This window comes from Mya arenaria, chromosome 2 (genome assembly GCF_026914265.1).
Source record: "Mya arenaria isolate MELC-2E11 chromosome 2, ASM2691426v1".
Taxonomy (NCBI): Eukaryota; Metazoa; Mollusca; class Bivalvia; order Myida; family Myidae; genus Mya; species Mya arenaria.
In genome coordinates this window covers 6777299-6921477 of record NC_069123.1, presented here as the reverse complement: position 1 = coordinate 6921477, position 144179 = coordinate 6777299, and the positions used below count along the sequence as shown (strand labels likewise).

Below are 144179 nucleotides of genomic sequence, written 5' to 3'. Positions count from 1 at the left end.
AGACTTGACAAATATAAAACTATATATTCAAGAACACAAAATGCTGACCCATTGATCTGCCACTATTGTCAAACGTTAACATTAATATTATTCAAATTGGTTAACCATGGGCAATTTTTAATAACACTGAATTATACAAACTTACTGCAGGCCGATATGCCTTCCGGCCCACGCTGTCCCGCCGCGCCTTGGTCGATCGCTTTACGGTCTTCTGGATTATACATACTACGATTTATACAGGCAATGTCACAGTTCAAATGCGTGGGAATAGGTTAAATATTTAAACATATCCTCTTAAAACGCCCAACAATAGTACCTTCACTTGTCTGGCGATTCATAAGTTCGCTTGAATAGAAATTAATAAAGGACCATTTTTTAAGTAGGTGTTGTGTTAACCGACCACTATTTACCCAACAAGACGGCGCTCTTTCAGACTACGGAATGTGAGATGTAACTAAGTTAGAATAAGAATAGATGAACTGCGGTTTTTAATAACAGCCGAAGGGACATCACTATATATAAAAACCTGTCAAACTATTGCATTTTTTTAACTTTGGCATAAATGAACGATCGGATACCTTATTAAATGCATGTTTCGCTCAATTCCAAGATGGTGACCAAATACTGCTTCTCTATGTTGTAAGACTTCCACTTCAATCTTATTTTTTCCTGTTTCCGGATTGAAGTCCTTTTTCCCTATTAATTCCCGATCGAAGTCCCTTATCCCCATTTATGCCCATTTGAAGTCCCTTTTCCCCATTTATGCCCGATTGAAGTCCTTTTCCCCCATTTATGCCCGATTGAAGTCCCTTTCTTCATTTATGCCCGATTGAAATCCCTTTTCCCCATTTATTCCCGATCGAAGTCCCTTTTCCCCATTTATTCCCGATAGCAGCCCTTTCCCCCATCCCCCCCCCCCCGATTGTCCCTACACTAATGGTGGTGCGGTACTCTTTTCAGCATTTCCCTTCTTTTAATGTTTACAGGTAAGTTCTTAAATTCTTATGCCGATGTTAAAGGGTGTTTCGCTGCAGAGAAGGGGTCATTCACCAAGGGCAGTATTTTTGCTCTCATTATGATATAAGATATTGATGAGCCCATGGTTGGCAGGCGCTTTTCGGGTCTCGGACATTACGGACCAGACGTAACGGACAAGATTAGGGGACATAACCGGACCATAAAATTGCGAATACTGTGGTATCTCAAGCAAGAAGGCTTAATTGTTTTATCAACTGTACATGTTCCACTTTTATAATTACAGGTCTCATTTCGAGAGATAGGATGGGACAAGTTTGTCAAGCCCACGGCTGGCAGACGGTTCTTCTCGTGTTGGTGCTCACTTCCGCTGCACTGGCACAGAACAGTAAGTTAAGATGCTTGTCCGGAACTATACATTATGTTCATGTTCACATATCATATGCCAAAAAACAAACATATATTGGTCTGCGTACTAGGAGTATAATGCACCAGTCCATTGGAACCACGCCCCCCCACACACTCCAGGTCTGTGGAATAGCGGGGACTTTGTCTTTCGGTCCAGCCAACTCACCGGCCTGCGGGGTAAAACTGCTGGTAAAATCTCTGAAAAAAGCCCCCGCACCCTAGGGGAATCATAGATTAGGCCAATTCCTTTCTTTTTTGGGCAAAAAAACCCCACCGCAGTCACTCGGCACTGCGGGCCACCTGGAAGGTAAAAACACGGCCCATTTCCCCCGCTAACCCTAGTATACCCCCGAACCTGGGAGGCCGTGGTTACAATTGACTGGTGCATAACACATATCGTTAACATTTTCGTTTTTGTACATTGATATAAATTAAGATTTACCTTCAGTTAATAAAAAAAAAAGTCAACCAGGAAAGATAAAAAAAACACGAGTTTGCAGAGCTTTTTAACAGACATTTTTAACTTGATGTATAGTTTTTTGTTTTATTTCGGATTATATTAAAATACTTTTTAAAGAACGGCTCTGTTTATAAAACTTTCACAATGGTAATAAGATAAAGATAAGCCATCACGTCAAAAAATAACGTAATTGACTCTTCATGCGAAGGGAAAACCGGCTACCGGTACGGAGTACGGGATTTATATCATCACCAGTTGCGCCCCTTAGTACATTTTTCGCCACTGTTTTTCAAAGAAAAATAACCATTACTATTTCAGCGTGTGAGAGAAATGATGGGGTTTTTGGCACTGCAATATCGGTCGTTGTCGATGAAACGGACACAAGTAAGAGATAATTTTTGATTTTCACTATATTTCCCAGACAATGTAAATTTAATCAGTACATAAGACATAAGGCACCGCTGCTAGAAGTAACATTGAGTTCTTATCCTGTCCGTGTTCTATCAGTATCTTTTATTAAAAGATACTGATAGAACACGGACAGGATAAGATTTAAAAAAAAAAGTGTGCTAAGTGCAGTGCGCACAAGTGCATGTATCGCATTAATACTTTAGTAAATTTTGTTAATTCATTTGATTGTCAGTGTTTTCAATAATAGTTTTGTTTTAAACTGATTTTAATGAAAGATGATTGAGTATGTCTGTAGTGTGTTTGGGTCAGAACCAGCCGCCCGGTTAGCTCGGTTGGTTAGAGCGCCATGCTAGTGTTCTGGCGGTTGTGGGTTTGAGCCCCACACTGGACGCACTTTTCCTCTCAGGTTTACCACATGTCGAACAGGTAGCCACAATAATGGGCGTTTAGGGAACTTTTTTAACATTTGGATTTTCATTTTGTTCCCTTAATGCCACAAGTCCACTGATTCATACCGATGTTAAATATATTCTTAAACTGTAACTCAACAATATTAAACACTGCATTGTTAAAATAAAAAACACAAAAGTTAAACATAATTTTTTTTTAGCTAAAACACAAAAGCAAACCGATCTGTCAACAAGCATCGCTATTTTTTTAACTATTTAGCAGGTGCCTGTTATCTTTCGGCACAATATACTTAGTGCTGGGACTCTGAAGCGGCTGTTTTGAAGGACCAGTCGAACCGGATGATGTTTGTTACCTTATCAAGATCATGTTGTACACATACTGTTTAATACTTACACAGAATTTGAACTTGTGTTATTATTTAAATGCTCATTTTCAGACCCAAATGTTTTGAACAGCAATCCTTATAGAGCCCAGCTACCATTGTTTGGGAACATCAACCAGGTGAACATTCAACTCACCCAGGGCCAGGCGGATCTCATTCCCAGCCAGTATTTCACTCTTGAGAGTGTTAATGGCAACGGATTATATGTCCGCCTCATCAACGCCCTTGACAGAGATGTAAGTGCCTTTTAGAAGTGTTTAGTTTACACTGACAAATTAATCAAGATCACTGATAAAAACCGATCATATAAAGTAGGAGAGGTAAAAAGAGAAAGGTAAAAATGATGCTTGCAAGAGTACAACAGCAGTATAGTGTTAGCATTTATTATTTTGTTTATTAGATATTACAAATGTGTTTCAGGGTGGCTTGAATGGAGTACCCCCGCAGAGAAATTCAATCACATACGGTCTGACCTGCACATCTAATGGGCAAACGGTAATATTTTGTTTTGCAAATAGCTAACTTCTGAAAGGAAATGTGGATCGGCATAAAGTATTTTACATGTAGTGTGAAAAAAATCATAACATCGTAAGTAAATAAGATCTTCAATATGAGTCTTATTGTTAAATTGCATATAAAAAAGGTGCCTGTGTCCTTATAAGTGCAACTTAAGAGATGTGCCCCTATAAATTGTCATCCATTGTGGGTTTTCGATTCATCGAGGTATGTTTGAAACTTGAAAGTGAATCACTTTTTTTTATTGATTTTCTATAAAATAATACATTATTAATTGATTAATTTATTTTAAAGAGAACCTACCAGCTGACTATCAACCTGAGGGATGTCAACGACAATGCTCCTTTCTTCACCGCCTTTAATCCCCTTCTTACTATAAATGAGGTAATATCATTTTTTATTTCAGGGTAAGATCATATTTCATATTATATTTCAATGAATGAGCACCAAAATTTATAATTCTGAGTAGCGTAGCCAGGAGTGAAATATTCACTTTTGGTGTTTATGAGGTGAAATATATTGCTATCATACACTGAAACAAACAATTTTTATAATATTGTATGCCTAAAATTGGAATTAAAAGAAATTTAATGATCGGTATAATTTTAGAAAACGCTACAAATTGTATGCACATGTAATGTAATTTCGGAAATGACTGTTGAAATTGTTCGTGCTGATGTTTGATTTTGAAACGAACAGTGGGCTTAAACAGTGAAAACTATCAAATTGATATTTTTGCTCTTTGAAACAGTGAAATATCAATTTTATTTCACTGATAAATCTCTATAAACCACCAAAGCAAATCATAAAAAGTTTTATGTATTCAGTCCATTCTTTTGCCCGTTTTGGAACAAACATTTAACCAAGTATTGTTGACAGCTTGCATTTCTAATGCAAGTGTAATGAAAGTAACTTACGAGGAAACATGAACAGTACTCATGGTAGAATATAGGCAGTGCCTCTGGTTTCCTGCTTTATATATCTGTGACCTGGAGCTTTATAAAAATGGACTTGCCACGGTTTGTGATCAAATTCATAATCTAGAATATGAGATACTTGAAAAACCTAAACACCCATAAATGTAAATCAAAACAGAATCACATTTAGTGCAGCATTGTTTTGTAATGTAACATTAACTGCTTGAAATAAAAGAAGCCATCAATTACTGTCAGCTTTGTTACGGACAGAGATTACAAATAAAATTCCGACATACAGTGGCACCCTGTTGGTTCGAACTCCTAGGGACCGGCGAAAATACCTTCAGGCTCAGAAAATTTGAGCCAAGCGGGAATTCTTACCTTCAGTTTTAAGACATTGGTGCTTGACATCCAATTTAAGCCAATGAGGAATTCGAGCTAAACAATGTCGAGCGAACAGGGTTTGACTGAACATTAGATTGGTGCCAATTTGCAGAAAGAAATTCCCATCATTTTGGTATACTTTGGAACACTGTATGAACCAATCAATATCTAAATTCAGAAATCTTAATCAAAGCATGCTTATTACAGAAATGCTTGAATTTACTAAAGAAAATTGTATGTATTCAGTGATGCCAAGACTTAACTGGTTGATTTCTGAAAAGAAAGTTGTACTTATGGAAATCATAACAATCAATATTTATTGCAGTTGTCCTACCAACAGTTGTCGGTGTTCCAATTCACAGCAACAGACAAGGATGCCAACGACAATGGCCGCATCACTTACAGCATTACCAGTGGGGTTAGTGTTTGATAGATACGAGGTTGATTTTGTGATGATTGTTACGATTGATTGTTACAAATTTGCAATATTCGTGGGTTTTATCTACATTTGGCCCAAATGGCCAGGTTGAAAATTCATGGTGTAGTTTATTGCAAGCATAATTAATGATTTAGGGCCATGACCAGAAAATATATCAGCAGCAAGATTTTTAGGGGATGGGTGGGAAATAGGGTGAATTCCTTACTCATGCAGATTGTTTTTATATTTCTAGAAGAGAATTTTTTTATTAAGGACCAGGAGACAAAATCACAATTATGAAAAGAGACAAGAGTGGAATAAATTAACCATTGTTTAATTGTTTAACCAGGTTTTAATACGCAATATTCAGAATATTCGGAATATGTAACAATATGTTACACTATTAAATCAATCAAAAGGTTTTATATGAAAGTTATGGATGCTTTGATAGGATCAGATCCATGTTTGCATCTCCTTGTATATGAAGGATCTTTTTTGTTGTTGAGGGGTGCGGGATATTACTGAAACAAAATTAAAAGGGAACATGTAGATCCTATAATTCTATGACTCGGCACAAGACGTCTGTAACTTCATCTCAAAATTGGACTTTCTTGCCCTGTAAGGCTGGTATTTAATAGTCAACTTAAGTCAATCTTATGGTCATACAATATTGACTTCATTCACTTAATTGGTCAGTTATTAACTAGTGATCCGATTAGCTACATCGTTCTTAGATCCAAATAAGACCAATATTGAATACCAGCCCTGAGCCTTAATATTGTTCTTAATTTTGTTCATTAATTGTTACAGAATACCGTAGTTTCAAATGACTTGTATTCTATCGGTTTAATTTATCATTGCCAGAAGATTTCTCCTTTGTTAATAAGTTTAACCATTTTTTCTTCCAGGATATTAATAATAAGTTTGCCATTGATGCGAGTGGATTATTGTACATAAATGAAAGACTCGATTACGAGACTCAGAGTTTTTACTCTCTGTTGATTACAGCCAGGGTAAGTTTTATGCAATTTTTCTTAAACCGTTAGTAAGGGTTTAAGCCATAAAACATTAATTTTCGAATGGAAATATGCAAATCTGTGCTCTGATCTTTTGTCAGCAATCTTTTATAATTGGTTTGCAGATATTTACGCAAAAATTTGCTCTTTCCAAGACAAAAAAATAAAAAAAGTTGTTAAAACAGTAAATCTGTGAGAGTGTAGCTTCAAAAATGGCAATATTTGATGATTGCTAAAGTTATTTACACACTGGATTCCTTGAATAGGACAATGGAGCCAACAACCAGCTTTCAGCCACGGCTCGTTTCAACATCACTGTTGCTGATGGAAATGACAATGGCCCGGCTTTCCAGTCTACAAACTGTTACCAAGACAATAGGGGTTTCTGTGTTCGTTCACGATACACCGCCACCATTGTGTCCGGATCACAAGTAAGTCATGCATACAGTGTGAAAAGAAACAACATAATTAAAACAATTTCTTCAAATAATTCTATTAATACATGAAAATTAGAAAGGCATATTTTTTATATTTGAATTATAAATTTATCTTGTATGTTTGGGAAGAAAAATGTAGGGTATTGTTATAGCCCTGGTGTCATTGTCAGCATCATTGTGCAAAATCTTCAACCTAAAAAATAACTAAACTGTTCAAGAAATGTATTACTCAAACTTGGTAAACATTGCGCCAGAAGCAATTTGAACGTGTACAGCAAAGCCCATGGCCGTTTTCAATAGCAACTTAGTTTCTAAACTTAAACTTAAGTTCAGTCTAAGTGTTTTGATTGGCCATTACATTTAGCTGACCAATAGGCTGCATGGAATCACTGCGGCATGTCTAAAGATAATGATAAGATCAATATTATATACTGGCCCATAACTCGTTTAAAAACTGGTTAACTTAAATATCAGACTAGCGTTCGTGTTCCCACCTCAGCGCTCTTGTTATGACTTTAAATTACCGTACACATTGCTGTTTTTCGTATTCAAAATAAATGATTCTTGCTAAATAAAGTTAAATTAACACGGACTCCAGATTGCATTTGAAGACAGTTTGTAAAATACTTTGTAACAAGTTCCTTATTATTGCTAATTTTATGTAATTATAAGTCGAAAATGAACTTGACACTTGGAACGTAGAAGGTGAGGCCTGGGTGTGGCAGAGAGCGTAAGTATGATTTAATACAATGAACCATGCAAAATATTAAGTAGAAGAATTTGGATTAATAATTTCCAACCCAGACTTTAAGGATAATCATTTTATGGTCGGCTGCTTTTATAATTCATATTGGCTTAATTTGGCTTAATTAGGCCTCAATTAGTTTGGTTGGCATTTTCTGAATATTTAATCTGTGGGTAAGTAAGTTGTTTTTTTAATTCCTTGATGAAAAATTAACATTTTTTTTATGACAAACCATTTTTGGCTGTAACTTTTGTTAGTCAATTGAGAAACATCAAATAATTTATTAATTGCAGCCTAAAGCTGATATAGAAAGTGTAAAATATCTCTCTGAATTTGAATGTGTGTTTTTTTTTCATATGAATAATTTTGTAATCTAAGAATGTTGTTCTTGAGAAGATGCAATTATCAATATAAATATAAATGAACTGATTCCTATGTCTACTTGTATTAAGACTTTTTGAAGTCCAACTAGATTATTTTCCGCCCACTATTACAATTTGGTATTTTTTAATTTGACTCAAGGACAGAGCTCTTAGCTTAATACGGATTAAGCCTTACTTTGGGGTGTAGACAGATTAGTAGCTTGCAAACTTTAACATTTCCGAAGTAGTGTACAGACTTAATATTTGCATTATTTTGTTGTTATAACCTCTGGACTGGGTATTTATGAATTAAAATGATCTGTAGGTATATATTGTTCAACTGATCTTCAAGATCCGAATGGTGAACTTCGAGATCAGAATGGTGATCTTCAAGACCGGAACGATGATCTTTAAGATAGGAATGATCTTCAATGGCGATCCCTATTAATTTTTTATCTACGATTCTGCCCTTCATTTGCTTTGGAACAGGAGAAACTTCAGTACAAAGCATAACTCCATTTTATAGTCAGAATAGCCAGACACATGTGAATTCCATTTTGCTATTTACATGTTTCAATATAATTTCAGGATGGCCGTCTGATCTTGAGCCCATGGGATGTGAGAGCTAAGGACAAGGATACACTTAATGCGCCAATTTCTTTCACCATATTCAGCAGTAAGCTATCCTTTCAAGTTTTAAAGCTGCATTCTCGCAAATAAGCCAATTTGACAACTTTTTCATTTTTTGCCCTTGGAATCTTCTGATTTTGGCATCAATGCCTTCAATTCAGTCATATAAGATAACTCACAATAGAACAGATTTCAATAAATTTGAAACCGGCCAAGAATTTCATTTGTCTTAAAGTGTAAGTAAAGCTTTGTCATAAAACATCAAATTTTGAGCATCAATATTAAAAAACTGCAATGTTATCTTTTATCATTAGTATTATATCACTGGTTTCTAGTCAATTTCCTTTTTCAATACTCGACAAGAAGGATGGATGCAATGAAATAAAGGGATAATTTTATCGTTGCAGTCTGAATTTAGACTGGAGACAGTTAATAACCATGGCCCCTGGTGTTTCATAGACATTTCCTTTCTGTTTAGCCACTCCCAATGGCTACGAGAATGCCTTTGAGGTCCAAAACGCAGTACGAGTTGATGATAACTTCGGGAACCTTCTCTACTACACTGCTCGGATCAACCAGATCCGGAGCATTAGCCGAAGTGGCCTCGCATCAACTGAAGGCGCCATCACTGTCTATGTGGCTGTAGGTTGAATTTAGTATGATTTTGTAAAGATGATGATACATATTGCATAAGAAAATGATTACGAAAACCTTTTGATGTTAGATGTATGTTTTTCAAAGAACGTCTACTAGTGACATCGTGTTAAAATTTAACGTTGGCCATAATAAAAAATCATCACAGACCAGCGCCAGCATTCGCATCATGAGCTCTTGTTGTTCTAAACCATAAGATCAACATTACACAGTGCCATTACTACAAAAAATGTAATGTGTTGTCAGCTAAAATGAGCCCTGCAAAGAAACAGTGACGATTTGAATTTTGTGAGGTTTTGTGCCTCGTGATCATTGCTTCTTTTTCATATCAACGATATGGTCTTTGATTTAATTTTACACATTGTTTTGAAATCCAGTATCTTGGTTGAAATTCGATCATACACATTTTGGTTCTGCATTGTCAAGAACTATTTTATTCATAATATAATGTCTTTTATTAAAATCTTTTTATGGTTTACCAGGCAACTGAGGATGCGGTGCCATATTACCGCAATTATGCTGAGCTCGAAGTGTTTGTTACAACGGCAAACCAATTTGCTCCCACCCTAAGCACATCATCAGGGCAGGCATCTGGATTTATATCGGAGAGCGCCACTGTCGGAGAATTAGTTCGAACTTCAAACTTTGGTTCTTCGTTCAATCTTCTTCGGCTCATTATCAGTGACCAGGATTTCGTAAGTAGACGGTTTATTATGCTTCTCTTAAATGTATAATTCGTTGGCATTCGTTCATACATTTTAACTTCTATACGTGAAATTATAAACATGGATATTAAATTGTCCTTTAAAAGAATTTAAAACCTTTCAATTTGGGTAAATAGAAATGAGGCTGTAAAAATGAAATTGATTTTACGATGAAAACATTTATGGAATTATTACTTTTTTATGTTGCTAGTAAGTTTATAACATTTTCGAAATATACAAGACCTTTTCTTTCACACAATGAATTATCCTATTATTAATCTTGCCCTCTAGACAACTCTGCTTTGTTTTGCAGTACTCGACAGAGACGATCGACTACAACCGATATGCATTTTCAACCAATTTTAACAATTTGTTCTCTGTGACGTCCGAGGGATACCTTCAGTTGGCCACTCTTGGATTAGACTTTGAGACCAGTCCGTCACTGTTGGTAGAGGTAGGGGATTTCTCTTATATTTAAATGTGGATTATCATAGGAATAAAAAGAACAACACGCTATTGATCACATGATCATTCTTTTCTGTATTACTCACTGTTTTATGAAATCTCAATGAGATATATCATTTTAATTATTTTACTGAGTTTTAAATTTAATCATAAAATTGACTGATAAATGTTGTTCTGGGTAAAAATGTCTGACTGCAGTGAGTTCTTTATACAGTAAAAATATCATTATTTGAATAGGTTGTTGTACGCGAGACGGGGTTCGGTACACAGCTCAGTTCCACCCTCACTTTGACCATTAACGTGGCAAACGCCAACGACAACAGCCCTGTTTTCCCGACCGATGCCTACGAGGTCAGTTTCCAGGAAGGGACGTACCAGTCTCGTGAACTTCTCACTGTTCGCGCAACTGACGCCGATACTGGCTCATTTGGGACCTTAACATACAGCATTTCCGCAGTGAGCAACAATGGTGGAAGCTTGTTTTTCATCGACAGCGCTCAAGGAAGGCTGCGAGCCTCGGGAACCTTCACTGGACCGACAGTGTACACCGTAACAGTCCAGGCCACAGATGGTGGAAGGTAAGCACTTTATTTGTATTTTCAATTATTTAATGATTATTTAAATTATATTTCTGTAAGACATATAATGATATTCCCTTCTGCTTTTATATATCCAATTCTATTTTTATAAGACATATCCCATTCCATTTTTATATATATCCCATTCTATTTTTAAAAGACCTATCCCATTCTATTTTTATAACACATATCCCATTCTATTTTTATATATCCCATTCTATTTTTATAACACATATCCCATTCTATTTTTATATATCCCATTCTATTTTTATAACACATATCCCATTCTATTTTCATAAGACATAATTTTATCCCATTCTATTTTTATAAGACCTTTCCCATTCTATTTTTATAAGACATATCCCATTCTATTTTAAAAAGACATTTCCTTTTCTTCTTTTTTTGTAAGACATATTTCCTATTTTTATATTTGGCTAGAACAGTTTTGTGCTGTTTAATATTACACATTTTAAATTATAACTACCTATTTCTAGCGTGGCTCAAACAGTAGTGCTGGTGACCGTGACAGACACTGGAATCGCTTCGCCGTCATTTCCTGCAAATATTATCAACATTGTTGTGAGTGAAGGTGTTCTAACTGGGAACTCCGTGTACCAGAGTGACGCCACTGACCCTGACAATGATGCGCTCACTTACTCCATGTCACAGATAAACACGAACCAGTTCAACAACCAGATCAATCCTGACTTCACAATCACCACTGAGTATGTTATGTTTAATTATTTTTTTAATGAAAATTGGGCCAAAATTCAGCCCGATTCACAATCCCAAAAGAAGATTCTTTCCTTGTTTAACTCGTGCAGCTGTATCTAAACACAGTCTAATCCTCTTTAAATGAAACTTAAAGCCTTTTTTTTCATGCTTGACTTTAATTAACATTTTAGAAATTGTAGAAAACTAATTATTAAGGAAGAAGAAAGTGCTTTCTAACTGACATTATAGTTGAATCCCATTTACTCATATGCAAGGGATCAGTGAAATGGGGGGGGGGGGGAATCTGAGCCTAACAGGAATGTTTATGAGCAATATAAAGAAATCGGTCTTTTACATTCAGTTCAAGCCATCCAGGAAATTGAGCCAACAAGGAAATCGAGCCAACGGGTTTCGGCTATATCTAATTTTTTAATCTACATTTACAGTGGCGAGGTGAGAGTCCGCTTGGCCAATAACCAGGTTGCCGGCACGAAACTTCTTGATCGGGAATCGCGCGACAACTATGTGTACCTTGTCACTGCCCGTGACCCAAGTAGTCTATCAGCCACAATGACGCTGAGTGTCAGCATTTCCGACATAAATGACAACAACCCGGTGTTTTCGCAGAACTCGTATACATTCTCTGTTGATGAAAATGCAAACTCTCCAACTGTTGGGACAGTTTCTGTACGTGGCATTTGTTTCTTCATTTGATTTTGTTCTTTTGTCCAAAAAATCATTTTCAAGTGTTTTAGCTTTAATAATAATATTCTGATATAGTACTAAAAATAATTCTAATAGATTAGAAAGCTGTTTTTTTATTTGTTAGATAGAAAACAAATCTTATAAAAAAAAATTATTTCCTCCGATTTGAAAATTTTGTTTTGATCTTTTGAAAATCAACATAATACCTTGTTAACGCCTTATCTTACTGTAGGCCAACGACATTGACCAGGCGGGCACTGTGAACTCTCAAGTTTTCTACTCCTTGCCAAACTCGAACCGGTTTACCATCAACTCCCAGACGGGCCAAATCACTGTAATCGGTTCCCTGGACTACGAGACCCAGAACCAGTATGTACTGATCGCTGAGGCAAGCGACAGTGCGATAGATCGCAGAACGGGTACTGCTACTGTGACGGTCAATGTGCGTGACATTCAAGACCAGGTACCACTGTTCGTGGAGACCTCTGTCAGTGCGAACGTTCCGGAAAGTGCCAACATTGGGACTGTTGTAACCACACTTCAGGTATTGCACTATAAATTAAGATTTGATATTTTGGCAGTTTTGAACCAGTGGTCAAAAATTAGCACAAACCAGCCCTGCACTGGTGAAATGTATTCCTGGATTGCTCAATTTTTCAATTTTGTTTTATATAGCATATGAAGAGCTTGATGAAAAATAGAAAGTATTAGTATAAAAATTCCTGTTTTTTATTAAAATCTAATTTAAATGACTGTTGAAGCATTTATTTAGGTTTTTTTGCTGCAAGCTATGTGAACATGCTTTTTATATGAAACATGTTACTTAAAGGCCTAGTTTAAGGAATGTTTGTTATGATAATCACCTGTTGTGCATCTCCTGCTAATTGCACTGGTGTCACATAAGCGGCCAATTTATGTGTATTTGTTTATTGGCTCAGGGCCATTTAGGGTCCATTTCTATAATAAAACTTCCATAACTGCACAGCAGGATACTCAGATCAGAGATCTGATAAGAGGGATCAAGGTCAAGGCAAGTAGATTAAGATCAATAAACAGAGAATGTGTACTGTAGTTTTTTTTTGTTTTTTTTTTTTGGGGGGGGGGGTCACTTAAAGAAGGCTTAAACTAGGCCTTTAACAGGAAAACTTAATGTGGTACCATATTGGTAATTAAAGCAAGAAATGGAGTTATTTCAATAGTTTGTATCCAAGGTCAAGCCAAGGTGATCCTGTAGTTGAATATTTTTTTCTTTTAGGCCATTGATGCAGACAGCGTGCCCAACGTTCAGTATGAACTATCCGGTACTAACAGCGGTGACTTCAGAGTACAAAACATCAATGGCGTGGCCAACATTATCGTTAATGCCAACCTGAACTTCGAGACTCGACGGACGTACAATCTGTTTCTCACCACAACAGACGGCCAGAACAGCAACATTCCCGGCGCTAGCGCCTCCGTCTTCATTACCGTCACTGTACGTAAATTAGTTAATAGAATGTTTTCTTGTTATCACTGTATTATTTAAATTTGTTTAAGGAATCTGACCAACCAATATGTGAATGTTGGCGATGCCTTGTTATGTATTATTCTGGTATCATTTTTTTTAATAGGGAAAAATTATCCAAAATTTGTGCTTGTGACAACTAAATGATAAGATATGTATTTACTCCATGCCAGGATGTGAACGAATTCGCCCCGCAGCTGCTGTTGCCAAGTGGCACGGTACAGGTGACAGAGGGTCGAACAATCGGAAGTGTGGTCGCCCAGGTATCTGGAACAGACAACGACAACGCCGCTGGACAACTGGTAAGGACATGTTGAATAATACAGTTTATATTATGCTATATAAGCCAAATATAAACCTTATCGAAGGGAAACAACTCGTATTAATTTTGACATTTATTTTATCAAGTTGTTTCCCTTGGTTATAATCTGAAAGCTTTAGGTAAATCAAGGTCTTAAAATGATATGACTATAAAAGGAAAAGAGTTCTTATGAAGTGTTTTAAGCTTTTTAGAATTTGTCTATGAACTTGTCCAGTTCATGAATCATTACAATATAACCATATTGAAGGCATTTAAGTACAAATTTCAAACCAGTGTTAGGATTCCTCTTTCATTAATAAGCAAAACAACCCAAATTTTATGAAATGAGACTTATTGACGTCAGTGATTTTAAGCCTTTGTAATAGCTTTTAGATTGTTGAACATATCGAAGCTGAAACATGTTGCTGTAAAAATGTAGAATGCTTAGATTGACACATATCTTAATAATTGAAATACTGTTCAAAACCAATAACTCTTGTTTCGCTTTCAGTCCAATGGCATCACTTTCCGTCTCGTGAGTGTATTCCCAACATCAGGTGCAGATCTGTATACCCTACAGCCATATGATGGGAGGATCTACCTCATCAATTCCCTCCTCTCAGACGCAAACAGGCCGAACCAGTACCAGGTATGTTTTAATCCACTGTACAGATTTTTAATATTTAGCTTTAAACCTTTAATATTCTTATATAAAGCCTAATAAAAAAAGAAAGAATGAAAATTTAAAAAAAGCTTCCCTACCCTCCCTGTTTTTGAAAAGGATGTTTATCTAAACAAACCATTTTCATTTGGGCCTAAGTGCTCACAATACATTTAAAGTGAAAAGCTATCTTTAGCTCTGGTGTCTGGAATGTATCCTATCTATCTATATCCTTGCAGCTCACAATCGAAGCCTCTGACAACGATGTCAATGCACGAACAGCCACCGGCACGTTGACAATCAATGTTGTCAGGAACTCCGGTCCACCGTCTTTCAGCCAAAATGGAAACTACTTTACCACTGTTGATGAGACACTGGCAGTCGCTAGCAGCGTTCTTACTGTTTCCGCCACAGATTTCGACTCCAATGTAAGTAAAAAATTCATTTTCATATTTTTAATCGTAAACATTTCGAGAGGGAAAATTTTATGCAGACTTCTTTTAATAAATCGTAACAGTTGTAGTCTCAGATTCCGGTAAAGAAAACAACCATCATTAGGTCATCCAAAAACAACAATTTTGTTCTCGATAAACTGAACCCACCACCAAAGTGGTGTCATGACTGGCAATTAAGCTGTGCAATATTGCTGAAAACGCTGTAATGATATTAATGACATGTGTTAGTCATGTGCTCTTACTGACTTTTTTTCATGTTTCAATATAACGTCCGTGCTTTGAAATGTAACTATATGGAAACGCATTTTAGGACATTGTTGTACAATAGATAAGTAAAATATTCAGGATTATTTTCGTTTTATTATTTAACTAATTCCCGTGTAGATTTGGTTGTTGTATAGATATCAGTTCAGTAAAAATCAATCCCAGAACGAGGCTGTGCGTCCCTCAGAACAACCATCCGTTGGTGAATCACGTCATTCAACCGGGAATTTACGATTTTGGCCTTGTTTACAAATATGAATGCTGTGGAATTTAAATTATTTTGGGATTTTGTTTGTTCAAAATCTTTTGTTTTTCATTTGATTTATTTTCTGTAAATGGGGAGTTTCAGAGTCTAATTTTGGGGAAAATCAGGTTCCGTCGCGTGTACCGGTTATTACAATGGCACGGCTATAACTGTAGCGAATACTAACAGTAGTTTACTAAATTTCTTAAATATTCATTTTGGTTATCGAATATTCGAATATTTGATCGAAAGAATTACCGAATATTCGAATATCAATTTTGCCATTCCTTTGCATCTCTAGTTAGAATTGATTCTAATTTTACTTGCAATTATGCAGTTTGAATACTTTTCCAAATCCATGAAACACATTGCGTATATTCGTATTTTCTCTAGACAATGTAAATATGTATTTTTGTTTCCACATGTCTAGAGCCAATTGTCACGTTTTGTATGGTACTCTTCAGACTGAGCCTGTGCAGTACTCCGTCCTGCTATCAGACTTCGGCGCGTACTTCTTCAGTGTAGACCCCAACAGCGGGCTTATGACGGTCCGTACGCAGCTTACCAGAGATAATGACCTGTCCTACACTGTGAGTACTTACTTTGCTTAATTAGTGAACAACATACATGCAATATTTCTTGAGTACATTCCAGGGGATTTGTTCAGAAAGGCTGAACATTCAGGGGGATTTTGATATAATTCAGGGGGGTTTTAAGCAGGATTAAGTTGGCAAAATGTCAATAATTCTAGAAGCAAAGGCTACCAGTACCTTAAGAAATGGTTTTGTACGGATTGCCTAATTGGATATTTTTTCATTTGAATTCTACCATTCTTTTATTGAACATAAAGATGTGAAAAGTCATAAATGTATTTACAATTTATGCATCTGTGAAAACCTTGTATTGAATACTTTGTTTCAGGTGCGTATTGTTGCCACGGATACGGGTGGTCTTTCGTCTACAGCCACTGCCCAGATCTCGGTGAACCGTAACTTGAACACCCCGCAGTGGTTTCAGACTTCATACCAGGCAACCATCAACGAGAACTACGCCCTGTATTCGGAGATTCTCCGACTCTCTGCCTCGGACAGCGACACTCAGGCCCCTCACAATACGCTATCTTACATCATCTCGAGTGTCAACAACAACGCTGCCACATACTTCCAGATTACGAGTGCCGGAGTGCTTCAACTCACCAGGACTCTTGTTGGAACAACTGGAGACTTTACTGTAAGTAAAGCCTAAAAATATAAATTTTGGCTTGGATTGCCCGACCCTACCTTCAAAATTGGTGCCGACCCTACTATTTTTAGTTTGTTGGAAAATAAAAGAATAAATAAATAAAAAACAATATTTAAAAAAAATAATTTAGGTGTGTGTTTAAAACATTAACACCATTCCCTAATGATGACAATTATGTTCTTAAATAAAGCCTAATAAAAAATAGAACAAAAAATAAGCCTACCAACCCTACTTGTTTCTGGAAAGGATGTAACCTCAACCAAACCATTTTTGGGGGTAGAGCCTAAAGGTTTTTATAAGCTTAACTCTCGCGTGTTCTTCTGCATTATCAAAGCTACAACATAAACCAAACTTACAAGATGATTTTATTTTACGTTTATTTAAGATCTTTTTTTTCTTGTAATGACAGCTGTTTTGCATAAGACCACTTGTTTAGCAATATAAAGCTTCACAGACTTGACTGAAGAATTATTTATTTTTTTTAATGGTGAAAGTAATGGCAGTTTTGTAAAAAAAATTGCCAGAAAATTTGTCTGTTTATGCTGTTGTACATATTTCTGGAGACAAATGAAAATTTAGATATCGTTGTTTTCAGTTCCAAGTATCCCTGCGCGATCAAGGGCAGCCTCAGTCACGTTCTGCAACTGACACCGCAACGGTGACGATCACCGTCTCAAGGAATCAGTTCTCTCCCTTGTTTTTCAACTCTACATACTACACCACCATCCTTGAGTCGCAGTCTGTCGGAAGTTCAGTGATGACTGTATCTGCTCAGGACCAGGATACAAGTGTACGTGAACTAATTTGAAAGCTTAGTTTATAGTTAATCTAGTCTAAAATCTCTATGTCGATCTGTTACTCTGTTATGTCCATGTTCTGGTTATGTCAAACTTTTTTTTTCTGTTTATTTTTACACTTTTTGTAGTTTGGTTATATAGAATGTTTGTTATCTCGGAAGTACAAGGTCCTGACAATTTTGACAAAGTGGGTTTTGACTGTACTTATTTCTTTAAGCTTGATTGTGACATAACTTGATAGCTTATACAATCACTTTCAGTCTTTTTCCTTGTGCTCTTTTTTTTAACCTTATTGCAAGAACAGCTATAGACAACCCATTGATAGAAAGTTAATTTTTTAATTCATTAAGTCATTCTACAGAGTGAGAAGAATTTACAGGTTTATACTGACAATTAATGGACACTTTAATACTAAGTATTGTTTGAAGCAATGCTAAATGACTGTTTGTTGTATATTTCAATAAATTTATAAAAAGAAATTTCATCAATCTAAACTTGTTCTTTCAACTTGGTGTAATGTAAAGAGGATAATTGTCACCATTCTAAAATGACGTTAAAACTGTGTCCCAGCCCTGTGTGCACTGACACTGAGAGTGGGCTAAATTTTAAAACAGTGAAAAATATCAATTTGATATTTTAACTGTTTCAAACAGTTAAATATCAATTTTATTTCACTGATAAATCTTTATAAACCACCAGAAAGCATATACTAAATAACTTTTTTTCCATTTCAGGCTCAATTCAACCAGCTTACTTTTTCCATAATTGGAGATGACACAGCTCCGACCTACTTTGACATCACACCAGCGTTCAATCAAGCAAATTCTGCGCGTGTGACGGTCCGGTCGAACCTTGCAAATGGCAATCAGGACAGATACTATGTATGTTTCTAGGTGTTCGATTATTCGCAAAGTGTAATATTGGAACTGAAGTCTGCTTTTCAATGTTAATTCGTAGAGCACCTGCATTGAAAATAGGGGTTCCCAAGTTAGTTTCCCTGATATGCCATATTGTTTTCAGTTTTTAAAAGAAATGACATATATCCACATAGGTGGAGTAGTCATTGCTCTGCTTTTTAAAAATTCGTTATTTTATGAGCATATGGTTTTTACGAAAATCATTTATTTACAAATTGCCAAAATTTTTTGGTGGCCTATCAGAGGCCAATTGTTCAAAAATAGATAAGTTATTCACAGGTCCTCTGGTAAGTTTGCACATGCAAGCAATTTTATTGGTCAACAGCCAATATTGGATAAATGTTGACCAATCAATAAACATTTTAATTAACTTTTAAATTGACTGCAGCAGCCAAAACTGGATATTAAAGCTATGCACAGGTTATTTTTTGGCTAGTTTTCACATAAAAGCATTTTGATTGGTCCTCAGTAATTATTGGACAAATATTGACCAATCAATAAATAATTTTGCTAACAAACCAATTAATAAATAACCATATTTTATTCAATTGACTGTAGAATTTTTTCTTTTGAAATTAAGAGTTAAATATTTATCAATTTTCTCTCCAGGTACGTGTTCTCGCCACTGACAATGGCACGCCCACACGCAGTGCCACGGCCATCGTAATTGTGGACATTCAGCGCAACTTCCTGGCTCCCGTCTGGACAGGGACCAACAATGCTCAGTACTTTGTCACCATTCCTGAGGTTAACGCTCTCGGTGTGCCGTTTCAGGTTGTCAGCGCTACTGATGGTGACTCTCAGGTGGGATTTTAATCAATAACCTTGTACTTCGTAAAGATTGTAAGTTTATATATTAAAAACGGAAAAGGTATTGTTCAATTACTGCAATTTCTCATTAATGCTGTTTTTTTCAATTACTTTCCTTTGTTTTAAACATTTGCTCATTATTAACAATGTTGTTAACTTGTTTAAGATTTACCATAATTCTATTGATCGCCCATCCTCTAATAATCGCCTACCCACCAATTTTCAGCAGAAAAAGGACCTTTTTTTTAAATAATCGTGAAAAAACATTGCCTCCTTTGAACACCCACCCCCCATTTTTGTGAAAAAAAAAGCATACCTTTCAAATAACGAGTTTCCTTTCTTCCTTCTTTAAATAGATCTTACTTTTTTTGTCTTTACATCCAAATATTATAACGATTTCCATTTTTCATCGGGTAAAAGCAATTGTCTCTAATAAATGCCACCTAACTTTTAACTCGGGTATGATTCTAATAAACGCCCTGGCGATTAATAGAATAATTACAGTATATAAGAGATATTCTTGTTTGGATATTTTTCAGAATGAAAAAAAAAGCTGACAAAATACTTGTATTCATGATCGTTTAAATATTTAATTTCATTGCAGCCTCCACACAACACAGTGTACTATTCCCTAACAGCTGCAACGTACAATTCAAACCAAGGACCCGTTGATGCCCTGGCGTATTTCCAGATGAACTCGCCTACTTCCGGAGAAATTAGTCTGCGACAGTCCCTTGTCAATGACCTTGCAAGACCAGGACAGTACACAGTACGTTGAGTTTTGTTGAGAATCCACTGTTATGATTGTGGTCAGCCAGAGTCTATTTTATAATCTTGAAATTGATATAATTGCCTTGTGGCTGTATTGTTTAAAATGTGAGACAATATTTTGTACTCCACTAAAACCCTTTAACTTATCATTTAAAAAATACTTCAAAATAACAAATACAGAATAAGTGCTTTCAAGTTTCATTCATTATAAAGTACACTATGCTTATAGTTACTGTGACCTCTTCCTGAATGTAGACTTACTCAGTGATCGCATAATGCACCAATCTTGATAACACTTTTGCGGCTTTCGTCACTTTTTGACAGCATTTGACAAAAAAACAACTATAAAAACGAACCTGTTAAGTGATTTAGGCGTAAATTGTGTAATAAAATATACACCTTTCTATTTCTCAGCTGACAGTTCGCGCTATTGATGGTGGTACTCCACAGCGTGAAGCAACAACATCTGCCACAGTGACGGTGTCTATCCTCCGTAACAACAACCCCCCGATCTTCATCGCCTCTTCATACTCAACTCAAATTTCAAAAACGCAGGCAACGCAGCAGACTATCTTCACAGTGACTGCCACTGATGCAGACTTCAATTTAGGCAACAATGTAAGATTTTTTTATATTATACCTTAATAAATGTGTCCCTTCTTTGTGTATATAAAGTTGATTGCTCTGTATATAAATGTAATTTAATAAAAACCCAGTCTTTATGATGTCACCGGTCCATATAAAAATTTTGGCCAGTCCGGACCTCACCAAAATATAATATGGACTGCTGCATCAGCCCCTGAAGGTGAATGGACCTCGGCTAACAACTTGGTCCATAAACACAATCAAAGGCTGACTGGACAGTCCTTATAATGTCATATGACCCTCAGTGTTGTGTACTATTTCTAAAACATGCCCTTTATTTATTAATGCACCATTTTTATTATTTTTTATTTTTTAAGTTTTCATTTGCTCATGTACTACACATACAACAAGGGCCCCTTTTCAATGAAAGTCATAGATAACCTTAGGAGTAAATTGAAAAATTATCTTAGTGTGAAACTAATGTTATTTCAATACTTTTTTGTGTGAATTAAACTTTCTGGAGTATAGAAAAGATGAGCACATGGGTTAGGGTATCAAAGCAAAACAATTTTGTATCATTCATGAAGTTATACATACAAATCATATGTCTTTGTCTTTCTACTAAACAAGACGCTTGGGCAGTTATAGTAAAGATCTTGGTCAAATTTATACATTAATTAATATTTTCTTAGTGCCGTAATGATATCATTTTGTTACATATTTGTGAACTTTAGTCAACATTACAAATGAACACAAAGTTTAGGAAATAAAAGCATCGATGAATTGCAATATGTGATATCTATACATATTTATGATATTTGAATTAATAAAATCCTGTATTGAAACCGCCCATGGGTGACTATATTGAACTAATTACTGTAAATGACAATCTTTTTTTCAGTATAGTACATGTTGAGTATAGTACATGTTGAGTATAGTACATGTTGAGTATAGTACATGTTGAGTATAGTACATGTTGAGTATAGTACATGTTGAGTATAGTACATGTTGAGTATAGTACATGTTGAGTATAGTACATGTTGAGTATAGTACATGTTGAGTATAGTACATGTTGAGTATAGTACATGTTGAGTATAGTACATGTTGAGTATAGTACATATATTTGCCTATGTTTATAACTGTTTTATTAAAATTGTATACCCCGTAATATCCACTTATTTTAAACATACTCTATTTTCAGTTGTTTGGCATAGTGAAGTACCGGCTGGTGGGTGCTAACACGGCTCTGAACTATTACCAAGTGAATGAGAACACTGGTGAAATCTCCCTCACACAGAGTGTGGAATCCGATACCACCACCGTTTACACTGTGAGTTATGAACCGCAAGAGTATCTCAATATTTGATCTGCTACAGTATCTATATTTGAACCGCTACAGTATCTCAATATTTGAACCGCTACAGTATCTCAATATTTGAACCGCTACAGTATCTATATTTGAACTGCTACAGTATCTCAATATTTGAACCGCTACAGTATCTATATTTGAACTGCTACAGTATCTCAATATTTGAACCGCTACAGTATCTCAATATTTGAACTGCTACAGTATCTCAATATTTGAACCGCTACAGTATCTATATTTGAACCGCTACAGTATCTCAATATTTGAACCGCTACAGTATCTCAATATTTGAACCACTACAGTATCTCTATATTTGAACTGCTACAGTATCTCTATATTTGAACCACTACAGTATCTCTATATTTGAACCGCTACAGTATCTCAATATTTGAACTGCTACAGTATCTCAATATTTGAACTGCTACAGTATCTCAATATTTGAACTGCTACAGTATCTCAATATTTGAACTGCTACAGTATCTATATTTGAACCGCTACAGTATCTCAATATTTGAACCGCTACAGTATCTCAATATTTGAACTGCTACAGTATCTATATTTGAACCGCTACAGTATCTCAATATTTGAACCGCTACAGTATCTCAATATTTGAACCGCTACAGTATCTCTATACATGAACCACAACACTATTTTTATACAAGAACCACAACAGTATCCCAATATATGAACCACAACAGTATCCCAATATATGAACCACAACAGTATCCCAATATATGAACCACAACAGTATCCCAATATTTGAACCACAACAGTATCCCAATGTATGAACCACAACAGTATCCCAATATATGAACCACAACAGTATCCCAATGTATGAACCACAACAGTATCCCAATATATGAACCACAACAGTATCCCAATATATGAACCACAACAGTATCCCAATATATGAACCACAACAGTATCCCAATATATGAACCACAACAGTATCCCAATATATGAACCACAACAGTATCCCAATATATGAACCACAACAGTATCCCAATATATGAACCACAACAGTATCCCAATATATGAACCACAACAGTATCCCAATATATGAACCACAACAGTATCCCAATATATGAACCACAACAGTATCCCAATATATGAACCACAACAGTATCTCAATGTATGAACCACAACAGTATCCCAATATATGAACCACAACAGTATCTCAATGTCTGAACCACAACAGTATCTCAATATATGAACCACAACAGTATCCCAATATATGAACCACAACAGTATCCCAATATATGAACCACAACAGTATCCCAATATATGAACCACAACAGTATCCCAATGTATGAACCACAACAGTATCCCAATATATGAACCACAACAGTATCCCAATATATGAACCGAAACAGTATCTCAATGTCTGAACCGAAACAGTATCTCAATGTCTGAACCACAACAGTATCTCAATATATGAACCACAACAGTATCCCAATATATGAACCACAACAGTATCCCAATGTATGAACCACAACAGTATCCCAATATATGAACCACAACAGTATCCCAATATATGAACCACAACAGTATCCCAATATATGAACCACAACAGTATCCCAATATATGAACCACAACAGTATCCCAATATATGAACCACAACAGTATCCCAATATATGAACCGAAACAGTATCTCGATGTCTGAACCACAACAGTATCCCAATATATGAACCACAACAGTATCCCAATATATGAACCACAACAGTATCCCAATATATGAACCACAACAGTATCTCAATGTCTGAACCACAACAGTATCCCAATATATGAACCACAACAGTATCCCAATATATGAACCACAACAGTATCCCAATATATGAACCACAACAGTATCCCAATGTATGAACCACAACAGTATCCCAATGTATGAACCACAACAGTATCCCAATGTATGAACCACAACAGTATCCCAATATATGAACCACAACAGTATCTCAATGTATGAACCACAACAGTATCCCAATATATGAACCACAACAGTATCCCAATATATGAACCACAACAGTATCCCAATATATGAACCACAACAGTATCCCAATGTATGAACCACAACAGTATCCCAATATATGAACCACAACAGTATCCCAATATATGAACCACAACAGTATCCCAATATATGAACCACAACAGTATCTCAATGTATGAACCACAACAGTATCTCAATATATGAACCACAACAGTATCTCAATGTATGAACCACAACAGTATCCCAATATATGAACCACAACAGTATCTCAATGTATGAACCACAACAGTATCCCAATATATGAACCACAACAGTATCCCAATATATGAACCACAACAGTATCCCAATATATGAACCACAACAGTATCCCAATATATGAACCACAACAGTATCCCAATATATGAACCACAACAGTATCCCAATATATGAACCACAACAGTATCCCAATATATGAACCACAACAGTATCCCAATGTCTGAACCACAACAGTATCCCAATATATGAACCACAACAGTATCCCAATATATGAACCACAACAGTATCCCAATATATGAACCACAACAGTATCCCAATATATGAACCACAACAGTATCCCAATGTATGAACCACAACAGTATCCCAATATATGAACCACAACAGTATCCCAATATATGAACCGAAACAGTATCTCAATATATGAACCACAACAGTATCCCAATATATGAACCACAACAGTATCCCAATATATGAACCACAACAGTATCCCAATATATGAACCGAAACAGTATCCCAATATATGAACCACAACAGTATCCCAATATATGAACCACAACAGTATCCCAATGTATGAACCACAACAGTATCCCAATATATGAACCACAACAGTATCCCAATATATGAACCACAACAGTATCCCAATATATGAACCACAACAGTATCCCAATATATGAACCACAACAGTATCTCAATGTCTGAACCACAACAGTATCTCAATATATGAACCACAACAGTATCCCAATATATGAACCACAACAGTATCTCAATATATGAACCACAACAGTATCCCAATATATGAACCACAACAGTATCCCAATATATGAACCACAACAGTATCTCAATATATGAACCACAACAGTATCCCAATATATGAACCACAACAGTATCCCAATATATGAACCACAACAGTATCCCAATATATGAACCACAACAGTATCCCAATATATGAACCACAACAGTATCTCAATGTCTGAACCACAACAGTATCCCAATGTCTGAACCACAACAGTATCCCAATATATGAACCACAACAGTATCTCAATATATGAACCACAACAGTATCCCAATATATGAACCACAACAGTATCCCAATATATGAACCACAACAGTATCCCAATATATGAACCACAACAGTATCCCAATATATGAACCACAACAGTATCCCAATATATGAACCACAACAGTATCCCAATATATGAACCACAACAGTATCCCAATGTATGAACCACAACAGTATCCCAATATATGAACCACAACAGTATCCCAATATATGAACCACAACAGTATCCCAATATATGAACCACAACAGTATCCCAATATATGAACCACAACAGTATCCCAATATATGAACCACAACAGTATCCCAATATATGAACCACAACAGTATCCCAATATATGAACCACAACAGTATCCCAATATATGAACCACAACAGTATCCCAATGTCTGAACCACAACAGTATCCCAATGTCTGAACCACAACAGTATCTCAATGTATGAACCACAACAGTATCTCAATGCCTGAACCACAACAGTATCCCAATATATGAACCACAACAGTATCTCAATGCCATGCCCCATTTCACCTCAGAAGCACCTTTTAAAGGATACCTTTTTAAGTCTTTTCGGGGGAAAAGTAGGATTTTTTTTTTTAAAGGGATGGTTTTTAGGGGAAACCGGTAATATTCAGCATTATAATTAACCAATGAAAATCATTTGATTGTAAAATAAACTTAACATATTTGTGATATTCTGTTCATATCTATGAATATTGTGTACTTTAGAACTGTATTAGTGGACACTGATATTAACGCAATACTTAGATTTAGTTTATCCTTCAATCTATAAGCAAAGTGGATGTTAAAATTAACTTTATACACCTTGGTCTCTCCCACAGCTGATAATTCAGGCATATGACAATGGCATCCCTGCCCTTTATGACACTGAAACAGTTACTGTGACGGTTACGCGGAACACCCAGCCGCCCACATTTTCCCAGCAGGACTACGACACAACGATCCTTGAGACCCAAGTCCTTGGCGATACGATCATCACTGTGCGTGCCACTGACCCTGATCAACTTCTGGTGGGTAGAATTAAATAATTATTTTTTATTTTATTTTATTTTTTATAAAGCAAGGTACTTCAACCCATTTGCTCCAAAAAGGGGGTTTAAGTGCCTTGGAACCCAATGAAGGGCTAAAAGCCCCCCCCCCCCCCAATCCATTGCCGATATGGATTTCAGCCTTTCGACTGCCAGGTCGTATTAAGTGGCTCTAGTTTGAAAGAAAACATCTAGCGATTATCATAGCCTTATCGTTATCATTTTTTATTGGTCTTATCATCATCTAATCATTGTTGGAGCAAAGAAATATGTTAAGAGCAATATTTCCATGAACAGTGAAGCAAGTATTACAAACTAAAGGTCTTACTTGTAAAAATGCATTAGCTGACAAATAAAGCAATTTGTTTTGAAATTTCGAATTTACTACCGGAAATACCAATCATTTGATAGTGTCAAAGAAGAATTAAGTGAAAATATTTGTAAATTTGATTTAATATAAATATAAATGATTTAGACGATTTGATTTTTCCTGATGTCAGGAAATCATATTGACCTTTCATCAATGTCTGTACTTTTTAGCAAGTATTTGTTCTCCACAAATGTTGGATGTTTGTCTGTTTCAGGGCCAGGTAAACAATGTGGAGTACTTTATGACTGGTTCACAGCAAGCCCAACAATACTTCTTCCTGAACCCTTCCACCGGTGAAATCTCGGCCAGACAGTCCCTTAGGAATGATGTTTCATTCGCCAATGATGTCTACACAGTGAGTAAAGGGTTCACAATTGTGAAATTAAAGATACCCAGACTCAGATAATATAACTGGTTCTCTGAAAGCCCCATTAACCTTAATATTAAATATTAAATGGTAACCCCGTACAATTTGTTGGTAACCCATACAATTTGTTGGTAACCCATACAATACAACCCATTAAATTTCTTTATATATAAACTATAAATAAACTTCATCTTTTCAGATGACTGTGTATGCCCGTGATTTTGGCACCCCGCAACTTCAGAGCCAGAATTTTGCAACAGTAACAATAACTGTTATTCGAAACGAGAACTGCCCAGTGTTTTCCGGGGCTCCCTATGCAGCTGACCTTTCCCAGAGTCTGTCCTCAGGAACCAGTGTCTTCCGTGTCACGGCCACTGATGCTGACACGGTTCGTGACGTTTGCTTTCTTTGTCGTTATTAAAAAAATTGTGTGTTTACAATGTTGATGATGCCAAGCAGCCCAAAATATATTTTAAGCAGTATACTTATTTTGGAAATGAAATTAAATGTTCTGGAGAAACAAATGCCTTCCAATAACATTGGTTGAAATAGCTCAAATTAGTATACTTTGTATTGTTCATATTTTGTTATTGACAAGACTGCAATGTATATCTTAAAACTGGGCAAAGCAGGGGCAATGGTGTTTTACCACTGAAAATTGGCATCAAACTTAACATGTACTCATTTCATTGTTACAGACCCAGTTTGGTCAAGTGTCGTATGCGATTGTCGGTGACAACGAGGCTGTGAACCTGTTCAATATTGACCAGAGCGGCATCATCCGTACGTCCGGCACCTTGTTCGGGAGATCAGAGTCAACATACACTGTGAGTTGTTGATCTTCAAATGTTTTATTAAAACCTACTTGATGTCAGATATGAATTCTTATGAGCCAAGTAGTCGATCAATTTCTATATAGGGTTCAATCCTCAATCGAGAGCTTTGTCTGTTTGGTCATACTGGTGATAACTCATGAATTGTAAATGGTTCTTGTATCTCATGAACATGGCAGATAACCCCCCCCCAAAAAAAAACAAAAAAACATGTATATCACAATAGCTTTTCAGAGGTTGTTACTTGTCATGAAGGAGATGTAAAGCAAATAATTTTTTCCCGTTACCATTTTCTAGGTCAGAGTGCGAGCCTCAGATAACGGAAACCCAGCCTGTTCAACGTTCGAGATTGTTTACTTCACACTGAGTCGTAACGAGAACACGCCAGTATGGCTTCAGCCAACCAGCAGCTCCAGCTACCGTGCAACCACATCGGTGCTTGAGAATACCAATTTCAACGCGGCCATTTACAACTTCCAGGCCAGAGATAATGATGTGGTAGGAAATTTATACACTAAGCCGTAAAACATAATTTAGGACCAGTTTTATTAACAAACAGAATTTGATATATTCTTGTCTATACTATTTATTTATTGGTGTTTTAATCATCAAATCCATTTTTTTCCTTAAAATACCTTCCACATGTAGTCATTATTAAATATCGGTTGTCAAAACAATTCAGATCCTTTGACTAATGCTATGTGATTTTCCATTAATTTTTCTTTGCCAATGAATCAATGCCTGATAAAACGCGTGTTTAACATTAAGCCTCCGTTTCAGGCTGCCCCCTACAACACTCTGAAATACACCGTGATCGGCACAGGCAATGCCCCCCTGTACTTCTCTGTTGGCGAGACGACCGGAGAGGTCAGCTTAAGATCTGCGCTGTACGCAGACCAGACAGATAACCAGTACATTGTGAGTAACTTTGTCATGGAAAAGACTTAAAGCTACCATCTCACAGGTTAACCTTATTGACAACTTTTTTTATTTTTTGTCTTGGAATGAGCTTAATTTTGTGTAAATGCCTGAAAACCAATGAAATAAGATTGCTGATAAAAAGATCAGATCAGTTTTTAATAATTACGCCCCAAAAGTTGATATATGGCAAAAAGCGTTACTTAGACTTCAAGAAAAAATGAAAATTGTCAGTTTTCGAAACACTTGAGATCTGGTCTATTGTGTGTTATCATATATGACTGATTGAAAACACATATGCCTAAATAAGCTTAAAAAAATGAAAAAGTTGTCAAATCATGAGAGTGCAGATAAAAACGTGCTTTTGGTTCAGGTTTCCTGATCCTACATACGAAAAAGTTAACGACCCTACCATTTTTATAGTCTGTTGATAAAAGAAAAGCTATAGCTCTATATACTTTGTATATATCCAAAAGTTGAACATAGGACAGTCGAAAATAGGGAAAGTTATCAAATTTAATTGTACAGAACAACATGTTGATTTTTTTTCTTTGAACACAACTTGCATTTGATTACTAGTATTTTCTTTTTTGTTTAATCTTAGTTTGAAATTAATTTTCATAAGCAAATTTTACTATAATTCTGTCTGAACAGTTTGCACAAGTTTTAATAAAAAAGCGTTATTTGGCCAAAAAGAAAGTGAGTTAGGTTAAAATCTTGTCCCAAAACAACTAGGGTAGGTTGGAATTTTATTTTTGATTTTTGTTCTTGTGTGACTTTTGAACCAGTCAGCTATTGTTCTTGTGTGACTTGTGAACCAGTCACCTATTGTTCTTGTGTGACTTGTGAACCAGTCACCTATTGTTCTTGTGTGACTTGTGAACCAGTCACAAATTGTTCTTGTGTGATTTCTGAACCATTCAGTCTTTGTTTTTTTCAGTTGACCGTGACATTGGGTGACCAGGTTGGACGTATGAATGTTAACACAGCCACTTTGACCATCAATGTGATACGCAACCAAAACACACCCTACTTTGTCAGCCTGCCTTACAACAAGTTCATCACCGAATCTCAAGCAGTCTCATCTTCGATATTTACCGTTACCGCTCGGGACGATGACCAGGTTAACACATTTGAGCGTGTGACTTATCAGATTACCGGCGACGGTAATGCTCCGGCTTTCTTCGGTATTAATTCCAACACTGGAGTAATCTCCCTTACCCAGAGTTTGTCAGGTAACGCCGATACTGTTTACAATGTGAGAGTCACAGCTTACGACAATGGAACACCACAACGCAGCAATAGTACCATCGTGTACATCACAGTGGACCGAAACGGGAATGCTCCGTTCTTTCAGCCAACCTCCTACAGTGCTCAGGTGGCAGACAACGGAATTTTGGGGTCATTGATTGTACAGCTCACTGTAAATGATCTTGATACTGTTTCTCCCTACAATGATGTTCGATGCTTCTTAAGACAAAGCACTAGTAGTCAGTATTTCTTTGTCGATGAGGAGTCATGTGGTGTTTACCTGGCTCGCAATATTGCATTAGATACAAATGCTCCAAGCACTTATTCAATCTCAGTTGGTGCCGTGGACCTTGGTAACCCATCAAGGTCAGCTGCAGTAGATGCCAATGTGTTCATATCTGTCCAGAGGAACCAATTTTCACCAGAGTTCTTCAATGACCCATACACTCGATCCATCGCGCAGTCTGAAGCTGTCGGTAGCTTTGTACTCCAGGTTACAGCAACTGATCGAGATACAGTCTCCCCATTCGGTGATGTCTCCTACAGATTGATCGGCGATGATGATGGAACAGTATATTTCAGCTTTAATCCTACCTCACGCAATATAACTGTTGCTCGTGACCTTTCCCTGGACACTGCTACATTGTATCGCCTACGTATAGAAGCACGTGACGGAGGTAACCCGGCCAGGAGCGCTACATCGCTAGTGTCAATCAATGTGCGCAGAAACCTTTTCGATCCAGTTTTCGCGACCCAATTTTACAATGTAACCATTGACGAGACCCAGTCTCTTGGCGTGAACATCCTACAGATCACTGCCTCAGACCAGGATACCAGAGCACCCAACAATGTTATCACTTACGTAATGACAAATAACAACTTCAACACCCTATCGTCTCAGTACTTCACGGTGAACTCGGGAACTGGAGCTATCACGCTTCGTCAGTCTCTGTTGAATGACAACTCTGACACACGCAGGTTCACATTTAACGTTGCCATCAATGACAACGGCATTCCCCAGAGGCAAGGGCAGAATTTTGCAAGTGTCGAAATCAACGTTATTCGTAACACCAGCCCGCCTCTCTTCGTGAGTACGCCATATGACAGAGAAATCGACTACACTACTGCCCAGGGGACGCTTATATTTACTGCAACTGCAACAGATGCTGATGTTTCGCCATATAACATTATAAGCTATGATTTGATCGGGGATGATGGAGCTACAGTCTTCTTTAGGATTGATGCCAACAACGGCGAAGTTCGTCTTACTCAGTCCATTTCTCAGGAAACCACTACACAGTACCGGGTAAGAATGTTGTTTGATCTGAATATGCTTTTTCATAGTTTTAGTGTATGAAAATATTTTGAAACAGATTCTTCTATATGATTGACACATGAATCTTGAATTTTCTCTTTCTTAGCAACTAATTATTTAAATAACTATAGCAGTACGCATTTAAATCAATGTACTTGTACAGCATTTAATATTAATTGCATTGCCGCATAAACATTTTTATTCCTCTTTATTGAAAATTTTCTTTTCCCTATTAAGATATGCAATTTTTTTCTTTTCTTATTATTGCTGTATTTCCCTTTCAATTTCAGTTGACAATCAGAGCCCGAGATAATGGCAATCCCCGACTGTTTGACACAGAAACAGTTTATCTAACGGTGCTTCGTAACCTCAACACGCCCTCATTCACCTCAAATCAGTACTCGACAACTATACTGGAAACTAATCCACCAGGAACCAGCATCCTCACTGTTAGAGCAACAGATTCTGATATTAATGTAAGCATTTGAAAACGGAGAGGGTTGTTCTGAATTTTGTTTGCAGTTAACAATGTTGTAAAAAATCATCGTTGTTAACTTTTAAAGCTGCACTCTCACAGATATACTGAAATATAAAATCTTCGATCTAATTTTTTGTCAGCAGTCTTATATAACTGGTTTCCATGGATTTTCGCAAAAATTGGCTCGTTCCAAGACAAAAAATAAAAAAGTTGTCAAAACGTTTAATCTGTGAGAATGCAGCTTTAAAGGTGATTATTTCATGATATGCCCATATATTTACCATTACCATTTAAGCATTACAGCTGTATCAGTTATCACAAATCTTGTAAAAGGTACTGCAAAGCACAAGAATTTCAATGAAACTTCGAGTTAAGTAAAGATTTGGAAGTTAACATCAATAACATTAACAATGTTGTTACATTGTTAACAAAGTTCTATACAATTGGCCCAATTCTTTTAAAAGCATTGATATTTCAACATTTTTTTAAGATTTAAACTAAATAGATAAAATATTTTCTTGTTTGGAACCATAAATAAAAGATGAAGGTATCATATATGTAGGTCAAAAATGTATTTTTCACGAAATTATTTTCAATCTTTTTTTTTTATATCATTTTCATGTATTATACATCATTGCAAAAAGATTGGAACAGAATTTGAAATTTAAGTATACAAGCGGCACATTTTGCTCTCATTAATAGACTGAATTTTAAATGCATGTTTTAAACACATTTTTTAGGTTATCCCCATTTTCATTTAAAGGTGATATTTATAACATAGAAAAGCTAAAGAGAATTGAATTCTTGATAAAATTGTTTTTAATTATTTTGCAGAGTCCTAACAACGTCGTGAGATACTTCTTCGAGGAGAATGTTTCTCGATTCAGAATCGATGAAACAACCGGCATCATTTACATTCGCACAAACCTGTATACTGACGAACAGGCATCTTTCACAGTAAATAGAAAAATTAACCACAAATTTTAGATTTTTTTTTGCATTATTATAACTCTATTACACTCATTTTGTGTTATCCAAAGAATTGGCGTAGATGTCTTTGTGCTAATTTGCTCATCAGATAATTTGACTGGATTAATTTTATGTTTACCAATCCATAATCCATTTGGCTAATTATTATTTATAGTTTAAGTAAAAGAAATAATAAATAATAAAATCAGTTTTATATGGTTGCCATGGCTATTTTTGCTCTCTGTAAAAGATAAATGGTACATGCACAGCTATTCATTCTTTCTTTGGCACTCTGGAGGTATCTGGAATGGATGTCAAATAAAGGATTTATACATCATTCTTGTATGCTGTAACATTGGTTCTTAAATCATGCCAGGAACTCTCTAAGATATATGTAATTTGTGTATCCCATTATACCAAATTTTGGCAAACAAAAACTTTGGGCTATAGAATTGTTATGCAATATACATGTATATATGTTCAAACTATGTTTCTTGCAATTCTGCTCAATGATTTACCATGAGGTCTTCTATCTGCAGTACAATGTGCGAGCTGTTGACCAGGGCAGTCCCTCACGAAGCAGCACACCAGTGCCTGTGACAATTACAGTCCTACGTAACGAATTCCCGCCAGTTTTCATCAACGAGATTTACACCGCTGACATCACAGATGGTTTCTTCCAGGGATCAAACATTATCAGGGTTACGGCAAATGATCTCGACTCTGTGGTAAGAAACTCTGAAAATCATCTATAATCTAGAGTTATGATCAAGACGGATGTAATGCATTTTTTTTGTTTTCATTTGATTATTTTAAGTTAGAAAAAAGATTTCAATCAACTCGAGTTTCCATCAATTTGTCATAAACGGGACAAAATATTTTGGATCTTTATTACAAAAATGTTTTTAATAAAAATTATGATCGAAGAAAATATTTCAAGCCAGCTTTGATTATGAAAGGGTTTATAACGGTTAATAAATATCATTAACGTACATGATATCTGTCCTTCCAGACTCCATTTAATCAAGTGACGTACTCCATCATTGGCGATGACAATGCTCCGACCTTGTTCACCATCAACCCAAGCTCTGGTCAGATTTCGTATGCCACCAACACAAATGTGAACTTGGACAGCACTTCCATATACAGGGTATAAAATTCTTACATGTTTTATAAAATATATTTTAAGATTCTAAGCAGTTATATCCACAAGGACCACAATTGAAATAAGGGATTTGTGATATCCTGTGTGTAAAATGTAGTGACATGGTCTATTAATTTATGCTTGTTGTTTGATTTTCATCTATAATGTTTCCATATTTTATACATTGTATGCAGAAACAAATCCGCTATCTACTTACATAAAATTGATATCATTGTGTACAACACCTTAAATCTTACTGATATATCACATCGCTTAAGACACATTCAGTAACTGTTTTTGCGTATTAAAATAAGCGTTGGTATATGTTTTTGTACTTATCATGTGACTTGCACATTCTAAATATACAAACAAGAAATTGGGAAACCATTATGCACTTTTTTTAAACAGTCAGGTAAAGTCAGCTGAGTCAGCGACAAAATATGCTTTTCATCATGTAAAATAATGTAAAATCTGCCTCATTCAAGCTAGTATTGACAATTCCAGGATTGTTTTGTGTCAAACCCCTTTATGTGTAATGAAACCTACAAAAAACAATAAATGTCGATTAAGGGTCCTTAATTCTACTCAAAGGTAGTTAAAAATATTGGCCTTTTATCCAATTGGTCAAGAATTAAATCCCATAAAGGGCACTTGGAAGTCTTTCAAATTGGGTAAATATGTCTGAATAATCTTGTCTACAAGGACAAGGTATTCGGTTATTTTTTTTCTTACGAATATGAAAACCGCTGATCTAATTTTTTCTTTTCTTTCCCATTAGGTGCGAGTGTTGGCTTCTGATGGCGGTATTCCATCGCTTTCTGACACCACCGTGGTCTACCTTAACATCACAAGGAACCGATTCTCCCCGGCGTTCCTGCAGACCCAGTACAACACACTGATTCCGGAATCACAGAGTCTTGGAGCCGAGGTCCTTCGTGTTTCGGCTAATGACCAGGACACTGCTGTAAGTTCACTCAACAGACTTGAATATGGGTCACTAAAAAACGAATTGCTTTTTTTATATTCATTATGGGAAGTGATGTATGTTTGCTTTATAATGCCAGTGATTTTTTTTATGCAATTTACTGCTTTCTAAGGACTGTTTCCCCTTTCGCAAAATACTATTTTTCCCCAAAAGTCCCAATTATTGTCCACGCAAGGCTCAGGTGGTGAAAATCATTCCAAAAAAATTCACGAAATGCCAACTAGTAATTCAACCATCGCCCTTCGAACCCAGTGACCATTTTAGCCTTGTTAGGTTGTAGAAAAGTATAAAATGGTAATTCTGAAGATCATTGGTATTTTCAAGGTAATTAACATTTCTTTTTATGTAAAACATATTTCAAATAATAGACAAAAACTGACAATTTAGAAACTTTATTAATATAAGCGTACCATGTAATTTGAACGTCTGTTTTATCCACAGGCACCATACAATGTGGTTGAATACAGTCTGATCGGGAATACCCGAGCCCAGGAGTACTTCCAGGTGTCGCCGTCTCTGGGAGTTATCTCCCTTATCAAGCCCGTCTACCAAGACAGCAGCAACGACAACTACGTGGTCAGTCAAATATTTTGTTGTGCAAGATACAAATAATTAAAAATCTCTTTTGGAATAAGTTAAACGATTACCTGCGGTCTCAACTGACACGTGTCTACACACGGAACTTGACGTGATACAGGTTTCCAGAAAAGCGTGTGATCATAATATCTTTGTATTATGAGCTTTATTAATTGTTGCAGACATGACCAGTTACAGATTTACTCATGCCAGAATTGTATTTCCAATAAAACTGATAGGTCGAATAGAATTTATAGGAGTATTTGAAATAATGCTGATATATATAATTTATTATTTATTTATTTAAATTGATAATTGTGGAAAACATATTCTACATTGTTTTATTTCAATTTTTTGATAATTTGATATTGATTTCCAAACTGTTGCTAACACAAAGTCATGCCAATGAGAATGACTTAGTATAAGTCATCGTACCTTTCTTCAGAATTGTTGTGAAACATATGTTTTAACTAAACTGTTGTGTTTTTTTAACACAGCTTACGATAGCAGTGCGCGATCTAGGCACACCCTCACGAGCAGGAACCAACACCGCAACAGTGACTGTGGGTGTGTACAGGAACCAGTTTCCACCTGTGTTCCAGCAGACTCCGTACACCACTACCATCAATGAGAACATCAACAACGCCGCCTCTGTGTACAGGTTTACCGTGACAGATGCTGACTCACAGGTAGGCGATTTTTACTGGAATCTTGTAATGACAACATTGAAAAACACATTGAATAAATATTTATTTATATTATTAATATTTTATTAATTTTTGGTCAAAGAATAAGGATGGTGTTTTAAAAACATTATTAGAACTAAGATGGCAATTTTTAACATCTGACAAAAAGCCTCGGGTTTTATGTTGTTTTTTGTTTGTTTTGTTTTTTTACAATTTTGGTATATTACCTTTATTAAACTATATAAAACAGCTAACAATAATAAAGAGTTGAAGAAAGGATATATACAATTCTAGTCTCTGAGAAATAATAGCAGTTAATTTTGGTGTAGTTTGAAAACGACCATTTTCAGATTGTATCAATTTTGCTATTGTATTTTATTATGAAATGCGACTTTTCCAAATTTCAGTCCCCATTCAACCTAATTGGAGTGACCACTATTGGCGATGACACAGGCCCGACCTATTTTTACCTCGAGTCTGTCAGCTCAACCCAGGGAAGCAGCGTGTATAACGTCCGCGTACAAAATGTTGCTGATCTCGGCCTCGATACGGCCACACAGTACCAGGTAGGTGGTAGTTTAAGGCTAAAAATGAAGAGGTTTTCAATACTGCTAGTTTTAGCTTGTCTTGGTTTTTTTAAATAAAATCTCAAGGTATGGTAAATAAGCCTGGATGATGGCGTTGCATGTTGATAAATAATTTGATCTTGTCTATAACTCAAACTGTTCTTAGACATTTACATTAACTGAATACTATGTAAATGCCTCTATTTTTAGGTTGCTTTTTATAACCAAAATGTCGTTGTATTGCACGATTCTGCAAAAAATGTAACCTAATCCATAACTGATATCAGAGTTCATGTATCGTCATACTTTTGGTGTCGTTTGTCTACCAAAAATGTTATTCCATTCCCACATATAAACAAAACAGAGTAAAAGGTATTCACATGAAACTAAGTACATGACTGTATTGCCAGTGACAAAACACACAAGCAGAAAGGCCCATAACTGTGGCTTTGAAAATGTTGGAGTTTTGACTCTTTAGGTGAATAAACAACATTAGAAGATTATCAGCAATTTGCCCACTGTGCCCTTGGTATGATACTTATTACAGAAAAAAATAAAAAAAAATGATTGCTTAACATATATGTAAACATTTTCTTTTCATTAACTAGCTGAACTATTAGTAATAAAAAGATATATTTGGTGTTGTCTCCAACAGTTTCAATCTCTACACTTTTAGCTGAGGTTGTATGCCCAGGACGGAGGAAATGTTGCTGGTTTTGGATTCGCGAGCAAGTCGGCCAATCAAGTGCTATACATCACTGTCCGACGGAACACATTCCCACCCATCTTCACAAACAACAACAACATTCAGACCAGCATTGGCGAGACTGCTTTCCCGGGAGCTTTCATTGTGGACCTGAATGCCACTGATGCTGATGATAATGTGAGTCTGAATATAACAAACAGTTGGTAGGCTCAATAATAGGAAAATAGTCTTTCATTTAACTCCTTATTTACAGGAAAGTAGTTCTGTATTTAACTCTTTATTGACTGGAAATTAGTTCTTTTTTAACTCTTTATTCTTGTTGATTTTAAAGCATAACTAGAATTTCCAAATTTAAGTCAAAATATCACTTTATTTCAATCAGAAAGAGTACCACCTTATCCAAAAATACTGTTGTACATAATTTTCATTGCTACAATAGCTGTTAAAAGTTTGATTTATCACTTGGTTATCATTGCAACATAAGTCTTAGCCTTCAAGGTATGACGTCACCATTGCGTCATATGTACTTCCGTTGTGTGGAAAATGCTCAATAAAAAAATAATGTTTTTATGACTAGACATGTTTTCACATGCTCAATACACTGGAAATCAAAAATATCATTACGGTATTGCTGAAACTTTTATATCTTGAGTATCTATTATCGCTTGGTTTATCATTTAGAATAGAGATTTAAGCATAAACTGCTGCCCTAAAGTTGAAAGGTCATTTTAGAAGAACTGTCATGGCGGACTGTGCAATTTTTTAGAGTTTGTTTTTCAAGTGGAGGGATTTTTCTTAGGAGTAACTTAACCCCCCATTTTTATTGCCTTAAAAGGTAATTTAAAGCTTGTACTTTAAAAATATATATGTTAATCATAGTCTGCATTCGCTCGAAATGCCTTTAAATGTTGTCTAAAAATAATAATTTCACATTGAATTATAGAGGAAATAACAATGGTGGTGTGTAACCTTGACTACTTTATCCCCTTCAGGCCCCTGACAATGTTGTTCGCTACTCGATCATTGGTGACGGACAAGCCCCGAACTACTTCTACATTAATCCAGTCGACGGCCGAATCTCCCTGCTTGCATCCGTGGAGAACACTGCCACCAGTTTTTACAGGGTAGGAAAATATTGACTTATAAGTTTATGAAATACAACATAGCCTGAGAAAAAATGAAAGTAGTGTTAGAGTCATTGTTATAGAAAGTCCAGTGATATATTTGTTGGTAAAGAGATGAATCATACAGTTCATTGTGAATTTTGTTTAGATGAACAACTTGCTTTTCATAGTTTGGGGAGTATGTAATTCTTAAATAGAAAGCATCCTTGCCCTATTTCATGGTTTTGTATTTTTCCATTCAAAATTAATTCATAAAGGTTTTAGTTGACTAAAATATTGTACAAATAAGGGGCGTATCCAGAATTCAATGTTAGAGGGGACGCTACTTAGGGGTGTAACCTTTTAACTTGCCCCCCTCCGTCAGAATCAAAATTTATTTGGTCTAAAATGATGGCAGGGGTGCCCCCCTCCCTCCACCCCTCTCGGGATCCGCTAGTGCAAATGATTCTAGATCTATAAATAACAATCCTCCATTTCATAGATCATAAATAATCCTCCATTTCATAGATCCAAGTACGTGCAACTGATGGTGGTTTCCCGACTCTCACTGACACGACGTTCGTCGATGTGAGCATTACCAGGGTGACGGAGACGCTTACATTCTTCACCACAAACTACCAGGAGACAATTGCGGAGAATCGTGGTCTTGCCTCGTCAGTTCTCCAGGTTCAAGCCCAGCCAGGGGTAGGTGCCGTCTATGGATAAATTTTATGCCGTCTGATAGTAAATACATAATAGAGATGGTGGAAATTTTGTGATTGTGCATCTTCCAAAACGTACAGTGTCCTATTTCAATAAGAAATCTTTGTCCTAAACCTAAGGTTGCTTAAGAGTGCTCAGGTAAATGTTACGGGCAGAGTCTTTGCGATTAATGACTTGATGATGAAAAATAATATTGAAACTCATTTATGCCAAAAACGAGGCTACGCCTGGAAATTTATGATCTTAAGCCTTATGGTATTTATTGAAACAAACCCCAGCTTTTGTTATCGTTTTTAAATCGGTAGAGCGTTGGACTGTGAATCGGACAACCCGGGTTCGATTCCCGGGCGGACCAGGTTACTTCTGTTGTGATTAGTTATGAAATCCTTTCTACGACTATTCGCACTGTACCACTGCCCCTGGCATGTACAGAAGTTGTCAGTTCCTTGCAGAGGTGAAGGCACCTAGTACTGGTTAACCGCGTGATAGTCTGCCCAGGATAGGTGTGCGGTGGTTGAACTGTCACTCTGGGACCCTTCAATGTGCTCACGCCGGGACCCGGAGTATAAACTACTAACACCACCACCCACTTTTGTTAGTGAATACACAATAGGGGTGGTGGCCATGGTGGCCATATCTATATGTTTTGAGTAAATATTTCAACTTGAAGTTAAGCAAAAGAAGGACCAACATATAGTCAAAGTCCTTCATAACAGCATTTAAATTATTTGTGCTTGTATAAAACTTTTAGCTCTAAGATTCTTATATTGAGAATATTACATGAGGTGGTCATTTAATACAGAATCTAAGCAAGTTGATACTATAAATTCTTATTTGATAATTTATGGTGCTAAATATAATAAATTGATCGTCACTATAAAATACAAATTATACACATGTTTAGTACTTATATATAGTTATATATATATATATAGACATAATCTCGTGATTGTGATGTCGCTTCTTTGATAAATATAGAGGGAAAAGAAGGCACATTATGATAAATTGTTTTCTTTTTTCTAGCCGGGCATCACTTACTCGCTGGTTGGTTATAGCGATGGGCCTGATTACTTCAATATTAGCTCCACAAGTGGCCAGATTTTTGTACGCACTGACCTACGCACTGACCGTAACAAGAAAACTGTCCATGTGGTTAGCATGGTTTTTATTTTCTATGATATTTGTATGCTAAATACTATGTTTCATTTTTATCCGTTGATTATATTTCAAATTTTTTCCCCTACAATTTGACGAGATTTTGTTAGAAAGTTAATTCAATTTATTTCTAAATGAACTGAAATTAGACATATAGAATACGAGTTTCAATAGTTCTTCAGTATGTATTAAAACCTCATTATAACGTGTGTGCAACTGGTCTTATCCCAGCATGAATAAATACTGTATTATACTGTGTGGCTGCCACTGTTTTCCAATGCCGATAACTCAATCCAGTTAACTCACATTTCAATTGGAGTTATGGGAGTTTTGTCTCATTGATATAAAAAATAAAACAATCTTTTTGTTTTGCATTTAATTCTTATTAAATTATTTTGAAGTAATCATATTATTTATTTACATGTGTTTACTTACATGATTTTACCTGTGTCAGTTGTTTTCTTTGGTGAACACTTTACCGGTCTTACAACTGCTCAGACAATTTCGGCCTGCAGTAAAAAATCAAAACCCTGTACTAAAGATAGGATGCAGGCATTGCTTTTTTCAAAATTCTGGGGTTGAAAGTGTCCTATACACAGTATTATACGATACTTGAGATTAAAGGTATTACATTTATACAGATACCCATTTATATTTGTTCAGCTGAAAAATAGTTGTGTAAAATTTGATATACATCTGTTATAATGATGGTACTTTCTGAAGATCCTTATGCATTCAATTCAATCTACTTCAATTCTCAGCTGAGAGTTCAGGCATACAGAGTATTCACCACGGGTCCCCAGACGGCCTTTGCAAATGTGACGATCAATGTCCAGCGCAACTTGAACACGCCCACATTCAACCCACAACTGTATGAGGTGAACGTCCCAGAATCTCTCCCTCTCGGCTCCAGTGTGGTACAGCTCACAGCCAGCGATAATGACATTTTTGTAAGTTTTGATTTTGACAATAATGTTATGCACCTTTTGTTTAAATCTTGTAAATGGTTATTATTTTTGGTATCCTATTTTATGCAATACATGATGCCCTGTAAGACAAATTTATTCTGCAAATTAATGTGCAATGAATCAATGTTTCAAAGCAATATGTACATGTTGGTTTTCATTTTTTTATGAATGTTTTTGTAATCTTTTTTATATATATATATATATATATATATATTTTTAATTTAATTCTCATTTTAAAAACAACAACAATTATTTACAAAATAATTAAGTCATAGTCCCATGGATAGATTTGGGAAATATCTGAAGAAGCATTTCTCTCTTGACTTTTGTAATATTTGGCTTAAATATCCAGGGCTAGAGTCCCTTTATTGATGGTTGCCCTAGATAGCCAGCGCTAGAGGCCCTTTATTGATGGTTGCCCTAGATAGCCAGTGCTAGAGGCCCTTTATTGATGGTTGCCCTAGATAGCCAGGGCTAGAGTCCCTTTATTGATGGTTGCCCTAGATAGCCAGCGCTAGAGTCCCTTTATTGATGATTGCCCTAGATAGCCAGCGCTAGAGGCTCTTTATTGATGGTTGCCCTTGGAAGCCAGCGCTAGAGGCCCTTTGGTGATGGTTGCCCTAGATAGCCAGGGCTAGAGGCCCTTTGGTGATGGTTGCCCTAGATAGCCAGCGCTAGAATGCCCTTTATTGATGATTGCCCTAGATAGCCAGCGCTAGAGGCCCTTTGGTGATAAAAAGTTGAAAATAATTATGAAGCCATCTTCCCATGGCTGAAAGCATTTTTTTCTTACTTACCTAAGCATGAACTATTTCTAAATTACTTTTACATAATACTTCAGGATGTTCTGAGGTATGAATTCCGCAGCCTGCAGTTTGGTGGAACAACATTCGATGATTTCTACCTTGGACCTACCTCCGGGCTTATTTCACTCAAGAGTGTGCTAACCAATACCGCCATAAGTCGCTACGAGGTATGTTTCTGAAAATGAGATGAGGCTTTTCACTGACTGTCTGAAGGTGGTTAGCCTAGTATTTATTGGTAAAGCGTGCATGGTCTGATTGTGACCGCCTGATACCTCAGTGGTAGAGGGTTCGCTTCGGGTGCAGAAAGTCAGGGGGCTCAGACAAATATGGTACCAGTAGCTCTCTTGGCTGGCGCTTTGCATTTAAAGGATAGTACTTTGGGGAAATGGTGTACTTGGTACTGGTTCAACCAGGAAAGTTGTATCCTGTGTATGGGTGATTTAAACCAAGCACGTTTAAGAACTTTATTAAAGAGGTCTATTCGCAAAGAAATAGGGTATTGCACCAGGATCGCTGTCACTTCTATCTCTTTGTCACTAAAGGCATTTAAAACAATTTAAGTTTTGATGGCGTCACGGTGGGGTCAAGTCATAATGCAACCAATGGGCGCATGCAGACCTTGATAAAAAGTGTCTGCTTGTGGTGATTGAATTTGTGTATGGTGTTAACATGTTGATTATCTCCTATTCACTGAACATAGGTAATAAAACAGTTAAAGTATATTTTATAAGGTTTATGAATGCACATGATTGATTCATGACAAATTGTTAATATCAAACCTTTAAAAATAAAGTGTACAGTACAACTAGATCCTTAAATTGGTAGGAATAAACCAATTAATTTAAGGTCTAATTGAATGAATATACATGTATCAAATTTGTCATATAGCTTCATGATATTTTCTCCATCAAACTGTTTTTTGGGCATTAAGTTAATACCCCAAATTCCTAAAATGGTATTAGTGAATATTTATCTCTCCACAGTTCCTTGTAATTGGTCGTGACCAGTCGTCCCCCGAGAGGACAGGCACTGCTACCGTACGCGTGAATGTTGTGCGTAGCCAGTCACCGCCAGTGTTTATAAACAATGCCCCCTACACTACGTCCATCAACTATGACACAGCACCCGGAACTACCATCTACAGGCAATCTCGAGCCAGAGACCAAGACCTAGCGGTGAGATTTACTAAAAAAATAATTTCTTTTACTTAGTTACATAGACAATATTCAGGTTTTCCTTTTTTTAAAACCATCGACAGTAAAGTGTATGATACTTTACAAAGAAGATGAGGATTAACGATATGGAAATGAAAAGTTATGAAATTTAATTGATACTCCATAGCAGTTTAGACATAAAGTGGTTACTGGTAACTTGTAACGTTTTACTAATAGGGTGAATATCTGTTTGTTTAGGGTACCTTGCGATATGGCCTAACAGGGCAGTACTTCTCCGCGGCCTTTTACTTCATGATTGATGAAATTGAGGGAGACATCATGGTGAGAAACCCGCTCACCAGTGATACCAGCCTAACATACACGGTATGATTTCGTATTTACTTGATTTTCTTGACATAATTTAAATGTTTGAAGTTCAATACTGTTTGCAAATAAACTTGATCGTCAGTCCATCGAACCAAGCAATTTTTCAACTCTTTAGAGATCTAGTTTTGTTTTCAATCGTGTGGTTGTTGCGAATGTAGTTTTAAAACTCCCTATTTAATTGGCTTGTCGAAGTAAAACATTTGCAGACTGTACAAGTCGTGTACGAATGCTTTGCCAGTTAATTAGGTTGTAAGTTCCACATGATATGCAAAAGTACATACCAAATTGCTGACGTTGGCGATCAGGGTTTCTTTGATATGTGAAATGATTTGATATCCAATAGATGTTGCTTCGATTGGAATTTCAGAATGTGTATAGGGATGGAGCAAAAGCCTCGATCTTTCAACGATTCAAAACCTTGAAATGATAAATTCTTTTGCAAACAGTGGTAAATGGTTGTCTGAGATGTACACAATAAAATGATGGAACATAATTCTACTTACTTTTTATGGGTCCTAAAAACAAGTCACAAGTTTATTCCAGCTAATCTTCAGTTCCTGGCCTTCTATACAGTTCATTCATTGCTGCTATGTCTTTTTGCCAACAATAAGGCTTTCTTATTCCAGCTCGGTCTCTTGGCTTACGATACAGCCTACCCAGGCCAGGTTGCCTACACAAACATCACCATATTGGTCAACCGCAACCCGAATGCACCAGTCTTCAACCCTCAGACGTACCAACGATCAATCACGGAAGATTACACTCTTGGCTTCAGTCTTGTGCAGATTGAAACAAGCGATGCTGATGGGGTAGGTAGATGGATTTGTTTTTTGGTTGACTGGTGTAGGTAGTGGTAAGTGCACTTGCACTTTTTCAACATGAACATATCCTGTATATGGAAATTGGTACTTTGTCAATTCTACAAAATATAATTGTTTCTCCTAATTTCAGGACAACGTTCGCTGTGATGTTACAAGCATCTCCACGCCCAATGTGTTCCCGCAGCCCAGTAACCTTGCTGACTACTTCTACCTTAACCCTTACACGTGCCTTCTGACACTGCGGGAATCCCTCAGAACCATTGGCGTCAACACTGTAGCCATGACGGTTAGGGCCACGGACGACGGTATTCCAAACAGACAGTCCAGCATCAATGCTCAGATTACGATCAATATCAACAGGAACGAGAATGATCCTTTCTTCATAGGCACACCATACGTAACGACAATTCCAGAGACAACCCAACTTACAACGTCTATTCTTCGAGTAACAGCTAATGACGCTGATAATATCAATGTAAGTACAAACTCTTCTGTGTGTTAATTATGGACACTCTCGTTAAAAAAAGTATATTCTATGAAAAAATATATTCTTGAATTGTTGCATCTACAATTATAGATTCTAGATTCTACAACTCTTGATTCTACAATTCTTGAATCAGCAATTCTTGATTCAGCAATAATTGATTCTACAATTCTTGAATCAGCAATTCTTGATTCAGCAATAATTGATTTTACAATTCTTGAATCAGCAATTCTTGATTCAGCAATTCTTGATTCAGCAATTCTTGATTCTACAATTCTTGATTCTACAATTCTTGATTCTACAAATTTTTTATTTCTTTAATACTTGATTTCTCTTTTTCAGAACCAACAACTTACATACGCATTGATTGGTGACGATTCTACATCTTCGTACTTCAATTTCGACACATCAACTGGAGTTTTTACTGTTGCACGGTACACGTCTTAGCACTATTGATTACAGTCAAAACTTGTTGGCTTGATTTCCTTGCTGTCTCGAACTTGTTCTAAAGGCCTGATTTAATTTAACTCTATGTAAGCTTTTCGGCAACGCTTGGCACAATATTCACGAGGCATGAAGCATTTAAGCAGGGCCCTGGGATATCTGGCCAACAGGTTTTGACTGTATAGAGATCAGAATTAATAGATAAATTTTTAATACATGTGCTTTATGAAGGACCGATCCATGATGTATCATGCATTTATAGGCTTATATACTGGTATACAATATAACTTTTCACCATACCAGGTCCCTAATTGAAGAAACCCGTGACTACTATATTGGACGTATTGTTGCGTATGATTCTGGATCTCCTGCTCGTAGCGCCACAGTAACTGCACGCATCAACATTAACCGCAACATTAACACGCCGGTGTTCAACCCTATCAACTACAACGTTACAATCATGGAAACTGAGGCTACCAACTATCTGGTGCTCACTGTGAGCGCTACAGATTCAGATAGAATTGTAAGTGAAAAGAAATATACTCCAAGCACTGATTTAACTGTTTGCTTTAAAATATATCTTTCAAGCTACAATATTTGGTTGTATTACTCCGAAAAAATCCAAATTTTATTTTGATATTAACTTCAGCATGAATAAGTTGTTAATTTCTCAAAATTTCTTTGGATTGATTTGAAAAAAATCAGTTTTGTAAATATTGTTATGCTTGAGCAATGTGTAACTCTAATGAAATGTTCAAGTTGGAGTTGAACCAAACATAATGATTCCCATGTAATATGTTTTACGCAACCATTCCAGTCGCCCTGGAACACAGTCACCTACCAGATCCAGAACTTCCAGCAGAACAGTCTGTTCAACACTTACTTTGACCTGAACACAGCCAACGGTCAAATCCGCGTCCGTCTGCCATTGTACAATGACTTCACGAACACAAGAACATACTCGTTCGTAGTAACCGCGCAAGACGGAGGTAACAGGGTGTCTTCCCAGAATGCCCAAGTGACCATCAACGTGATCAGGAACCTCTTCCCACCTGTGTTTACAAACGTGCCGTATTCATCGAACCTTCCATTCTCAGTCAGCACCGGGTCGAGGGTGTTTGATGTGAACGCTACTGATTCTGATACAGTCGTGAGTTATTTTAATCATATTTGAATTCCCTTTACTGTATGATATGATGTATAACTTGCTTGATTTTACCTACGTTAGTTGTTCTCTTCGTAGGACACAGTATCAGTACTTACCATTACCGCGTTCGTCCCCGGTCTGACATTTTCGGCCTAAAATGGACTTGTGAAAAACTGATTAAATACTAATTGCATAGAAAGGACGCAGAATATTTTTTAAACGATCATCTGGAGACTTTTTCTTAACATCTGAATCACTTTCTTTTAGCAATTTATTTTGTACTATCATGTCCCAATGTTCCATAAAAAGCAAATTTAGTAACATGAACAGGGCCAGTATCCAATATTGATCTTATCCATATCCTTAGTCATGCCTCAGTGATTCCATTCAGCCTATTGGTCAGCTAAATATACAGGCCAATCAAAAGACTTATTAATACCATCCCAGAACTGTGAATGTAAAACTCTGATTGCAAAAAAGAGTGAAGGTACCATTATAATATAAGAAATAATTAAGAATCTACTCTTAATGTTAGTCGTTATACTCTCAGACTATTTTCTCTCCACCTCCAGGCTCCGTACAACACAGTGACGTATTCGATTATCGGGGACGAACCTTCACCGTCGCGGTTCTCGATCAACCCTTCAAACGGCCTCATCTCAACAACCTCACAGGGACTCTTCTCTGACTCCAACTCGTTTTATGTGGTGAGTTTATATATGATTGGGACAACACTGCCCTACCATATTAATTATACAAATAAGGTACATTTTCTACCTTTTTTTTGTTAACAACTCATTGCATTCTCTACTGTATTAAGTCAATATTTTATATACAACCCAGTTCTCTATGGTATTTGTATATTTGTATACAAACAACATGAGTTCTCTACCATATTTAGTATATATATTTTGTACAGAAACCAGGTGCTATACAGTATTAAGTAAATATTTTGCATACAAACAACATGATTTCTATGCGGTATTAAAAATATATTTTTTATACAAACCAGGTGCCTTCCATACCATTTTGTGTGCAAAACATTGGCGTTTTCTACTGTCTTCGAACATGTGTATGAACATATTTTGTTCAGGTATAGTCTCTACTGTATTTTGTGTACAAACCAGGTGCGAGTGTTGGCCCAGGATGGAGGAACTCCTCGGTTATCTTCCACCACAACAGTATTTTTAACGGTTGAACGTAACCTCAATACCCCGATCTGGCAAACGCAGAACTACACAGTGACTGTAAATGAGATTCAGGACCTCGGAACAACTATCATTTCTCTGCAGGCTCTTGATACAGATGTGCAGGTAACTAAAAGTTTCTACTGTCTCCATATTTTTAGAGATGTTCTCTTACTCCCAAATAGTTAATTAATACAAATTTATACCTCATTTTCTCGTTTCCGCAAAACACCCTACGCTCGGGTCGGAATGAATCTATCTTACACTCTCGGCCATGGAAGATACTTATAATCTTACACTCTAGGCCGTGAAAGATACTTATAATCATAACTATTTCAGTCTCCTTACAATGTGCTGGTGTTCAGCCCGGTAGATCGGTTCAACAATAACAACCTAGCGCGGGAATATGTCGGTGTAACGTCTAACTCTGGGGAGATATTCATACGTCGTTCTCTCACACTCATCACAGAGAACCAGCTTGTTGTAAGTACTGTCTCGATGTATCTCAAATTTTTTGTATGGTGGGGTTTTAGCCAGGATTAAAAAAGGTCAGGGTGCTGCAGAAAAGGGACAGAGTGCCATATGTGAAGTGTTCGTGTATTTATGATCTTATAAGTTTTTAACAATACAAATGAAATATTTGACAGTTTTGAGCATTTAATTCTATGAAGGCAGAAGGTTACCCATGCTGGTCTCCTTGGTGCTACTTAAAAAGGACAGGGTGCAGCACCCTACGATAACCCTTCAGCTAAAACCCTATGGGTTTACCCTGATAATGCTAATTTAAGTGTAAGTGGTTATACCAGAGATCTCAGCAACTTTGAACCCAAGTCGAAAAAAGTGTTTCCTGTTTTTAAATCAACTTGATTGGCCATTCCAGCTCGAGGTGTCTGTGCGTGACAGTGACCCTGCTAACCCAAGGACAGCAGTGAGGAATGCCTTTGTGACTGTGAACATCATCCGAAACAATTTCGCACCCGTGTTCACTGCGGCCTCGTGCGATGTCCAGCTGACCACGTTTAACAACCAGCAGTTCTTCCTCACTCAAGTGACGGCCACTGACCAGGATGGCTCGGTGAGTGGCATCAATATACAAATTTCAAGCTTCTTACTGCTAAACATTTTCCAAAATTTTCTTTCCTGTTCTTGATTGCCTATTTTTTCTTGTCAGAACTGACTGATTACATAAAAAAAATCTTTATTTTATGATACGTTTAACGCATTTGATTATTTATCAATTTAAGCCAAAACAGTATACATTTTATGGGCCTTAAAAGATTGCTAACTTGGTCATTTTCACGCTCCATTTATGTTGCTATAAAGATCGAACTACAAACTGCAAAAACGTTTTAGTGCTATTTTAGGTCATTTGTTTACATTAAAGCAATCAGAAAGCAGGATAACAAATATTATATAGTCTCTTGGCATCATTATTTAACATTATCACTTGTTATGTAACGAAGGACAGGCTTCTTGGTACATCTAATACCTTTAACGGTCTAAATTCCATAAAATTAATTAAAACACCATCCCTTGAAGTATATATTAATGGAGTTTATAGAGTTAAGATGAGGTTTCAATCTTTTTTGTAACTTATTTGACTTATATATTTTCCATCAGTCAACGCCGTTTGGTCGTGTCCGGTACAGCATTATTGGTGACGATGTCGCAGTGAATCTGTTCAACATCGATGAAGTTAACGGAAACATCAACGTGGTGGGAGACCTTTCCACGAGTGGTGCAGAATCCTACACGGTAATTACAGTCAAAACCTGTTGGCTCAATAGTCCAGGGATCGGTCAAAACACTTCGAGCTTCGCAAATATCGAGCCAAGCAGGAATGCTTACATAGAGTAAAAATAGATCCATCCTTTACATCAAGTTCAAGGAAATCGAGCCAAGCAGGAATGCTTACATAGAGTAAAAATAGATCCATCTTTTACATCAAGTTCAAGGAAATCGAGCCAAGCGATATCGAGCAAGCGGGTTTCTATTGTACAACTAAAACGTTTGAGTCTTTTATTGTATGTTTGTGGCTCAATTTTTGTGAAGTTTTGTACAAAAGTGCATAATGTCATTTTTCAATATATATGTGCGTAAAACCATTCCAAAACAGAATACTGCTAGTAAGATAGTTAACATGTTTAGCCATAAATTGGATTTTGTTTTCTGAACAACAGTCTTGTGATGTGGAAATGTCTTTGTTTTTATAACTCTGAATGTATGCCGATCTCTCTCTAGATCCGAGTGCAAGCTCGTGACCTTGGTGCCCCAGCCCGCTATGGATACAAGGTGTGCAGTGTCAGCGTGCAGCAGAATTTCCAGGCTCCATTCTTCCTCAACAACTCCTACCAGGCCACTGTTCAGGAAACTTTCCCGCTTGGCAATACCATCCTTACTGTATATGGACGTGACAATGACCTCGCGGTATGTAATTCTTTTAAGTTAATCAGTTTATTATTGTGTATGTATGGTTTGAGAAGAAGTTTTCTTTGATATAGTAGAAATACAAAATGACTGTTTAAAGCTGCATTTTAACCAGTTTTATCCAGAAAACATCAATTTTCAAAAGAAATATGAAAACTGTGATCACTGGTTTATATCACTGGTTTCCAGATATATACACAAAATTTGGCTCATTCCAAGACAAAAAAATAAATAAAGTTGTTTTTGAAACGATCAATATGTGAGAGTGCAGCGTTTACAAACTTTGAAGGTAAGATACTGAACTGTTAAATAAATAAAAGCCTCAGATAATCTCATTTGTTTGAAACAACAAATTTGTTTGACAATCACTTACTTAAAAGCAACAAATGTCTTCACCATGTATGATTTAGGTAAATTCTTGTACAGATGGTCTCCTCTTGCAGGCACCCCATAACACAGTGCGCTACAGGCTGACGCGCGATCCAGAAGATCTCGAGTGTTTCCTTATCAACGAGGTGACTGGCAACCTTGCGCTGCGCCGATCTCTTCTCTACGACCCTTGCACTGCCAATGTCTTCTTTGTAAGTCCTGAATATTAAGAAAGATATTAAGCGGTTATTCAGAATAGGATTAAAATTAATGCCTTCACTTTTTAGATCATATTGAAAGCCCCTCTTTTTTCTTTCTCATTTTAATGCAGGAAACCGGAAATTAATCCTAAAATGCTATACTATTCAGTTACATTTCAAACCTTGAACGTTATATTGAAACATGGAAACAGTTTATAGAACATAACTAGCACATGACATTCATGTCATCAAGGCAATTTTAGCAGTATTGCACTTCTTAATTGGCAGCCAAGACAACACTACATGTATGGTGTGAAGGATTTCTTAATTTAATCTTTAATTGGCATGGGTAATTAAATAAAAAAAAATTGAAACTTGTTTGATATCACTTGTCTAGTAGCCAGTAAAAAATAGTTCCTGACGATATCTCTTAATGAAATATGGCACGTGTATAGTGTATTCTCATCACATTCACAAGGGTTAAACAAAACAAACTTTATACACAACAGCACAGTTGTAGGGGAAAGGTGTATTTTATCTATTCAACATAAAATCATTAAATATTCGAATACCAATTTGACATTCAAATACCAAACGTTTGATTGAATATTTGGATATTCGTAATACAGCTTTTGGAAAATGATTGAATTTAAAGGTTGATTGATTTGCAGATGAGGGCCCAGGTTTACGACCTTGGAACCCCCCAACGCACTGGCCCAGAGGTGAACATCACAGTGTTCGTACAGGGTAATGACAACCCACCATTCTTCCTCAACGACCCATACGCCCGTACCCTGGCTGAGACAGAGGCCGTTGGAACACTTGTGTATGACACTTCTGCGAGAGACGCAGACACTCTGGTTAGTAAAAAAACTGAATTCTTACAAAATGAACTTCTCTGAGATGGTAATTTATTTAAAAGACCAATTAGCCTTAAAGTAAGAAACTTGCATTTTGACGTCTTGGATTTCTTTTTTAACTGGTTCATTTTGTTGTAATGATTAAATTGTAATGATTTATATGGTCTTAAGATATTAGTTAAATAGTTGGTGTCATTTTCATTGTTGGTAGCAGTGTCAACGTTGTGTAAAACTTTGGCAATATCTCAAAACCTCAAGATATTCAGATGAAACTTGGTCCACTTATTCCAGAGGCATGATGCACTCTTGTATATCAAAGCCCATAAATCTAGTTATACTGGTTGCCAATTTTTATCACTTGATTAACTTGAACAACAGATGGTGTTGGCATCAACTCAGCAGCGCTGTTTGGTCTTGCATAGTGATCAGACATACTTTGAATGCTATGTTTCTTGTACTCACAGGCTCCATTCAACACACTTACCTACTCCATTATTGGTGACGATGCAGCTGCCTCATATTTCCGCATCAACTCGACAACTGGTAATGTGTTCCTGGCCAGCAGTGTGCAGTTTGATACTCGCTCAGCCTACCAAGTTCGACTTCAAGTTAACGATGGTGGAATTCCGTCACGTTACGACTCTGCCATTCTTACCGTTTCCGTTACCCGTAATCTACAGAGCCCAGTCTTTGACCCACAGAACTATGAAATTACGATATTTGAAGACCAAAATTTGGGCGAGAATATCATCTGTACAACGGCTACTGATAGTGATGTAAGATCCCCACATAATGAAGTTCGCTATGAGGCCGTCGGATCAGGATCGGGCAATGCAATGACATATTTTGCGATTTCTGCAACTGATGGATGTGTGTATGTGCGACGTTCCCTGAGGACCAACAATTTCCTTCAGAGTGAATTCACAGTAAGTGTAATATCTCAAGGAATTTTTCAATTGTATAATTGTACTTGAACGATGTAAACTGCACAAAATATCAGGGCTGGTTTTCATAAAATTTTTAAGTCATTTCCTAACATAAGTCACTCTCTTAATGTTAGTATCACTTTAATAAGCAAATGAAATTAAAACTATAAAATGCTTTATTTCATTGACCTTATTGAAAAAATCCTACTTTGATGTCGAAAACACATGTACATTTCTTTGATTTGACTATGGAAATTAAGAAATCAACTTAGGAAATGACTTAAGATGAATTATGAATACGGCGCCAGACTTATTGAAATTATACATGCGCAAGTTATGGATCATTTTAGTTGAAAAAGGGTTGAATGTGGTTACTGTTTTGTGCCATATTGCCAAACAATAAGTATCATCTGTAATTTGGAATAATCAATGTAAGCATCTGCACGCTTTTTATTGCATGATTATACTGTTTGCTGATATGACAAATGGTAAATAAACCAGGGTAAAAAACAACCCTTGAATGTGCAACAACTCTAAATGTGTACCATTTTGCTTAGACTGATTTAGCTAAATTGTAAGGTAAGTGCATGAACGACATCTTGTAACCATTTTGAAACGAGTCAGCATCTTTATATAAAATTTGATGTCACATTTCAGATGTTTGTTCGAGCTTACGACCTGGGTACTCCCCAGCGAAGCAGCGCACAGCAGGCAACAGTGAGAATTACCGTTCTCAGAAACAACAACTGCCCCGTGTTTAATAACCTTCCAACTCAGATAGATATCTCGCAGACCCAGTCAACCCTAACCAGGATCTTCAATGTCTCGGCTACTGATAGCGACGCTCCGGTAAGTTTTTTGTGCCATATTTTTTTTGTGCTTTCCTGAGTCAATTGAACTGGTTATTGGAGCTTTATATTTCTTTTGAAAATGGAATATATGTAATTTCCCTGGAGATGATATAGTTTTTATGTTTTTTACAGGGTCGATTCAGCACAATCACTTACTCTTTGATTGGTGATGACAACGCCCAGGTGCTGTTCAACATTGACGGGAATGGCTTCATCTACGTTTCTGCTAACAACCTCATTAGTGACGCAGCTAGCATGTACAAGGTAGCTATGCATAAAAGTTTAGCTAAAAAGGGCAGGAAGGATATTTAGATGATATGTTGAGAGTTACACAAGTTTCCAATAATTGTGAGAAATATAAATTCATATATGTAATGATACAAGGTTTTGAAGATACAAGAAAAAGTCTTATGTCATGCTTAATTTACCAAAACTAATTGAATTACCTAATTGAACAACCACTGTGATGCTTTGTCACGGAAAATGAATGATTAATTATTTATTGAGCAAAGAGTAAATGATTATTTTTATACACCCCATCTGTCAATCGTTAAGTATTTTGTCCAATCATTAACTTTAGAAGAGTTTGTCAAATTATCAAAATTTTCGGAATTTTCTAACATTAATATTTTGTTATCTATAGCTGAGAGTTCGCGCATCGGACGGTGGCTTCATTCCATGCTACAGAGACGCTGTGTTGACCGTGAATGTTCGACGTAACGAATTTGCCCCGTTCTTTGTTCCCAACTTCTTGTACACCGTAACCATTATGGAGACACACAACACTGGCCAGAGCGTCGTCACAGTACAGGCACAGGATAATGACATCCAGGTCAGATTTGTTTGTATATTACTGTATGCAAAGATTATACTTGGAATTTAAGTTGTTGCTTTAATGCACCACTAGGGGAAAGGATATTAGGGATTTTAGACTCTGGATGAATCCAATAGGCATGATTTTGCCTGGAAATGGACTACAATTTTTGCTGACACCAGAGATTGGCAATTTTCCCAGCGACAGGGTTTGAAATAACAACAAAACTTGCAGTTTGTCTAAATCCACTGAGCACACATGCTGAGCAAAATATAAGTTTATAACTTTGGCAGGGTTCAAACGTAAAACTTCCAATAGGCATGTACTTTTTCATTCCATCTATCTACATGCTTTACTTCAATAAGATGATTTATATGCTATGTAAACAACTTTTCATTCCAATTTTGAGTCAAAACTGTTATGTGATTACTCATTGCATATGTTAAGCAAGTCTTTGTATAACCCATCCCCAAACGAACGTTTCAGGTGCAAATGAGTGCTTGAATTAATTTATTGAACTTGCATTAGGATCTCTTAGGTTTTCCAATGGTTAATTGAACATTATTTCATGATTTTAACAAATATTCTTTTTCACCAATTTCAGTCTCCAAACAATCTTGTGAACTATTACATTGCCTCCTACTCGGCCAACCGCGACATGTTCTACATGGACCCAACCACAGGGAATGTCTTCCTCAGGACCAGTATTATCGGCACCAACGTTAACCAGTACAATGTGAGTAATAAGCATATGAAATGTAAGATGTTAAAGGAGATAGCATGGAAATGTGTAAGATGTTAATGGAGGGAACGTGGAAATGTGTAAGATGTAAATGGAGAGAGCGTGGAAATGTGTAAGATGTTAATGGAGAGAGCGTGGAAATGTGTAAGATGTAAACGGAGGGAGCGTAGGAAATGTGTAAGATTTAAATGGAGGGAGCGTAGGAAATGTGTAAGATGTAAATGGTGGGAGCATAGGAAATGTGTAAGATGTTAATGGTGGGATTGTTGCAAATGTGTTAGATGTTAATGGAGGGAGCGTTGGATATGTGTAAGATGTAAATGGTGGGAGCATAGGAAATGTGTAAGATGTTTATGGTGGGATTGTTGCAAATGTGTAAGAGGTTAATGGAGGGAGCGTTGCAAATGTGTAAGATGTAAATGGTGGGAGCATAGGAAATGTGTAAGATGTTAATGGAGGGAGCGTTGGAAATGTGTAAGATGTTAATGGAGGGAGCGTTGGAAATGTGTAAGATGTTTATGGTGGGATTGTTGCAAATGTGTAAGAGGTTAATGGAGGGAGCGTTGGAAATGTGTAAGAGGTTAATAGTGGGAGCGTAGGAAATGTGTAAGATGTTTATGGTGGGATTGTTGCAAATGTGTAAGATGTTAATGGAGGGAGCGTTAGAAATGTGTAAGATGTAAATGGTGGGAGCGTAGGAAATGTGTAAGAGGTTAATGGAGGGAGCGTTAGAAATGTGTAAGATGTAAATGGTGGGAGCGTAGGAAATGTGTAAGATGTAAATGGAGGGAGCGTTGGAAATGTGTAAGATGTAAATGGTGGGAGCATAGGAAATGTGTAAGATGTTTATGGTGGGATTGTTGCAAATGTGTAAGAGGTTAATGGAGGGAGCGTTAGAAATGTGTAAGATGTAAATGGTGGGAGCATAGGAAATGTAAGAGGTTAATGGAGGGAGCGTTGGAAATGTGTAAGATGTAAATGGTGGGAGCGTAGGAAATGTGTAAGATGTAAATGGAGGGAGCGTTGGAAATGTGTAAGAGGTTAATGGAGGGAGCGTTGGAAATGTGTAAGAGGTTAATGGAGGGAGCGTTGGAAATGTGTAAGATGTTAATGGAGGGAGTGTTGCAAATGTGTAAGATGTTAATGGAGGGAGCGTTAGAAATGTGTAAGATGTTAATGGAGGGAGCGTAGGAAATGTGTAAGATGTTAATGGAGGGAGCGTAGGAAATGTGTAAGATGTTAATGGAGGGAGCGTTGGATATGTGTAAGATGTTAATGGAGGGAGTGTTGCAAATGTGTAAGATGTTAATGGAGGGAGCGTTGGAAATGTGTAAGATGTTAATGGAGGGAGCATTGGAAATGTGTAAGATGTTAATAAATGGAGCGTTGTAAATGTGTAAGATGTAAATGGGGGAGCCCTTGAAATGTGTAAGATGTTAATGGTGAATTGTTATCACCCTTATTTTCAGTTTTACTTATGAGAGCAAATCTTCCGACAATTTTTTTTTTCTTCTTTCAACCTTGAATCAAATATCTGATATGGGATGTATTTTCTCTGGAATGGTTATTTAATTGTTACAGATTGTCAGGAATTTACAAATTCTGGAAGATATTTACTGTGTATCTGTATTTAATTTACATTAGTAGCATGTGCCCAAAAGATAAAATTTTCTTATTTTCACTGGACACTTGTGAAAGTTGATTACTATTTTATCCTGGTCAACGATGTGCAAAACTTACATTGGACAGTTCAATGCATTTTAAATAACCATTTTATCAAACCTTGGTAAACCTTCTATTCAGGTGTCCCTGATTGCACGTGACAACGGCATTCCTTCGCTGTCGGCCAATGGGACTTTGATCGTGAACATACTGAGGAACCAGTTCCCACCCGTGTTCGTAAACGAGCCATACAGACGTACCATTGACCGCAACCTTGCTGAGGGTAGCCTCATCGACTCGGTGACGGCCACTGACCGGGACACACAGGTGAGCAGATATATTTGGCCCGATTGTTTTCATCATGGCAGTGTATGACTTGCTTTTGAAAACTGTGAAGCCAGGCTCTGGCTAAAGACTTCCGTACCCCAAGAATGCTTCTCATAGCCTAATGAATCATTAATAATATTTGAGAAAATAGCTGATTTGTATATCCTGATTTTGTTTGGCATTTTGGCAAAATACAACATGAACGTATGAATATATTTATGAGGTGTGGTGGTAATAGAAGATTAGGTCAAATCCCGTTGGCTCGACCTCGCTTAGCTCGAATTTCTTGTTGGCTCAAACTAGATGTAAAGAACCAATTTCTTTATACTAAATATAAATATTTCCGCTTGGCTCAAATGTTTTTGCTGGTCCATGAGTTCAGGCCAACGGTGTTCAACTGTACAAATAAACCACTATTAAATATTAAACCGTTACATATTGCTGTATTTCAGTCTCCCTACAACGTCTTGGAGTATGACATTATTGGTGACGACATGGCCACCACATTCTTCCTTATCAACTCAGTGTCGGGCCGAATCACGCTGCGATCCTCCATCTCTGCTGACAACAATGACGTTTACTCTGTATGTGCTTTGGAATAACATATCGCTAAAATTATCTGGTGTAATTCTATCATAACAGTAGAGTGTCAACAGCTTTCTCATTTATATATATTTTTCTGAAAATTCAAAGCTTATCAATGGCTTTAAAATATTTTCAAATATTGTTCTGGCTTATTTTTTGTCAATATTTCAGATCGATCATGTATATAATTTTTGCTTCTCAATATCTTTAGATCCGTGTACGAGTGCAGGACGGTGGCAACCCCCGCCGATCAGATATCACCGTTGTGCTGGTTTCTGTAAACAGGAACCTGTTCCCACCGGTGTTCAACCCGAGCCAGTACAGCGCAACCATTTTGGACACGCAGGCTGTTGGCTTTCCAATCCTCTACATCACTGCTACGGATGCTGATACCACGGTATATACCTTAGTTTACCATTCCTTATAGTTTTAGGCTGTTTATCTTATACATACAGTCAAAAATCGCTATGTCAAACTCCTTTATCTCAATGTTCCTGTAATGTCAAACTTTTTCAAATGTTTTGGGTTCAGTTTGACATCTCTCGATATTTCCCTGACTTTGACATAGATTGTTTATACATTTATCACATTTTCATGTAGCTTTAAATCCATAGTTTTAAAATTATATTAAATTTGATTACACATATTTATTGTACATCGGTTTCAGAGTCCCCACAATGTAGTACGCTACGACCTGAGAGGAGACACCGACACCATTGACCTCTTTATGGTGGATGATGTTAGTGGCGCCCTTATGCTACGCAGATCTGTGTATTCCACCGTCAACACCCAGCAGAGCACATTCTCGGTAAGCGATTTTTGTTAGTAAATGGCCGATATTAATGGAATTGTTCAATTCCAAATTGTCAAAAATTAAAAACATAAGTATTAGTTCAATCCAAATAGCATTGCCTTGGGACATTAGTCTAAAGTCATGTTGTTCAGAATAAAAAAGTTCACCTATGATATTGAATTAAGGTTGCATTGAACAAAGAATAACATGTAAGTTTATAATTAACAATATATTCAAATCCTGTGCTTGTATTTTGATATTATCTGGAGCTGCTGCTCCCTTTGAATGTCAATGCAAAGATCTTATGAGAAAATCTGTCTTAAGGTAATCCGTGGTAGTGCTTAGAAATCTCGCAAGAGCCTGAAAACACGTGGCTCAGAGGTTTTTCGAATTCCTTAAAAACAGCGTCATTGTAACCCAGAACTATTTCTTAGGCAATTCATAGGATTATTTTTATAATAATTATATTACAGTTCCAAGGATATGCAAATGACCTTGGTACACCGAACTCCCTCGACACGAGTCAGCTGGCCAATATCTTTATTACCGTTGTTCGTAACAACTTCCCACCCGAGTTTATCAACACTCCATACAGCACGACCATCCAGGAGACACACTCTGCCCTCACCTCGGTCTTCAAGACCTCAGCAGTCGACAGGGACACAATTGTAAGTGATACTGGCCCCCATTTTATCGAAGGTCTTAAGCGAAACAAACTTTATAGTAGCTTATTTCAATGAGATAAATTTCTTAATCTTGATTTTACATAATAGAAATTTAGTGAAGAAAATTTCCTTTTTTAAAGTCCAAAGGCTTTAAAGAATGTAAATATTAAATTAATTATATTTAAACAAAATTAGTGAGTATAGCTTGATCCTGTTTTAAGGGACTATGATTGTTCTTGTTCAAGATTACTTTTTTTAGCTTATAAATCTGTATGTCAAACATATTCATGTTTATCTTCAAAAAGATAATGTAGGCATCAAAACATTAACCTTTGCATTAAATAATTTTTTGGAAGATACCCATATACAACTTGATAACAATGTTGTGGAAGAAAAAAAAAAGTACATTCTCAGCAAGGCCCATAGCTCTGGTTTGAATAATTTATGCCCCTTTATTCACTGAAAACTAACAGACCAGTGTTAACACTCATTCCAATGCCCTCTTGTTAGGTAAAAAAGTTGTGAAGTGATTCATTTAAAAAGGACAAACTAAACTTTATTAATTTAAATTTTTAATCAATTATTTTGTTCATAAATTTTGTATAATCTGTTATTAACATGTTTTAATTAATTGAAAAACCCTTCTAACAGAAATACAAGCTGGAAATCGTTAATACAATTGTACATGGTGTAACAGGAAATTGTCTTTTTTTTATGAAACGCTTCACGTTTTTAAAACATTGATTTCATGATATTTCAGGATCCCTTCAATAGTGTGCGTTACGAGATGATTGGAGACGACGGCACTTCATCATTCTTCTTTGTTAACGAGACGACCGGTTTGATCAGTCTTCGAGCCAACACCAACCTAGAGTTCGACACAACAGCCCTTTTCATTGTATGTTTACACTAAATATGTTCACTCTAAATATTAAGGGGCCATCTGAACAATTAGCATTTTGTACAGTTGCATGGTTTTTCAAATCGTTTCTTATCGAAAGTAGTTATGAGAATTATTTTGCTGGAAATATTACTCCAGATTATTTAGATTAACTAAGTTAAAATTTCAGATCCTATTATTCAATTTCAATTCATTGTTCATAAGTTGACACTAAATGCCATAAATTCTGTTAAAAAACTAATGTACTTTTCAAATTGAAAAAAAATAAAAACATATTTTTATAAAGTAAATTTTGTATCTTTTACTATTAATAATAAGTGTAGGAAGAGCTCTATCATTTTAAGCATTGCGTGGTAACCATGCTCTTCTAGAAAGGAAACCATTCATTGTCATAAGTTTTTTAACTTGATTTAAGACCACCAATCAAATCTCCATGCTTCCTTTTTTCAGGCTCGTATTCGTGCATACGATGGTGGATTCCCAAGCCGATCTGCGACGGCAACAGTGCGTATCAGCGTGCTTCGTAACCTTTTCTCGCCTATCTACAACCACACAGCAAACATCCAGGTCACCATATTCGAGACTGCCCCGATTGGCACGTTCATCTATGACCTCGATGCATATGACCAAGACAGACAAGTGAGTGCTATGATTTTAGGTACCCCATGTAAAGATTAATTATATCTGTCATGTGTTTCCGTTTAGGATAGAACAGTTTGACCCTAGGGCACCTGCGTTGCCAGGTAATGAGGCTTGCCTAGTCACCTGCTATGCAGCGGGCCTGAGGGTCAGATTTTTCAACCTTAAAATAATGAATTCATAAATAAAGTTATTGTAGTTTAATTTTTTATTTTTCTTTAAACTAAAGTCATGTTGACAAACTACCATTTTAAATTCAGGCCCAAGAAATCATGATCACAAACTACCATTTTAAATTCAGGCCCAAGAAATCATGATCACAAACTACCATTTTAAATTCAGGTCCAAGAAATCATGATCACAAACTACCATTTTAAATTCAAGCCCAAGAAATCATGATCACAGACTACCATTTTATATTCAGGCCCCAGAAAACACAATCACCTTCTACCAGAGTGGGAACAATTTCCAAAACAGCGATTATTTCCTGGTTAACCCCACCACCGGTGTTATAACGCTGCTTCAGTCCGTCCTAAACACCAATACGGACTTCTACAGGGTAAGGAATTGAAAATTCAGTTTTTGTTTGGAATTAAAAGGTATAAGAAGGGAGATAATCATGTCTTCTCAAAGAAATATTAATGCAAGGTCAATTTTGACAGATATCAAAATTAGTTTCAGGTTTACGTTTTGTTCTCTTCTTATAATTTAATTATTATTTGCTGTAATGTGGATTATTGCTGAACGGCATAACCCTTGTTATAATAAAGAACATTATTAAATACGGCATTGAGATAACAGGGTTCGACATAGCGAGTTTCAACTGTATATGAATTATAGTATCCAATGTTGTATTTGCATCTAGATGACAGTGATCGCCCAGGACGGTGGAAATCCAGCACGTTCAACGCAGATCAATGTTGACGTAAATGTGATCCGGGAGACTGATACGCTGCGTTTCACCTTGACGACGTACTCCATCACCATTCCTGAGACCGAACGAGTTGACAACACCATTATTCAGACATTCGCTAACCCTGGGGTAGGAAAATTAACATTATAGTTTAGGATTTCTTTTTTTAATTGTTCGTCTGCTTGTGAGGTTGCCTGCTTTATGCAACACTGGTATGTTAACTGGTTCTTTTATAATTTAGTAATTTAGGGTGATGATTTAAATCTACATAAATTATTTATTGCATATACGCATTTCAATTATAAATAATTAAAAAACGATTTTCCGATGCTTTCTTTCAATGTTTTTTAATAAATATCCTCTTATGTTTATAGACGCCAGTCTACAGCATTATCAGCGGTGAACCAGGAAGTAGATATTTCGGAATCCGGGAAAATACTGGTTCCATCTTTGTGAAACAAGACCTGACAACTGATCCAGCCTACCTGACCTTCTATAGGTAAGTTTTTGGACTAAGCTTGTATGATCATTTATTATATACCCATCATAAATCTACACCAATACATATCACAAAATACCGTATTCCACTCTTGAGACGTCACGTCATAACAAGTATCATTGCGCGATGTTAAAGTCGTGAAATCCGAATCTGCAAAAGTCCACTCCAGTCGAATACTATACAACCTACCAGATCAAAAACGGTACTAAAAACCCTATTATATTTACATTTGCCAAGTCCTTTTTAAAAATAAAAACTTAACATTCATATTGTGTATTCTACAAGGCATGATGACGTCATTGTTTATTTGAATAATGCACTCCGATTGGATTAGCGGGACTTTATTTAAGTAATGATATATGCCGTTACATATATATTTGCTTTTTTTATACAAACCGGTGTTGTCGACTACATTTTTTTAAAGGACAAATACTAAATGGAAGAAGATACTGCTAGTTTTAAGTTGTAATGGACACTTATTTAAAGTGTAAATATATGTATTGATCACATTTTTCCTTGTTTTTATGCTGTATGAACGCTGTAGGGTAAGCAAGCAAATTACCAAGAAGTGCTAGAATATATGCATGAAAAAACCCTGATCAATTCTTAGGTACCGTGATGTTGATATTTAATATTCTTTTAGTATGTGTCTTATTTGCGGATACTGCAAATAACTGTATTTTTCACTGCATAGTTTTGACCTGGATGTTTTTGCTCCTGATTGAAACATAAAACTTATCCTGAAATAGATGGACTTTGTACCAATTTAAGCCAAGTCTGTTTAAAAGGCAGCCAAGTTTATTTAAAAAAAAAATAACAAAAAATATTGGCGTCAAATATAGCACAAAATTCAAATTCAAAATCGGCCAAATTAAGACTTTTTTTCAATATGTGATGAAGACTTAAGCTTAATAATAATTGGATGAATAAACAAAATGTTAATGCATTATTGGATTAATAAACAAAATTTTAATGTATTAATAAACAAAATGTTAATGCATTAGTAAAGAAAATGTTAATGTATTAATTGGATGAATAAACAGTGTTAATGCATTGATAACAAAATGTTAATGCATTAGTAAACAAAATGTTAATGCATTAATAAACAAAATGTTAATGCATTGACTTTGTTTCAGGCTTCAGATTCAGGCTTCAGCCCAAGGACAAATAACTTTGCAGACGGCAAGAGCTTTTGTCAATGTGACTGTTATCCGCAACGCAAACTGTCCAGTCTTCCAGAATGATGAATATCCCGTTTTGGTCCAAGACACCCAGGGAGTAGGTGCCAGTCTGATCACACTGTTGGCTCCTGACCAAGATGGCGACGTTATTCGGTATTCAATTGTCAATGGGCAAGATATTCTACAGTACTTCTACTTGAATCCATTCACTGGAGTCCTCAGTCTGAGCTCTTCATTATTCAACAGTGGAACCAACACCTACAGATTCACCGTTCAGGCCTCGGACCAGAGAATCAACCAGTGCACTGATACAGCTACCGTGAGCATCACTGTACGCCGCGACGAAAGTGCTCCACAGTTCACTAATGAGCCATACAGTGGATCTGTCCGAGAGATTGACGTCAATGGAACTAGTGTCACGAGGACGAGCTGTTTCGATGTTGATCGAAGGGGCAGTATTGTGTATGCTGCAGTTGGCTATGATGTTGCCTCGGCGTTCTTCACCATCAATTCACAATCTGGAGATGTTTCGCTCTATGATGTTGCTTCTCTTCGATTACACAGCTCAAGCTCTTACACTGTATGTATCACTATTACCATTCATAATCAATGGATTTAATCTTACGGTGGGAATTTGTTACATCTTACTAACTCTGATTACTCAAATTTCTTGTTTTGTAAAACTTTATTGGTTGCAAACTTTTTATTTTTCTATGTTTTATCTATTTCAAATTTATCTTTATCTATCTCAAATTTTCACAAAATCAAAGTAGTATTTAGTTTCCAAGTTGAATATCACGCATTCTTTTAATCCCCGTATTGGAAGTCTAGCAGAAGGTGCTTAAATATCTTGCATTTAAAAAAATAGTTATAATTTGGTAATTTGTTAATTAAAATAATTTACCATTGTGTATTTTTAATATGAAGGATGAATAAGGAACAGACATTTTGCATTTTGCAATAGCGCATTTCAGAGGATTGCTTTTATAAAAGTTGAATCGTTTATTGGTGAAGTTAGCATTTAACACGTCTTTAGCCAATAACAATATAAACCTGGCAAAGACAGATGAAGCATGCAAAAAATGTAGAAATAACATGCAATTATATATTGAAAGGTCAGTAAAGGTGTATTTTATGTTCTGTACAGTTTAGAATCCAGTGTTACGACTCTGCCTATCCGGATAACAAGGACTTCTCCAATGTCGTAATTCAAGTAAGGCGTAATATCAACCCCCCTGTCTGTGTCCCAAGCTACTTTGAGTCGATCCCAGAAACATATGGCCTTGGTGTGGAGATACTCCGAATCAGTGCCACGGACGCAGATGGAGACAGAGTGACGTATGCAATCACTGGGGACTCCTTTGGTCAGACAAATCGGGCAAATGAATTCTATTTCATTGGAGCAGAGACTGGCATCATATATCTGAAGAAACCTTTGACGGACAGTTCACACACAGAAGATAATGTAAGACACCAAGCTTTTATGTTGAATTAAAGACGATATTTAAGAGGCTGATTTTCTCTTATTATTTTGAAGCAGATAATGTTAGAAACTTAAGGCTTTTAACTTGAATTTTGAAGAGGGCAATGTTAGAAACTTTGCTTTTATCTTGGAATTTGAAGGTTATATAAGAAACTATGTTTTTTCTTGAATTTTGAAGAGGATAATGTTAAAAACTAGACTTTTATCTTGAAATTTGAAGAAGATAATGTTAGAAACTAGGCTTAAATGTTCAATTCTTTAAAAGGACTTGTTTAACACTGAGCTACATAAAAAATAATGAAATTTATGGTTGAAACTGTTTAATCTGCCACAGGCTTGCAATGTGCAGTAATAAAATTAAAGATAAAATATAATAAGCACAAGCCAAAATTAAGCTCGTGCTTGTTAAAGAATATTGGATTTGTTGTATAGGTATCTTGAACTGCATGGTAAATAATCCAGAAAAATCTACTTTGCCACAATGAAATACTTACATACAAAACACAAACACTTTAACACAAGTGTCATAATTGTAATGAACTATTTTACTAAGAATTATTTCTCTAAACTTTGAAATAGCTAGTAAAATAAGATTGTGTGGGAGAAAGGCTTACTTTTTGCTTAAAATGTATGAAAATAGTTACTTTGCTTAAATTTAAATGACCCAGATCTTGTGTTAATCATCATTATTTTCACCATCAGATTTTACTGCGAGCCTGTGATGACCGAGTGACAGAACGCCAGTGTTGTACATCAACGGCCAGGATAACAATCACTCGAGATCAGTTCCCACCCGTGTTTGTCAATCTGCCATACCAGACTACCATAAACAAGAACCAAGCCCTCAACTCCACAGTGCAGCTTACATCGGCTCGTGACCAGGATCTTGTGGTGAGTTGAACTAGTATCAGTAGCCCAAGAGAGGAAAATGGCGTATACTTTTTTGGGGCGTGCAATTGATCTACTATTTATTAACCTTTGCCATTTTCATGAATTAATAAAATTTGTCAAAACAAAATTTAATATGGGGGCTCCGTATTTTGACATTTTTTCATTGTGACCTGTATACCATACAAGAGATTTAAAGTTTTTTTCTTGTTTTTTTTCATGCATTTCATTGGCTTTGTATTATAAACACTAGCATCTTATATTCAATGATTTACGGCAATAACACTTTCTAACACTGTATTTTATAGGGATCGACATTTCCTTGAGCCCAAGATGAAAGTCATTTAACTATTTTGGGGCTTTTAAGAAAGTTTAAAAATTTCTATGATTTGAATAGAGTCAGGCTTGTATGTACTTTCGGTATTTTATCATATAATATTTCCAAAAATATTGAGAAAAAAAATCTAGATACGTGTTACAAACGGCTCCCATTTACTGATGGTTAAACATTCTTTGTCAATGAGCGAATGTGTTCAGATCTGGGTTGACAATAATTGGAGGAATTGAAAGCTTATGGTGATGAAATCAAATGTATCCATACCTTCTTTTCAGCAACAAATCCGATACCTGTCTGATGGTGTCTACCCTGCTCCGACCTTCTTCGACGTGAACCCAGTGTCGGGAACAATCACTCTGCGAAACTCCATCAGCTCCGATGCCCTTCTATCAACGACCTACTTTATGAAGCTTCTGGCCTATGACACGGCTTACCCATCTGTGTATGGCACTGCGACAGCCACCATCTTTGTGAACAGGAACCCCAGTGCTCCGGCGTTTAACTTCCAGAGTTGTCGGGCAAACATTCCAGAGTCTGCCTCCATCGGGCTTGGTGTCTTCAATGCAACAGCTTCGGATAATGATGGGGTATGGGAAATGTTTTACAGGGAGAGATCTTGATCATTCCATGGAATTATTTCATCCATTGAATTGGTTTCTTTAATAAATTAATTTTTTTACCAAAATATTTTCAAAAACAATCTGGGCATAATCAACTCTAGAACCAATCAATATATTGGGTAGAAACATGGTTAACATGCTGCTAAAGACAATACGCACATGTCTAGCAAGACCCATAACTCTTGACTTAAAATGAACTGTTAAGCCTCTTTTTGGACAAGAGTATCACGAGCTGTGCCCTTGTTTTATAATGTAAGCAAGCTTTCCATTTTGCAAAATCGTACGAGACTCATGATTGCATGCCTTTGTTTGCAGGATACTCTACGCTACTCCTTCTCGAGCAACACAGACCTCATAGATACACAGTTCTTCTATTTGAACCCTGACACTGGCTATATCCAGCTCAAGGCCCTTCTCACCGACTCTTCCGTTGCACAATTCCAGGTATAAATATACCAATTTTGAGATTTGTTCACAGCGTCTTATCTATGGTATTAGAGTTTTTAAGGTGTGGTGGGTTTTTTTCAGATTGTTTTATAAATATTTGCCTGCATCTTACCGATGACAGTGTCCTATATACACAGTGAATTATAAATTGCCATCAAATTCATTTGTAATCTAAATGACTATTTTGTAGTTTGATGTTGTGGTAAGCGACCAGAGCAATCCAATCAGAACTGCCGTCACCACCTGTGTGTTCAGCATTACCCGTGACACTGCACCACCAGTGTTTATTCGCCAGCCTTACAGGGCAAACATCCTGGAAAATCGAGCAGTCGGAGACAACATTTACACAGTGACTGCCACTGATGCTGATCTGAGGGGATCCATAGTGTATGGAATGTCGAATGACTTCCTGGACAGCTACCAGTCAGCCTATTACTTCAGTCTTGATGTCACAAACGGCATAATTCGTGTTCGTAACAATCTGCGCACCGAGATCACATCAACTTCCACTTACGAGGTATGACGTTATTTTAGATGTGTCAAATTACTAGTTCAGTTTTTGAAATGTAAAGATAAGAAGACATTCCATTCAGAATTTGTACAAAATTTGCTGCAAAGGTAGTTGTTGAAAAAAAAAAGAGAATGAAATACAGAAATATTTATAAATATAATGAATATGTTAAAAAATAGATAAATTACAATATCATGAACCATTTACTTTTATCTTTGAATGGTTATTTCTTTATCTTACCAGCATTTCAATGATATACTTGTCTTGCTTTCAGTTTGTTGTCACCGCCTACGACAGCCTATCCCCTCGTTTAGTTGCCACGGCAACTGTAACCATTACAGTGTCGCGAAACCCAAGCACTCCTATTTTTGCACTCCCGTCGTACACGGAATCAATCAACGAATATTACCCCATTGGAAATCAGCTCTTCAACATAACTGCCACAGATCCCGATGGTGTAAGTATTAACTTGAATTTGATGGGATTTTTTCTCTGAATGGTAAAATAATTGATATTGTCAATGATGTCTTGAGAACTTTGTTTCTAATAAAGTGAAACTCTTATTTAAAATCAATACATACACATGTATAACAGACATAAATTTTGAGTGATAAACCTTTAACTTCATTGTAAATAATTTATAGGAAATACTAATTACTGGAAACTAGATTGTAACTATACTAAACCCACAAATATTAAATGACTGGTGAATCCTAAAAGATTTACAGTGATCAACAACTGGGAGAAACAACTGTTTCGCTCTACTACTGAGCTTCGAATTCACGTTGTGCCATTTCTGATGATCACTCTTACGAAGTTTTACAGACTGATTCTAACCATGGCAAATATTTGTTTTATTTTGGACATGACTTAAATGGTATCCATTTCAATTCAAGATCATTTATTTTCCCAGGATGTTGTGAGGTATTCATTTGTGGCCCAGAATGACCAATTCAACCCGAACATCAATCGAGGTCTAGACTTCTTCTACATTCTTGAGGGATCCGGCCTTGTCTACCTGAAACAGCCACTGTACAACGACGCGCTTGAAACCAGCAGGTTTGAGGTGTGTATTTCTACTAATTTTAAACCTCTTGTGATGAATTTTACAACAAACTCAAAGATCAGGAACTTCATCTGAATGCTCAATGACAGAACAAATAAACATTTTACTGTACAAATTCAAATAAACCCAGTTTAAAATTTCCAATCTCACAATTTTATTAAATAAATCTTATAACCATCAAAAATAAATGCTTTCAAAAACACCGCCAGTATTTGTATCAGTTTGTGAAGCCAAGCTTAGGCTCGAACCAATGACCATTTGGGTAAGAGGCATACACAGACCGCTTTGGTGATAGGCATACAGTTTACCCTATGAAGACAAGGTTGGGCTCAAACCAAGGACGTCTTGGGTAAGAGGTGTACACAGACCTCATGGATGAGGGGCCAACACTTTACCCTAAGAAGCCAAGGTTGGGCTTCAACAAAGGCACACTTGGATAAGAGACGTACACTCTGAATAGCCCAGGTTGGGCTCCAAACAACTACCTCGTTGGTTTGAGGCATACACTTTACCCTGGTTTTAAAATGTATGTTGATACATTTTATACCACTGGACCACTGAACATTGAATTCACTATGCATGATTGTATGTTTACAGATGATAGTGCAGGCTCGTGACCAGCGGTTCCCAAATGAAAGATTCGCCACAGCACCAGTGACGGTGTTAGTAAGCAGAACACGTAACCCACCAATCTTTGTGCAGACTCCATACGGTACATCTGTCTCAGAAAATCAACAGACCGGTACATCTGTCTTCCGAGTTACAGCTACTGACTCAGATCTTGAGGTTGGTTTGCTTTCATAGATGGAAGATTAAATTTGTGCATACGCACTTTGACAGATATTATTAATGCCACCACAAAAATGGGGTGTGGGGGAGGGGGGGGGGCATATATATTTGCCTTTGTCTGTCTGTGTTCTTGTCTGTCTGTGATTTCGTAATGATTGTCCATCTGTGATTTCATAATGATTATATTACCTAGAGTTATGAAACCTTAGGGGAATGTTTGAGAGATGTTGTGCACCTGGGGTTTTGTTTCCCACTGAACTAGATTTCCATTTTCTTTATTTCATTTTATAAAGCGTACAAAAGTTTCGACTGAAATTATTGATATGAAATAAATTCTCGCTTTATGCTGAATATACCAAAATATTAGTCACTTCTCATTATTTCCTGTTTGTTTCTATTTTTGATATATTTTCTCGCTTAATTTTTAGGAGGAGATTGAGTATGTGGTAGTAGGTGACGATGTTGCGCCATACTATTTCCGTGTGGACTCGAGGACTGGCGATGTGTCCATTCGCAACGACCTCAGGACCGACAAAAACAACTTCAACTATGAAGTATGTTATTTCTTAAAAACTTTGTGGCCCTATCAAATATTGAATAACAATATCAAGGACAAGAATTTTATATCAATATACAGTGAACATCACAATTTAAATTGAAATATTTACTTGAAAAATTAAAAGCATTGCCTACTCTGAAAAAAATAGACATTTGCTAGATATTATTACTACTTAGAAATATTGATTGCATCATCATATGAAACAAGAGTCTATAAGTTGTCGCCTTTTTAGAATGGTTTATAAAATTCTGTCTGTTGTTTATTAGTAAAAACATGGGGTGCGGAAAAATGTTGCAGGTTTCTATTTCCATTTGATGAGAATCTTTTTTTGGATTTAAAATACCATATATTTTTTAATTTATTGAAAAAAAAGGAGTGTGTACATAAAATCTTTGAATTTAAGTACCAAAGTTATAGTAAACACAATAGCATGATACTAAACGTCGAGCTATCATTCAAAAAATCAAATCTGATTTGTTTCAAAGGTTTTTATTTTGAAAAGTGGGATATGGCTCTAAAATCATTAGCTTTGTAAAATGGTGAATATGAATTTATATGGGGAAAATTTGAGGATTTTGCAAAAAAAAAATTGTTATAATTTTTGATGCCAAGGTGACTAAATTCCTTCCAATTTCATTATGCAACTTGAATGTGAAGTGTAGCTACTGTATAATGACTTATGTGTATTTCAGCTGAGAGTTCAGGCTTATGACACAAAGTACCGTGATCAGATCGCAGAGTCCATTGTCAGCATTTCGGTTACACGTAACGAGAATGGTCCGGAGTTCCTTCAGTCACCATATCGAGTCACCATTAACGAGACAATCAGTCTTGGTTCATGCATTATCACTGTGTCAGCTGAGGACAACGATGGCGTATGTACAATCAATCAACCAAACAATCAATTAATCAATTACAAAAGTTTTATCATCAACACTTTCATAAACAATGTGTGTTTATATGTTTAAAAAAAGATGCAATAAAATTTTCAAATTAAGTTTCCAAAAAAACATTGTTAGGTCACCTGAAATTTTTTTTTTTTGATTTTAAAAAAAGTCAAATTGATATAAAAAATCATATCCCAGTAAACCGTTATGGCTTGCAGCCTTTACATACTGAAATTTAAATAAACAAATATTTAGAAATCTAGCGGATAATTTGTTATCAACTCATTATGTTACTTACACTTATGGTTAACAGATTCATGCTACAGCTGCTTTGTGACATTTGTCACTTTACTTCCATTACAAATCAATGAATAACTATCATGCAAACAGGACCGCGTGACGTACTCCGCCACCGGGGATGCCGGTACCCTTGAATTCTTCAGTCTTGGAGTGGATTCGGGAACCATCTGTGTCCGACGCTCACTGCTCGGAAATGTACAGCGAGAATACAGGGTATGGCTTGCTCATATTAAAAAGAACAAGTGTTTACCCTTCACTATTATTAAAAAATGAAAATAATTACTTAAGTTTTACTTCACATTCCTTAATACCTAGATTGATATTTGTTGTATTTTTTCAAACCTTACCGTATTTTTTTTTTCATTCAGATGACAATAGTTGGCAATGACAACAGTAACCCTAGTAAGACGGCCTTTGTGGAGGCGTTCATTACCGTTGTCCGTGACCAGTTCCCTCCCTTCTTCACAAACACACCGTATTCTGTTGTGTTGAGCGAGTATGAAGCAATTGGAGCACAGGTCTTTAATGTCAATGCTACTGACAATGACCTTGTGGTATGTATTTAATTTTGATTTTCCTATTAATGGTACAATATCAACATTTATAGTATTGCATTTGAAGAAGACTTCACTTATATTTTTAAAAATATATTTGTGAATGATGTAGATATAAAATTAATAATAATCTCCTTTTCGTATTCAGCAAAATGTATATTTTTGTGGGGACATGACCAAGTCAAGTATTTATTTGGTAAATAAAGGCCTTTGGCCCAAAATACATTTCATAATAATAAACAACATACGTACTGTTTATAGTTGTGTCCTTGTAAATCTATACGAGAGATGAAATCTTCACTTGCTTGTAATAAGTTCTGACTTGTCAGGTTTGTTGGAAATGTGATACGAAATAGTTACTAAAAAAATCAACATAGATCTACATAGACACTAATTATACATTTCAGGGTCAAATAAGGTACGCCCTCATTGGAGATTACCCCACCCAAAGTTTCTTCCGTCTAGACACAGTGACTGGTAGAATCTCCACAACCACCAGTCTCAGACTAGATTCTAACTATGGTTCCTTCTACGTTGCCCGGGTTACAGCCATCGACAACCTGCGCCCGAACCAAGTTGCCACGTCAACTGTTGCAATCAGCGTGGTGCGCAACCCCAACACCCCGGTGTTCACCCTGAATCGTTTCACAAACACGATCAGTGAAACAACTCCCGTTGGATCAGTTGTACTCAACGTTACAGCAACTGATGATGATCAATTTGTAAGTTACCAAGAGTACGGTAATTTGTTTACATAAATCATTCAAATCATGCATTCAAAACCTGAAAAAATATTCATTTGACTGGTGCTTACCCCTGATTGAACAAAGGTGTAACAAATTTTCAACCTTGTGATGTTGATCAAACCCTTATTTTGAAAAAAGGACCTAGTGAAATTAATGCCATCTTCATTACCTAAGATAAGGTGAGCATAAGGCTTTGAAGTTAAGGTCCAGGGGGGAATTTCAATGAAGGATTTTAGTCGTAACTTCAATTATCATAAACCTGTATAAAGATTACCAATACATGTACATGGATTATTTTTATTTTTGTTTACTCAACTTGTGTTTATTTTCATTGCTGACTCGAGTTCAGCTATGACACTAAGATACACTAAAAATCTTTATTGAAACTCACCCCAGGGCACCAGGCTATAAATGAAAACATGTCAGAAAAACTTCAAACTGTTTTTTTATCTTTTAATCTATATGTACCTGTTTATTTTTCAGGATTCAATTTCCTACTACATCACATCCCAATCATTCTCGGGCAGTACTGGAAGTGACTACTACTACTATATGGACCAAACTAGTGGCCAAATCTGGCTGCGAGCATCCCTCCTTAATAATGGAATCAACCAGTTCTTCGTGAGTTAGCTTTTCCTGATTCATTATTTGGACTGTTTATGGAAATCAATATTTTGATGATTGTATGATGATTTTAAGAAGGGCTTTTTTATTTTAGACTCACCATTTTCAATATTGATTTTATCCTTATCCTTAGACATGCCTTAGTGATTCCATTCAGCCTATTGGTCAGCTAAATATACAGGCCAATCAAAACACTTAGTTTCTAATCGTAAATTTAACTTCAATCTAAGTTGCTTATTGAATAAGGCCCCAAATTGGTAAAATGTGCTGTGGGAATAGCTTTCAAATATATATGATATTTTCAGTTCACCTTCCGAGCATGTGACAATGGACTGCCGCAGCGATGCGCCAACAGCACAGGAACCATAACAGTGACGCGTAATGCCTTCCCACCTGTGTTCACTAACGAACCGTACTCTCGAGTAATCGCCGAGACGACTGCCATTGGCACCACAGTTTTGACACTATCTGCGATCGACCGTGACCAGATCGGAGACCTTGTATTCGAGGCCATCTCAACGAGCTATCCCTTTGAGGTTAATAGACTCAGTGGCGCTGTTACCTTACAATATGACAACCTTTACTACGGACCTGCTGCATACTCGGTAAGGGATCTTTCATTTTAATTAATTGAATGTATAGCAGATCAGTAGGTTGATTATCAATTATAACAGAGCATTTTTGTAATGATACAAGTTATTGAATATTTTCAGTTTAATATAATGGTCTGCAAGATAATGCTAGGTCTCATTGAAATGGTTAAGATTATAAAGAAATAACAGTGTTTTTGATACTTGTATATATGTTCAGGTTAAAAGTGATTTTGACTCTCCTTAAAAGGTAAACATATATTTCACCAGTTGCATGTTAATTGAACATTAAATATAATAGTTACATGTATGTAGATTTATAATGTGTAAAAATGACCTTGCGTTCAAACTTCAGTTCCGAGTAAGAACCTATGACTCGGCTGATGTTTCCCGTGTTGACGAGTCAAGTGTTGACATTAGCATCAACCAGAACCCGAGCTCTCCCAGCTTCGACCGGCCATCTTATTCTCTCAACATTCCATGTAACTTCGCCCTCGGAGATATGGTTGTCAATGTATCAGCCTCCGATAGTGACGGGGTAGGTAGAGATCGTTGTAATAGCCTTGGAAAGTGTTGCAGTTGTGTAGCCATTGCAAAAAAACAACGTAACAGTCCGACAATGATAATTTGGTGTTCAAAAACATTAGTTTTTATGATAAAGGTGTAGCTTATTTACAATTTGCCAACCTATTATCATCAAATTTACCATTTATTTCCCAGTTTAATGTTAAGGCTGTCCATTTTGCAATGACTTGCTAAATGAAGAATTATGGCAGACTCAAAAGATTAATTCTGGCCAGCGTCCTCATTGGAGGCACACCACAGTTTCCATTCAAAAACTTTCAAATAACCTTGTAAAGATTTGTTCAAACTTGGTAAATGCTCAGTAGATGACCCCTTAGATTTAGGGGTTGGTAAGTCAAAGGTCAGGATGATATCATGTTGACCATTTCCTTAAAAAAGTATGCCTGGCTCCCATTGCTGTAGAGGCATTCAGTTTGCAGGAATTGGATTCAAAAAAAGATATCATATAGTGTGTTGCTACCTTTTGGCTTGAATGTCTTGAATTATTTTGTCTTTGTTATGTATAATGTGAACTTCATGTATTAACACAACTGCTATTGTGCCATTTCAGGACAGAGTCCGATACACGATCAGTAACAACTTCAACAACTTTGCATCAGATTATTTCTACATCACTCCTGATCAAGGTGAGATCTACCTGCGGCGTTCCCTCGGCAATATCTCCTCTACAAACCAACAGTTCTCGGTAAGAAACATAAAACATATACATTGGTTTCTGTAAAAAGTCGGATGGATGTCAAAATAAGAATGTAGAAAGTATTTCTTTGGGAAGGATACCATTTTTTAACTGCTTAGAAATTAAACATTTTGCATGCTTTTCATATAGTTGCTATGTTTTGGATGATTATAAATTTATATTATTACTATTTAACCAACTTTGTAGCCTTCTTGTTCTATAATGATTTGAGAGTGGGTTAAAATACAAAGTCATTAAAGCTGCTATCTCACAGATTGACAATGTTGAATGGTTCTTTTATTTTTTTGTCTCAGAATCAGCTGATAATAGCATCAATGCCTTCACTTCAGTCTTTTATGATAACTAACAATAGAACAAATCCCAAAAATGTTTGGAAAACTAAATTTTTTTGAAGCATTAGTAAAGTTTTTAGCTATTAAGTAGCAATTTTCAAACGTAAATATGAAAAACATTCTTATGACTGGTTTTCAGACATTTACACAAAAATTGGCTCATTCCAAGACAAAAGTAAAAAGCTTATTCAAAGTCATAACATCTGAATGTTTAGTTAAACGTTTTGAACAATATAGCGCGTTTGTGTGATTTTTTTCCAAATTGTTATGTTCATAGCATTATTGTCTTTAAATATGTCTACAGTTCATCGTAAGAGCTTCTGACCAGCGTTTGACTCCAAGGACCGCTGATGCTAACGTATTCATCACTGTCGTCTGTGACAATAGCCCACCCTTGTTCGTCAACGAGCCTTATCAAGTGACGATCAGCGAAAATAGATTCACTGACAATACGATTACCCGTGTCATCTACGATGGTGTTGTGGCTCAGGATAGAGATCTTCTAGTATGTGGCTCATAATTATTTATGCAGCATTGAATTTTAGCAAAACATTGAATTTCAGTGCGATTATTTGGAATTTTGAAAGTTAACGATATTAAGGTCATTGTTTTTGACCTTCAAATGTAGCCAGTTTAATATGGATAAAAAAATTGTTATTATATACATATAAGTTGACAGCACTTACCATTCTGCTCACCAGACGAACACCCTAAATTTGTGTGAATGTTAATTTTAAACTCAGATACTAGTCTATGCCTCAAAACAATTAAATGGGGATAAAGCTTTATAGGAGAAAGACATGTTTTAAAATTCAATGTGTATATTGCTAATTTCAGCAATCGCTGAGATATGAATCTTATGGAAACTACCCAGCAGAGTCCTTCTTCGAAATCGACCCAACTACGGCTGATATCAGTATTATCCGCAGTCTGCGAGAGGACGGTTTGAACAGGCAGTCTTACACTGTAAGTAGGGTGGATCAAGATGAATTGCTTACCTTAAAGGGGCTAGACACCAGATCGTCCAAAAATCGGCAAAACAGTATTTCCTAGAATTGTCAATGCGCACTAGTAGGAGGCTCTTAATAAGGGGAAATTTCTAATTGTTGAAATTGTGCCATTTGACTAGTAATGAAGAATGCTTTAAAAAAAATTGACCAAAAAGCAGAAGAATCGGGATAAAGTTTTTCTTTAAGACGCCACCAATTCTTCCATTCAAAAATGGTAGGGGGTCCAATTTTATAATGCAATAAATTCAAAAAAATATTTCACTTCTTGCAGCTGGCAATCCTTGTGTACGACCTGGCATATCCACTTGCACGTGCCTTTTCAACAGTGACGATCTTCGTTCAACGTGACCAGGCCGGCCCGATATTCCAGCCCTCGGCAACTTACCAGGTTACCATACCCGAGACCACTGCCATCGGTACAAACATACAGGATGTGAACGCCATTGATCAAGATAACGTGAGTGACGCTACCTTGATGTATAGTATATCTATGTTCACATGGTAGTTTTGATCTTTTAATTAATCTTATCTGCTTGGAGTGAATTTTTTTAAACTTGATGTGTCATTTCTTATGATGTCGAGTATCATGCACTTGATTGTTTTACTCTGACAAAATATTGAATTGATTTTTAAACTTAATATTTATGATTGAAAGCTAACGGTTCTCACTCGTTGAAATATACTATGATCTTACACCAAAACAAACAATTATCCTCTACATATTAAAAGGTCATGTCCCTTTATTTCAGGATGTTGTGACGTACGTGCTTGTGAATGGCACAAGTCTCGGTGTGGACTATTTCTACTTGGACCGTGAAAGTGGTGAAGTTTCAGTGAGACGCGATCTCGTTCGAAATCCCTTCATCAGTGAATACTTTGTATGTTGTTTTGTTTTAACATGTATTGCACCCTCCCTTCATTTACTGAATGATTTATCAAAATTTCTTGGGTTTTTTTCAGTCCTATTTTAATGGGCTGATTAGATCATTTATTTTAAACAGTTACTAAGGGCGTAGTAATGCAATTTTTGTGTTAGTCACACCAGCTATGGAGTCGAGGGTGTATCCCCCATTTTCCTCAGTTTTCACCAGTTTTACAATTTTTAGCAATAAGTTCTTTCAATATTTCATATTATATTTCAATATAAGTGTTTCACAAATGATCAGTCATATTGACCAAAATATTAAAATTGACCGAAGGCAAAAGACTGGTCAGTTGTGATTTTGCAGTAAATATGCACTGTATATCATCTTACAGCTTATAAGTAAATTAACTGTTTTAAATTTTTGCAATGAAATCCTCCGTTATGACATGATTCCAGTCTGTTAAAAGCCGGGTCAATATAGTGTTTTATTCTTTCTTTGAAAACTGCACTTTAGTTTATTTATAGATCATGTTTTAATTCTAGATATGAACTAGTCATGTATTATGCTGTATTTAAATTTGTGATAACTTGCTGAGGTTTAAAATTTGCAAAATTAAAAAAATCTTTTGTACATCAATTATCCAATGGGTATGTATTACAGTTGACTATACGTGCCGAGAGTCGTCTTCGCAGCGCATTTGCCACAGTGAGAATCCTGATCACTAGACAGGTTGACCAGCCCCCGTTCTTTGTCAACACGCCCTACAGACGTACCATCAATTACGACCAGGCTCTCAACCAGACCATCATGTCCGTCACTGCTCGGGACTCGGACCTTGTGGTATGCTTTAACAGATATTCACAAAACTTAAATGAGAAAAACCTATCCAGGGCTGGTATTCAATATTGGTCTTAATTGGATCCAAGAACGATGTAGCTAGTCGGATTAATTAATTAACTAAAGTATGATTTTCTAGAGCTTGATGATTAAAACAAAGATCTGGGTCATGAAGTATTTAATGCTTTTGTTAAAACATTAAATAAAACTTAAAGGCATGTTTCAGCTCAATTGATGTCAATGACATGCTCAATTATCCTTTCCCTGTAAATTTTTAAAATACTGAAATTAATGCGCTGGTGTTTCAGGGACAAATACGGTACAGGACTCTGGGCTTCTTCCCTGCTACGGACTACTTCAGCGTCGACTCTGTGACTGGGGCAGTCAGAATTTTCCGATCAGTTCGCAACGAACAGTACAGCTCCCTGCTGTACGTCCTAACTGTTGAAGCATACGACACTGCTTTCCCACTTGTCATGGCACAGGAGGACATATTGATTGATGTTGTACGCAATCCCAACAGTCCAGTATTTTTGGAGACCTTCTACCGAAGAACACTATCGGAGAATGTTCCCCTAGGAAATTTTGTCCTTTGTGTGAATGCCAGTGATGCTGATGGTGATACTTTGTCGTACGAAATGTTCGATAACCAGAACCAGTTTGATACTCAGTTTGCTTCACAGTTCTTCTTCCTGACTTCGCGTGGCTGCCTTTATGTCCAGCGTTACTTGTACGAGTCTACACTAGACACCTATACCTTCACCATCCGTGCTCGTGACCACGCATACCCAGAAAAGTTTGGCTCGGCAACTGTTCAGATTGAGATTACGCGAGATCGTTTTGACCCACGTTTCGACATTCAGGATTACTCGATCACAATTACTGAGACTTCCCCTGTAAATAGCTCAACGCCAATCATTTCAGTCAGGGCCACAGATAATGATCTACAGGTAAATAATCATACTGTATGTAGGTCAGTGACCTAGTGACCTATTTATAAAAGCATGTTGTAAAAGTATTATAAAGAAATTTTAATTATATTTTTACAAAATTCTAATCGCGGTTTGGCTGTTTATTGTAAATAGTGTTGAATTTTCGATTAAAAAAAAAATGTTAATATAAATGATCAGTAGTTCTATTTCCTGCTGACTGAATCTGGATTTGAGCGAGAAATGATCGGTTTTATTTCAAATTAATGTAGAATTGATTAGTGTATTAAAAAAATTACTATTTTATGATTGAATGATAGTCCTTTTTGAGGATTCCAATTGTTGCCATATTTTTCAAGTAACATGGTTTTGCCAGCTTGGAGTATACAGCTTCCAGCTCAAAACTATGACAGTACAATTCAATCTCTACGGAAATTGTTATGTCTCGGTAGCGTTTTTGTGCAAAATCCAGCTGAAACAGTTTCCACAAGACTTGCATTGTAGTTATCTCTGACATGTAATCAACTTGGTATTTCAGGATCGCATGGTCTACAAGGCCACAGGTGATGGCTCGGCACTTTCGTTCTTCATGATAAACCAGAACGGACAGATCTTTGTCAAACAGAGCTTACTCAATGAAATCCAGTCCTTCTACCTCGTAAGATAATTTTGATGAATACTAAGGGGCATAATTATATATATTTCCATAATAATTATGATTTAGTTTGTTAGTGAACGAAACTGGTAAGAGTTGATTGTTTTTTTTTTCTTAAACACTGTGGAATCATTGACATTTATGATTAAATATGCTAGCCCTTGTGTTTGATGTTCTATAAACTTCAAGGGTTCCACATACAATGGAGTTCAGGAATGTAAATATAATATATAAGCTTTACCTTGTAGATGACCCTACGAGCCTATGACAGCTTCTACCCCTACACCTACGGCTTTGCCAATGTACGCATCAACGTTATCCGCAACCCGAATGCCCCCGTGTTCAGTTTGCCGAGTTACGAGGTCAGGATCAACGAGAACTTCCCTCTTGGAAATAGGGCAGTTGACGTCCAAGCTTCTGATCAGGATGGGGTAAGTGTCTATGTAGGAACTGAGGGCTTAGTAAAAGATGGATTTGCTCCATAAACCCCAGTCTTGCGTTAAGCCTTATAAATGGTGTGAGGTTAGTTTTGTTTTAATTAATTTCTTTTTAGCTCGATAGTGATAAAAACTGACAGCGTATAGAATCATGCTCTAGTCTGTTTCCTGTGTAGAAACCGGGACTGGTGTCCATCTTAAGCGGCCATGAAAAAGTACCCTTGTGGGGATCAAACCCACAAACAACCTCTTTGGTGAGAGGCGGATACCTGTACCACTAGACTACTCTCACCCTTTGGTTTGAGGTTCAATACCCATGAAAGTTATGTTTGTTTACTGCGGGTACAGACTGAATATTCACGGCCACATGGTTCTTTTTTGACTTCAAACAAAGAAACATTTTAGAAATATGTGATAATTTAATTAATCCATCTATGACATCAATATGTTTAACTAGATTAATGAAAGGCAATCTACAAATGTGTAGCAAAGATTTTGTTTATATGGTTACAGGACCGTATAACATACAGGATGATCCCAACCAGTCTGAATGCAAGCGACTACTTCCTTGTCAACTTTGACAATGGTGATGTCTATGTGAGGCGCGAACTTTACAGGAACACAGCTATTAACAGATACACGGTCAGTGCCTCAGGATTTTGTGTTAAGCTTTTGGGGATGAAAATAAATGTTTTATCATAGCTTTGGTGTTATCGTCAGCAGTCGTGTTGCCTGCGTCGGATGTTTTTGATGGCATTCACTCCAAAATTTTCGATGAATATTGGAACACATGTTGCCAAAGACAAATTGCATATGTAAAAGAAGGCAGGTAACTCAGTAACTAATAGTTATTGAGTTATTGCCCCTGTTTGACTAATTAAGACAAAAAAAGACGTTGGTGCGTTCACTCTTTGGGGCTAATATATACCTTATATTTTGATTAAACTGAAGCATAAAACATGTACATAAAAGAACTGAATGAATTGGCGTGTACGATTATTGTATACTTTTATTGAAAAATAATTTTGAATAATAAAAAAATCCAATAAAAGTTAAAACTGAAAATAAGTTGAAAATAATTGTACTTATTTATCCAATTGTACATACAGATGATTGTACAAGCCAGTGACAACCGCGGGATTAACACACGTTACACGAACGTGTCCGTGACGATCAACGTTGACAGGAACCAGCCTCCGTTCTTCGTAAACACACCATACAGGTTTACTGTCTCAGAGCAGACAGACCTCAGCACGAGTTTGTACCGTGTAACGGCAACAGACGGCGACCTGATCGGTGATATCGTCTACAATGTGCTCGGAGACAGCTACACTCCTGGCTACTTCACAGTCGACTCCACCACTGGTATCGTTTCTGCGATATCTGATATCCGACTTGACAACAAGATCTCTTACACTGTAAGGCTTCGTTTTTATAATAATATTTAGTAGTGTATTTCTAAAATTTAATTTTTGAAATAGATTCAAGATCATTTGGTCATTACAAAATGCTAATTGGAAAGCCTTTAGTGGGAAATAAGGAGAATCTATTGATGACATCTTTTAAAAAAAAATAAACAATTGTTAAACCAGTCCTTTTTTTGGTCAAACCAAATATTTTCATTTTTTTTTGTTATCTTGAGCAATTTGTACATTAAACTTTTGAAGTATTAAAAATAATACTGAGTTTTTAATTTGTTGTTGATTTTAATAGTCCAATACTGTTCAGCTTCCATATATATTAATTTTGCTTCTTTCTACTTTTAATGTAATGTAGGGGGTTTTGGGCCCAAATTCTGCTCCTTAAAAAGTATATATTTTTCTCCTGCCTATGTGTTTTTGCTTGGAAGTTAGAAGAAAATAATGTTTATAATCATATTCTTTAGAGATGCAACTCAAGTTCAGTTACACCATGTATTTAATTTATTTCTCATGTTCTATATTAAATTTTGTTGGGTCTGTTATTAGCTACGTGTGGGAGCTTATGACTCGGCCATTCCATATGAGGTTGCCACGGCAACTGTCCTCATCTCGGTTACAAGGAACCCAAGTGGACCAGTCTTCAGGGAAGAACCGTACCGAGTGACGCTGGCCGAAGCCACACCAGTTGGCAGTAGTGTGTACAGGGTCACTGCCAATGATGCAGACAATGTTAGTAGAAGCAGGATTTTTGTCTAATAATTTTTCAACAGTTTATGTAGGACCAAAACCACTGGCGCCAGATAAACTCAAATTATTTTTTAAGTCTATAGACCGAACAAAGTGCATATTTATGAAATTACAAATCAATAATTGTACACATTTTAGGCATTGTAATTTTTAGCTTTGAATTATAAAAACAAAACAAAAACAAAACTGAGTTTGAAAATCCAGTGCCAGTGGACCATAACTTATGAAATGCAAATAGTTTTGGCATCAAGTTAAAAAGAATCATTGTCAAATGTTATTTGCATCAATTAATATTCAATCTTTTTCCTCCAGGATGTGATTCGGTACAGCATAGTGGACAATGGGTTTAACAGTATCGCTAGCACACACTTCTACCTCCATCCTGACAATGGACAAATCTGGCTGGTCCAAGCCCTTGACGACTTCACTCAGACACAGATTAACGTAAGTTAAAAAAAAATCGTAAATATAATTGTAAACATTTTAAGCTGAATCGGCTTAGGTAGATTATTTCACTTAATCAAAATACAAACTTATCAAATTTGATTTCAATAAATGAAAAATTGTTAATTGTGATTATTGTAAACATAATTCCTATTTAAAATCTCTAAAAATATATATATATAACACAAATGCTGCTTTAATGTTTTAAACAAAAGTATTGATAGATTCTAACCAATATTGGCATGAATCTATCAACAATTCATTGGTGGGTTCATAAAAATACCAACCATAACCATGAGTAATTGCATGTTTTATTGCAGCCAGAAATAATTGAGGTAAACTGGTGGCTAGTTAAGCTTTTCTTGTAGAAGCTTTGATAGAAAAAGTTAGTTATGACAAATAATCTTTAAAAAGACGAAATTTCATGTTGAAAAGAAATTGCCAGGAAGTACCTTGTACCCCTTTTGCGAGAAATTCTGTTTTTTATGCTTCCATCCTTAAAGATATGCATTCAATTCATTTTTAAAACAAACCCATAAAATAAAGGTTCCCTACCCGCAAATAACGTTTCCTTTTTAAATGTGTTTTTTTTTGTATTTCTTGTTCCTGCTGCAAAGTTTGGCATATATTAGTCTTTAATGATGTATTTGGGTATATTTTCTGCATATTCTTTTTATCATATTATACTGAAACCAGAATAGTTCTCTAAGCTCGTTATAAAGAGCTTTAGATTTAGGAGGAATTTTGGCTGGGTCTTGAAAATGACCCGCTCCCTGCTGCATCCCTTACCACAAATGTTTGATTGGCTTAACAAAGGAGTTCAAATTTGAAGCTTAGTCTATCCCTGTATTACTCTAATTTTCTACAGATGAGTATTAGTGCATCTGACCAGCTCAACTCAGAACGTATTGAAATAGTAGTTCAATATGAAGCTTAATCTACCTCCAAATTTTATTTTCTACAGATAAATGTCCATCATCTGATAAGCCCAACCCAAAATGCATTTTTGAATAGTAGTTCAATTTGAAGCTTAATCTACCCCCGAGTTTTATTTTCTACAGATAAATGTCCGTGCATCTGATCAGCGCATCCCAGAACGCGTCGATGACTCTACTGTGATCGTGACCATCATACGTGACCTTAACCCACCTGTGTTCACCAACGAGCCTTACCAGGTCTCTATCTTGGACAGTCAATCCATTAACCAATCCATCTACACTGTGCGAGCTGTCGATCAGGATCTCCAGGTATATTTTGTTTAAAATGTTCTAGTGTTGGAATGTTTTTGATGGGTGTTACAGGGTTTGTAGATGACTGTAAAGTAAAAAGGCGAGATCCCATGGCTTGATATTCCAGGGACTGGTCAAAATACGAGCATTAAGAATATCGAGCCAAGCCGAATCGCTTAATGTTGTTTTGAAAGTCTTGTTTACCTTGTTTGAAAGAGTATTTATTGGACCAGTTCTGAACGATTGGTGATGCAGCGTTTATATTTGAGGCATGATATATTAATGTATAGATGCGAACTATGTGATGCAAACAAATATTTGTAAATATTGTATATCATCTTGAGTATGCAGAATATTTGAATCCTTAAGAGAAGAAAATCAAAAGAAAATTGTTAGGATATTAATTTTATTAACTTACAAATTGCATGAGTTACTGATGTTATGGAAAGAATGTACTCATAATTTACAAAAATATTTTGTTTGAACTTGCAGGGAACGCTGATGTTTGAGAGTATTGGTATTTACCCAGCGCAGACGTTCTTCAGTGTTAACAACAACGGCAACGTGATTGTTTCCCGATCTTTGAAGGAGGACAGTGTAGGTAGGGAGCGTTACACACTCCGACTGATCACCTATGACTCGGCAGACAGCAGACTGCAGGACACATCTGATGTTACAATTTTGGTTACACGCAACCCAAGCACGCCGCAGTTCTCAGAATTCTCCTACAGTCGTTCGGTCAGCGAGGCATTCCCACTCGGCAATGCTGTGCTTACCATCACTGCTACAGATCAAGACGGAGTAAGTGAACCAATATAACTAGGGAAGGCTTCAACTTGATTAACAATAATTTTAAATTGATGTTTGATTTTTTAAATCTATTTAATATATTATCATAATTCCTAAATGAAAAAAACGATCAATGTACATGTATGACCGTTCAAAGTTAGAAAAAAGTGAGTTTTAAATGTATATAATTATTTCATCCGAATAAGGTTACAAGCATCGGATATCTATTACTCAAAAATATCAATGTGTCATTGAAAAAACAAATCTTTTATTACAACAAATTGCCAAAATAGCGGATTTTGCCATTGAAACTCTTTTAGAGAGCATATTGTACATTTGCAGGCCAATACATGTAGAAAAAATTTACCTCCCCTTGTGTATAATATATTCTTGATTCAGATCCTTGGTATGTTAACTAGCTCTAACTAATCTTAACTCAGTTGAATTTTAAAAAACAAATTTTGTTCTGATTACTATAAACCTACTCGCCCAATGAAGCTAAAAATATAATTCATATTGCATGGGTGAATTGTATTGAATAATCTTATCATTCATAATAATCATACGCCTATACTTCTATTGAACATTGCTTTGACATGATGTTTTTCAGGATGATGTCACATACTCGATGCTTGCCGACACAACAGGAAGTCTGACAGGAAGTAGCTCCATGGAGTTCTTTTACCTGATGCCAGGAACTGGACAGGTCTTCCTCAGGAAATCTCTCACAGAGGCACCACTTAACCAGTACTCGGTACGTGCTCAAATATATTAGGTTTTAGTCGAGGCTTTTTTATACCGTACAGTCAAAACTCACTGCTATGTTGAAGTTGCTGACCTCAGGAAATATTTAGAGATAACAAAACATTCGATATAACTGAAATACTACATGTGTAACTACAACCAACACATTCGAAAACACTGAAATACTACATGTGTAACTACAACCAACACATTCGAAAACACTGAAATACTACATGTGTAACTACAACCAACACATTCGAAAACACTGAAATACTACATGTGTAACTACAACCAACACATTCGAAAACACTGAAATACTACATGTGTAACTACAACCAACACATTCGAAAACACTGAAATACTACATGTGTAACTACAACCAACACATTCGAAAACACTGAAATACTACATGTGTAACTACAACCAACACATTCGAAAACAGTTTGGCATAACCAGAACATCGAGATAACAAGTTCAACATAGCAAGGTTCGTCTGTATTTGAGGAATAATTAAGTTGAAATCGTTGAATTTAGAATGGATATATTTCAGGAGTTTAGCTTCTAAGAATTTGTGTTTACCTCACAGTGCTCTTGTAACATAATCGGATTAAAGGGTAAGTAATCATCTACTTACTTCTTACAGTTTGCTGTACGTGCTACTGACAACGGGAACCCAAGACGAAGCACAGACGGATCAGTGACCATCCAGATCACCAGGGCTGTACTGCCTCGGTTCTTGAACACGCCATACTCCACCTCCGTACAGGAGAACAGTGTTAACGGAACTCGCATCTATACTGTTACTGCTACTGATGCTGATGGACAGGTACTGTATATAAATGTATTGGAAGTTTTTAGTTATACAAAAGTTGCCATTAAATAAAGAAGATAGAACCTTTTCGCTTTCACCCCTCAGTTTGGTGGCATACAGTGTTTGCTCTCAGCTTGGCCCACAACTTAAAAACACATTCTTGTGTTACATCAATCTACCCAAAGGCCAGAAGCCAGTAACATTAGTGTTGACCGGTAGAGATTCCTGGGGTACATGAATGAGGCATGGTAGGCTTGGACTTAAACTTAAAAAAATTCTCCAAGGGTCACTATTTTATATTGTTTTTTTCACACAATACAAATATATATCCCCGAGTACATTTTTTGTATAATTTTTTTGTATATATAGTTTTTTATACAAAACTATACGATCCTTCATATTTTCAATTAGGGCCTATTAATTTAAATATACCACAGATCTTTCATAGATATTTCATGCTGATTGCAATCTCTTGCCAACAGCATGAATCATTAATTTTTGATAAATTGTTTGTACTATTGTTAATAAGATGAATCTGAATCTCTTCTTCCCTGAACAGGGTCAAATGATGTACGAGGTGATAGGAACTGGCGCAGCTCCCAGCTTCTTCTTTGTTGGCACTGACGGACAGATCTTCACTCGTGGAGTGCTGTCAACGGACAAGGCCCTTCAATATACAGTTAGTCTGCATAACTGACTTGATGCCTTTCTACCCTGATAGAAATTTCATGCCTTACGACTCTGATAGAAATATTCAAAGTTGTTTTACCAATGGAAATATTTACTAATCACATGATAACTCATAATAAATTAATGGACTTGAACTAGCATTCAATACATTCTTTTGTTTATGTAAATACTTATCCAGGGCAGGCCCAATCAGATTTCAGCTTCGTATTAATTGTTGAGGGCAGATCTTATCAGAATTCAGCTTTTCAACAGTTGATATATATCCACACTATATTTGTTGTCATAAGCTGTTTGTCTAAGGTTTGGAAGTAAATATATGGGATAATATAACAACCAAGTTCTGTTATTTACTTGCAGCAAAGTTCTTTCATTTCTTTTATGAATATGTCGAGAAACATTAACATCAAAACTGCAACCGAAAAATAGTTTTGCTAGTATCAGACCTTACATCTTTAAACAGTTTGATCAAAATTATAGTAAATGAAAAAGGATCATTTAAAACACTTATACTGTATAACTGTTTTACATTACTGCAGGTACTTTTTGTTGAAGCATATAAAATACTAAAGTAACTGACCTGCTGCTACTTATTCTATTTAAAAATCATTCATTTTCAAAAATTTTAACAGACCCTATTGCAATTTGAACCGGCCATTTTTGCGGGCAGCTGGTTCTTATTGAGGGCTCTGTATTGTAAATTGATATCAGTCAGAATTTGATTTACTAACGATCAATTTGTTTTTACAGTTGAGACTGATTGCCTATGACAGTCTAACTCCTGGCCAGCGAGCAACGGCAGACGTCACAATTGGTGTACAGCGTAACGTTAACTCGCCCAACTTCAATCCAGACAACTACATTGAGGTTATCCCAGAGGAAACTGCAGTGGGTGCATCAATCCTTCGAGTAACAGCCACAGATGCTGACAATGTAAGTGGAAGGTTGAAGTGAAGGTTAAGAGTGGTCTAATGGTTAAGGTGTCCACTTCTCACTGAGGAGGTCATGGGTTCAAGCTCCTGGAGTGATAAGATCTCTTGAGTTCTGAAAGGACACTGGTGTTTATTTTTTTAGAGGTTAAGGTGTCCACCTCCCACCTAGAGGTTACGGGTTTGAGCCCAACGGGGGACTTGTCAAAAAAGACACCAGTTATGTTTTTTGTAGGCAAACTATGTAAATTTGAAATTAGAAAAATATGCATTAACTGGGAAAGAAACATGTGAAGAAGCAATGTGATACATCAGTAATTAAGATTCAATGCATTCTACACAACGATATCAACTTAATGTATGTTCTTGACAATTTTCTTGCTATAACTTATTTGTTATCTGGAGTCTGGTCCCTTTAATTCTTATCATAATGTATCCTACAGGACATTCTTGCCATGCATCCTTCAGATTGTAGGGAGAAAATTCATAAGGAGAACACATATTCTGACATTAATGTATCATTTTCAGGATTTCCTTACATACAGCCTGAGCGGGGACTTCAACAATGACTGCACGGACACTTTCTACATCCGGGAGACCACCGGGGAGGTTTACCTTGCCAGATCTGTGCTCAACACCGGGGATGTCTCATTTACAGTAAGAATTATATTATGATCATGGTTTAACATACACCTGGGCTGTTGGAACACACCGTCTATCAAGGTTTTGAGCTTACATATTTATATATAGGTGTTATTAGGTCTTTAAGCTTATGATATTCATGGCATGGATGTCGTAGAGGTTTTATTTACATATTCATGTATGCATTTGCCTTAATTTATACATGTTCATGTATGTTTGCCATAATTTACATATTCATGTATGTGTTTGCCTTAATTTACATATGCATGTATGTATTTGCCGCCATTTACATAATCATGTATGTTTTTGCCTTATTAACAGTGCACAGTGACTGTATCAGACAACGGTTACCCAAGCAACAACATCGACACTGCCTTAATAACCATCCGAATCAGTCGTGACGTTGCCCTCCCGGTTTTCACAAACAATGCTCGCTATGTGGTCACCATTAATGAGGACCGTCCCGTTGCCAGCAGCATCATCAGTGTGTCTGCCTCTAGGCAGGGTCTGCTGGTCAGTACCAATAAATACAGGACATTCAATTCAACTTAGTGTTTGCTTCTAACTGATATTACTATATTTATCATTATCAACTGCCAAAAATTCTTGCCCGAAAAGTAAATCTGTTTATCCTCTCATTGCGTCCTGTATAGCATATTAGAGATTTAAGCTTTTTTCTCCTATTTTTCACAAATATTTTTGCTTGCATCCTGTATACGCTAGCATTCTATATTCAATGATTTACGGAATCGATTTTCTCCTTTTTTTAGGGCCGAATCTCATATGAGGAGATTGGAGACTATCCAGGCCAAAGCTTCTTCGATGTAAACAGCCTTAGCGGAGACGTTACTGTACAACAGGACCTGAGAAATGATGCCATCCGTCTGGGATCATACATTGTATGATACTGCAATTTTACCTATTGTATTGAACATGTTGTTGAGAAAATTCTCAATAGATCAGAAAAGAAACAAATTGTAAAATATTTAATATGATAAAAGTTTGTTAAAGAATTATACAACTTGTAAATATAGCTCCAAGCGAGTGATTTGCAGTTTAACCCTTAGGCTGCTGATGGCGATTTTAAAGGCTTTGCAAACAGCTTGGAACCTAACCAGACGCCGAGTAACTCGGCGCCTGGTCAGGTTCCAAGCTGTTTGCCACTCAGTCAATATATCCCCAAAGTTTTAAGTAAATTGAAAGAAATTTAGAATAAAGCAGACGACATTTTTGAGCAGACGACAATTTACCCAGCATGCAAAGGGTTAAACAAAAAAATGGCAGTAAATATCATACAATTGAAAAGAGTTATCAACTCTTAAATTAGCTGTTTATAAATAAATCAACAACTTTCAAAGAACTTCAATAAGTATCATTGTACTTTTGGTTTGTGTGTTTCAGCTGCGTGTGGTTGCCTATGACACAGATGTGCCCCGTCTACGCTCGACTGCTGAAGTATTCATCACTGTTGTGAGGAACCTGTACGATCCCATCTTCGTTCCACAGATCTACAGAGTTACCATTGATGAAACAACGCCTGTCAACCAGTACATTGTCAAACTGAATGTCTCTGATTCTGATGGTGTAGGTTCTGTTTATTTGGCCTTATAATTATTTTCAGTTTTAATTTTTGAACCTCATAAGGATCACTCACTCTCGATTTTTGGAATGCTGATTTGACATAGAAATTCAGTATGAGTCGAAGGTTACATTGTAAAACTGATTTTAAATTAATGGTTGAATACTTTATTTGTTAAATTGGTTTTCAATGCTGTACTTAGATCTGCATTTGTCCGGTTTAAGATTCATTTTGAGCTTAAGAAAGAGGTTTGATTTGCTCGATAATTATATATTTTCAACAATCTGCATAAAAATATTATTTTGTGTCTTTCATTGGATCTATGTATCACTTACAGAATTCTTCTCAAAATTAAAATTATTATCCACCCATTCTTACAGCAAGTAAGCATTTTAAATAGTTCAACATGAAAATGGCGTGCTCAGGGTTCTGTTTTAATAAGATATCTTGGTTGTAAACCTTATGCCACTGAGTGCTCTGAGGTTCATTCGTGAAGTTACCATCGGGAACAAGTTCATAAATGTCTTATGTCATAATGTATTGAAACACAGTTTACGCTAAAAACAAGATAACACCTGGAAATTTACGATCGTAAGCCTAATACAATCTTTTAATTGAAACATGGTCCAAGAATTTTAAGATAATTTTCAGGATCAGCTGACATGCTCCCTGACAAGTGAGACCGGAAGTTTCGGGCAGACAACATACTTTGATGTTGACGCTCGGGCATGTATTGTGTTCGTAAACAGGAACCTCGTTAGCGATCTGACCGACAGACAGGAATACACTGTAAGTTCAGAGTTAAAGTATTTGCAAACCATGAAGCTTACATTAGTTGCAGCACTCAGCAGCCATTTTAACTTTGTTTTTGTTTATTATTGTTTTGTTGGATAGAACTGTGATATCCACGAAGCATTTGGATGCAGTAAGAGGTAGCTATATTAAATATGGTAATTGTTCCTTAGTATTGAATTCAGGATGTTGGATTATTTGAAAATAGTTATTACGATTTCGACTGCATCTACATATATAATGAGTTTATTACAAAATCTTTAGAGTTATAGTTAAGATTTGACAACTCGACAAGATCACCCTAACTTAATTATTTTTCTATTTTCTAGTTGACTGTGAGAGCCACAGACAATCGATTGGAAAACACCAAGTTTGGAACTGCAACGGTTTACGTGACCGTTCTACGCGACCTCTCACCACCTAGATTCACCAACCTGCCATTCTCAATTGACATTAACGAGCAGACCACTATTGACACGTAAGTCTTTTCTTAGGGTAACGGTGAAAGTTGGCAGAATTGATACAAGTCCTTCGTTTTTCAAATTGTTTTAGAACTTGGTTATTTTCTTTGCATGACATTACAATTATCTATTATTTTATCCTATACCTAGTCTAAAAAAATGCATATTGGACATGTCTAGCTGAGCTTTTTCAATAGTCTATCGATATGTTTTGTACATAACCCGTATATTTTTACGTCAGAATTGGATTAATATTCAACTGATAATTGTTAATATCAATGATTCTTCAGAGCTACAAAACCTTTTTATTGAAGTTTATTGTACACCCTTATGTAATTTTGTGTCGAGTACATCTTGGTTTCATTCAATGAAGTGTAATAGTCAAAGTTTACTGGCACATTCAAGTGCAAATGAACATTTATTTTACATGCACAATAGGCATAATTTTAAGTGCAGAAATCAATCAACAACACTGCTGAGCTGTTAAAATTCTTTGCATAATAAAACACTTGTCACGGAAAATTCTTCTACTTAGGAGTGATTCCAAACCGGTCCACACCACAACCATCTACGATTTGGTCAAACTGGTTGTTTCATTGAAATGGCACAATTATCTAATTATTTGGATGTTCACAGATCTGTGTACAAGGTGACGGCTACTGATGACGACCTGGAGGGCAGCATTGTGTACGCGCTGGTTGGACAGTTCCCCGTGCAAAGCTTCTTTGATCTGGACACTGCCACTGGACAGGTTACACTCCGCAATAGCCTGTTATCAGACAACACACAGAACACCATATACACTGTAAGTTATAACCTCCCTTTTATTAAGATACTTCATTTTTAGCTTTGTCCATTTTTCAATGTAAATATTTATTGTTTTTCTACATCGCGCCTGAGAAACTATTTATTAAAGGTGTTTTGTGAATAGTTCATGTGTTGACATATGATTAATCTTTTTCCCTCCAGGCAAGGTTTATTGCGTATGACAGTATGAACCCAACACAGCGTGCCCAGTCTGACCTCACCATCCGAGTGACCCGCAACCAGTTTGGCCCTGTGTTCAATCCAAGCTCATACATTGAGACCATTGCTGACACATATGAGGTCGGAGCTACTGTGCTCACTGTCACAGCCACTGACCAGGATGGGGTATGTATATCTTATTGATGATCATATCATACGATCAATATTTCAAATAATTCATTCCTTGTTGCAACGATTTATTGTATTCCATCAATTGCTTGGCATGAAATATCACTTGCCGAACGCTTGTTTATAAGATTGCCTATGGTATTTAAGCATTAAACAAAGAATATACTCTTTTTTTTAAGATACTAAATGTTCCTTGTTTCCATTTTTTTTTTAAAAGTAGAAACTATGAAAATAAATTAATCTTTATAAAGAAGACATTAAAGTAATCTGTTAATGCTGTTTAAAATAATGTGAATTTATAAAAGATATCTTTCAAAAATATCATTTCAATGTTTTTTCTAGGACTCCGTTTACTTTACTCATGGTGGTGATGCTACTGACCAGGAGTTCTTCTACGTAAGCCCAAACACTGGTGCCATTTTGCTGCGAAAATCTCTTTCAAATAGCGTCCGCAGCCGATTTACATTCACTGTTACTGCCGTTGACAATCGACCGCTCAGCGTACAGAAGACATCTCAGGCTAGTGTGACGATTAACGTGTTGAGAGACAGCGGACCGCCACAATTCGTCAACACACCATACAGGACGACCATTCCCATCAACCAGGGCATTAACACAACCTTCTATACCGTCAGCGCTATCGATAATGACCTAAAGGTATATTGGTTATCTTTTATTTTTATCAGTTGTGCTTTGTACACTCGGTCCAACATTGATAAAATAAATAGAAATGTATCAATATAAATATAATATCTCATTTTATATTTTTCTTATATATTTAATGTGCCATCAGCTGGTCAATATTTTCTGTTTGTGGCAAGCAGGTCAATATACGCCCGGCTTGGAGTCTGGAAAATATTAACTCACTGGTCCATATATTAACCTCATTTCAACTGCCCAGTCTGTAATCATGCATATGGCCTGCAATGTCATGTGTTTATTGTTATTTATAAATGTTTTTATTTGTTAGCAAAATACTGATTTCCTTTTTCTTCAGGGCACCATTGTGTATCGTCTGGATGGCTTTGTGCCAGGTACCAACTACTTCGGCTTGAATACTGCCACCGGAGACATTTACGTTACCAACAGTCTTGCTCTTAGCCAAATAAACACCTATCAAGCATTCACGGTATGACTTTCAGATTGTTATAAGATAACTCATTATACTGAAGAAAATTGTGACTTTCTTTTGTCAAAATGTCAAAAAATCATAATTTATGAGCTTCATAAAATACAATTATTAAGAGCACTTGGTAATGTCCTTTGTCTTTAATCCATTAAATAACATGTAGAATAAGACTGATTTTATAAAATTCTCATTCAGCTTTTGATAACGGCCTACGACAGTGGTGCTCCGCTAGCCAGGGTGCAGGAAACAGTAACCATTACTGTCAACAGGAATCTGAATACGCCCATCTTTGAGAGCCAGAATTACGAGGAAACGGTTTACGATTTTGAGCCAATCGGAAGCAGTGTGGTGGTCGTCAGGGCAACTGATGCTGATACGACAAGTCCTGAGAACTTGATCATGTACGATATTGCATCCACCAGTGTCAACACAGTGAATGAAATGTTCTCCATTCACCCGATCAATGGTCTGATTACGATTAACAGAGCCCTCACAACCGAGTCTTTCAACAACTACAGGGTAAGCTATCAAATAAGATAAAAAAGAGTAGGCAAAACATAGCTCACTAACATAGTTCAGTTGAACTTTGAAACTTGACAATGCAAAGCTTTGCAGTTTTAATCTCATGGTATGTGAGGTTTGGGGTTTGGGTGCAATACTGCTGAAGTCATCGATCTTGATAGGCGGATTTTAACTTCTTTGAATGTAAAACTGTATATACCGGACTGTTGTCTATGAAGCTGATTCATGACATTCCATTTAATGCTTTTATGATGTTGACACTTTTTTTTATAAGTGAAATTTTATGTTTAAAAGGAATTAGTTACTAAGTCACAATATAGATTGATGATCCCCAAAAAAATTTGAATGGGGGGGGGGGTCTGTCACAAATAATATGCTTTTTCGGCTTTCATCAATTAAGGCAAATCGAGTTAAAATTCAACCCATATTGTGCCCCTTAAAAACTCATTGGAGGAAAAACACGTTGAAATAATGCTAACCTTGTATTTCCACAGCTGATTGTGTCCGCTGAGGATCTCAGTTACCCATTCCGCAGCTCGTCCGCAACTGTGAACATTGTCGTGATCAGGAACAATAATGGTCCAGTCTTCACCAGCCTTGGCCGATACGACATCACCATCAACGAGGGTGCCCCAGTCCTCCAAGAGGTTTTGACAGTGACCGCCAACGATGCTGACGAAGGCCTTAATGGTCTTGTCCGATACAATATGATCAACTCTCCAGCCTCGTCAGTGTTTGGAATTGAGTTGGTAACTGGCCAGATCTTCCCACGGGTTTCTCTTCTCGAAGTGTCTGAGGATATCTACCAGGTTAGATTTTTTCATCCAAAGAAAAATGTATATTTACATAGTATTGCAACTAATTGATATTAAAAAAGAATTGGTTATTAATTTTCGCAATATTATTTTTGTACATTAGTCCCTTTTCCTGTTTTTTTTTTCAGTTTAAGCAAATTTCTGAAAGTTTAAAACTTATGGAACTATTGTTAAAACATCTTCAAAGCTGTAAGATAAATCCCTGACTCACACCTATATTTTATGCAACATGTTAGGAGTTTTCAACAAATTTGTCTGAACTAACAGTCTGGTCTAGTAAAATTTGAATTGGTCTGGTCAAGGTTTTTGCAAAATTTACACTAGACAAAGAACGAAAATGAAGGAAAAAGAGTTTTTTTCATTTTGGTAGAAGTCTTGCAATCTCTGATATATGCAGATACAGCAATGAAAATAATATTATCATTGTTTTACCACAGTTCCAAGTACAAGCAACAGACACCGGGATCGTTCCACGATCCAGCACAGCTCAGGTTACTATCCGCATCACACGTGAGGGTAATCCATTCTTCTCCCAGCAAGAGTTCGAGGTCACTATTCCCGAGGACAAAATAGTCGGAACGCAGGTCTTCGACCTTGATGCTGTTGACCCAAGATCTGGTGTAAGTCGAGTTAATTCAATCAATTTACTTGCTATAAGTGAAAAGATTAAGTTAATTTTGAGTGAGTTATGTGCTGAAAATTTAACTACGTTTTGGTTCATGCCTTCGATTTCGGTCAAACAAATATTCTTGCCGTTTCAGTCTGTGCTTGTGTACGATATTTACGGAGATGGTGATGCCGTCACTCAGTTCAAGATTGACTCCGTCACTGGCAGAATTGACCTAGCGGTTTCCCAACTGAACAACAACGTTAACTCCTATGTGGTGAGTAGCTTCCATCATTTACTGTCACATTTATTGTTTAATCAACCAAAACAGGATTCAAGTAAATATTTTCAAGTTTATGAAAAATATCAATACCAGCTGTTTCTGGCAATACTTTCAACATACACTTATCAGTTTATGTAACATACATGGTTACCTATGAGCTGTTTCTGGCGATTGTTTTAACATGAGCTACCAGTATAGGTAACATAGATGGTCACTTTAAAGCTCTTTCAGGCCCTGAACTTAACTGGTATACATAACATAGAATGGCCAGTCTTTGTGAATGTCCTTAAGTACTCTTAAAGCAACTCGACTCAACCAAATTATGGTCGTGATTTTTGTAGGTTCGTGTACGAGCTTACAGACGAGACTTCTTGACCCAAGAGGCACGAACCCTGGTACGTGTGTACATCACCCGTAACAGCGCGTCCCCAACATTCCAACATGGTGACCTCACATTCACTCTTAATGAGGACCAGTCCCTCGGCATGTCCTTCGGAGAAGTTGAAGCCACAGATGCAAATACTGTAAGTCAGGACTTGCGATGTTGATTTTCATTTTCCTATTATATCGAGATAAAGATTGCATAATGATAACTTAAATACCTATTATTGATATCACTTTGAAATGAGTTATAAGTTAATATTTCTACATGTACTGGATTCTTTAAAAAGAATGGAAAACGTGTATCAAATGTCAGATTTGATATGCAGTCATGGTTTAAAATGAATGAAGTTTTGTTATGATTAAAATATCAATGTTCTATCGGAATAAATTTTATCTTCCACCTTCACCACCAGGGCCGCAATGGTGAGATCCGATACAGTATCCGATCAACAGATGCCGATCCCGCTCAGACCCTCGAATATTTCTACGTGAACCCAATTTCGGGCACCATCTCTGTGATAAAGCCTCTGTCTGAGGACACAACATACCCAAACAATTACAGGGTAAGCTAGACTTGTGTAGGTTTCAACATACTTAAACAATAACAGGGTAAGCTAGATTTGTGAAGGTTTTCACATACCTAAACAATAACAGGGTAAGCTAGATTTGTGAAGGTTTTCACATACCTGAACAATAACAGGGTAAGCTAGATTTGTGAAGGTTTTCACATACCTAAACATTAACAGGGTAAGCTAGATTTGTGAAGGTTTTCACATACCTAAACAATAACAGGGTAAGCTAGATTTGTGAAGGTTTTCACATACCTGAACAATAACAGGGTAAGCTAGATTTGTGAAGGTTTTCACATACCTAAACAATAACAGGGTAAGCTAGATTTGTGTAGGTTTCAACATACTTAAACAATAACAGGGTAAGCTAGATTTGTGAAGGTTTTCACATACCTAAACAATAACAGGGTAAGCTAGATTTGTGATGGTTTTCACATACCTAAACAATTACAGGGTAAGCTAGACTTGTGTAGGTTTCAACATACTTAAACAATAACAGGGTAAGCTAGATTTGTGAAGGTTTTCACATACCTAAACAATAACAGGGTAAGCTAGATTTGTGAAGGTTTTCACATACCTGAACAATAACAGGGTAAGCTAGATTTGTGAAGGTTTTCACATACCTAAACAATAACAGGGTAAGCTAGATTTGTGTAGGTTTCGACATACCTGAACAATAACAGGGTAAGCTAGATTTGTGTAGGTTTCAACATACCTGAACAATAACAGGGTAAGCTAGATTTGTGTAGGTTTCAACATACCTGAACAATAACAGGGTAAGCTAGATTTGTGTAGGTTTTCACATACCTGAACAATAACAGGGTAAGCTAGATTTTTGAAGGTTTTCACATGCCTAAACAATAACAGGGTAAGCTAGATTTGTGTAGGTTTCCTTCACATACACAAACAATAACAGGGTTAATTTGTTTTTGAGCACTCGGTAAACATAATGAAGTTGTGTAAAACTGGTTCGTGTCAAGGTTTGGTTAAAGATTTCTACAATTATTAAGATAGTCATTTATTGCATGATAGATAAAAGCAGTCATTAATCACCGAAAATAATTTTACCAAAAAAAAATCAACCCACAAGAAAAGTAATTTATTTATTATTATATACAATGGTAAGAATTACATGTCTTTGATGTCCGGCTGAACATTAAAACACAGAATATGTAAGCGGACATGTTCCTATGTTCAATGAATACTACATTCTTTATATTGCATTGGAATTACTGACTTTTCGTATCTTATTCCAGTTCTACATAGTGGCCGCCGACCAGGGCGTACCAAGCTTATCAGCAGCTGTCCGCGTGACTGTGATTGTTGTCAGGAACAGGAACGGCCCCGTTTTCCGTGCGGAATCGTATGAGCAAACCATCTCGGAATTCCAACCTATTAACACCTTGGTTCTCGCCGTAGCAGCTGATGATGCAGATAATGTAAGAAATGCTTGTTTTGCTGTTTGATATTAAACTATAAGATAATTTCAAAACCTGCTTAAGCAAAGCATTGAATAATGTTATATTGGTGTGTCTCTAATGTCAGTAGAATTGTCTACAATTTACACCATAATGCAATTGGTCAAGGTCATTTAGCAGATTCTAAAGTTACGCCATTAGATAATGCAACCATGTTCTAAATCATATAAAAATTATTTTCCTATGAAAGGCTTTTTTGGTCAGTTGAATGTTTGACAATTGGCCTGTGGTCGTGTTCCCAAGTTAATGAACAAAAACAGTTTCAGGTTTGTTTTTCTGCACATTCTAGTACTTGCATATTAATTATTCAATTTTGCCGTCGAAACCAAGTTGGACTGTTTTGTATTTTAGCACCCTATCACGTACAGCATCATTGCCAGCACCTCCGGCACATTCTTCTTCAACATTAACCCCACCAATGGTGAGATCAGGGTCAACGGAGATCTTTCCCAGACCGGTGTCTCCGTGTTTGAGGTTGGTTTTAGTCTTATATTCATTGTGAACAAGCTTCATTATCATACCATTCCAATGAAATGATTAAATGAACAACCAGGTTGCTGCAGATTACAAACTTAATATATTTGTTTTTCTGTAGTCATATGAAAATGGACCTATTTATTATTAACAATTTCCAGTTAAATATTCATTCACTGTACGTATTACCTCATTATGTTTGTACGTGCAGTCGGTTTTCATGTTGTATGAACAGAATTTATGTGAGAAAAAAGTATTTTCAGCAATTGTTTCTTCAATCAACTTAAAGGATATCTTACGAGGGGAAAAACTGATTGAAAATTCCTATAGCTTTCATTATTCATTGATGACTTGCTTTTATACAGATGACAATTCGTGCCAGAGACAACCCAGGCTCCAACGCAGTTTCCCGCTTTGACACGGCCACTGTGACGATCACAGTGACGAGGAATCCGAACAGGCCTGTGTTCACATCTGCCACCTACAACGTCACCATCTCAGAATACCTTTCTGTGCAACAGTCTGTTATCAGAACTGTAGCTACCGATGCTGATCCAGCTAATGTAAATATGCATTAATTTCATTTGAAGTTTGGAGAGGTAGTGGTTATAATGAGCTCTTTTTTAACAAATTTTACAAAAATAACACATTCAAAGGTATTTTTTTATGTTTTTAATGTTGTTGCCATTATAGCAGCATCATGCAAAAGAAAATCAGCATTTTGAGATTAATATAAAACTTTTCACAAAATTATATCCCCACTAACTCCAATGGCAGGAAATTGTTTAGTTGGAGTTACTCCCCTTGTTTGAATAAAAAATTCTGAAAGAGTATTTGCTTTGCTTGCAATAGATTGTTTAAAATTGTATGTTTTATGTGTTAACATTTAGAAAGATAAACCTCTTATTTTCAGACTCCAAGTGGAACAATCGATTATTCAATTGAGTACATCAGCTCCACACCAACCAACGGGTTTGCCCAGTTTGTAGTCAGCCCCACTGAGGGAAGCATCTACATCAGCCAGCCTCTCACCAGGATTAATGTGCCAGATAACTTCGAGGTAACCTTATAAATCGACAAATTGCCGATTAATTCATAACAGTAGAACCAATTTACTGAATGATTATCAAGTCAAATGATAACCGTGGATGGACAATTCACTTTTGGACTTGATTTCATATGTTCATTCAAATTGTGTCCCAGCCCTCTGCACATTGATTTGGAACAGACGGGCTTAAATTACAAAACAGTGAAAAATATCAATTTGATATTTTACCGTTTGAAACAGTAAATTATTAATTTTATTTCACTGATAAATATCTAGAAACCACTGGAAAGCATAATTATATTAAATCAATTATTTCCCTGAGTAATAATGAGTACAGAATCAATATCAAAACAGGTTATTAGTTGATTTATTTTTTGTTGATTATACTAAACAAATGGTCTTAATTACTGTTTTCTTTCCCAGCTGCGTGTTGTTGCTACAGACCAGGCCTCTCAGCCAAAGTCAGCTACAGCGACAGTGTACATCACCATCATCCGCAACCAGCATGCTCCAATCTTTACCAACCAAGAGGGATACACCGCCTCCATCTCTGACTACTGGGCTATTGGTAGAGACCTCTTCCAGGCGACAGCCATCGATGATGACCGCGATGTTGTGCTGAGTCGAAACACTCCAAATGCTGAATTTGACTACTTGATCGACCCAGATGAATTGTACGCCGCACAGTTTTTTGGAATCAACAAAGATGGTATTCTCTACGTGAAAGCCAACATCCAGGAGGCTGACAAGAGAGAGGAATTCAAGGTAAAATCTTATTCTTGGTTGATACATGACGAAGTAGAATTACCATGTACCATGGGCCATGATTACGAAGAGGTCTAGACTCCGACCCAGAAAAGCTCTTTTATTAAATTACAAACAATAATCTAATTTGATTTTCACAAATAAGTGTGTATAGTTGAACAATTTTGAATTGTTAAAACAGTCTGCTAATTTCATCATCTAAACTCCACTTAAAAGAAAAATACAATGAAATGAAGATTTGTACTTACATCACTTGATTCTGACTTGGACTGTTCTTAATCATGATCTCTGGTTGTTTAAATATCAATATGTTACAATTTGTTATAGATAATCACCTGACCATTTTTAAATCATCAGTCCTTCGAAACTTATACATGTAGGAAACTAAGCTATATTGACATAAAATCACATTTTTTGGACTTCGAGTCACAAGCTTAAAATGTTCCACTACAGCGTACAGCTCTCCATTTGAAATACTATCATACTATTGGTTCTTCTTGCAATAGCTCTTTAAGCGATGCATTTCTCATTTCTGTTGTTTAACAAAAAAAGCATAAAAGTAGCTTAGTCATAGGGCCGATCGTTCAGACCTTTGTTAAAGTTCACATTGTTGTTAACAGCATCGCTGTTAACTCTTAAAGGTGAACTATTTTTTCATGAACTCGTATATTTTAATAAAACCAGCTGAATCAGTTGTCTCAATTATTTTTAGAAATACTGCAGATCCAGAGCTTTTTTACACATTTTGGGAAACTTGCATTGCGAAATATGCCGTAATTGGGAAATTGGGAATTGTACAGTTAAAAGAACAAGCTTTCCAGTCTCCTGCGAATAAGAAAATTATAAGATATTGTTTGCTTGTCTCTTTCAAAGACCTGAAACAGCTGGAATATAAATTGCAAAAAATCATGATAGATAATATTTCACACTGGTTTCTGTATGTGATGAAAATAAACGATTTCTGAATTCAATTACACCCAAAACTTTACATCACATAATTTATTATGATATTGAAGGAACCAGCACAGGTAAAAAACTAATTCCTTTTTTTACTTTTGATTGGGATTTATTTCTGAATATTGAGAAAAATATCGTATATTTTGCTTTGGGAATGGGTCCGCTAGTCGGACCTGTGGGTACTATAGAAAAAGCCCTGAGATTGCACATGTGACAATGGCTTCCAGAGTAGTTATGCTTTAACTTAACAACAAAGATGCTAACCTTAAACAATCTTAAATACTGATACTGTTGTTTTCAGTTTTACATCGTGGCTATTGACCGCAGCTGGAATCCTCGTAGTAACCGAGCCCTCGTGACGATCTCCGTGACATACTCTGGTATCAGACAGGAGCTTGGATTTTCCCAGCCTGCGTACTACCTCGAGATTATTGAGTTGAACGTCGACGGCAACAGCAACCCGACCGTCCTAACTACACTAGATGTGACAAACACTCGCATTAATGGAAACGCAGGCTGTTACATTATGTTCATCAACTCTGTGTCATATGGACCAAACATAAATGGATACAGTTAGTTTTTCTTTATCTCTAAAATTAATGAGCCCCATTTCATTGAAGCATTTTTTTCAAAATCCTTATAGCGAAATGTTTTTTTTATTTCCTCCAATTTGTTTTCAAATACATTGAACCAAAAGTAAATTAAACAGCAAAGTAATGAAAATATTTAAGCAAACTTTTGTATCTCGTCCAAAAGTAGGAATTACTTTGTCGGGCAGCCTCTGACTTCTGTAAGTGTCACACTGTCATCTTTGAAAGACCCAATGTAGTCATCAAACTTGGTATGCACATTTGCCATGGTCAGGCTATGACTCCTATTGATTGTGGGTTCAAAGGTCAAGGTCATGGTTATCTTGACTAGTAAAATTATGGGTGCTCAAGACAGGCGCCACGCCACATCCGATTTGCGAAATATCATTTTTTATTTTAATGGGTTTTAAGCAGTCTTGTTCTGTAACCTATCATGGAACAGTAGCTATTGTACTTTTGCCATACTATTAAAAGTGTATAACTGTTAAAACTCTGCCTTCAGATCTTTTCCGAGTGGTGAACAATCCAAACGACCAGGATTGTGAACTTCAACTGCGAGGAAACCTTGACCATGAGCAAACAAGGTTCTGGAACATCACTATTGGTGTTGACCTGAACCAGAACACTCGCAAGAAGCGACAGACCGAAATTGTGCCAGGTAGGGGGGTTAAGAAAAAAGATTTTTTAAATTTAGTCGTTTTTTTCGAGGAAAAAAATAAGGTGTTGTCAAAGCCTTGGTGTCGTTGTGGTGTTGCTGTCATTGTAGTGCTGGTGTCATTGTTGTGCAAAAACGTAGCCATAACTAAAAAACCTTTCAAGATATTCAAATGAAACTTGGTACGCATGTTGCCATAGACAATATGAACATGTGTAGCATGCCCATAACTATGACATTTATAATTGTTGAGTTATGTCCCTTCGATACGGTCCCTTTAATTTTACCCCAATTTTTGACTGCCGTTTCAACTAAATCCATCAATCAATTGTAGCGTCCCTACATAACATAATTAGGCCTGAAATGGTATTTAGAATAAAACGTCAAAAGCCAAATACTATATATAAGATGCAGGCATTTTATTTATAAGAATTCTGGGGGGAAAAAATTGTCCTTTAAACAATGATTTATGGTACATGAAAGGACAGTTTTGTCATAATAATGATGCCTTTATTTGAACATTTTATTCTTCAGTATACCCATCCTATGCCGTCACCATGGTGTACATAACTGTCCTGGACGCCAATGACAATGCACCAGTGTTCCAATACCCGGTGTATCCAAACAATATCTTCAATAATGACCGAGATGGTTTGCTGTATATTGGTGCTATTTCACAGTACGCAGCCGCAACATATCAACCCGTCCTGCTGATGGTATGTAAACCTTTACCGAAGAATCAATTTTGAACATTTTAAGTTCTGAAGTATGATAGCCTCCAACCAAAATGTTTTTTTCTGTTTAAAGATTTTTTAAGATGACATTTGTTATTGATAGCTGTTGGTCTGTTAATTTTTTTCAGAAATTAGATTTGAGTTTTTCATACATGTATTATTATAAGTGATAATAATCAGATTAAAAATGATTTTCTCCTAAAGGCAACTGATGCTGATTCGGCGGAGAATGGTCGAGTGACTTACAGTCTGTCTAACCTTGACATAAACAACAATGAAATTGTGCCATTCCTGGTTGATGCGAACGATGGAAGTATCACCGCTTCAAGGGAGTTTATCCGAACTGGTCAAAAACAGTATAGGTTCACAGGTATCGCCAGGGACAACCCAACAGACGTCAACATAAGACAGCAAACAGAAACTGATGTCATCGTAAGTATTTTTTTTAAATATGCTTTTATATGTCAAACCTGCATCTGAAGCATTTTGAAATGTACAACCCACCGATGTTATACGAGGTAGGTGTGGGAGTACTCTTAAAGGTGAACTATTAAAACAGTACAGGTTCACAGGTATCGCCAGGGACAACCCAATAGACGTCAACATAAGACAGCAAACAGAAACTGATGTCATCGTAAGTATTTTTTTTAAATATGCTTTTATGTTTGTCAAACCTGCATCTGAAGCATTCTGAAATGTACAACCCACCGATGTTATACGAGGTAGGTGTGGGAGGGATTCCCCATCCATTAAACAAGGTTTTGAAGATTTCACTAATGAAAACCTTTTTCATGCTTTCACTAGAATCTGAACCACAACATTCAATGAAATCATGACAAACAATTTAACCATATACCCTAAGCCTTTGAATTTCCTGATTTTAAGAATTTAGCACTTGCCATTTTGGTGGCACCATTTGGTGGTTTGTTTGCCCAAGCCTAATGGTGTATGGGTAAATTGTTTAAGTTCAAAGATAGATAACAGGTTGTATATTATGCATGATTTCATCGGAATGCCAGTACAGCTTTTGACTGAGCTTTTGTAAACTAAGGCTTAGACTGAAATTATCTCATAATGATATATGGGCAAACTGTTGCAATTTAAGTGCTTATTGAAGCTCTTTAGGTTAGAGCTGAGCTTAAAGCTCTGTACTTAATAAAGATTAATTCAGTTTTTTTTCAAGCTGGCCTAGCGTCAGCTAGGAGTGATTTTACAGTATTACTGCACAGTTGATATCTCTTAGCTGCAAAATCTACTGCTTTAATTCTTGATAATATGGTCCCCTGTTTGTTGCTACTGTGATGATTTTTGAATGATTAAATTAATTTGGAACTAAAACCAAAAAATTGATGCTAACCTATCACATTGCAGATTGACGTCATTGAAAACCAGAACCGCTTTATTCTGGTCGTTAGCACCGACATCAACAACGTTAACCGGGAAATTGAGTCAATCCGTCAAGCTCTTCAGAACGAGATCAACAGAATCGTGCTCATTGAAAGTGTCAACTACAGACGCTACCTCAGCGCTGGCATTCTTAGTATCGACTACCAAAAGACTGATGTCACTTTCGTTGTTGTGAACCATCTCAACCGACAGTTCACTCTTTACACCAATGGGGATGATCAATTGAATCTGTAAGTTAAACTTGGGTGTGACAGCTAAAGGCATACATAGACCCTTTGTTGGCGGTTCAGTACTGCGTTGGAAAATATATGTCACAATAAGTTGCGAATGACGTGTGACAATCGTATATACATGTGACATCATGTGACATCATATATGCATGTGACCTCATATATACATGTGACGTCACCAACTGTGACCACTAATTATTGGTGTCCCTTATATGTATGGTTACACATAAGGGAGAAGGGTCCCATATAGGCCTTTAGCTTTCCCCTCAATCCTTTGCTTGTATATATATATGTTGTACATATATTACGTTACAAAATAGATACAGTTTAAACCAATGATTACACTTGCATGTGTATTGTAACTCTTTACCCAAAGACAGATGTACATTCAAAGTTTGGTGACTCAAACTCCTTGGGACTGAAAAATACCTTGAGAAATTTGACAAAGGGGTGAATGCTAACCTTCAGTAGAAAGAAATCGATTTCGAGCTGATGAGGAAAACAAGGCAAGCGAGTTCGAGCCAACGGGGTTTGACTGTAGTTAACAAGTGTCTGAAGTTGTGTTATTGTTTATTTTTGTTTGTTATTAGGTTAACAACAGGGGACAATCCCAACGCTCAAGTGACGGCCGGTATCAGAACAGCGCTAGGTACTTATGTCATCGTCGATCTTATCCGTGCACCATACGCAGCTGAGAACATCATTGGTGTGTCTGACGAACTTCTCTCCCTGAACGCGCGCCCGACAAAATCATACGTGTGGTGGCTGGAGGACCCATGGGCAGGCTTTGTGGCTCTGTCATGCATAATCATTGTCCTCGGCATTCTGTCCCTTGTGGTGCTCCTTTACCAGTGGAACAGGTCAGTGACGAAGATTTTGAAAAATAATAATTAAAGTGACACTCTTATTCAAAATCAATACATAAACAAAATAAAAAGTCATGCATAACAAACATATATTTTGAGTGATTAACCTTTATCTGCTTACTAGATAATGCATTTATGGAAAATACTTATTACTGATCACAGATTGTGACCGTGTACCGGTATTTAATAGCTGAACACCCAAATATATTAAAGGATAGGTGAATGCTAAAAGATTTACAGTGATCTTCTATTGTCTCATAATGATGTTTTCTGAACATTTATTTCAAATTAAAATCCATATCCTTCATAAGAACCATTGTTTTCAACATTTATTCATCCTTTTTGGTATATTAAAACATTTGTATTACTTGTGGTAAATCTTATTTATCTTAAGGGTGCATCTTTAAGGCAATTTATATAAGTCATCATCTTGAACCAGCTGATAGTTGCTCTTTACTTGATAGTTGGTTCACTTTAAACTTGGATGTAGAGCCCTTTGTGATCAAAGAAATGAAAAAAAAATATACCTCTTTTTTGATGAATAAGTGTACATTTCTTTTGAAGATTTAGAAAAAATATTCCACCCTTTTGGCAGCACTTATGCTATACTATAAATAAATGAATAATAATAATAATATTAATAATAATTATGTTTTCTATTACCCCTCTATAGGTACAACGCCTATTTGAACAACTACCGCATCTACCACCGCAGCTACGAACATCAACCCGACTTCACGAATCCTCCTTCCTTCCTCAAGGAGTACGAGACGCAGGTAAATATAGTTTATACACCATTCTAGGTTTTGTGATGAAAAAATTCTGTATTTAAAATTTACTTATGTAACAGTTGATATGTTTAATAGTATTCAATAATGATTTTATCCCTATTCTTAGACAAGCATCAATGAGTCTATTCAGCCTATTGGTCAGCTGAATATACAGGCCAATCAAAACTCTTACTGGTAGTTTCTAATTTTAAATTTAAGTTCAATCTAAGTTGCTTATTGAATACAATCTAACACAAACAGTACTTTAGTATAAAACATTGTTTCCAGATCTTTCATGTCTAACAAAATGTTTATGTTCAATAAAATCTCTACAAGCAGACACTGGACATGTATATGCCGCCAGATGAGACAGTCCAGGATCTAGGTGAGATCAACATGAGCTTCAACCGCGCTGACTCTGCTAGACACACAGGCGAGGTTCGCAAGATCTCAACGAGAAACCCCGTCTATGACAACTCCCAATACCAGTAAGTTTCACAGGCATTTAGATTATTTTTTTCTGATTTTTTTTTATTTTACCTGCCTAGTAATATTTAATTTAATAAGCTATATAAACATCTTTGCTTTTTACATGTTTTAATAGATATTCAAAAGAAGAGTTTCATTTCTTCAAAGAAAAGTGATTTTGGAGATGTCCCTTTTCAGTGATTGAAAATTGAGGTTTTTGCTATAAATTAATATCAATATTTTTGCTTTAAAGTTGCTGCAATTTTCAAAGTTTTTGCAATAAGTTGTTACAAATTTCAATGTTTTTACTATCATGGCTTTTTTCTGTAGAGTTGTTGAGAACTATGGAATGGTAAGATTATCATAAAATGTTACCTGTTAATGCTTATATGTCTTAACATAGACTAGTCGCTATATCGTTGTCTTAATGCTTCAATTGTCTTAAATTTCTAGCGTTAAAGTTGGCCAAGTACACTACTAATGTCAATATGGTACGTTTGGTTGTTATTTATTTCTACCACAAATGTTTTAAACATTAATATAACATTTACTTAGAATACAACCTACACTTTCAGCCAATGAACTTGCAGATAGGCAATCATTTAAAAGTACTTAGACTTAAAATCTTCACCTTTTGTGGGTGTTTGAAGGGGCTGTACTGCGTATGATGAAATAGCGAAAAAAAAGAAAGAAAATAACACAGGGGATACAACACTGGACTGCAATTTTGGCGACACCGGCTCAAACCCGGTCTCCGATTTTTTTTTTACATTTTGGTATTTTTATTACAATTATGATATCAAAGAGTAAAACATTTTATTTATTAATTGTCCTGAGATTTGTCACAGAAAAAAACTTTTTTTTGGTTCCAATCTGGTGTACAGTCCCTTTAAGGTCCGCCTACTACCACTCATCCCATACACTCTCTGCGTCAGATAATGGGTTGTCAATGTATCAGTCAATGAGGTTGTATTCTAAGTCAGTTAGATGACCTGAAGTAATTTCTTAATGACTAAGAAGGGCTCGTTCACTACGCTAACTCTGCCCATTTTTATTCATTATAAATTAACTTCATGTCATGCAACTATTATTCAAACATATTTTTTCCCTAACATAGATTTTTATGTCATGCAACTATTATTCAAACATATTTTTTCCCTAACATAGATTTTTACAGGTATACTTCTGAAACGATTTGTTTTTGATAATGAATGCTAACTTAATGAAAAAAATACATGTTATTGGGGGTGTGGGGGGGGGGGGGGTATTAAGAAAATTATACTCAAATAGTAGTGTTCACTTTTGGTTCTAAATAACTTGCTTAATAAAACCTATTCAAGACTGAATTTGAATTTTGGAGGTTATTTTGTTGGAAATTTGGTGGTCATAATTTGCCTAGAATTAATGTTGAATAGTCCGAGCTCTTCAAATTGATTACATGTGAATCCGTCTGAAGACTTAAAAAATATTTAAGAAAGGTTTCAGAAGAATATGCCTTTAATGACTAATAAACATCATTTTTATGAGTACTGCATCGTTTTGCACCTACAAAGTTCTGTCTTCCGAAGTTTTATGAAATAAATTTTGTAAATGATTATAGGGACTCATTTTACATCTAAAACTTTTTTTTTTGTCTCAAATGCTTGTTTCAAAGACAGAACATAATGGAAAGCTCATTGGAGTTATAATTAGATAATTATTAATTCAAAACAGGACAAAAAAATGATCCAATATTCTTTAATTGCTTTATTATTAATGCTATTGAAAAATATTTATTTTGGGGTTGACAAAATTATAACCAGTCATGAGAATATAATTATGCCAGTTCTTTAAGTGATTCACATTTGTTATTTAAACGAAGTGATTCACTTTTAATACCTTACACCCTTTGTACTTGGCTGAAAATGTCACTTCTAATTTTGGTAACACTCAGTATTTTTTTTTAAATATAATAACTGAAAATATTATTTCACACACAACGGAGCAGTACTCTCGATAAATGTACCTCATTGCATGCCATGATTACATTCATTTGAATACCTGGAAACGTATTCATAAAACAACATCTTCAGTCATTTCTCATTTTAAGACAAATTCATGTTTTTCAAATTAAAATTTTAAAGAAAAGTACACTTAAGTGTTTTTTCACCAAAATAATTCTATATTACATTAAAATAATGAAAATATAGTATTTAAGTTACTACTAAGTTTTTAAACCATAAGACCAGTGAGATAATTAACTTAGAAAATGACTTGAGATGTTTTATGAATACAGGTCACTGTTTATTAATTTATTGTGCGTTTTTTGAATACTTCAAGGTTTTATGATATATATATGATTTCATAAGCCAAATAACTAGTGAACTGATTATTTCACTGTACCAGAAAGGAATAATTGTAATTTTCCAGAATTGTGAAAATAGATACATTGAGAGTTCTAGTGTATTATTGTTTTATCAAGAAATAATTATAATTTTAAGAATTTTCAAAATTTGTCTTTAAAGGAGTTAAGTTTTAGTTGTAAAAATTGTGTTTAATCCAATTCTATTAAACTGTTGTAAACAATGTGTTATATGGTTTTATCCAGACCCCTCGTTCATCAGTAGCAAACAGCAACGTCTACCATGTCAGTCTGAGGTAAATATTACGCCACAATTTCAACACTATGGTGTCATGATATTATTATTTGCTGATTTCGGTGCATATTGATCGAAGCTAAATCAGATAGTGTTTTTGTTTGATCGTCTGTATATCGGAAGGAAAACAATTGAGTGATTTTGTAAGTTTGTTTTTTTTAAAGCGGCCGCAATAATTTAACACCAGTTAGATAAATTTCTATGAATCTTAAAACTTATGCTGTGTAGGAAAGCCCATTACTCTAGCGTAAATAATGAGCAGATTAGAAAAATAAACCAGCTTCGGGGTCTGTTTTTGGTGTTGATTTTTCTACTTGCGTTGAATTTTAAAAATGTTAATTGCACAGGAAATCCTGTATTTGTGGCTTAGAAATGTATTCAAATATGATATTGTTATATGTGCTGAAAATGTATTTCATGTCAGCTATAAATGTTTCTACAAGATGCTGCAGCTCCATTTTCTGTGTGCTTTATTTAAGTGTTGTTTGTGTAAAGCTGTTTAGGCTGTTTATTAGCTGAACGATACCCATTGCTTAATATCGTCCTGATTATTTTTCAGACCAGAAAGCCGCAATGAGGGCGAAGCTACCGTTGTGTACACCACCTCCAATGACGGAAACTAAACGCTACTTTCAAGAAACATCATGTGAAAATTTAACCCCACCATGGACCATTGAACAGTAATTTAAGAAAAAATGAACATTTTTATAAGATATTAAAAAAAATATGGTCTCAGTTTAATGTTTAGATCTATGTTCTTATACTTTAGTTTTATATAACCTCTCCGTGTAGCTTTGACTAATAGTAGACTGTAACCCGTATCTTGCAATTGCCACTAGGAATTGTGCTTTCTCTAATATATTCTCTTGTTTAAAATAAAAAAAACGTAAAAAATGCTTTGTGCGAAGGACTGTCAATTTGTTAATGAAGTGTTTGCTGAGGTTTTTTTGTTACCGATTTATATAAGATTTATATAATGTGTTTCCGGACTTTGCTTGATATTTTATACATGTGCTAAACCTTTTGTATTTTGTAGATTTTGTATATCAATAATTGTTGGTGCTTTACATGACATTCTGACATAGTGGCATTCCAATACTGTTTTTCTGATAGACTGGCATTCCAATATTATTATTTGTTCTTGAGCTGTTAATCAAGTGCTTTTGTTAAATCATATATATTTTTCTATTCATCATATTCTATTTTGAAATTTATAAATGTTTAGATTTTTGTAAAATTTACATTTCTGCAATAAACATCCACAGAGCCAATTTTCTTGTTTTTGAAAATGGTTTGATATAAAATAGTCGAATTCCCAGAACTTGGTTCAAGTTGATCAAAGATATCATCGTTCAACTTTAAATGTGAAATATTTTATGATGAGATCAATTATTTAAATGAAATAAGTACTAGTGACACTGGTGTCATAAATGCTGTTAGAAATACTGCAGGGTGGGTATTCATAAAACATCTCGCGTCATTTCTTAACCAGAAATATGTGGAATTCTAACCTTTTATTTTTAATTTAACTATGAAAATAATATAAATGATATTAGAATAAGTGGTTCTTTTTCAATAACATCAATAAAAAATAAGCATTTCAAATAGTATAAAGCTTTTATATCAAGTAACCAGTAAGATACTTAACTTAGGGAAATGAATACCAACCGAGATCACAAGATCTCATGAAACTTTGAGAAGTTCCGAATGATATTAACAACACACAAAATTTCTTTAACAAAGTTCTGTCAATTGACCCCTTGTCTAGCCTTATTGGAAGTATATTGCTATGTTGGCCATAAGGTTTAACAATCATTATTAGCCAGACTTTTCAACAAAAATTACGGTTTATAAAATGGCGAAAACTGAGCGAGCGAGTGTGTTAATGTCATTTACAATTATGCGTCCAAGTTTTTATTTGATGTCATTAATTCAAGTTCTTATCCAGTTATGAAACTTAGTCAGAATACTTTTCTAGATGTTGTCTTGAACAATTATGGAAATGGGTCACCTCAGGTTTAAAACTAGGTCAAATTGTAGAAGAAAAAATTGTTTTTGTGCTCTCCATAGGGAGGAGCTTATAGCCGGCCCTTTTGTCCGTTTGTCCGTCGCACCCTTGTCCGGAAACTAACTTCAAAACTACAGTGTTCTGATTGAATTGCAATATAACTTGGTATACAGAAAGATAGCAAAAAGGAAATTGCACTGCACAAAAACCATAATCCTATCATGCATATCTATTGAGTTATCTCCCCTTAACCAGTTTTTCATAATTGGTCCTTATCCGTGCAATATCTTTCAAAGTACTGAGGGGAATTAAATGAAACTTAAAATATGGATAGATGGCAATGAGAGCAAGTGCATTGCACAAGAACCATTATCTTGCCAAAAAAAATTCTTCAGTTATCTCCTCATAACCTGATATTTTTTTCGGAAACGGGTGCTTGTCCAGGCCATATCTTGTGATGTTCTTAAGGGATTTTAATGAAATTTAACGGTGCTTATCCGGGTATATCTTGGAGAAGTGTTTGAAATGACATTTGAAATTACATAGATGGCAAAAAGTGGAAGTGCAGTGCCCAGGAATCGTACTTCTACCCTGCATATTTATAATGGTTATGTCCCCTGATCGGATATTTTCAATAATGTGTGCTTGTCCGGACCATAACCTTGGAAAATACTGAAGTAATTCAAATGAATCTTGAAATGTAGATACATGGCAATGAAGAGCAGCACCAAAGAACCATACTCCTGTCCTGCATTAGTTTTAGTTATCTCCCCTGAAACTCTTTCAGCTGATAGTTTTTCGAAAACCCAGAGTCGTTTCTTGGCCATATATTGGAAGGAATTAAGGAACTAGAATGAAATATAGATATCTCGCGATGAGAAGATTGCAGTGCATAAGAAATATAATTCTGCTCTTCATATATATTTTAGTTATCTCCCCTTAAACCGATAATTTTCGAAAACCGGTGCTTGACGGAATGTACTCAAGGGACTAAAATGAAACTTGAAAAAAAGATACATGTAGATGACACTAAGAGGTAGTGCTGTATCCAAGAATCGTACCGCGTCGGGAGCACCGACGGGCACGACAATGACATTTTAATGATTTTATACGGTGACGGGAGCACCGACGGACACGACACTGACATGTTATACGGTGACGGGAGCACCGACGGACAAGGCAAAGACCTGTTATACGGTGACTGGAGCACCGACGGACACGACAATGACATGTAATACGGTGACTGGAGCACCGACGGACACGACAATGACATGTTATACGGTGACGGGAGCACCGACGGACACGACAATGACATGTTATACGGTGACTGGGGCACCGACGGACACGACAATGACATGTTATACGGTGACTGGGGCACCGACGGACACGACAATGACATGTTATACGGTGACTGGAGCACCGACGGACACGACAATGACATGTTATACGGTGACGGGAGCACTGACGGGCACGACAATGACATGTTATACGGTGACGGGAGCACTGACGGGCACGGCAATGGCATGTTATACGGTGACGGGAGCACTGACGGGCACGGCAATGGCATGTTATACGGTGACGGGAGCACCGACGGACACGGCAATGACATGTTATACGGTGACGGGAGCACCGACGGACACGACAATGACATGTTATACGGTGACGGAAGCACCGACGGACACGACAATGACATGTTATACGGTGACGGAAGCACCGACGGACACGACAATGACATGTTATACGGTGACGAAAGCACTGACGGACACAATGGCATGTTATACGGTGACGGGAGAACTGACGGACACGACAATGGCATGCTATACGGTGACTGGAGCACTGACGGACACGACAATGACGTGCTATACGGTGACGGGAGCACGGTCGGACACGACAATGACATGTTATACGGTGACGGGAGCACGGTCGGACACGGCAATGACATGTTATACGGTGACGGGAGCACCGACGGACACGACAATGACATGTTATACGGTGACGGGAGCACTGACGGACACGACAATGACATGTTATACGGTGACGGGAGCACCGACGGACACGACAATGACATGTTATACGGTGACGGGAGTAACGACGGACACGACAATGACATGTTATACGGTGACGGGAGCACCGACGGACACGGCAATGACATGTTATACGGTGACGGGAGTAACGACGGACACGACAATGACATGTTATACGGTGACGGAAGCACCGACGGACACGACAATGACATGTTATACGGTGACGGGAGCACCGACGGACACGACAATGACATGTTATACGGTGACGGGAGCACCGACGGACACGACAATGACATGTTATACGGTGACGGGAGCACCGACGGACACGGCAATGACATGTTATACGGTGACGGGAGCACGGTCGGACACGACAATGACATGTTATACGGTGACGGGAGCACCGACGGACACGGCAATGACATGTTATACAGTGACGGGAGCACCGACGGCACGACAATGACATGTTATACGGTGACGGGAGCACTGACGGACCCGACAATGACATGTTATACGGTGACGGGAGCACTGACGGACCCGACAATGACATGTTATACGGTGACGGGAGCACTGACGGACACGACAATGACATGTTATACGGTGACGGGAGAACTGACGGACACGACAATGACATGTTATACGGTGGCTGGAGCACTGACGGACACGACAATGGCATGTTATACGGTGACGGGAGCACCGACGGACACGACAATGACATGTTATACGGTGACGGGAGCACCGACGGACACGACAATGACATGTTATACGGTGACGGGAGCACCGACGGACACGACAATGACATGTTATACGGTGACGGGAGCACGGTCGGACACGGCAATGACATGTCATACGGTGACGAGAGCACTGACGGACACGACGGTCACATGTTATACGGTGACGGGAGCACCGACGGACACGACAATGACATGTTATACGGTGACGGGAGCACGGACGGACACGGCAATAACATGTTATACGGTGACGGGAGCACTGACGGACACGGCAATGACATGTTATACGGTGACGGGAGCACCGACGGACACGGCAATGACATGTTATACGGTGACGGGAGCACCGACGGACACGACAATGACATGTTATACGGTGACGGGAGCACGGTCGGACACGACAATGACATGTTATACGGTGACGGGAGCACTGACGGACACGACGGTCACATGTTATACGGTGACGGGAGCACGGACGGACACGGCAATGACATGTTATACGGTGACGGGAGCACGGACGGACACGACAATGACATGTTATACGGTGACGGGAGCACGGACGGACACGACAATGACATGTTATACGGTGACGGGAGCACGGACGGACACGACAATGACATGTTATACTGTGACGGGAGCACCGACGGACACGACAATGACATGTTATACGGTGACGGGAGCACCGACGGACACGACAATGACATGTTATACGGTGACGGGAGCACCGACGGACACGACAATGACATGTTATACGGTGACGGGAGCACTGACGGACACGACAATGACATGTTATACGGTGACGGGAGCACTGACGGACACGACAATGACATGTTATACGGTGACGGGAGCACTGACGGACACGACAATGACATGTTATACGGTGACGGGAGCACCGACGGACACGACAATGACATGTTATACGGTGACGGGAGCACCGACGGACACGACAATGACATGTTATACGGTGACTGGAGCACCGACGGACACGACAATGACATGTTATACGGTGACGGGAGCATCGACGGACACGGCAATGACATGTTATACGGTAACGGGAGCACCGACGGACACGACAATGACATGTTATACGGTAACGGGAGCACCGACGGACACGGCAATGACATGTTATACGGTAACGGGAGCACCGACGGACACGACAATGACATGTTATACGGTGACGGGAGCACCGACGGACACGACAATGACATGTTATACGGTGACGGGAGCACCGACGGACACGACAATGACATGTTTTAAGGGGGGTCCCTTATAGAAGATTTAAACTAGGCCTTTAACCACAATACACCAATTTAAACGCTTCCTTCAAATGTGCCTGAACCTTGTTCGATATGAATACTTATACCAAATACATTATCATAATGATGAAGATTTTTTAAAAATCAGAAAACAAGCTATCTTACAAAGTTCAGACAGATACCATACTACATGTGTTATAATTTATATTTGATATAATTACCTTGACAGAACAATATATGTTTTGGTAAACGAGCGCATATTCATGATATTGCTACATGACCACCCCAACTGATGTCGAAATTAATACTGGACGACCCTTTAAGAAAACTTCCAGCCAATACCAACCGAAGAACATCTTTCGCCATAGAAATAATCATGTCGTTGCGAAGAAATAAAACAGAACCTTAACGTACTTAATGGGACTACTTAAACGGAACAGGCGGACATACAGTACAGTGTGTGCATCGGCGTAGCTCCAATAGGCACGGTAGACCCGGGCCTACACTTCGTTTCCAAAAATGAAAAATACAAAACGTCCAAATCTGCAATAATAACTGAAAGGTAAGGGGGTGACAGCTTAATTAACATTCAAGTACACACTACAGGTTAATTAAGCATATTGTGTTATTGTACAGCATAAACAAGACAACAATAAAGTTTAGTGAAGTGCAATATTAAGCTCCAGGTATAAGCTAAAACGCACCATATTCGATCTGGAGAAAAAAAATCCCGGGGGAGGTCACCCAAACCCCCCTACCAAGTGGGCCTATACTTTTTAATAGGCAAAGCTACCCCTCTGAGTGTATACCACGTGATAAATTGCGTCATAAATGCTACGTCGGAAGGCAGCATTTTGCTTCGAATGAAGACTTAAAACAAAGATAACTTCACTTTTTCTGCATCATTTTAAATGACACATAGCGCAGTCTAGGTCTTTTACGGAGCCCCGTCTTCGGCCTTTTACCAGAGTTTGATTGAGAATTTAGTTTCTTAAATCACTTCGACAAACCTTTTCACAATACGGCCGTCTGACGGAGCACTGTCAAAACAATATTATGGAAACCACAGGGGCAGGTTGCGTTGTTTTGACACACCATGCCCCGTCTGGTTTTTTGTTTTAACATTTTTTTATCGATTTTTAGTAAGAAAATGATGTGGTAACTGTAACTTGTGGTAATTGGCAAAAAAAAAAAAAAAAAAAAATTTTTATTTTATTATCTTTGTAAAGGGTGACGACTTGACCCTGAATTTCCATATATTTGCCGTCTAAGAAACGGACGGGGGCATGGTGTGTCCAAACAACGCAACCTGCCCCTGTGGTTTGTACTTCATTGTAAAACATTTGACTGAGTTTTAAAAAATGTATTTCTCTATACTTTCGTTTAAAAAATCTTTTAAAGAAATATTTTATCTACAATAGCACTTTCTTCTTTGGAACAACGCCCCGACAGGACATGTATGTTTAAACGATTTCAAGATGCATTGAATTTGTTATACTCGGTAAGTGTGATGTCGCATGCCTTGCAGGTAATTCCTATGTTTAATGAAGTGTTTGAATACACGCTAAATGGTCACAAAATCTTTACTGCGCATGTGCAAACGGTGTCTTTGGATGTCCCGGCCATTTTGTGTAAATGTTTGAAAAAAAAAACGAATACGTTTTTGGCGTTGGAAAGTAAACATGCTGGTATGTATACTGTAATGACATGCTCAATTAAATTACAGCCTTTTATATCTAAGTCTTGTTAATCTTTGAATTGCAATGAACGTTTTATACATGTACTTTGTATTGTGTGTGAAGGGTTGGGACCACTATTAGATGCAGGTGGGGGTGGGCGGGAGGCTTTCCCCGCTATCTTTTGCGCAAAGACAAAACCACCGCAGTAACCCGGCACTGCGGGGTCACCTGGAAGATAAAAACAAGGCCCATTTACACGGTATACCCCCTGGGGGGCGTGGTTACAATTGACTAGTGCACTAGTGAAAGGTTATTCAAATTATTTTTCCAGACAAAACATCAAGATGTGTGGACACATGGGGAGAAAAGACTCGTGAGATCGGTTGCAGCAGATAGCCTGAGACTTGCTGGTCGCAAACATTTACCTCCTTACTTGCATGTAAAAGGTATGTATTTGTGCTGTGTTGTACAGCTATTTGTTTAATCTTAACTTGTGAGAAAAAGTCACAGCAATGGGCTTGAATCCACAACCACCGGAATAACGGCAGAGAGCTTGAACCCCCAGGTGCTGAAATATCAGCAGATTTTGAACCCACAACTGCTGGAAAACCGGCCAAGAGCTCGAACCCACAACTCACTCACTCATATACCGGTGGTCGGCCATGAGCTTGAACCCACAACCACATGAATACCAGCAAAGAGCTCAAACCCACAACCATAGGAATACTATAGGGGCGCATGAAATGTTGAGCGCATTGTTAAAAAAAATCCCAAATCCCCCTGCCAACACTTAAGAGGGAGGAGTGAAAGTCAAAAGGTTATGCCCCTTCTTACGTCAAATCCAGGACCGCCCCGGAATTGTAATATACCATAAACTATAACTTATACATTCTTCAAAGAAAATAGCTTATAATTTTGGGCTGGGTATGACATGCTATGAAAGCTATGAACTGATGTTTGAACAATTTGAAATTTAGAATTGTTTTATGTCTATATATTTGGAACTTGAGAAATCGAATCATGACGTAAATGCCCGAAAGTGTATGATTTGAAAGTGTAAGATTTGACCAAACGTAACCATGGAAACATCAGAACAAGAACTGCACTCAAGATAAGCTACCATAATATATACCGGTACCATTATTTTTTTTACTTTCATGAAAATGCGTTATAAACGCGGTATCTTTTTAAACATCAGCTAGCGAGAACCTTGTGTGTATCAATGTTTATGTAATAGTTAGATAACATGAAGTAAACTCTTAATAATTAAGAATGGGCAGAATGACTATAGCGAAGGAGCCTTTGTTAATCATTAAGATATCACTTCAGGTCATTTAACTGACTTGGAATACAACCTCATTGGCTAACACAATGTAAGTTTGTCGTTTTCTCACACAAACATGTATACACATTGATGACCAGCCTGGCATAATAAAGATAAAGTGTTCAACATGTATTCTGCAAATAATGCTATTTTTTCCTGACAGAAAAATGTATCCTGAAAGCGGAAGTCAATACTGACCCGGAGGGCCGCGATGCTTATCTTGCGCGATCGAGGGTAACCTGAATATCATTATAGCCACACGAACAGAGCGACAAGGGGCTGGATTGGATTGATGTAAAAAAACAACCTTTATTATTTACACAGATTATATGATGATGATGATATTGATGATGATCATAATGCTTGTCTTGTCGCAATATTTAATTAATTATTACTGCTTCTAATGTCATCATAATTTTTTTTTCATGCACCTTTCAAGAAATACTGCTTTTACTCTCCTCAGAACTATTTTAAGACTGATTTGACTATTAAAGCTGCACTCTCACAGATTGAAGGTTTTGACAACTTTATTTTACTTTTTGTCTTAGAACGAGGCATTTTTTGCGAAAACCCATGAAAACCACTTATATAAGACTGCTGACAAAAAACTACATTGCAGATATTTATATTTGAGTTAAATTTTTTGATGTTTTATGCATTTTTCTTAAACCGTTAATAACGGTTTAACACACACAAAAAAAATTAATCCTGAACGGAAATATGAACATCTACTATCTGATTATTTGTGAGCAATCTTTTATCACTGGTTTGCAAATATTTACGCGAAAATTGGCTCATTCCAAGACAAACAATAAAAAAGTTGTCAAAACGGTAAATCTGTGAGAGTGCAGCTTTAACATAATCTGAATCACTGCGCATATCCATGACAACCACGAATTATCACATATCCATACACATCTATTTTCACTACGCACAAAAGAGTTCCAGCAAAAAAATACATTTTTACTTAATTTTTAAAACTTCTTTTCCCCAAAACACCCTACGCTCGGGTCGGGATGAACCTATCTTACACTCTCGGCCATGGAAGATACGTATAGTCCTGCTCTGTCTGACCTTCCTTTCTTCACACATGTGGTATAACTCATAAACTACTTGGTTAAAGTGACACTCTTATTCGAAATCAATACATACACAAGTATGTAAAACAAACATAAATTTTGAGTGATACACCGTCTTCTACTTACTAAATAATGCGTTTATAGAATATATTAATTACTATTAACAATATTATAACTGTGAATTTAATAGCTGTAATCGCGAAAATATTACATGATTGCCATGGACCCACAAGGGGACATGATGCCCTCTTGACCCCCAGCAAAATTCTTTTCTCTTTTTTGTAACTCAGCCATTCTCATGCCTGGATTGGTGAATGCTAAAATATTTACTGCGATCTACTACGGTCTCATAAGGTAGCAATACCGTGTTTTCCTTTATAAGTATCATTGTTTTTCGACATTTATTCATCCTTTTTGGTATATTAAAACAATTGTGATAAATGTGTTAGATCTTGTTTTAGTGCATCTTTAAAATTGAATAGTGGTGTGAAAATATATTAATAAAACAGATTGGAATAGCAGTAACTTGTTTCGTAACGTAGGTTTAACAATTTTTATACTGCAAATAACACTATGGTTTTCAGAAAAGATCCTCAATTCCTGGAGCCAGAACAGTCTTGCCGGATGTCTGAATATCACCATAGAAACAAGAAAAGGGCAACAAGTGGCTGGATTGGAGAGAGATGTAATAATAACTTCATTATATACATAAATTGTATGATTGATGATGATGATGATAATGATGATGATGGAATTTTCATGATGTATTATGAGGATGAAGATGATGAGAGTATATGATGTATAACTATTTTCCTACTGATGATGATGATGATGATGATGATGATGATAAGGATGATGATGACGACGACGACGACGACGACGACGACGTCAAACATGGTGATGACGTCAATGGTGTTGATGGTATTGCATAAAGTCACTACTAAGTTTGACCGTCTGTCCGTCTATGGGTTCGTCCGTCCGTCCATAAAATGTTTTCAATACAAAGGTTAATATCTCAGCTACTTGATGTATTGCATTGAGACTTTATACAATGGTACTCGACCATCCAACCTACTTAATTAACAAAGTAAGATAACTCTAGTTTGCATTTAATGCAAATAATTTCCCTCTTTTTATTATTCGACATAGAAACTATGGTTAAGGTTTTAGCACACATAGGTTAATATCTCAGCAACTACTTGATGTATTGCATTGAGACTTCATACAATGGTACTCAACCATCCAACCTACTTAATTAACCAAGTAGGATAACTCTAGTTTGCATTTAATGCAAATAATTTCCCTCTTTTTATAATTCGACATAGAAACTATGGTTAAGGTTTTAGCACACATAGGTTAATATCTCAGCAACTACTTGATGTATTGCATTGAGACTTCATACAATGGTACTCAACGATCCAACCTACTTAATTAACCAAGTAGGATAACTCTAGTTTGCATTTAATGCAAATAATTTTCCTCTTTTTATTATTCGACATAGAAACTATGGTTAAGGTTTTAGCACACATAGGTTAATATCTCAGCAACTATTTGATGTATTGCATTGAGACTTTATACAATGGTACTCGACCATCTAACCTACTTAATTAACAAAGTAGGATAACTCTAGTTTGCATTTAATGCAAATAATTTCCCTCTTTTTATTATTCGACATAGAAACTATGGTTAAGGTTTTAGCACACATAGGTTAATATCTCAGCAACTACTTGATGTATTGCATTGAGACTTTATACAATGGTACTCGACCATCTAACCTACTTAATTAACAAAGTAAGATAACTCTAGTTTGCATTTAATGCAAATAATTTATCTCTATTAATTATTCAACATAGAAATTTTGGTTAAGGTTTTGTATGTAAGCACACGTAGGTTAATATCTCAGCAACTACTTGATGTATTGCATTGAGACTTTATACAATGGGACTCAACCATCCAACCTACTTGAATAACCAAGTTAGATAACTATAGTTTTCATTTATTCAAATAATGGCCCTTTTGTATTCGACATAGAAATTCTGGTTAAGGTTTTGCATGTTAGCACACATAGGTTAATATCTCAGCAACTACTTGATGTATTGCATTGAGACTTTATACAATGGTACTCATCCACTCAACCTACTTGAATAACCAAGTTAGATAATTGTATTTGGCAAGAAATGGCCCTTTATTATTGGACTTAGAAATTCTGGTTAAAATTTTCATGTTACCACATTTATATTAATATCTCAGCAAATACATCATGTATTGCATTCAAATTTTAAATCTAATTTTACAGTGATCCATGCATGTTTTGCCTAAACTTTTCAATCCTTACACTGAAAAACGACAGAATAGTCGAGCAGGCTGTCTCTGTGACAGCTCTTGTTTCTATGATAATACGCTAAAAAGAATATGCATAGAATACACCAAAATACTAGTACACTATTTACAACTATATGTCAATCAAGGGAGTACACCCAAACCCCCATATCAGTGTAAACCCTATTTGTCGGAGTGTGGAAGGGTATGGGAGGGGTGGATGCACTTATGATCCCTAAAATTATGGGCAAGCTGCTCAATGATTCCATAATCCGAATCATTCCTTAATTGTTTTCCTTGCAGAATATTCTGCATTTTGTGTTCTTTTGGTTTCAAACATTTAGCTTAAATAATTATTACATACACGTTTGAACACATTATCATGAGGCATTTAAGTAAAACGCGCCCTGAAAATAGATTAAGATAGCATATTCATTTGAAAAGGTTCCTTTGTTTCAGTGATATCTTTGTCAAGCAATGTTGAGCGTTGTTGTTTATACATGTATATATGAAGATTATTTTGTTTCAGCTGAAGAATAACCCTAGATGAAACTGTGCTGCAGAATAACCCTAGATGAAACTGTGCTGCAGAATAACCCTAGATGAAACAGTACTGCAGAATAACCCTAGATGAAACTGTGCTGCAGAATAACCCTAGATGAAACAGTACTGCAGAATAACCCTAGATGAAACTGCGCTGCAGAATAACCCTAGATGAAACTGTACTGCAGAATAACCCTAGATGAAACTGCGCTGCAGAATAACCCTAGATGAAACTGCGCTGCAGAATAACCCTAGATGAAACTGCGCTGCAGAATAACCCTAGATGAAACTGTGCTGCAGAATAACCCTAGATGAAACTGTACTGCAGAATAACCCTTGATGAAACAGCGCTGCAGAATAACGATAGATGAAACTGCGCTGGAGATTTAGGCTTGATGAATCTGCATTCTTTGTATGCTGAAAGAATGTTAAAAGCGTGGTTTTACTGTGTGTTATAATTCATGACATTAAGTGTCTATTTGTAATTAAAGAAATCAGAGATTATCCAATGAAATCCATGTTTTTAGCTCACCTGTCACGTAGTGACAAGGTGAGCTTTTGTGATCACTCGTCGTCCGTCCGTCCGTCCGTCCGTCCGTTCACAATTGCTTGTGAACACAATAGAGGTCACAATTTTGACCTAATCTTTATGAAACTTGGTCAGACTGATCATCTCTATAAAATCTAGGTCAAGTTCGATATTGGGTCATCTGGGGTCAAAAACTAGGTCACTAGGTCAATTAGTAGAAAAACCTTGTGAACACAATAGAGGTCACAATTTTAGCCTAATCTCAATGCAATTTGGTCAGAATGGTCATCTCTATAAAATCTAGGTCAAGTTCGATATTGGGTCATCCGCGGTCAATAATTAGGTCACTAGGTCAATTAGTAGAAAAACCTTGTGAACACAATAGAGGTCACAATTTTAGCCTAATCTCAATGCAACTTGGTCAGAATGATCATCTCTATAAAATGTAGGTCAAGTTCGATATTGGGTCATCCGCGGTCAACAACTAGGTCACTAGGTCAATTAGTACAAAAACCTTGTGAACACAATAGAGGTCACAATTTTAGCCTAATCTCAATGCAATTTGGTCAGAATAATCATCTCTATAAAATCTAGGTCAAGTTCGATATTGGGTCATCTGCAGTCAATAACTAGGTCACTAGGTCAATTATTAGAAAAACCTTGTGAACACAACAGAGGTCACAATTTTGACCTAATCTTTATGAAACTTGGTCAGACTGATCATCTCTATGAAATCTAGGTCAAGTTCGATATTGGGTCATCTGGGGTCAAAAACTAGGTCAGTAGGTCAATTAGTAGAAATACCTTGTGAACACAATAGAGGTCACAATTTTAGCCTAATCTCAATTCAACTTGGTCAGAATGATCATCTCTATAAAATCTAGGTCAAGTTCGATATTGGGTCATCCGCGGTCAATAACTAGGTCACTAGGTCAATTAGTAGAAAAACCTTGTGAACACAATAGAGGTCACAATTTTAGCCTAATCTCAATGCAAATTGGTCAGAATGATCATCGCTGTAAAATGTAGGTCAAGTTTGATATTGGGTCATTCACGGTCAATAACTAGGTCACTAGGTCAATTAGTACAAAAACCTTGTGAACACAATAGAGGTCACAATTTTAGCCTAATCTCAATGCAACTTGGTCAGAATAATCATCTCTATAACATCTAGGTCAAGTTCGATATTGGGTCAATTACCGTCAATAACTAGGTCACTAGGTCAATTAGTAGAAAAACCTTGTGAACACAATAGAGGTCACAATTTTAGGCTAATCTTAATGCAACTTGGTCAGAATGATCATCTCTATAAAATCTGGGTCAAGTTCGATATTGGGTCATACGCAGTCAATAACTAGGTCACTAGGTCAATTATTAGAAAAACCTTGTGAACAAAATAGAGGTCACAATTTTAGCCTTATCTTAATGAAACTTGGTCAGAATGATCATCCTAACATAAGCTAGGTCAAGTTCCATATTGGGTCAACCCAGGTCAAAAACTAGGTCACTAGGTCAATTAGTAGAAAAACCTTGTGAACACAATAGAGGTCACAATTTTAGCCTAATCTCAATGCAACTTGGTCAGAATGATCATCTCTATAAAATGTAGGTCAAGTTCGATATTGGGTCATCCGCGGTCAACAACTAGGTCACTAGGTCAATTAGTACAAAAACCTTGTGAACACAATAGAGGTCACAATTTTAGCCTAATCTCAATGCAAGTTGGTCAGAATAATCATCTCTATAAAATCTAGGTCAAGTTCGATATTGGGTCATCCGCAGTCAATAACTAGGTCACTAGGTCAATTATCAGAAAAACCTTGTGAACACAACAGAGGTCACAATTTTGACCTAATCTTTATGAAACTTGGTCAGACTGATCATCTCTATGAAATCTAGGTCAAGTTCGATATTGGGTCATCTGGGGTCAAAAACTAGGTCAGTAGGTCAATTAGTAGAAATACCTTGTGAACACATTAGAGGTCACAATTTTAGCCTAATCTCAATGCAACTTGGTCAGAATGATCATCTCTATAAAATTTAGGTCAAGTTCGATATTGGGTCATCCGCGGTCAATAACTAGGTCACTAGGTCAATTAGTAGAAAAACCTTGTGAACACAATAGAGGTCACAATTTTAGCCTAATGTTAATGCAACTTGGTCAGAATGATCATCTCTATAAAATCTGGGTCATGTTCGATATTGGGTCATCCGCAGTCAATAACTAGGTCACTAGGTCAGATATTAGAAAAACCTTATGAACAGAATGGAGGTCACAATTTTAGCCTAATCTTTATGCAACTTGGTCAGAATGATCATCTCTATAAAATTTAGGTCAAGTTCGATATTGGGTCATCCGCGGTCAATAACTAGGTCACTAGGTCAGATAGTAAAAAAACCTTGTGAACACAATAGAGGTCACAATTTTAGCCTAATCTCAATGCAACTTGGTCAGAATGATCATCTCTATAAAATCTAGGTCAAGTTCGATATTGGGTCAATTACCGTCAATAACTAGGTCACTAGGTCAATTAGTAGAAAAACCTTGTGAACACAATAGAGGTCACAATTTGAGCCTAATGTTAATGCAACTTGGTCAGAATGATCATCTCTATAAAATCTGGGTCATGTTCGATATTGGGTCATCCGCGGTCAATAACTAGGTCACTAGGTCAGATATTAGAAAAACCTTATGAACACAATAGAGGTCACAATTTTAGCCTAATCTTAATGCAACTTGGTCAGAATGATCATTTCTATAACATCTAGGTCAAGTTCGATATTGGGTCAATTACCGTCAATAACTAGGTCACTAGGTCAATTAGTAGAAAAACCTTGTGAACACAATAGAGGTCACAATTTTAGCCTAATGTTAATGCAACTTGGTCAGAATGATCATCTCTATAAAACCTGGGTCATGTTCGATATTGGGTCATCCGCGGTCAATAACTAGGTCACTAGGTCAGATATTAGAAAAACCTTATGAACACAATAGAGGTCACAATTTTAGCCTAATCTTAAAGCAACTTGGTCAGAATGATCATTTCTATAACATCTAGGTCAAGTTCGACATTGGTCCATCCGCGGTCAATAACTAGGTCACTAGGTCAATTAGTAAAAAAAACCTTGTGAACACAATAGAGATCACAATTTTAGCCTAATCTTAATGAAACTTGGACAGAATGATCATCTTAACATATGCTAGGTCAGGTTCGATATTGGGTCAACCCGGGTCACTAGGGGCCATACTTTTCATTGGATCTTTATGATTATAGGTCAGAATGTTCACTTTATTTAGCAAAGCTACAGGTGAGCGATACAGGGCCATTATGGCCCTCTTGTTAAATTTGGTGATGTATCAAAATTAATAACAATGGTTTTAAAATATAAAATAAAGTTAAGATTAAAAAAAGATGCAAAGATCAAAAAAGCAAATTGTTTTGGCAACTTAATTAAAAAACCCAACAAATAGACGTTTTCTAAATTTATATTATAGAGGAATGGGTTTGATGTAAAATTTTAAACTTGTACACTATTGAGATGTGGCGTCTTTCGAAAGGCAAGGCGTCTATTCTTTAAAGATGAACTGTCAGTGAATTGCACCAACATGCATGTACACTAAAGTCTTATTCTCAAACCCTTCTATTCACTGACAAAACACTTCTTTTGTTTGAATAGAAGTTTGAATTATCCATGTTCAATATATCTTTTGTATAATGGTTTTTTAATCTCTCGGAAATAAAAAATATATAGCACAATATTTTTAGCTCACCAGAGCATGAAGTGCTCAAGGTGAGCTATTGTGATCGGTCTTTGTCCGTCCGTCCGTCAACAATTGATTAAAAAACATCTCCTCTGAAACTACATGGCCAAATTCAATGAAACTTTACAGGAAGCTTCCTTGGGGGACCCTCTACAAAAATACAACAAGGGGTCACGATTGATCAACAACAACAGCAACAACAAAAAAATGGGTGACTTGTCTTGCTTTAAAAAAAAACATGTCCTCTGAAACTACCAGTCCAAATTCAATGAAACTTTACAAAGGCTTTCTTGGGTGACCCTCTACAAAAACAAAACAAGGGGTCACGATTGATCAACAACAACAACAAAATGGCTGACTTCCTGTTTTGCTTTAAAAAACATCTCTAAAACTACCAGTCCAAATTCAATGAAACTTTACAGGAAGCTTTCTTGGGTAACCTTCTAAAAAAATACAACAAGGGGTCGCGATTTATCAGCAACAACAACAATCTGACCAACTTCCTGTTTTGCTTTAAAAAACATCTCCATGAACCTACAAGGCAAAATTCACTGAAACTTTACAGGAAGCATCATTGCGTGACCCTCTACAAAAATACAACAAGGCATTTAGATTGATCAACAAAAACAACAACAAAATAGCCGATTGTTTTGCTTTAAAAAAATCTCTGAAACTACCAGGCCCAATTCAATGAAACTTTACAAGTAGCTTCATTGCATGACCCTTTACAAATATAAAACAAGGCATCATCATCAGTTAAGATATGTTTAAATTGCAACATTTTTATTAATGCTTTATCACAGAGTTGTGGCCCTTTTCTTAGGTGAGCATTTTAGGGGCATCATGGCCCTCTTGTTTGGTTTTGCAATATTTGATATATCGCAAATTTTAAAACATGCGTAGTATGTTTTGAAATGTTTAATAATTATGTTTTGGTATGCAATAGCTTGTTAAAATGATGATATATATATGTATTACATACATGTATATTAAATGTTGTGCTACATGTATGGGTTTTATCTATTAAATGAACAAAGAAGTGTTTAATTCATTATTAATGAAGATTCGTCATAAAAATGCTGCAAACAGTATTTACGTCACCATAAATTGAGGTCACATTAAACACAATCCACGTCATCAGTGTGAGCGTTTGATTCAACACAACCAATTCATACGTCATCTTAATTTGAAGTCACATGGTACACACTAAAAAGGTCATCAAAATCTGTTTCATTTGATGTTGTGATAAATAACTACGTCACCACAATTTCAGGTCACGTGGTACAAATTAAGTCATCAGAATATGCGTACAAAAGTAGACAACTTTCGCCTACGTCACCATAATTTGAAGTCACGTGATACACAATAAAATTACGTCATTAGAATATGCGTAAAATAGTACACACATATTGCCTACGTTGCAACAATTTAAGGTCACATGATACACAAGAAAATAACGTCATCAGAATATGCGTATAATAGTACAAAATTTTTGCCTACGTCATCACAATTTGAGGTCACGTGGTACACATGAAAATACCTTCATCAGAACACACCTTTTGCCTACGTCACCACAATTTGAGGTCACGTGGTACACAAGAAAATTACGTCATCAAAATATGCGTATAATAGTACACATTTTTTGCCTACGTCAGCACAATTTGAGGTCACGTGGTACACATGAAAATACCGTCATCAGAACACACCTTTTGCCTACGTCACCACAATTTGAGGTCACGTTGTACACAAGAAAATTACGTCATCAGAATATGCGTATAATAGTACACGATTTTTGCCTACGTCACCACAATTTGAGGTCACGTGGTACACATGAAAATTACGTCATCAGAATACAATTTTTGCCTACGTCACCACAATTTGAGGTCACGTGGTACACAAGAAAATTACGTCATCAGAACACAATTTTTTCCTACGTCACAATTTGAGGTCACGTGGTACACATGAAAATTACGTCATCAGAATACAATTTTTGCCTACGTCACCACAATTTGAGGTCACGTGGTACACAAGAAAATTACGTCATCAGAACACAATTTTTTCCTACGTCACAATTTGAGGTCACGTGGTACACAATAAAATTACGTCATCAGAATATGCGTATAATAATACACAATTTTTGCCTACGTCACAACAATTTGAGGTCACGTGGTACACATGAAAATTACGTCATCAGAACACGATTTTTGCCTACGTCACCACAATTTGAGGTCACGTGGTACACATGAAAATTACGTCATCAGAATACAATTTTTGCCTACGTCACCACAATTTGAGGTCACGTGGTACACAAGAAAATTACGTCATCAGAACACAATTTTTTCCTACGTCACAATTTGAGGTCACGTGGTACACAATAAAATTACGTCATCAGAATATGCGTATAATAATACACAATTTTTGCCTACGTCACCACAATTTGAGGTCACGTGGTACACATGAAAATTACGTCATCAGAACACAATTTTTGCCTACGTCACCACAATTTGAGGTCACGTGATACACAAGAAAATTACGTCATCAGAATATACGTAAAATAGTACAGAACTTTTGCCTACGTCACCACAAATTGAGGTAAATTGTACACATAAAAATTACGTCATCAGAATATACGTAAAATAGTACACACCTTTTGCGTACGTCACCATAATTTGAGGTCACGTGGTACATATGAACATTACGTCATCAGAACACAACTCTTGCCTACGTCACCACAATTTGAGGTCACGTGATACACATGAAAATTACGTCATTAGAATATGCGAAAAAAGTACACAACTTTTGCCTACGTCACCACAATTTGAGGTCATGTGGTAAACATGAAAATTACGTCATCAGAACACAACTTTTGCCTACGTCACCACAATTTGAGGTCACGTAGTACACAAGAAAATTACGTCATCAGAATATGCGTAAAATAGTTCATAACTTAGGCATACGTCACCACAATTTGAGGTCACGTGGTATACAATAATGTCATCAGAATTTGTGAAACGTTTTACAGTCTTTATACCTACGTCAACACAATTTGAGGTCCTGTGGAACACAAAAAAAATCACCTACAGTATTGAGGTCCACGATTGATGCCTACACAATTGAAGTCACATGGTACACATGAAAATAACGTCATCAGAATATGGTTAAAATATACGTAGGTAACATGTCAATATATTTAACGTGAAGCATTTTTTAAAACATTTATTTCTTTTAAACTATACATATCATTTAATTTCACAAATATTTTCTTCCTCAAGCAAAATCACACATGGTTTGTCAGTAAAAGTAATTCTTATGCCATTTCAATGCATATTATGCCAGGGGTGTAGCCAGCGTTACGCACGTGCGTAACATCAATTGGAAAAATGAAAAAAAAAATATTAAAAAAATGGCCAAACATGGCATAAAGTCGAGAGCTAAGCTATACATAAGTATTGACATCAGAATAAAGGGAAGATCAGCTATGGAAAGCATTGTTTCTCTGTGCTAGATAGCTTACAGAGGCTAAAAAATCACTTGGTAACTACAGTCGGCGGCCTCGAACCTATAAATCCCCCTAAATACACGTTAGTGCTCAAAATGTTCCATTTTTCTATTTTTTCCCTATAGTTCCCATACCCTCCCACATTTGTGCGTAACATTCAGTAAAGCCTGGCTACGCCCCTGTATGCACACTACACAAATGAAAATTGTGTTTGCCTATAATCCACATCCTTTGTTCTGAAAATGTTCTATTCAACATGTGTTTATGTCACCGAATATAAGTGTGTCATATTTAAAGAAACAGGCGCCTGCCTCTCCAAAGACACCACATCTCAATAGTGTATTACTTTAAAATTGATGCCTGTTTACATATATATCATATTAAAATCGTTTTTGAATGTAAACAAATACATTATTATTTCGTAGTGAATATATGAATAAACAAAACAGGCCAGTAATTAAATATAAGTCAAAGATTTTGGTGCAATATTTCAAATATTAAATAGTTCATATTTGATAACTTATATTTAAAAAAAGTTTAGTAGACCGATAATTTTTTCTTTAAATATTTTTTTCAACAAGTTCCAAATCCAATTATGGAGCTAAACGTTATTTCGACTTTGAATAACCTAATCAATATTAATAATCATGCAATGTGACATCAGAAACTGTAGGGGCAGAAGGGCTTAGCAGGTGTCCATTTGGTCTTACAGCTGTGACGTCAGCAACAAAGGGTCGCGTCACGCGAGGGGAGATGTTTGCAAGAACCTGAAGAGAAAATGATTATATGGTAACTATAGCTATTATAATGTATGTGATTTACACTTTATATAAAGTATCACTGAGGATGATGTATGATCCTTGAATGCCCCTATCATAGTGAGAAGGCATCAATTAACAATTATTATAGAAATCTTTCAAGAACATGTAGTATATTTCTGTATTGAAGTGAACACCTGAAAGGTTTATAAAGTTTTATTACAGACACAAATGATAATGACAGAATGTATGATTAGTGGGCAGTATTTGCTTTTTACTACGATTTGGGTTTATGTTAAAATGCTTATAGAATAGCAAGTGAATTAAGTTTTTGAAATGTTTATACCATGCATACCAGTATTATGATGTGATACTCTTCAGTCAGCATGCGACACGTATTCTGACTAAGTTTCATAACAATTGGATAGAAACTATTGACTTTATGACGGGGAGTTCGTTCTTCTAATAGTTGGACTAGTGACCTAGTTTTGAAATGATGTGACTCATATTCATAATTGTTAAAGACAACCTGCAGATAAGTATTATGACGAAGTTTCTTAATAATTGGAAAAAAACAACATTTAATTAACGGTGACGGGACTTTCTTCTTCTAGGATTTGACCAAGTGACCTAGTTTTAAGCTGAGGTGACCCATTTTCAAAATTGTTTTAGACAACCTGCAGACATGTATTCTGACCAAGTTTCAGAACAATTGAATAGGAACTATTGAATTTATTATGACGAGATTTTTTCGTCTTTTAGGATTTGATATAGTTACCTAGCTTTTGAGCTGAGGTGACCCATATTAAGAATTCTTGGAGACAACCTGCAGACAAGTATTCTGAATAAGTTTCATTACTATTCGATAAAATCTTTGAAGGATTTATTTCTCTTCACATATAAAGTGATCTTGTGACCTTGTTTTTTACCTGAATTGACCATATTCATAATTGTTTATTTAAAACAACGTGCATGTAAATATCCTGACCAAGTTTCATAACCATTGGATAGAAACTACTGAATTTATTTCACGAGAAAATTTTCTTAGATTTGACATAGTGACCTACTTTTTAACCTGAGGTGACCTATTTTTAAAATTCTTGATAACAACATGCAGACAAATATTTTGACCTAGCCTCATAACAATTGGACAAAAACTATTCAATTTTTCAACTGTTTTCTCTTATTCCAAAATTTAACCTTGTGGCCTAGTTATAGACCTAAGGTCATCGATATTCATAAGATTTTAAGACAACATGCAAATAAGTATTGGAAGTTTCAAAACATTTAGATAACAAGAGCCGTCGTAAGACAGCGCGCTCGACTACGCCGCTTTGACTTAGAAGTAAATACAATCGATATTAAGTTTGGTCTCTTTATGTCAAACCTAACTTAAATTATTCGATACGTAAGGTCACTTTGATGTTGCCCTCCCACCAGCCCGCGCGAACAATGACACAAGTCATTAAAATAACTTGATTTCCCATTATTGAAATGTGGTTAAGAATTATATTACAAATATGCCTTTCAAAAGAAATTAAAAAAACAACAAAAAACAAGGGCCATAATTTGTATTTAGGGTTAAAATGGAGTTATGTTTCTTGTGTAAGATGGTGGTAAATAATTTTTAATTTTATACAGTGCTTTGAATGAACTGTATAGAATGTGTTTTTTGATTAAAATCCCAACTTGCCCTTATTGTACTGGCCTTAAACTTTAACCTAATTCAATCAGGGGCCATAACTTGTATTAAGGATATGGAGTTATGTAACCTCATTGTGTGATGGTCCTGAACAATTGTGTGAAGTATCAAGTCAAATGAATGAAGGGTATAGAAGTAATTAATAAATATCCCAACCTGCCCTAAAACTTTAACCTAAGTTCCATAGTTAATCAGGGGCCATAATTTGTATAAAAGATAATATGGAATTATCTAACCTCATTATGTTATGGCTCTGAACAACTGTGTGAAGTATAAAGTCAATTGAATGAATGGTATTGGAGTTTTAAGTGAAAATCCCAACTGTGTGAAGTATTAAGTCAATTGAATGAAGGGTATTGAACTTATAAGTGAAATCCCAACTTGCCCTAAAACTTTAACCCGACACCGACGCCGAGGCGAGGAGTATAGCCTACCTTTTCTTCGAATAGTCGAGCTAAAAACTATTGAATTTTAGACAAGGATTTTTATCTCTAAGATTTGACCTAGTGATCTAGTTTTTGATCTGAGGTGACCCGCGATCATAAGTGTTCAAAACAACGTACAGACAATAAATTTAATCAAGTTGCATAACAATTGGATCATAACAGACAGCGCGCTCGACTACGCCGCTTTGACTTAGAAGTGAATACAATAACAAAGTAATATGTGCCTGTCAAACGCAATAAAAAATCAAATTAAAAAGTGAACAAGAATCGCGATGTGACAATACTGGGTTTTTAATGATTGGCAGAAGGGATTCAGTTTCAACTGCTTTCTTCTATTTTTTGTAACAGTGACGTTGATCCTAAAGCCCCAGATACAATCCCATGGAAGTCCTCCATAAACTCTACATATCAAGTTTGGTCACAGTATGTTAACCATAACTTAAGTTATTCAGTACCAAACAGTAATCTATTTTAGTAACGGTGACCTTGACCCTAGGGAGCCAAAAGGCAATCCAATCAAAGCTCTTGTCCTATATACCAAGTTTGGTCACACTATGTCAACCTTTACTTGAGATATTCAGAACTAACCATATTCTATTTTTAGCAACAGTGACCTTGACCTAGACCATAACACAATCCCAGGAAAAGTCTCTTTAAACTCCTCTATATACCAAGTTTGGTCACAATATGTAGACCCTTACTAAAGTTAATCAATACCAACCATTGTTCTATTAATAGTAACTTTGACCTTGACCTTTATCCTAGGGGCCTCATACACATTCCCTTAAAAGGTCTCTATAAACTCTTCGTATATACCAAGTTTGGTCACTTTATGTCAAACCTAGCTAAAAGTATTCGATACATCAGGTGACTTCGACGCTGCCCTCAAACCAGCCCGCTCACACAATGACGCAAGTCATTCAAATCACTTTTTTCCCTATATGAAAACCTTGATAGAATATAAAAATATGCCTGTTTAAAGAAATTAAAAGGAATATAAAAAAAATCAAGGGCCATAATTTGTATTTAGGGTTAAAATGGAGTTATCTGACCTGATTGTAAGATGGTCGTCATTAATTGTGCGAAGTATAAAGTGCATTGAATGAAGGGTATATACATAGAATAGTTTTTTTTATTAAAATCTTGACCTAAAACTTTAACCTGCCCTAAAACTTTAACCTAAGTCAATCAGGGGCCATAACTTGTATTAAGGGTAATATGGAGTTATGTAACATCATTGTGTGGTGGTCCTGAAAATTGTGTGAAGTATTAAGTCAATTGAATGAAGGGTATAGAAGTTATTTATAAATACCCCAACCTGCCCTAAAACTTTAACCTAAGTTCCATAATTTGTATAAAGGATAATATGGAGTTGTCTAACCTCTTTATGTGATGGCCCCGAACAACTGTGTGAAGTATTTAGTCAATTAAATGAAGAGTATCAGACTTTTAAGTGAAAATTCCAACTTGCCCTAAAACTTTAACCGGACGCCGACGCCGACACCGACGCTGGGGCAAGTAGTATAACCCCCCTTATTCTTCGAATAGTCGAGCTAATTAATGAATTCATTTAGGTATTTCTTGTCAAAGATTTGACCTACTGACTTTTTGACCCGGTGTGAACAATATTCATAATTTGTCAAGACAACATGCATACATGTATTCTGACCAAGTTTCAAAACAATTTTATAAAACTATTTATTTTCTTATTCTAAGATTTGACATTGTGACCGAGAGTTTGACCCGAGATGAACCATATTTATAACTTTTCGAGACATCATTCAGACATGTATTCGGATCAAGTTTCAAAACAATTGGATTAAAACTATTGAATCTATGATAGGGATTTTTTCTTTAAGGTTTGATCTAGTGACTTAGCTTTTGACCTGAGGTGACCCATGATCAAAATTATTTAAGACAACATGCTGACAATTATTTTAACCAAGTTTTATAACAATGGGATAAAACAAATTATTTAATTTATGACGAGGAATTTGTTGGTCTAAGATTTGACCTAGTGACATAGTTTTTGATTCGAGATGATTCATATTTTTTAAAGACAACATTCAGACACGTTTTCTGAGCAAGTTCCATAAGGAATAAATAAAGACTACTTAAATTATGACAGTCATCATCAACAGTAGCGACAGTAACAACAGCAATAACAAAGTCACTAACCTCACCAAAGTACTCAAGTCACTCACATAAAACGAAGGACTCAGTTCCATGACGGAAGCTGTAAGAGTTGCGCACCGGATGTCACATGGTACCACAGCTGTGACGTCAGCATCCCGGGTCTGAAGAGGCATATAACGTCAAAGAATCGGCGGGGCAAGGGAGGGTGCGTCAAATTCATGAAATAAAGAATTAAATTGTTACTAAATCAACTGTTTAATATAAGTAGAAATACAGCACTAGAAGAACTTAACGAGAATACAATGTTCATACCATGTATGAGGACTATTTAGCAAGTCGTTCAAAAATTCGAACACTAAAGTGTGACGCCGGCGACGGAGGGTTGTGTCTGCCATGCTTCACAGGCGCTACAATAAGCGCAGCCAATTACGTATACAGTATTTGGTATTGAAATGAATTTAAATGACAAATATTCTCTACTTTAAGCCTCAGACCGTTTAAAATAACTGTATTCCAGCACCACAAACACAATCATCATCATCATCAGCAGCAACGGCATACACTCTTGTTTTTTTTATTTGTTTTTTATATAAAAATGTCAAATCACTTACAATAAAGCTTGTGTCGCTTTGTTCTCTCTTTAATAATTTTCTTGTGACCAGCGGGTTGGCAAGATGTTTGTGACGTCTGGTGTCTAGACATTTTCCTTGGACAGTGCCGACTTCTGGATTGAGAAAAGGAACATTTTTTATCTGAGAAATAATGGCAGAAATGGCAGCATACAAGTTGTAAAGCATTTTCTTTTCCTGCTGATCACCAAGATGCAATATTTTATGAAAAAAAAGACCTCATGAGTATACGAACTCATATTTGCGTGATTTAAGAGGAGATGAATAAATACATATATATATATATACATAAAAAATATTTGTTAATTATTATATGTTCTGCAATGTCCATCTTTATGAATTATTTTATTTTTAATAATAATTAAACAAGTTTAATGATAATTTCTGGAATGTTATGGTCTGTTCCAAATTTTGTTTAAATTTTTAACCAAAGCAAAAACAAATTGGGACAGTATTTTGTGAACAAAGTTTGCCTAGACTATTTCTTTTGACAAAAATATTGCCCTAATGTTGTGCCAAGAAAGTGGCGTAAAAAGATAAAAACGAAACTAACATTTTCTGAAACTTGGGTTCGTTTAAAGAAATCTTGGAAAATGTTCTATGGCCAGTTCGCACTTTCACTGTAACATTGCAATATCCAGGAGAAAATCTTAGTTTGATTTCAATGTTATCATATAAAATAGAACTGAAAATTAGGTCAACGATTTTCTTTTCTTTTATACGAATAAATGGTTCTGCTTCAAAAAATATTCGTCTTCCATTTAAACACATGTACTAAGGTATCATTTTCCTATTTATGTTAAGCTTTATTTAGTAAATATTCTATTTACCTTGACCACAAAATGCAAAACAAATTAACAAAAACAATTATGTACATCATTTTTTAGGGACAAAGTAGATTTTTTTTTTCATACATAAAATATGAACATCCAAAACATCATTTATTCTAAAGAATTTAAACAAACTTTTCTTATATTACTGTTATGCACCAGTCAATTGTAACCACGCCCCCCCCCCCCCAGGTCCGGGGGTATACCGGGGATAGCCGGGGAAATGGGCCGTGTGTTGACCTTGACCTGGGGGGCGTGGTTACAAATGACTGGTGCATTATACATGGGTGGTTTCTTTTCGGAAGGTTCTTCATAATCCGTTTATCTGTTTCAGTCAAATGTTTTCAAAAGAAATGTCGAAAAAATCAAACTCACAAGGACTTTACTGTTTTGCAGATCTCTGTCGGGTGTTTCCGGGCAATTGGCATATAGTCGGGGATTTCCGGTTTTGTTCGACTTCTTTTGTACCCATTTGTCTGCATCACACGAAAGTTCTGAAATTATAAATATATCAGTACATAATATTGTAAAGAGCATACATTTTTAAAACATTTTTAAAAATAAATAACATTATAACGATTAGTGGCAGATTTCAAGATTTTAAATGAACGGATGATCCGAATTCACAGACGGAAAGTATCAATTTGCTACTTAATCATCAACATTATTAAGAGATAAACGTATGACTCTGCAATACCTAATACAGAGCGATGCAGCCCTAAAACACATATACATTGTACGTACATACTTCCGGACAGGCATGGCGAGAACGGGACACGTGGGAAGAGGCATCATGGGAGTCTAAGACTTCCACTGGAACCATTGTATCCGGACAGGGGTAGTGAGGTAGGCAAACGGAGGCACCGGCGGCGTCGCGGTTGTCTTAGACCAACACTGGCACCATTGTATCCGGACAGGCGTGGTGGGGACGGCTTACGGGAGAGGCGGCGTCAATGGAGTCTCAGGCTACCACTGGAACCATTGAATCCGGACAGGGGTGGTGAGGGTGGTTAACGGGGGCGGCGGCGTCACGGTTGTCTCACACTACCACTGGCACCATTGTATCCGGACAGGCGTGGTGAGGACGGCAAACGGGGGCAGCAGCGTCACTGAATGGGGCGGCGGCGTCACGGAAATCTTAGCCTACCACTGGCACCATTGTTTCCGGACAGGTGTGGTTATGACGACAAACGGGGGCGGCTGCGTCACAGGGGTCTAAGAATACCACTGACACCATTGTTTCCGGACAGGCGTGGTGAGGACGGCAAAAGGAGGCGGCGGCGTCACGGGAGTCGAAGACTACCACTGGCACCATTGTATCCGAATAGGGCTGGTTACTATATGCATTGTCTGGAACAAAACCGGAAATAAACTCGTACAGCTTGTCACAGGAAGGCTCGTTATCGGCCTACGCGATAGCCCTCGGTCGGCATGTTCTTTCCGGACAGGAAACACAGCTTTTCACATTATGTCAAATAGACATTTTGCAAGTCTAGTATTCTAGCCATTGTCATAAAATGTATTAGTTAATATGTTCCCGCACAAGTACATGTCATTTGTATTGGTCACCATTGTGCTTTTTATGCCTCATCGGTCAACGACCTTCTGGTTTATTATAAATAAAAAATTGAAACTTGAAATTTATATAAAATATTACAACCAGAACATAATCAAATAGGTTTAATGGGAATGCTTAATTATTGACGAGAAATAGAAACATACTTACGTATACACTTTCCAAAGTCCAAAAAGGCAAACACAGGTAATAGAGAACTCCTAAGAGACTGTTTGTACATGCGCAGTGATGATTTGGTGACCATTTATTACACCTGTTAAAATACCTGGGAGGCATTGATCCGAGTAACACAATGGATGTGAAAAACGAAATACCACTAGTATCACGCTCGGCTATTTACGGAATTATTCCGAGGATGCCGGAGAGGGACGTGAGTTGTTACAACAGACAAATCGCGGCGATCGGATCGTCTCGGCTGAAGGCCGAGTTGTTACGATTGGAAACACAGGTGTGTTTAACATTTCCTGTCGGGGCGTTGTTCGACTGTAAAAACAAATTGCCGAAATAATAAAGATACAAATACTTCAGGGGCGGATCTAGGATCGGACATTAGAGGGGACGTAACTTAAGGGCGTAACCTTTTGACTTTCGTCCCAACCTTAGAACTGAAATTTATTTGGTTTAAAATGTTGTCAGGGTTTTTGGTACTCTCCATTTTTTTTTAACAGTTTATAGACCAATGTGCTGCATTTTGAGCGTATATCATTACCCCTTTCCTCCGATATTGTCATAAAAACTAAACTTGGACGATTTAAGCCCCCCACCCGTCCGGAATCCCCTAGTGGAGTCTTTAGGCACCTTTGTGTCCCTTTTTTGGTGGCTACGAGTTCTTCAGAGCTCAGATCGTCGCGTTGAGCGTTCAGAAAAAAACAACATGTTTAACGTTTCCAAAAGATCCAAGCTCTGATATGGACGTGAAAAAGAGCCATACCAGGGCACATGCTCTACTGGCATGAATCGTTTAGGGTATATACTGAACTCACATTCAAAGTACCGTGTATGTTTCACAAAGGGTTAGTACTACACTAGTACACATCTTTCTGTACAAAGTTGTCCCCCTTACCTTTGGTTTCGGGCAAGGTAGCGATACACTGTGTAACACAACTCTCTGTACAAAGTTGTCGCCCTGAGAAAATATTGCAGCATTTCATGAGGCATAATCCAATCATGTATGGGCGGGTCTTGCTGGTTTTCGAAAGGAACTGAGCCCGCATGGATATAACGACTGTATAAGTTTGATAAAAAATCGAAAAGACTGTATCACGTTCACAAGCGATGGAAGAGGCGTGAAATCACATCCGGACGTCTGCTGGTGAATACTCGCGTTAAATCGCGTCAACTTAAGCACGTGACAGATCCCGGCTGACTAGACTGAGTCGACGTCGGTTTCACCAGCTGACGTGTTCTGTTTGAACCACTTCATACGGTGAATTTCATAGCATTTTACTAAGATTAAAATCTGAAAAAGATGTGTGTAATACTTGTTTAAATTATATGAATACGTATAAAGTTGTCTTATTTGCACCCTTACAGTTTGATGCTCTGGTCTGTTGGCGGGAAACAAAAGCGACCTTATTTTTATTTTCACCATTACAATAGGGGTCAAGTACCATGACCAATATGCATATCAAGTTTGATGAAATTTTCCAGTAAAGATCACAATGACCCAAGTTTCAAAATCAAACAAAAATATATTGGAACGAATAAATGTTTGAAGAACATCAGAATTTTATATTATTATCCCAATAAGTGCCCATCCACTTCACTAAAACATCTCAAACAAAATCATTGTTTTTTGTATTTGTTTTTATTTCTAATTTAGACATAAACGTTCTATGTTTGACTTTCTAACAAGTTTAATAATCAATAATTTTAATACAACTGTTCATATTCAGGATATTTTGCATTACAGCATAACGAAATCAATTTTTGCAGAAAACAATCTTAATGTAACAAAATATACAACTCAAAACGGCCTAGGATCATCAAAGTCTACTACTTTGATCTTTTATAGACCATCAATATGAGAAACTGATATACTGGTATGATGTATTTATCAGTTTGTAAAGAAATGTCATAATTTTATATAACAACCCAGAATTCTACCAAATTAATAATGTCATATGTTAACCATTGACTAATGACAAGGGTCATAAGTTCAGTATGACAGGTGAAAATTGTGTTTTTATTTATTTAAGGCTTCTTTTACAATATCTTTTTTATGATAATATTACTTCTTTAAGACAGAAAATCTGAACATTTTTTTTGGCATTATTTCAGACGTCAGTCAAACTAATATAAATATTTATAATGTTTGAAAAACAAATCAATGTTGTCTTGTATTAAATAGCTTCTTGTTTAAAACAGCATCTTAAATTTCCATTCACAAATGCATCCTTTGTAATCAAAATAATTTCAAGTGATCCTTGGCGAATTTTGTTTATAATATGTTACAATATACAAACTATGTTACATATACTCGTATATTGTAAACATGTGAGTCCTCTACATATGAAATATATTGCACAGATTTTTTTGTAATTCATTCAAAAATATAATACTGCATGGCAATGTAAACCATATGACATAATTGCTGTATAATAAAACAAAAGCACATAAAAGGGATGCGACGCTCATCCTTTTTTGGTATTCTAAAAGGAGTGTTTCTCTAGAAATATTTATACAAGAGTTATGGACCGTGTAACGGATGTTCACACTGTCTCCTGGAACATGTGTACCAAGTTTCCACTGAATCTCTTGGAATAGTTTTTAAGTTCTGGCTATGGTTAAATTTTGCGCGCTGCTTTCATAACGCATACATACTATATCCCCCAGGCAGGGGGAAAGACTAGCTCAAGGTTGACCGTAGAGAGCATCCATAATACTATGAGTGTGAAATTCCATAAAGGACCATGATGACTAAGTCTTAAAATGATTGAAATAAGAGTGTGTTTCTGCATTTATTCCTAAATCATAAATGTAGATATTGCGCTAAATTTAGCTGAGTAAAAATCCCCTGGTGTAATATCAAAATCCCCTGAAATTCAGACCAAAATCCCCTGGGAAGCCTATCAGAAATATGGCAATGTAAGTAACGTGAAAATGACACCAAGAATATCACATTACCTCTTCTTTTTTTTTTTAATCAAAACAGATAATCTAACAAAACTGATAACATCTTATACGCACCATCTAGTGAGATCTAAAGATATAAAAAGTGTACAGAATATTAGATATGTACATGTATATTTTTTAATATGTATATTTTGATTGCTATAGCAGAAGTGTTTTTAACACATTATTTGTTTAAGAATTGTAAAGTCCATTATTTTACTATCTTCCACAATAAGTGCATTTTACAGTGAGTGTCTTAGTACAGAGTTCATGTATGATTCACAAGTTGTCTTTTTTACAATATGTCTTTATCCATGATCAAAGAATATGATCAAAGAGTTTGATAATACATGTAACAGCCCTTTGAAAAACAGACAAACTAAAAAACCTGATAATGACTAGATCTTAAACCTGCACTCTCACAGATTGACTGTTTTGACTCCTTTTTTATATTTTTGTTTTGGAATGAGCCATTTTTTTGCGTAGATGCGTGTAAACAGGTCATGTAAGACCGCAGTTTTTCATATTGACATTTGAAAATTTATTGTTTATTACCAGGGTACTTAAAACGTTACTGAGGCTTTAAGTAAAATGAAATTTCCAGCAGTTTTCCAAACAAATAAGATCTGTTCTATTGTGAATTATCTTACATGACTGAATGTTCAGCATTTATGCCGAAAATAAGCAGATTCAAAGTGAATTTTTTTTAAAGGTCAAAACTGTCTATCTGTGAGAGGGCAGCTTAAATTTTACTGAAAGTATTGTGAAGCCCGCAACAGGGTTCCAGTGGTGTTGTGTATTTCTCTTTGAGGATGCTCTTCTTCATATTCCTTCATTTTCTCAAACAGATCCCCAAAGCTCTCATCCATCATGATATAACTTTTCAATGTCTTTGCCAAAGGCAATTTTTCCACCTTCTCTTTTGGCAAAGGGCCAAGTCTCTTCCTAATCACTGCTCTACAATGACCCTGGAGGCTTCTTGGCACTTCTATTGCTGTACGAAAAACGCCCCGGATTTCTGCTCTGATTTCAGGACTATAATGCGTATTCAATTCTGGCGTAGTAAAAAAAACATGCTCCAATTCCTTGATATACCCAACTGGCACTTTCCAATAGCAGTCAATGAGCAGTTTAATCATTTCCACACTCCTATGAGTCAAGGCCACAAATATTGGTTCAAGGTCAAAATGGGGATGACTGTCTTCATGAAGCAGACAACACTTATACAACCGTTTGACCCGAGCATGAGCATCGAGATCACAGTTGTAACTAAGTAACAGTTTGACAACAAAGGGCCAGTTCTCTTTAAGAGCTTGCTGAACTGGGGACTGACCATCCATATTGACCTGAAAATATAAAAAAGGAAGTTCATGATATGAATAATGAAAAGGCAAGGCCTGAGTGCAAGTATAAATAAGCTTGTGTATGTATGTATTTCTTTAGACCTTGTGGTCAAGGATAACCCGTGAAAGTGCAAGTACTTATTTCCAATGGGGTCCTTTGTTTTTGCTGAGGGGACAGCACACTGAAGAGACAGTGGTGGGATACAAGGAAGTCCGGGTGCGATACTTTAGCTCTTTTTCGAAGAGACCCCATTGGTTCTTTTACGTGCTCGGTGTAAAGCACCGATACACGGGGTACAACATTCTTGGGTTAAACCAGTACTGAGTACACCAGTTTTCCAAGCACTACCCTTTAAATGCCGAACGCCAGGCAAGTGAGCTACTTGTACCAACTTTTAACGTCTTTTAACGCGGCCAGGGATTGAACCCACGAACTCCCGCTTTGTAAGCGGACGCTTAACCACCAAGCCACGGAGCTTACACACGAGAATACCAATAAGTGGGGGACCCATGATCTAATGGTAGGACATTTGACCATTTACCAAGCGGTTGCAGGTCTGATCACCGGTCACCATTACTTAAATTACATTGCTTACTAAGGGATATTCAACAAGGTCATAACCAGGCCCCAATTTCTGGAAACTTCTTCAGTCCCTTATAACAGAAATTAAGCTAAGCTCATTTTCTTTTGTTTTTCAATAATTTGGGTAATATGTACTTTGTTTTTAGTGTTTTTATACTTTAGATTGGAATTATCTTTATGATAATCAAATTAACCATTTTCCTTTTATCAAAATTCAATTTAGGAATGTATTTTGGCTTATTGAAATAAGGTACCTTAAAGCCTGTTAAGCTTAAGAAGTTTCCAGAAATTGGGGCCAGG

The 144179-nt window shown here is 36.5% G+C and overlaps 2 protein-coding genes and 1 long non-coding RNA gene across 4 annotated transcripts in view; 2 read left to right on the top strand and 1 right to left on the bottom strand.

Moving 5' to 3' along the window:
* Window positions 1-29985: 29985 nt before the first annotated feature.
* Window positions 29986-111279, top strand: LOC128207496 (uncharacterized). 2 transcript variants are annotated; one of them, XM_052910451.1, is made up of 114 exons: window positions 29986-31596; window positions 31896-32081; window positions 32918-33040; window positions 33592-33780; window positions 34065-34202; window positions 34975-35160; window positions 35623-35757; window positions 36255-36446; window positions 36851-37009; window positions 37686-37892; window positions 38708-38839; window positions 39347-39523; window positions 40565-40693; window positions 41458-41646; window positions 42506-42637; window positions 43454-43645; window positions 43883-44008; window positions 44638-44820; window positions 44963-45307; window positions 45659-45750; window positions 46064-46283; window positions 46578-46910; window positions 47480-47614; window positions 48035-48220; window positions 48434-48577; window positions 48975-49169; window positions 49715-49849; window positions 50336-50521; window positions 50965-51102; window positions 51762-51950; window positions 52415-52876; window positions 53534-53725; window positions 53860-53991; window positions 54371-54559; window positions 55146-55277; window positions 57087-57272; window positions 57725-57856; window positions 58069-58254; window positions 58525-58665; window positions 59124-59318; window positions 60076-60213; window positions 60667-60855; window positions 61280-61414; window positions 61721-61897; window positions 62143-62267; window positions 63404-64028; window positions 64596-64913; window positions 65634-65822; window positions 66432-66743; window positions 67092-67220; window positions 67414-67740; window positions 68009-68191; window positions 68648-68800; window positions 69398-69586; window positions 70018-70143; window positions 70841-71023; window positions 71426-71548; window positions 71704-71889; window positions 72297-72611; window positions 73119-73256; window positions 73565-73864; window positions 74205-74387; window positions 74985-75119; window positions 75768-75968; window positions 76301-76429; window positions 76745-76930; window positions 77223-77351; window positions 78000-78179; window positions 78485-79126; window positions 79644-79763; window positions 80009-80191; window positions 80711-80839; window positions 81307-81615; window positions 82165-82347; window positions 82678-82809; window positions 83871-84056; window positions 84531-84839; window positions 85438-85581; window positions 86215-86397; window positions 86942-87061; window positions 87820-88002; window positions 88527-88655; window positions 88962-89153; window positions 89411-89539; window positions 90042-90224; window positions 90871-91008; window positions 91341-91489; window positions 92109-92277; window positions 92442-92624; window positions 92970-93284; window positions 93625-93756; window positions 93952-94275; window positions 94773-95087; window positions 95531-95713; window positions 95855-95977; window positions 96325-96507; window positions 96781-96930; window positions 98193-98375; window positions 98766-98888; window positions 99254-99451; window positions 99802-99948; window positions 100360-100701; window positions 101960-102230; window positions 102751-102906; window positions 103438-103619; window positions 103842-104007; window positions 104210-104271; window positions 105009-105274; window positions 105865-106134; window positions 106814-106916; window positions 107247-107398; window positions 107709-107730; window positions 109966-110015; window positions 110574-111279. In XM_052910451.1, exons 1-114 carry the CDS (start codon window positions 30013-30015, stop codon window positions 110635-110637), a joined length of 22884 nt encoding a protein of 7627 aa, XP_052766411.1. In that variant the 5' UTR covers window positions 29986-30012; the 3' UTR covers window positions 110638-111279. The 2 variants fall into 2 exon arrangements, 1 of the variants encoding a protein (XP_052766411.1); XR_008256719.1 differs by lacking the exons at window positions 104210-104271; window positions 107709-107730 and adding an exon at window positions 107832-107869 and having other exon boundaries at window positions 103842-104069.
* Window positions 111280-117608: 6329 nt separating this feature from the next.
* LOC128225194 (uncharacterized) lies at window positions 117609-124050 on the top strand. Its single transcript, XR_008259619.1, has 5 exons — window positions 117609-117715; window positions 118038-118152; window positions 119194-119324; window positions 120694-120794; window positions 122958-124050. It is a non-coding gene; the product is annotated as an uncharacterized LOC128225194 (long non-coding RNA).
* Window positions 124051-140639: 16589 nt separating this feature from the next.
* Window positions 140640-144179, bottom strand: part of LOC128242269 (putative ankyrin repeat protein RF_0381) — a 22626-nt gene continuing 19086 nt past the window's right edge. Inside the window, exon 12 of the mRNA XM_052959363.1 lies at window positions 140640-143299. Within this exon, the coding sequence (XP_052815323.1) occupies window positions 142703-143299 (597 nt within the window). The 3' untranslated portion in view covers window positions 140640-142702. The remainder of the gene's footprint in view (window positions 143300-144179) is intronic.

What these genes read in the sequence shown, in the direction of transcription:
- LOC128207496 (XM_052910451.1), top strand. Translation starts at nt 30,013, where the DNA reads ATGAATGTTAACACAGCCACTTTGACCATCAATGTGATACGCAACCAA. An exon ending in CCACTGACCGGGACACACAG is followed by an intron (nt 57,273 to 57,724) that starts GTGAGCAGATAT and finishes GCTGTATTTCAG; the next exon opens with TCTCCCTACAACGTCTTGGA. An exon ending in GGGGATGATCAATTGAATCT is followed by an intron (nt 105,275 to 105,864) that starts GTAAGTTAAACT and finishes GTTTGTTATTAG; the next exon opens with GTTAACAACAGGGGACAATC.